At 39.8% G+C, this 125,856-nt stretch overlaps 11 protein-coding genes, 1 long non-coding RNA gene and 4 pseudogenes across 25 annotated transcripts; 9 read left to right on the forward strand and 7 right to left on the reverse strand.

The window, feature by feature from the left end:
• Positions 1-2,299: 2,299 nt before the first annotated feature.
• Positions 2,300-3,820, forward strand: LOC120290337 (annotated as a pseudogene).
• A 7,144-nt stretch (positions 3,821-10,964) lies between these two features.
• Positions 10,965-16,479, forward strand: LOC120290732 (annotated as a pseudogene).
• A 172-nt stretch (positions 16,480-16,651) lies between these two features.
• LOC120290421 lies at positions 16,652-21,369 on the reverse strand (annotated as a pseudogene). The gene is made up of 7 exons (XR_005548413.1): positions 20,824-21,369; positions 20,041-20,181; positions 19,591-19,956; positions 18,845-19,087; positions 18,241-18,349; positions 17,335-17,534; positions 16,652-17,225 (listed from the first exon to the last, which is right to left on the reverse strand). The product of XR_005548413.1 is annotated as an uncharacterized LOC120290421 (transcript).
• A 1,109-nt stretch (positions 21,370-22,478) lies between these two features.
• LOC120290422 (zinc finger MYND domain-containing protein 15-like) lies at positions 22,479-28,159 on the reverse strand. Of its 2 annotated transcripts, none has more exons than XM_039306638.1 (12): positions 27,992-28,159; positions 26,639-26,752; positions 26,440-26,558; positions 25,589-25,635; positions 25,468-25,529; positions 24,730-24,817; positions 24,200-24,308; positions 23,893-24,064; positions 23,724-23,795; positions 23,529-23,642; positions 23,252-23,433; positions 22,479-23,171 (listed from the first exon to the last, which is right to left on the reverse strand). In XM_039306638.1, exons 1-11 carry the CDS (start codon positions 28,091-28,093, stop codon positions 23,341-23,343), a joined length of 1,092 nt encoding a protein of 363 aa, XP_039162572.1. In that variant the 5' UTR covers positions 28,094-28,159; the 3' UTR covers positions 22,479-23,171; positions 23,252-23,340. The 2 variants fall into 2 exon arrangements, with proteins under 2 accessions (XP_039162572.1, XP_039162571.1); XM_039306637.1 differs by having other exon boundaries at positions 25,419-25,519; positions 27,992-28,157.
• Positions 28,160-33,319: 5,160 nt separating this feature from the next.
• On the forward strand, positions 33,320-35,124 carry LOC104432935 (two-component response regulator ARR15). Its single transcript, XM_010045530.3, has 5 exons — positions 33,320-33,766; positions 33,878-33,954; positions 34,140-34,223; positions 34,326-34,396; positions 34,491-35,124. Exons 1-5 carry the CDS (start codon positions 33,598-33,600, stop codon positions 34,861-34,863), a joined length of 774 nt encoding a protein of 257 aa, XP_010043832.2. The 5' UTR covers positions 33,320-33,597; the 3' UTR covers positions 34,864-35,124.
• Positions 35,125-37,705: 2,581 nt separating this feature from the next.
• LOC108959867 lies at positions 37,706-39,074 on the forward strand. The gene is made up of 2 exons (XM_039304079.1): positions 37,706-38,368; positions 38,474-39,074. The coding sequence occupies exons 1-2, from the start codon at positions 37,843-37,845 to the stop codon at positions 38,602-38,604; spliced, it is 657 nt and encodes a 218-aa protein (XP_039160013.1). The 5' UTR covers positions 37,706-37,842; the 3' UTR covers positions 38,605-39,074.
• A 262-nt stretch (positions 39,075-39,336) lies between these two features.
• Positions 39,337-40,023, forward strand: LOC120289338. Its single transcript, XR_005547259.1, has 4 exons — positions 39,337-39,424; positions 39,510-39,599; positions 39,683-39,847; positions 39,970-40,023. It is a non-coding gene; the product is annotated as an uncharacterized LOC120289338 (long non-coding RNA).
• Positions 40,024-40,029: 6 nt separating this feature from the next.
• LOC120289339 (histone-lysine N-methyltransferase SUVR4-like) lies at positions 40,030-44,410 on the forward strand. 11 transcript variants are annotated; one of them, XR_005547269.1, is made up of 10 exons: positions 40,030-40,190; positions 41,342-41,414; positions 41,492-41,595; positions 42,392-42,534; positions 42,624-42,867; positions 42,947-43,080; positions 43,359-43,513; positions 43,590-43,686; positions 43,859-43,936; positions 44,017-44,410. XR_005547269.1 is itself a non-coding variant. In XM_039304087.1 (3 exons), the coding sequence occupies exons 1-3, from the start codon at positions 41,441-41,443 to the stop codon at positions 42,713-42,715; spliced, it is 390 nt and encodes a 129-aa protein (XP_039160021.1). In that variant the 5' UTR covers positions 41,421-41,440; the 3' UTR covers positions 42,716-42,915. The 11 variants fall into 11 exon arrangements, 1 of the variants encoding a protein (XP_039160021.1); XR_005547260.1 differs by lacking the exon at positions 40,030-40,190 and adding an exon at positions 41,037-41,161; XR_005547262.1 differs by lacking the exon at positions 40,030-40,190 and adding an exon at positions 41,037-41,161 and having other exon boundaries at positions 41,531-41,595.
• An 881-nt stretch (positions 44,411-45,291) lies between these two features.
• On the reverse strand, positions 45,292-47,840 carry LOC120290132 (annotated as a pseudogene).
• Positions 47,841-49,413: 1,573 nt separating this feature from the next.
• Positions 49,414-53,279, reverse strand: LOC104457091 (protein DJ-1 homolog D). The gene is given in 5 exon segments (XM_039307111.1): positions 49,414-49,667; positions 50,135-50,497; positions 51,556-51,582; positions 51,584-51,997; positions 53,205-53,279. Coding segments are annotated over 5 exon segments (1,068 nt in total). The 3' UTR covers positions 49,414-49,478.
• Positions 53,280-61,864: 8,585 nt separating this feature from the next.
• LOC120290733 (formin-like protein 8) lies at positions 61,865-64,870 on the forward strand (the record flags this gene model as incomplete). The annotated part of the gene is made up of 2 exons (XM_039307112.1): positions 61,865-61,897; positions 63,809-64,870. Coding segments are annotated over exons 1-2 (1,095 nt in total), but the record flags the coding sequence as incomplete, so codon positions are not given.
• LOC120290268 (formin-like protein 4) lies at positions 64,865-66,717 on the forward strand. Its single transcript, XM_039306131.1, is given in 2 exon segments — positions 64,865-65,033; positions 65,142-66,717. Coding segments are annotated over 2 exon segments (1,473 nt in total). The 5' UTR covers positions 64,865-64,878; the 3' UTR covers positions 66,460-66,717.
• Positions 66,718-68,835: 2,118 nt separating this feature from the next.
• LOC120290966 lies at positions 68,836-69,897 on the reverse strand. Its single transcript, XM_039307879.1, has 4 exons — positions 69,486-69,897; positions 69,286-69,350; positions 68,994-69,098; positions 68,836-68,908 (listed from the first exon to the last, which is right to left on the reverse strand). Exons 1-4 carry the CDS (start codon positions 69,819-69,821, stop codon positions 68,905-68,907), a joined length of 510 nt encoding a protein of 169 aa, XP_039163813.1. The 5' UTR covers positions 69,822-69,897; the 3' UTR covers positions 68,836-68,904.
• Positions 69,898-69,986: 89 nt separating this feature from the next.
• LOC120290965 (protein WVD2-like 7) lies at positions 69,987-71,723 on the reverse strand. Of its 2 annotated transcripts, none has more exons than XM_039307878.1 (2): positions 70,919-71,723; positions 69,987-70,705 (listed from the first exon to the last, which is right to left on the reverse strand). In XM_039307878.1, exon 2 carries the CDS (start codon positions 70,703-70,705, stop codon positions 70,187-70,189), a length of 519 nt encoding a protein of 172 aa, XP_039163812.1. In that variant the 5' UTR covers positions 70,919-71,723; the 3' UTR covers positions 69,987-70,186. The 2 variants fall into 2 exon arrangements, with proteins under 2 accessions (XP_039163812.1, XP_039163811.1); XM_039307877.1 differs by having other exon boundaries at positions 69,987-70,763.
• A 4,843-nt stretch (positions 71,724-76,566) lies between these two features.
• Positions 76,567-81,948, reverse strand: LOC120289937 (external alternative NAD(P)H-ubiquinone oxidoreductase B2, mitochondrial-like). The gene is given in 11 exon segments (XM_039305341.1): positions 76,567-77,026; positions 77,137-77,256; positions 77,561-77,682; positions 77,769-77,869; positions 77,872-78,040; positions 78,753-78,857; positions 78,964-79,180; positions 79,709-79,959; positions 80,217-80,423; positions 80,778-81,048; positions 81,702-81,948. Coding segments are annotated over 11 exon segments (1,740 nt in total). The 5' UTR covers positions 81,791-81,948; the 3' UTR covers positions 76,567-76,938.
• A 19,098-nt stretch (positions 81,949-101,046) lies between these two features.
• On the forward strand, positions 101,047-105,122 carry LOC104447503 (putative disease resistance protein RGA4). The gene is made up of 2 exons (XM_039307113.1): positions 101,047-102,904; positions 105,109-105,122. The coding sequence occupies exons 1-2, from the start codon at positions 101,047-101,049 to the stop codon at positions 105,120-105,122; spliced, it is 1,872 nt and encodes a 623-aa protein (XP_039163047.1).
• The last annotated feature ends 20,734 nt before the right edge of the window (positions 105,123-125,856 follow it).

Below are 125,856 nucleotides of genomic sequence, written 5' to 3' on the forward strand. Positions count from 1 at the left end.
TAAAGACAATGAAATAGGTTTTTTTTATACTTTTCCCAGAAATGAATCTAACCCATTTCAATAGGCCTAGTTACAACCAACGTATCGATGGTAACGAAAGCCGCGTGTAGAGAAATTTTCTTTCCTTGGCGGTGTTTCTGAGAACAACCCGTATTATATAATTGCAATACTATTTCGTAAACGAGTTGGAATCGATGCGAGTACTTTCTCGGACATTTCAAAGGAGTGGAACAAAAGATTCAATGGGAAGACTATTCCAATTAACAAAGCCTGAGCGTATTGTACCAATTAACTAGGCTAACCATAAATCCGTTGATCTGGTCACGATGTGGACGCTAAAGCGTAGAAAACGGTTCGACTCTGTGCATGGACTTTGACATACATCGAATCTGATCGTGAACGCGGGTTGTTCTGGTCAGTGCTTACGCTTTGAAGCCTTCGTGACGTTATACGGCGACATATCATCTGCTCATCGCCATCTTTGATCCGTGTGGCTATATGAGTCCAAGGAATAACCAGACATACAGATAAATTTTTTTCCATCGCATTGCGAAAAGGCAGGAATCGTTCCAGTGCAAATGGATCCGACGAGCGAGAGCGAGACTCCAAGTCGCGATGCGAAATGGACCACAGGAGGTACATTCTTTTCTAATTCTGAGCCTGATAGTGTCCCCAAAAGCCGGAGGGCTCAGATCAAGGAGAAGCTCAAAGAAGGCGCCAGGAAGGCCAAAGCGATGGCTGAGGAAACTGGGAAAGGCTCAGGGTACGTCTCCAGCGGGTCAAGAACAAGCTCCCGTTCCACAACCCCCGACAGATTCGTTGACCCCGTTTTTGCTTTCTTCTTCTTCTTCATAATAATTGTATGTAATCCTTTTAGCTTCGGAGAAAGACGAGGATCTTAACGGATTCTGTCGATCCTTTGTTGTTCTCTTCCTAACTCCCTTGAATCTGTACTTAGATATTAGAGATGGGGACTCAATGCTGTGTAAACTCGATGTCATTTTGGGTTGACTTAGAACGACTTTCGAAGTTATTGGTTATCTTGCGCTTTAAGTTGGTGATTACTCGTTCATCTTCTTGATGAGTTTTTGCATGCATGAATCCAATGCTTTTCCTATGCTAAGAGAACATCATGTTGCCGGCATAGCCGACCCAGTTAGCTTTAAAGGAACTAGGTCAATTTCGGATCCGGGTACCGACGATTGTTGCGGACAAAGTGGGGCTTAGAGAAGTTTCACGGCTTGGCGCCGTGAATCGAACGTAATCTCAAGAAGAGGATAAAAATCATCAAGGTTGAGACTGGGATGGATCAAGAACCCGATTACATGTGGCTTGATCCTGTTCCTATCTAGGAGATGCTGTTGTTAAAGAATTCTTTTACGACATGCAAACTCCCTCATGTTACTCTTAGCAAATACCCTCTGAGACTGTCGGTAGCAAAATTCGTTGTAGCGTAGTGGGTACAAACTGATAATTTATTTTTTCTTTGGATGCTCTGCGCTAAGTGCATGGCATTTCTCTTTTTCAATTTGGGTAGTGCGAGTGTGAAAACCAAAGTAGGTGTGATCATAAACCAAAGTACATCTTCTTTCTTGAGCGTGAGCTTCCCGAACCTAACAAAAAAAAGTGTACCATTTTCAAAATACGATTAAATCCGAGTAAGAATTCTCAGACCTAATATACATCGGCCCACCCCGCTAATTTTACTGGATAAGTGCATTGAAAATTTTAAATCTTGTCACGAAAGTACAATTAAACTTTAAAACTTATAAAAAGTACAATCAAGCTATACAATTTGTTAAATTTATTCAATCGAATCTTTTCGTTTATCCAACGAAAAATTTTGATATGACTTTTCTTTTAATATTTTCTCTTTCCTACGTGATTAAAACAACATGTAAAAGAGAGAAAAAGCTCACTAGCATTTTCAACCTACCAAATTTGACATGTACCATGATCTAATTGTTTGATTAGATTCAATCATATTTTCATCACAAATTTTAGTACTTTCCAGTGAACTTTTTTTTTTTTTTTAACCTTGGAAATCTAAAATCCACTAGGAATCTTGAACTTTGAGCTTGACCAAATCAATCAAAATTACCGATACCCTCTCCAATTCCCTTATCGTCGCGACGCGCCTAACCATCCAACGAAACGAGCCGTATATTCTCCCTGTCATTATCATCGTCTTGTAAACAGAGTCTACATTCAAGCTGCACTCTGATCTTCAATGGACGCCCGCTGCGGCCGCGCCCGTCCAAGATCCCCGAAGCGGCGTTGAGCTCCCGGCGGCCGGAAGATGCCGCTCCTCGGCCTGGGCACCGCCTGCGTCCCCGCCGGTGCCGCCGGCGGCGACGAAGCTGGCCGTCCTGGAGGCCATCGAGCTGGGCTACAGGAATTTCGACACCGCGGCGCTGTACGGCACGGAGGAGCCGCTCGGCGACGCCGTGAGGGAAGCCCTCTCGAGGGGCTGATCAGATCTAGAGGAGCTCTTCGTCACCTCCAAGCTCTGGTGCAGCGATGCTCACCCGGGGCTCGTCCTCCCTGCTCTCCAGAAGAGCCTCAAGTAATCACTCAACAGAAGTCTCCACACTGTCCCGTATTAGTTTTCCATTCGATTCAAGGCCTACAACGTTTTGTATGTAAAGATCCTGTGCATTATAAGCATGTAAACATGGGTTAGTTTAGATATGCCTAAAGATCTCCTATTTAACTTGTTACCCTTTTGGGAAGCATCCTCTGAGATTTGAACTTTACAGAGAATAGTTGGTGTCTAAAACTGGAGGCACTGATTGTCTCGCAGCGTTGACCAGTAAATGCATTGTAGATTATAGCATGAGGTCTGTACAATGACGTAAAGCTAAGACTACGGAAGTCACTTGCTTTGCACATTTCCTGATGATCTCTGCTTGTGCACATTCTGCTCCAGAAATCTCAAGTTGGACTACATAGATCTTTACCTCTCATTCACTGGCCCGTTAGCTCGAAACCCGGAATTTATGAGTTCCCGATCAAGAAGGAAGAATTTCTACCCATGGACTTCAAGGCCGTTTGGGCTGAAATGGAGGAGTGCCAAAAGAAAGGGCTAACTAAAAGCATCAGGTCAGCAATTTCTCTTGTAAAAGATCTCTGAAATTCTGGCGACTGCGAAAGTGCCTCCAGCTGTTAATCAGGTGAGCTTCTTTGATTCTTCTAATGTACGTCCTAGCTGTTGCTATGACGTCGTTTTGATGGCGATGCATTGTCTCTGGCAAGGTGGAATTCAATCCGCTGTGGCAGCAAAAGAGAACTAAAAGAGTTCTGCGGAGACCACAAGATCCTATTGACTGCTTATGCCACATTAGGCGCTAAAGGGACCATCTGGGAAGCAATAGGGTCTTAGAATGTGAGCAGCTCAAGGAGATCGCTGAGGCCAAGGGAAAAACTGTTGCGCAGGTGAGGCGCTTCTGTTCTCGAGCCTTAACCCTTGTTTAGTGATTTAATTTCCAATTTTAGATGGATGAAGATGTTGAGTGATGCTGATATTTTGGGCGGTGGTAAACAGATTTGCCTGAGATGGGCATTTGAGCAAGGAGTGTCTGTACTGGCCAAAAGCTTCAACAAGGAGAGAATGAAGGAGAACCTGGAGATTTTCGAGTGGGAGTTGACAGAGGAAGAGAACAAGAAGATAGCGAGATCCCCCAAAGCAGAGGATGTCTTGGAGAAGATTACATCTCGGTGCACGGGCCTTTCAAGACGATTGAGGAGCTTTGGGATGGTGAGATGTGAGCAATAGAGGCTGCTCAGAACACTTTGTGACAGGTTCTGAGTTTTGTGGATGTATTTTCTTCATGTGGAAGAGGAGCTAAACATCACCTGAATTCTCAGGATAGAACCTCACTGTTCGTGAATGGATCTGATCAGATTTTTGCAGCTTATTTCCTAGCTGAAGAAGCGTGCTTGTATTGAACTTCCAACTAATTTGAATCACACATTGGAAATCTATGAATAGTTGGCATCATCAAACGGCGTTTCAACAGATACCGGAATCTCTGAGAACAATGTTACAGATTGCATTCAAACAGGTTTCCACTTGCACTTTACCCTTTGGGTTTTTCAGCAATATCTGGTCTACAGCCTCATGGAAAGGCTTTCAATTGTCCAGACGACTGAATGAAACAAACAAAAGATTTTGCATTCAGGGGGCACAGAATGCAATGTAGAAGATGAACTCGAACAAACAAAATATGGTGCTCTTTTTTAGCCTCTATTGTAACCTGAAGTAAACATGACATCGGGTCACGATTTCATTGTAAAACTTATAGAAGGTCAATCGCAGAAGCTAATAACAGTTCAGATGACCAATGGACCCTAGGGTAACTGTACTCCATAAGTAAATACATTTGACAAGTACATGCATTCCAATTTCAGCAGTAGTCCATGGCTCACTTACAGAAGCTGCAAATCCAAGATACAGAGTTACTGGATGAATCGAGCCTTTGGAAAAACTAGGAAGGAACTCGCCCAGTAAAAGCTCGGTCCAAGTAATTGCAGGTCAACCAGACCTTACGTCCGAAAATCTTACAGATAATATAGAGAAACCAATCGTACGAATTGGAAACCAATTTATTTACTAATTAAACCAGTGCAACTCGAAAATGGAAGTTTAACCTATGCCTGAAAATACTCACCCTGAAACTGACCAAGGCATTCTAAAATGTCAGCTCTAGGCACACGGATATCTCACTTAACAAATCCGGGGCTTCACACCTTATGCACTCTCACCTTAGGATAGAACTGCCGACATTTGTCTCGTCGGTCGCAGTGCCCGTCACAAAAAATCCTTAGACGGACTTTATGCAGTTCTTGGTGAAGAACCAGGTTGAACCAGGTTGTCTGCTTATGACCCAAAAAAAAAAGGTTGTCTGCAGGATTTTTCAGTGTTTTTATTGTCAATTATGCATAGTCTGTGGATTAATATAGGTCAACAAAGTAAATGCACGTCTATAGTTGGCTTCAAGATCTAGCAGGTACTTACGTTATTAAGAGTCAAACCTTTCACAAAGCCTTGGTGCATTTACAACCATTCTAATTCCATCCGAAACCGAATAACAAAAAAATTAACTTTGTTTTCTATCGAAAAAAAAAAAAGTTCCACATAAATATGAAGTATAAGTTGAATAACCCTATAGTATAAATGGTTAATACCCCCCGAAACCCCAAAAATGGTACACCTCTAACAAATTTATCCCAAACTATTTTTTAATCATGAAAAACTCCAAACTTAGTACACCCGTGACAAATTTACCCTAAATACGACCATAAAAAACCATAAAATTGCATATTTATAACAAATTTACTCCAAACTAATTTATTCAACCAAAAAACCCCAACCGACTAAATTTGTGACAAATATACCATCCGCTAAATTGGATTAATACTACATAAAAATCACAAAAATTGTAACCTGTGACAAACGAAGCGTAAAATCCAAATTGATATATCGATCCAACCTGTCACGTGATAGTAAAATTTAACGAAAATTAACATGGGGTAAATTTATTACAAGTATACCAGTTTTGGGTAAAATTTTCGAAGGTATACCAGTTTAGGGTTTTTTGGTGTCAAAAAATATTTTGTGATAAATTTGCCAGGTGTGCCGGTTTAGGAATTTTGAAAGATTAACCTAGTATAAATGCTATAAAGCACGGATATAAATAATTATTTGTGGCAACTGTATATATATTCATTCGTGACTCAATCTCACCGAGGTAGCAAAATAAACAATTGATTAATGAAACGTAACTAAAACTTAAATTACTTCAAATTACTTAACGCTAACTAGTTAAGTATTCAAGTCAATACTTTAGTGAACCCATTAACAGCTCTCGCCTTCATTGGAAGGCCGTATAACCTAGGTATTAAAAACATTCGAGCCTAGAGATCTGTCAAATCTCTAGCAGAGTGATCAACTCTAAGTATTATAAAAACAGCAATTGCAATAGGGTAAATCACCCGATATATTCCCACAAAAATCTCCCATTTTGGGCTTTCTTATTATCTCTTTTTGCAAACCGTTGGATTGACAAAATGAGAAAATACATTAAGCCAAAACTAGAAATATACATCATTCAGTGGCATTGTTACTTTCCAAATTGTATAAAAATGCAGAAGAACCATTACATAATTTAATTGACTGAGAAAAAAAACCTTAAATCTAATTAAATATTGAAAAGTTTTGTTTTGAATTTTTCCAAGTGAGGGATATGGTGGAAGAAAAATCGGCGAATATGTTAATAGTTAATTTTTTCCCATAAATCACAAAGAATTTTAGTTATTTATTCTCGATGAAGCCTAAAAAAAAAAAAAACTACACGTGAATGATTTAATTAATCGAGAAAAAAACCTTAACTCAAATTAAATATTGCAAAGTTTCGTTTTGAAGTTTTTCAAGTGAGGGATATGGTGAAACAAAAATTGAGCGAATATGTCAATAGTTAATTTTTCCCATAAATCACCAAAAAAAAAAAAATTAGCTATTTATTCTCGAGGAAGCCTAAAAAATCAAAAAGCTACGGATTTAATTGACCGAGAAAAAAACCTTAAATCTAATAAAATATTGAAAAGTTTCATTTAAATTTTTTCAAGTGAGGATCTGATGGAAGAAAATCGAACGAATATGTCAATAGTTAATTTTCTCATAAATCACAAAGAAATTTAGTTATTCATTCTCGAGGAAGCCTCAATTAAAAAAAATCGTAATCTCAGTTGCAGAATGTAAATACAAATTCACATTGCATTTTACATCCACTAAATACATACTCACATTCATTCACAAAAACGATATACATAGCAAATAGAAACTACACTCCAATGTATTAAACTACATTGATCAATCTGATCATGAATCATCTAAGTATTGCTAACTAGAGGTTGAAACTATTAGGCTTGTTATTTATCCTACCAAGAGTGGCTTGTTATTTATCTTACCAAGAGCTGAAAACCCAATTGATGACACCACTTTTATACTCGACCACAGCCTTTAGGTGCTGATATATGAAGTAAAAGAAATTATCAAGGGAAACATAATGATGTAAATTTATTATAGAATTAAGAGTCAAACCTTTCACAAAACGTTGAAGACCGGTACAATCATTCCAACTCCATCCTAAGCAAACTCGAGTAACAAAAAAATTAACTTTGTTTCCTATCGAAAAAGAAAAAATTTCACACAACTATGAAATATAAGTTGAATAACCCTACTCATTTTGTCAAATTAAGATCGAAATGTATAAATGCTGTAAAATTTGGATAGAAATAATTCTTTTTGTGATAACTATATATATCCTTATTCATGACTCAACCTTTACCGAGGTAACAAAATAAACAATTAATTAATGAAACATAACTAAAACTCAAATTACTTCAAATTACTTAATGCTAACTAGTCAAGTATTCAAGTCAACACTTTAGTGAACTCATCAACAGCTCTCACCTTCATTGGAAAGCCATATAACCTAGGCATTAAAAACATCTAGAGTCTCGAGGTGAATTAAGAATCTCTCCTTTTGCGAATGATAGCGAGGTTTTCTTATTATCTCTTTAAATGAACTATTAGACTGAAAAAAATGAGAAAAATACGTTAAGGAAGTTAAGCCAAAAACCAAAAATATCTATCCTTTCATGCATTGCTACTTCCCAAATTGGATAAAAATGCAGAAGAGTTATTACATAATTTAATTGACCGAGAAAAAAAACCTTAAATCTAATTAAATATAGAAAAGTTTCGTTTTGAATTTTTCCAAGTGAGGATATGGTTGAAGAAAAATTGAGCAAATATGTCAATAGTTAATTTTCTCATAAATCACAAAAATTTAGTTATTTATTCTCGAGAAAGCCTCAATTAAAAAAAAAAAAATCTCGATTGCATAACGTAAACACAAATTCACATTGCATTTTACATCCACTAAATATATATTCACATTCATTCATAGAAATGATATACATAGCAAATAGGAACCGCACCCCCAATGTATTAGACTACATTGATCAGTACGCATTATGAATCATTTGAGTATCGCTAACTAGAGGCTGAAAATGTTAGACTTATTATTTATCCTGCCAAGAGCTAAAAAACCCAATTGATTACACCATGCTATACTCAGCCTAGACCTTCAAAAGCTGACACATGAAGTAAAAGAAATTATAAGGATGAACATAATGATGCAAATTTATTGCAGAATTAAGAGTTAAACCTTTCACAAAACGTTGAGCACCGGTACAACCATTCTAACTCTATCCAGCAAACCTGAGTAACAAAAAAATTAGCTTTGTTTCCTATGGAAAAAGAAAAAAAAAAAAGATTCCACACAAATATAACCTCATTCGTGACTCAACCTCAGTAACAAAATAAACAATTGATTAATGGAACGTAACTAAAACTCAAATTACTTCAAATTACTTAATACTAACCAATCAAGTATTTGAGTCAACACTTTAGTGAACCCATCAATAGCTCTCGCCTTCATTGGAAGATCGTATAACCTAGGCATTAAAAAAATCTCAAGAGGGATGCACATCGAATCTGGGTAGAGTGATCAACTCCTGGCTATTATATAGACATCGATTGTAATAGTGGGAATCACCCGATATATTTCTGTAAAAAATCTCTCATTTTGCGGATAATAGCAAGGGCTTTCTCATTAATTCTTTCTACAAGCTGAATGAGAAAAACATTTAAGAAGTTAAGCCAAAAACCAGAAATATTCATCATTCATGGACTTGCTACTTCCCAAATTTGATAAAAATGCAGAAGAGCCATTATATAATTTAATTGACTGAGAAAAAAACCTTAAATCTAATTAAATATTGAAAAGTTTAGTTTTGAATTTTTCCAAGTGAGGGATATAGTGGAAGAAAAAAAATCGAGCAAATATGTCAATAGTTAATTTTTCCCATAAATCACAAATAAATTTTGTTATTTATTCTCGAGGAAGCCTAAAAAATCAAAAAACTACACGTGAAGAATTTAATTAACTAGACAAAAACTTAACTCTAATTATATTGAAAAGTTTCGTTTTGAATTTTCCAAGTGAGGATATAGTGAAAGAAAATCGAATAAATATGTCAGTAGTTAATTTTCTCATGAATTACAAAGAAATTTAGTTATTTATTATCGAGGAAGCCTAAAAAATGAAAAAGCTACACGTAAAGGATTTAATTAACGAGAAGAAAACCTTAAATCTAATTAAATATTAAAAAGTTTCATTTGAAATTTTTCAAGTAAGGGAAATTGTGGAAAAAAAAAAATCGAGCAAATATGTCAATAGTTCATTTTCTTATAAATCACAAAAAATTAGTTATTTATTCTCAAGAAAGCCTCGATTAAAAAAAAAATCGTAATCTCGGTTGCGGAATGTAAACACAAATTCACATTACATTTTTACATCCATTAAACACATATTCACATTCATTCACAAAAAACGATATGCATAGGCAAATAGAGGGCACTCCAATGTATTAGACTACGGTTACATCATGAATCATCGAGTATTGTTGACTAGTGACTGAAACTTTTAGGCTTGTTATTTATCCTGCCAAGAGCTGAAAACCTGATTGATGGCACTATGCTATACTCGGCCCCAGCCTTTCAGTCCGATATATTGAGTAAAATAAATTATCATGAGAAACATAATGATGCAAGTTTATTACAGAATTAAGAGTCAAACTTTCACAAAGCGTTGAGCACCGGTACAACCATTCTAACTCCATTTGGTAAACTTGAGTAACAAAAAATTAGTTTTGTTTCCTATAAAAAAAAAAAAAAAGGTTCAACACAAATATGAAGCATAAGTTGAATAACCCTACTCATCTTTGTCAAATTAAGATCGCAAAGGTATAAATGCTATAAGGTTTAGATATAAACAATTCTTCATGGCAACTGTATATATCCTCATTCGTGACTCAACCTCAGTGAGGTAGCAAAATAAACAATTGATTAATGGAACGTAACTAAAACTCAAATTACTTCAAATTACTTAATGCTAATCAATCAAGTATTCGAGTCAACACTTTAGTGATTCCATCAACAAATTACTTAATACTAACTAGTTAAGTATTCGAGTCAACACCTTAGTGAACCCATCAACAAATTACTTAATGATAATCGAGTCAAGTATTCGAGTTAACACAACAGCTCTTGCCTTCATTGGAAAGCCGTATAACCTAGGCATTAAAATTGTCCAGAGCCTAGAGGTCTGTTAAATCTCTAGCGAGTAATCAACTCCTAAGTATTATACGGACAAGGATTGCAATAGGGCGAATCACCCAATATATCCCCGCAAAAAAATCTCCCCTTTTGTGGATAATAACAAAAGCTTTCTCATTATCTCTTTCGAGCTGTTGGATTGACAAAATGAAAAAAAAAGGCGTTTATGAAGTCAAGCTAAAAACCAGAAATATCAATTCATTCATGACATTACTACTTCCCAAATTGGATAAAAATGCGAAGAGCCATTACATAATTTAATTGATCGAGAAAAAGAACCTTAAATCTAATTAAATATTGAAAAGTTTCATTTTGAATTTTTCCAATTGAGAATATGGTGGAAGAAAATTGGCGAATATGTCCATAGTTAATTTTTCATATAAATCACAAAGAAATTTAGTTATTTATTCTCTAGGAAGCCTAAAAATAAAAAAGCTACACGTGAAGGATTTAATTAACTGAGAAAAAAAACCTTAACTCTAATTAAATATTGAAAAGTTTCGTTTTGAATTTTTCCAAGTGAGGGATATGGTGAAAGAAAATTGAGCGAATATGTCAATAATTAATTTTTCTCATAAATCACAAAGAAATTTAGTTATTTATACTCGAGGAAGCCTAAAAATGATAATGATACACATGAAGGATTTAATTGACCGAAAAAAACCTTAAATCTAATTAAATATTAAAAATTCATTTTAAAATTTTTCAAGTGAGAGATATGGTGGAAGAAAAATCCGGCGGAGTTGTTGGCCATAACCGAGGTCAGTGACTAGTTAAAGGGAAGAAGAAGAAAGGGAAGAGAAGAAGAGAAAAAATGAACTAATTCTAGGAATTATTTTCGGGAAAGAAGCTACTTTTTCTACTTCTTGATTCGTTCCAAATCTATTCTCAAAAATAAAAATTTTATCAAACGGGTCTCTTTTTTTTTTTTTTTTATTCCGAGGAATAAAAGAACAGAATGAGACACTATTTGGAGTAAAAACAAACAGGCCCTAAGTGAACAAGTGTCTCTGAATTCTTTCTCCCGAGCGAGTCTTTTGAGTTTTTATACGGGAAATCTCACCAAACTTAACTTTTAAGTTCCTTTCTAATCCACTCACCATAGAACCTTAGTTTTTTAATACAAATTTCTTATTATATGTCTAGCATTATGTCACGTCCCAAAACTACAAAGAATGGAGATGACACGGCCGTCCTTTCACACGAAGGACGCAACCTCAAACACAATCAACAACCTGATATCAACTTATATATATCCCACATCAAATATATACATATCGGATAAACTAATAGATTGATTGCAACATCGTAGTTTTTATAATCCACCAAAAAAATATACATTTAGAACTTCGGCCAATTCAACCACAACCAATGATTATGTGTACCACCTCCTTAAATCATACCAAAAATAGAACTCCTAAAGTTTCCCACTAACGGAGCTCTAGCTCTATTTCTTTCTTGACCAAGGAACACAACGATTAAAGGACGAGTGGAATGAGCAACAACAACTCGTGAATAGTACAATCTTCTAAGCGGTCGAACAACCATTATGCATGTATACAAAGCAATACCAATCTTCATAACTCAAACTCAATATATAAAATACATATTGAATCATATAAAAATTATTTCTTATCATAAAAAATTTATACTAATATGAAAAACTCAACAATTCAAGTATTAATGATCAAGTCCATTAAATAATCTCCATCAAATATCACACATCAATGGTCCATCCATTGGTGATCTATTGCTCAATACTCTACCGTGGTCATGATCGACCCCACTGTGACAAGGAGACCAAGATTCCTCTTTTACAGGTCTCCACCTAGAGAGCTTGTGGCTCGGTCCAGATGATATCTTAAACTTGGTATGCATACCCTCAAAACCCCCCTCATTGGGTTCACAATCATATTGAGTATAAATAACCATCATCCACTACCGAAACCCAATTCATAAATTTATATCGTAAACCAAGCAAATGACATTTTGCAGCATAAACTATCATCAATTTCTTATCCGTTTCTCAAATCATCATAAACATTTTCATAAATCAGTCACAAAGCAATTTCATATGTATTACTCCTTGAACTTTGTATAATACATTTTTCAAACATTCATAATCAACCAAAAAGTAGTAAATGCTTAATCTAGCTTTAATGTAATATATATATTCATATATACTTCAAGACATGGTTTTATAAAATCAAAGAAGATATAGTACCACACATCTCGTTGTCTACGACCAAACAACAAACGATAGAACCCATAGTCCTATCAAATAACCGAAGAATAGTGTTAAAATTAAATAAAACTTTATCTCAACTACGAAACAACTAAATTACATATTAACTCTAACAAATGACTCATACATGCTAATGAATCGCATAACCAAAGCGATTGTTCAAAGCCTCTCACGATGCAAAGTTTAAGTGCACAACTTGGTTACCCTATAACTTCCTCCTTCGAATCCTTGACCATCCCAAAAATCAAGCCGAAAAATGACAAAATACGAGCCCAAAGCTGCTAAACGCGTATTGTTCATTGTGCACGGAAACTTCAAAATTTTCGGACAAACCATAAGCTTAAATCACGATCCGTAAAATCCTATGGCTCAACAGCACCTTAAATTATTATTTCTATAAAAATATGCTGCTCAATGACTCTAAAATTGGACTTCGCCACTCGATTTTCTAAAATTCTGAATTTGAGCCCTAAAACCGTAAATTACTTTAATTGGATGAACGAGGGGTCTAATCTCTTACCAAATGCTGTGTTATGGAGTCAAATCGGCTTAACGAGACATCCGTGACGTGTACGTGCTAAGATCCTTTTGCTTTCTTCTCATTTCTTTTCTTCTTCTTCTTCTCTCTTCTTTTCTTTCTTTTTGGTCGAGGAGCTCTTGCTTCTATTTAGCCGAAGCCCCTCCCCTCTCCTTTTTTTTACTGACTTTTCAAATTCTTTTTATTTTTCCTCTTTTGGGGCCCACTAGCCTAATATTACACATTATATGATATAAGCTTTGACACACGGACCAAGACATTTTCTATCATGTGAGTGGTTGCTCCATCACTCTAAGGGTCTCGAAAAGATTACCGGGACAACAAATCCGCATCCTCTGCTATCTTCTGCATAATCCAAGATGAAAAACCAATCGATCTTACTCCGGCTAGCGTTCGGTAGCAAGTATTGAAGAATCCGGTGGCCGGAAAATCCCACTCTTAGGATTCGGCACCGTAGCGTTTTCAAACGTGGATCATGAAGTTGTGAAAGCGGTTCTTGAAGCAATTAAGCTGGGTTACGAGACATTTTGACACCGCAACTCTTACTACTCGAGGAGCCAATTGGAGAAGCCATCGGCGAAACGGTTTCGCGAGGGCCCGATCAAATCAAGAGAGATCTCTTCATCACCACCAAGCTCGGTGCGAAGTGATGCTCATCCGGGCTTGTCCTCCCAGCCCTCAAGAATAGCCTCAAGTAAAAAAATTTGTCTTCGAGATAATCTTGTAAGGGCGTGTTTGATAATGATTCTTTTAGGAGAACAATTTTTGATGAAAAATAGTTTTCTTATAAGAACGCGTTTGATAAGCGCAAAAAATTTATATTTTAGGAATAGAAATGCTATAATTTTGTTGTTTCTTTTAATTTTTTCAATATTTATATTATGTTTTTCCTTTTTTTTTTTCTTTTTCTTTTTTTCCTTCTTCCTCCTTTGTGGCGATCGCCGCCATAGTGGCGGCCAATGATCAATCGGGCGAGATCCGGCAAGTTCACCGAGCCTCACCAGGCCACCACGAGGCTCGACCTCACCCGGTGGCCTCGATGGCGGAGCGAGCCCCGACCTCGCCTAGGCAACGCGAGTCGGCCTCACCAAGCCACCACCGGGTAATGGCGACCCGGGCGATGACCGGGCAAGGCCGAGCCTCACCCAACCATGGTGAGTTTCAATGTCACCGGCCAAAAGGAAGAAGAAGGAAAGAAAAGAGAAGAAAAAATAAAAGAGAAAAATTGATTCTTGGAATTGTTCCTAAACAAGAAGTCAATTTTTCTACTTTTTATTTTTTGTTTAAATCTATTCTCGAAAACAAAAATTTTACCAAACATGTTTCTATTCTTTTTTCGTCCGAACAAAGAACATAAATTTTGTTACGGAGAACGAAACAATTTTTAACAAATAGACCCGTTTGTATAAATTTTACCAAACATGTTTGTACGCATGACAACGTTTACGTTTCTCCCAATTTCTGTTCTTTGTTCCCGAACAAAAAAACAAACCCGTTTGGTAAAACATTTGTTCCGGGAACAATTTCTCAATTTTTTGTTCCCGTTTTGTTCCTGGAACAGTTTTGAGAAGCAAAAAGTTGCTTCTCGTTCCTGAACAATTTCTAAAGTAAGCTGATTTTCTTTTTTAATTTTATTTTCTTGCCGTGACCACCGCTAACCGCCGGAGCCACCGTCGCCGCCGCCGCCGCCGCCGTGTCGCGGCCGCCACCTCCGCCGGTCTCCGTCGCCACCGCCGCCGCCGTCGCCGCCCGCCGCCCGCCGCCGCCGGCTCGCCGGCCGCCGGGTCGCCGCCGGTCGCCGTCGGCCGCCGGTCACCGACGGCAAAAAAAAAATGAATAAATACAAAAAAGAAATTGTTGCGTTACCAAACGTTTCTATTCTTTTCTATTCCGGGAGTAGAAATTTTTGTATCGTTATCAAACGGATTCTTTTACTCGAAATTGTTCCGGAGCGAAATAGAAAAGAACCATTTCTGAAAAAAAAAAACTCTTCCCGGGAAAGCGTTGTCATGCGCAGCCTAAATATGGTCATTTCATTGTCATACGAACACTTGTTGAAACTTTTAACTGTAATATCCCAGGTAATGTTATAACAAATCTGTTCTTACCTTTTGAAATGTTTTCTGATAGCCTCTAGTTTGCGAATATTCTCATCAGAAAAATCAAGTTGGATTACATAGATCTCTATCTTATCCACTGGCCTGTGAGTACAAAACCCGGAACCTACGAGTTCCCGATGAAGAAAAGAAGATTTTATGCCCATGGACTTCAAAGCTGTTTGGGCAGATATGGAGGAGTGTCAGAGAAAAGGACTCGCACGAAGCATCGGCGTCAGCAATTTCTCCTGTAAAAAGCTCTCTTTCATCCTGGCCAATGCACAGATACCCCTGATGTCAACCAGGTGAGCTTCTTCACAAGTTGAAGAGAAGTCCTTAAATAGGAATGACCCTGTTAATTTGATGCCAGCCGCATCTCAATTCTGATGACAATGAAGTGAAGATGCTAAGCTTTCAGAGTGCAAGTCTCGAATATTAGTATACAACATAGATAGATCAGTTCCATGTCTAGACAGTTGAGTACAACCATGAATTCACAGTATCGTGCTTCCTCTAACAGAGTTCTGAAATGGGATTTTTCCAAGTTTATCAGATTAATTTTAACCAAACAATTTGAAATCTTGAAGGTAGAGTTCAATCCACTGTGGCAACAAAAGAAGCTTCAGGGAGTTCTGCGAGGCCAATGGGGTTCTGCTCACTGCTTACTCTGTTTTAGGAGCTTTAGTAAGCAATGGAGGAAGCAATAAGGTGATGGAGTGTGAGCAGCTGAAGGAAATCGCCAGGGCCAAAGGGAAAACTGTTGCCCAGGTGAGATGCTTCTTGTTCTTCGAGTCTTTTAGCAGTTAGCGCCAAACTAAACAAGAATATCTCAAACCTAGGCTCGTGGTGGAGCAAGAAGAGTGTTGGGAGATAACTGATGCATGTTTGGTGGTGACAACAGATTTGCCTCAGATGGGCATGTGAACAAGGAGTTTGTGTACTCGCCAAGAGCTTCAACAAGGAGAGGATGAAAGAGAATCTTGAGATTTTCGACTGGGAATTGACGGAGGAAGAATCAAAGAAGATCGATGAGATCCCACAGAGCAGAGGATATCTTGGAGAAGATTACATCTCTGAGCACGGGCCATACGAGACATTTGAGGAGCTCTGGGATGGTGAAACGTAAGCTGCAGCAGAGGGAAACGACGGACACTACTTACAACTAGGTCTCGTGCGTGCCAAACTCTTTTGTTAAGCAAGTAGGGAGGAACTAATGAAGCTGAATCTAAAGAGCAGGAGTCTTTTTAGTAGAAGAGTCGTAATAATGTTTTAATTGGTGCTCGCATGAAGAGGCACCGAATTGCCAGTATATTTTGAATTCAAATAGACAAAGTACCTTGAAAGTTCTACCAAACAGGTCTTCCACCTGCAAGGCTTTTCCAAGTCCCTTGTACATTTGACAGGAACCTGGAGGATGCACTGTGCTGTTCAATGCTCCAAGGAGAATTTTACTAGAGCTACCCAGTTTACTCGCTAAAATAGATTGCAAAAGGCTTGCACGATTACAGGAACTTGAGGGCAATATATCTCCTGCAACTTCTGAAACTCTCTTCTATGAAATTATACAATAGTTTCTGACAATAGGAGGGATTTCATACAAGCATAACGTCCGACAATTTCGCAGACGATAAAACATAGGTGGTCATCAAGCCAGTCCTGCAAGTTGTCTATTTAAGCAAGATACTTCATAGACTGTCCCTTCCTTCAATTTCACGACTAGATATGTACAAAACGCAGATGTCACAGAAGTCATCATATACACACTTATCACTGCTTCTAAACAGATCTCGTATGACCAGACAGAATGTGGAGCTCAAAGAGCTCCCTACGATAAGGAAACAAGTATTTGAGAATGGATTACTCATGCAGTAATGGATCAGCATGACTTTAGCATCTTTTGGGCCTTTCATAACTTGGAGGCAGTGAAGGGCAGTTCTCGTTCATGTTGGCATATGGTTCTATGGTGTTATACTCCGGCAATTCCATCCAATATTCCCCAAGAATCTGACAATATGGAAGTTGACCTCCCTTGTTACTGCACCAACTCGGCAGACGAGTTTGGTTATTCTCAAAAATCTTCAGCATGTAAGCATCACGAATCTGAGAGCAAAGAGAAGTCAGTTCATATACAGTAACGAATTTTCCACGATGAAATTCAGGATACAAATCTATAAAGAGTAGATGATGAAATAGGGTATCGATGACTTACCGTGAACTCAGTTACTTGAATAGAACTCGAAATGGGACCAAATACTCCAGCTTCCTTGTACATTGCGAGTATAAAGGCAACACATGTGGTCGATTTCCCATCACTATACATCCAATCATCTTGTTCAGGAGTAGTAAGTAGTTCATCAAATGACATCCCTCGTTGTTCAGTCTCTTGAATTATTCCATGTAAGTCAATTCCTGCAAAAAGCGAGAAATGCATAATCTTTGCGAATTGCTAGTAATACCTTGTTGGAGAATAGAACCAGTAAATGGCGAAAATTATGTCCTTAAAGAATTAGGAATCGCAAAATAATCATTTCAACCTCAATATGACAAACTCCCCCCAAAAAAAAAAAAAAAAAACTCCTCTGTTCTTTTTCTTTGTTCGTTTTTCCTCTTTTCTCCTTCCCATCCTCATTTCCCATGCCAAATAACAGCCAAACAGCAATAATGAGCCACTTTGTCCCCATGAGTACACAATGCCATTTATGAGGTTCATCTTCTCGACCTCTCCAGCTCACAAGAATGAGATGCCACAAAGACAGCAGCCACTTGGACTCGATGACTACAAGTTCCATCCATATCAGAATGACTAGCTAAATGCCTGAGACACAAGCTCCATGTATGCACATTATGTAGCTAAGAAAAGCACCTGATACCAGGACACCAGTCACACCACCACTCTTTTGCTTCCTCTCTAATTCCTGATTTGAAAATCTATGATCTCTCATAATATATTGACCAGACCAGAATATCCACGCATTTAGTTACACAATTACCATTTTAGCTCCTCATTTAGGGAATATTTGTCATTAAATCCACAAAATCGTTTCTAAAGCCAGGACAAAGGATAAACTAAGCAAATAATAAATTGACAAAAGAAAATCAGAACTGGAAGTATGACCAGACAGCAGCTATACCTCAGTCCCAAGGCGCTTATTCAAAGCTTCATTCCACATATTTGCAGCATATGCTGGTTGCAATCTCGTCCACATTGACATGACAGAAACGACCTATCAAAAAGCACCAAAGTATCAGGAAACATAATGATAATTCCTAAAATCATCCTGAACCAAAAAATGCCATCCTGCAAAGAATATGGCTTCTTCATTCATGAGGAAAAAAAAGAAACAAAACAAGAAAGTCGAATTGTTACAAAGGTTGGAAAATTCAAAGCAACTCCAGAAAATAAACTATCTTTATCATATTTCAAAAGAAAAGAAACATGTAGAAATCACTTTAAGAATACTACACGAAGCACATGCTATTATTTCCTGTTACAACAATTGCATTGAGCAGGTTGAGAAGATTTGCTAATCTCGAACTTCCCATTTTCAATCCCAAAGAAATAGCACCAAAAATTGCCAGGTACTATCAGATTCACGGCAGAATAATTATTTCTGGATAACAAGGTTGTAATGGATGCATAAGATAAGTCAATTAATAAAATCACTTCCCACCACTTCACATTATTAACACCGTTCAGAATTAATAAGGAAAATGCATACCAAGTGAGCATCGAGAGGAGGAGGATAGTTGTCTCCTACAGTATCGATCCAACTGAATATCATGTTGTGATAACCATAAGGCTTCCCTAACATGCTTCGAGCATATTCCCATGCAGCCGTGGAGTTGAACTTTGCACGCACATCTGGATGTAAAGGAAGCAACGCTATCTGGGGATTGGAATTGTCTTTTAGCGCCAATTCCCACCACTCTTGCCACGGAATAACCACAATAATTTCTTCCCCCTGCAAATAAATGAGCAATATGCTATCAAAATGGTGGAAGAATATATCAAAAAGTAATCACACCAGTCATACCCGTGTTCATTATTAACAATGCCATTCTTCTAAGCCCAAGAAAAATTCGCAAGAAAAACAATTTTTTTCTAATAGACAATCAAACTTAAAATAGACATCAAAAAGATTCTTGGCAAAATTCTAGGATGTGAGAAGGGGAAAACACAAGTCTCTCTTTAACTGAGGCAATAAGGGGAATACATTCCCCAGCAGGAGCAAGAGGCAAGACAAAAACTGGCTTAGAAATTCGTATTGGCGAAATCATTCGCGGAAGACCACACAACATGTTATAGTCAGTTTCCAAGTATCTGCTCTTTGTTATCAAGTTCAAGTGTGTACAATTCATTTTCCATACTCTCAATCCCTCTGTTATATTCATCGAACTTTGTTTACCGATTTGTGAATGTCAGAAACTGATATAGAGAACCGATTAAATAAAGACAAAAACACACCTTCTCATTCTCATGTCCTGATTCACCGACCCACAGATTACCATGTTCATCCTTCAAGCAAACCGCTGTGTGACCCGCAAAAGCGCCAGTTACCCATTTCTCCAATGTTTCAAAACCACCCCACCTACCACGGATCTTGGACAGAGCTAAAAAATCGCCAGTATGAACATCGTCTGGATTAATAGTTGTGTACCAGGGCTCAGGACGTTTTTCAAATGTAGCACCCATACGGTTCTTCAGGAAAGCTAAATTAGCATTCTGACCCCAAACGGTGTTAGAGAACAGGGGCAATACGTCAAATAGAGAACGCAATGTTCCAAGCATTCCTGATGGCATAAGAAATACAGAAATTCCATGCTGCTTTACCTGCTCAACATCCAACTCAGACGTTATTTTGATGCAACGATGAGATTTACTAATTCACAAATAAATCAAACACACGAGGCATACATATTCCAACTCTGCTTGTTCTTCCCATGAGTCAAACTTCAACGTGTGCTCTCTCGCAGAAAAGTAATAGTCCCACGTGATCCTGTATGGTGTTGCAAAAACATACAAATCCATGCATGTCCAGCTATGTGGTTCAGATGTCTGTAAGGAGAAAGCAAGAAAAAACAAAATTATTCATTTCTCCAGTGAAGGAAGCAACTAGCAAGTGAAGAAATCTCAAAATTCGAGCAATAATCTTATTGTCTTAAAAGAGTCATGGTAGGCGATTTAGCTAGAACCATTTTAAACCATTTGAGACTGGAATATAAGCTCCTGCCATTCAAGCAATTAAATTAAACTTTCTCCAGCACAAGTGAGGGCACTAATTTTGCAAACTTTGTATGTAAAACCTAAGCAACTGTGTAATGCCAGTAGCGTTATACAACCCAAATACCGACTCCATATAAGTGCAGAGAAGAGAAAATGACACTTTTTTCATGTTTCCACAATCGTCTCTACCTTGACTAATAACAAGTCAGATTTGATACCACAAGATACTTGAATATTAAACCCATTCATATGCATCGTCGTAACCGACAAAGGATGATGAAAAATGTAATTTTAACTCCCTCTCCTACAACCCAGACTCTACTCACCAGCCCCTATAACCCTCCATTTGCACTAAGAAAACCTACAGAGCACCACCTCGACCGTGCTAAGTTCAACACAGACTAACGGATAATTCACGACACGCACCGCCGTCACGGCACACGACCGGGACCAACAGAGGAACGAAAGACGAACCTTCAAGTACAGAACGCCGCCGCCCAAGCCGGTCTCCTCGTCCCCGCCGCGATCGCCCTCGGTGAACTCGAGGTGGGCGTCGTTGCCGTCGAAGCAGGTCCCGTTCCACCGGAGGGGCTCGTTGCCAGGGGCGACGGTCCCGACGAAGGAGGGCAGCAGGTCCACGGCGCCGTTGAAGCTGTTGAGCACCGGCCACGAGATCTGGCGGGGGAGCACGGGGAGGACGTCATTGACCTTGAACGGGACCTTGAATCCGAGGGCCCGGTCGCCGAGGAACCCTAGGATCAGGAGGAGCCACGGGAGGAGGGGCCGCCATGGGGGTCGAGCGGCGACGGCGACGGCGACGCGCGGCATGGATCGCGAATCGGGGAGCGGCGAGGATCGCGAGGAAGGACGCGGATTTTGCCCCTTTCTCGTCAGGGACGGAGGGGAAATGGGAAGTCCGCCATGGGAGGGTTTGCTCGAGCGATGATCTTGACGTCTGCAACGGAGTTTCACGGACAGCTAACTTGGTAGTTATCGTAGAATATCCGCTCCCCTCCCTTGGCCTCGTGGACTTGGACTTGGACTGGCACTGGGAGAGAGGAGAGGGAGACGGGGGGGTGATGATGACGTGGCGCTTTGTGGGGTCCGCCTTGCCTTCTCTTGGAAATTTCGCCTTGAACTTGAGATAAACAGGTGGCGAATGGAAAGCGGAAACCGAGCGAGAAAAGGGAGACAGATTGGAATGACGTGAAACTGACCGTTTTTCGTGGAGTTAACGGGTCTTCAGGGTCGAATATTCCATCGACACTCATCAGATATACCGAAGAGGAAACTTCACTGATCATTGATTGAACATGGTAAAAGTGAAGCAGTACAGGAAAGTAGACATTTTGCTGTGGAAAAGGCATCCAAAAATTACTTAATTTATTCTGTTAATATTGATACTAATTTAATTTTAAGCATTTTCATATTAATATAATTTTTGTCCATCCAATCAATTTATACTAAAAATTACTGATGTAGATGTTAGCAATTTTACATAACACAGCCAATTTCTCATACGTCTTATATGCCGGAAATCCTCCATAATTTTTCATACGTCATTATCGCATGGACTTGAAGCTGTCTCATATATTAAGCTATTGAATCAAACTAAATTATTCATATTTCCCCTAGCTAAATGCCGGCAATGATTTTACTGATTTGTCTTAGTTAGAGGCTGCAACAAGACGGAGTTACGAGGCTTGATCCTATTGTAAACTCGAAACCGGTTAATCCTATATAAAGATCGAGTCCATCCCAAATCGAAGTTGTGTTTCCAAATAGAAATCTCGAAAACACCCGAGTATACAAGAGCCTAAAAGTAATTAATTTACATTTTTTGTATATTTTGAATAAACAGATTTATCAACTAAAAAATGAATTATCTTTATTGCCCTAACAATTTGGCGCCCAGCAACACGATACCCGAAAATCAAATTATGCCCTTTCAGGGTTTTGGGCAAGTTATAAACTCAATAAAACCAAGTTCACCGGCATCCGCAATGTTAGGACAAAGCACAAAACCTATCATGAACGTGAAAGGCAGGACTCCACGTTCCGCTTCTTTACCCCAGGTTTTAATACCGTACTAAACTGTAAGTTTTAAGGTCACATTGCACTTCAATGCATAAGGGTTTAAGTTCGATCTTGCAAATTGTTTATGCCGGTTGCCAAAATCCCCCAGTGTGGAATGTGCGTTCAGAAAAGTATCCGTCGCCATTGGGAGTACAATTTTGAAGTCCACAAGCAAGTTGCAACCCTAAAAGGTAGTTTGGTAAGCACCACCATGCAATCATGGTGCACGTCCCGATAGGGTTAACGTTACTTCACTCTTAAGCAAGCCCCTGGCACCATACAAGGCGAGTCTGCCACTAGCATGACCGATCTTCACAAGAGCTTTTACCAGTCAACATGTCCTCAGTTTACAATCTCCGAGTTGCCATTCTACAGCCAATTCACATCCAGCAATGAATAGGTCGATAACATTATTCAAATGCACCGAGGGTGACTGCCATGGCAGAGTTGTATCTTCCACTCGATGGAGTGCTGTATTCTCACAGCAGCAATGTTTTGGGCGAGTCCCTCGATTACTGAATGCCAATCAGGTGTGTGATACGGAAATGGATGGCCAAAGGCCGGTCCTAGAGCAAGATGAAAGTCACCATTGCGCAAGATGAACTCCGCTGTTGCTACTTAAACTAAGCCTCGTTATGCAGAAGTCCTGCCTCTTGAAGTGAATTGTCTTGAAGTATCCATTCTCCCCATCCAATTCAGGTTGGATAGGTGCAGCTACACATCAAGCAGTGGATCATCTCAAGTACCTGGAGAGTGGGTAAACACAAGATGCACAATCAGTTTAACATTTCAAATTAGCCTAAACAACTTGCTTTACTAAACTTACCAAAGCCTCATTCTCCATCATTCGATAGAACCATCTCCAAAAGACTAAATGTGATCTTCGACACATGCATTACTTCTCAATTCAGTGGTTCATATTCCAAAGAGAAAGCAATTTGAATAGCAAGGAAGAAGAAGTGCATTGTCTTCCACCGCCATCGGCTGCCTGAATGGATTCAATTGGATCTACAAGTAGCAGAAGCATCAATCGCAACTTGGTTAAGTTTGAGCTGTTCGAAATAAGCTTTTCAAAAAGAGAAAAGAGGAGAAATGGGACACACTGGAAGAGAAAAAGATATGCCAGCAACAGTGTTAATGCAACGAGTTGCAAGATGACAAGCCTCTTCACAGTAATCAGAAAAAACTGCAGGGACATTCATCTCGTGTATCAGCTCCTGCAAATATGAAAAGAATAATTTAAAAAAAGATTATGAGAGGAAGGAGACAAATGAATCATGGAGCTAAAGAAGACTCACAATTGTAGGTAACCAGGATGAATAAGCAGCAATGCCAGCATTAGGAGCAACAATCAAATGAGGAAAAGACTCCTGTCAACATAACAGAACTTCTCAAAAGTTAACACTGTAGGAATTCCAAACACAGAAAGAAATTTTACGTGTGAGAGAAAGAGAGAGAGAGAGAGACTTCTGATATATTTCTGTAGATGTCATGATAACAGCCTCTCCGAAGCTGCAAGATAACTGCGGAGTCATAGGCGGTGTCTAAACTCTTGCTCCCTTGAGAACTTGTGGATTTGCAGTCACAGTCAGTGTCACTACACTGAGCATAACCACCGACTTTAATTGTCTCACCATCCCTATTCATTGCGCAGAACACAAGAGAAAAAAGAAGACATGGAAGAGGGTTACAATTTCTCCAATTATATATTAGATCGTGCAAAAGTCCACCAGAGTGAATACATATCAAACCCAAAAAAAAATGAATGAGTCACCTATGCTCTGGAACTGCTGGTCCAACAAGCTCAATATGCATCCGCATGCCAGGAAAAAGCGCCTGCAACTCACCAAAGGCTGGAAGTTGTAGAAGCTCCTTCTCAGGCCCTACAGGACAGTGGTAGTTAAGTGTAAGCTTTACAAGGCTTGACTTGGTCTCCATGATTAGAAGCATCAAGGACAATTGATGCATCTGCTGTTTATTGTGATTTTTTTATCTTATTCAAAAGATTGTTGAAAGCTAGTGATTCATGTTCGACAAGTGCCTAAAAAGTAGAGACGAAGTTATCAGACGTCCCTGACAGGATTACACAATCCAAGGTTCATAATAAGAACATTTTATATTGACAAACTGGTATTGATTTTGCGATGGTGACCAGAGTAGCAATAAGGCAAGAGGAGAAATCTTCTCTACATTTATGTAAGCCTGAGTCAACAGGAGAACAATATGAATAAGCAGTGGCAAAGAAGAGAAGTTCTCCAAAAGAAAGCATCCTTGAAAAGGAGAATGTTCAGGGCCAGAAATTACCAACATAGTGGACACGCAGTTCCTTGCTAGTGCCAATAGTTGAAATCCTTGCACTAGTAATCTGAATGGCATGGTATATCAACATTGGCTGATAGAAAGAGAGAGAGAGGAGTAAGTTACTTTAAACACGTATGGCATGCATAAATAAGCATGCATCAACTTTAGTAGGTAACAAGGTATCAGGTGGAACAAAAAATAGTTGCATTTTGGCAGGCAATAAAAGATCTTGAGTGGAAGAGAACATAGTCGCATTTTTGCATGCAATAAAAGATCTTGACATTTGGACCAATCCGATATTCACGTAAAACCCCAGTGCAGCGATTCTCCATTATTAAGAAGGGCACCAAACTGCCCCTTGTTTTCACACAGAAGTCTACCTTTAATGGCATTGATTAAAACTGTCCACTGTACTGGAGGTGTTAAATCATTTTCAAAATGTAGAATACTAATTTGAAACTTTCAAAGCTCAAGCGTCCGCAACCCCAACTCCTATACTTTTTGCTCTATACAATAAATTTTCCATGAACTCTCTGTTGAGAAGACAAAAATCGGATGTCTGTTCATCAAAATGCCCAACTTCTTGAAAAAAGACCATCCAAATGGCCAACTTTGCTTGATGTAAAAGATGTAACAAGGGGTATACGATAACATAATAATTCACAACGGAGGATGAGAATTAACATAAATACCCATTGAAGGAGTAAAGCAACAGGTGAGTGAAACGGGATATGCCTCCACCTGTAATAGTCCTCCCAACCACTTAGATGGTCTGATATTGGAGACACTGGGCCTGCACAATTCTTTAGTCAAGTATTTTCTAAGGCTCGACTCTGTAAAAGCTGGGAGCCATTGGTTGTACCTCTACATGGGCATAACATTCTCAGAAGATCCCAACTATTGTGAAAGCTGCCACCAAAAAAAGTTTGTAAGCAGATATTAAAGACAGTATCATTCACCTGAACGGTCCGGTAAAAATTAGGCCATGTAAATGAAACACTGTGCCAAGTCTTTGATTTACATAACTGTCCTGGCAAATACTCCAAAAGCGCAAAGAATAAGAGATATTTCTTATGCTAATTTATTAACAAAGAGAAAATTCACAAGTGAAATGTCATGTAGCTCAGTCGGCTAAAGCTTAGTGCTAATAAGGTGGATCCATGAGGAATCATAAATAGATTCTCCCACAGCAGGCTGACACATCAATAACTGAAGTGTGACCTATATTTTCCTCCTAATAAGGTGGAATCAGGGAAAAAGATTTACTGTTCCTCAACAAAGCCAACATGTATGAAAGTGTTGGTGCTAAAAGACCAAATACCAGCTAAAATACATTAAACACAAAGTAAGGTGTGAAACAATCCCGTAAGAGTTTTCTCACAAAACCATCATATATCTTTCAGCAACAGAAGCATTTTTCTAGTTGTGCTGGTCAAGGTGTGCAAGCACCAGCAAATTGCCTATTTGAGAAGCATTTGGCCCATGTAATATCAATCGGTTGATATCCCAGGCAAACAGAACATACTATAATCTTAAAAATTCAGACCATACGAGAGATACTCTCCATAGCCATACACCAGAACAAGTTTACACTTCATAAACTCATGACCAGAAGCATGAACAGAACACAACAAAGTAAAATCCAAGATTGGAGAGAAAAACTCAAACAGATTGCCAACGATGAATATATCAAATATAGGAGTACCACAGAACCTCAAGTCCTTGAAAGAATTGCTCAATGATTGGCACTTGCATTCGTACATCCACATCCCAACCTGATGAATGCCCCTTTTGCTCAAGAATGAACATCTGCTGACTAGTTTTTCACAAATCTGGAAAGAATATCATCAATTTACTTTCACAGAACAAGCCAGAAAAGGCAAGAAATATTCTGAAGCAAAATGAGAGTCACCTCAATTGTAGCTTCTTGACAGTATGTGAAAGGAAAAGCATTCAATGCATCAGCATGCTTCATTTGTTGCTCTAACCTTGCACATTCTTCCTTATGAGCACTCCTATGAGAAATCTAAGGAGACAACAGGAAAAAAGAAGAAAAACAAAGCTTTCAATCGTGAGAACCCCAACACATTAGCCCTAGTTTGGATAGATGTCAGATCAAGATATTTCAATTGAATAAATTCTGATGTGACATCGGCATGCTTTGTCTCTAGATACTGTTTACATGGAGAGAGCATTTTATGTGGCAGAATGGCAGTAATACCACTTGTCATGCCAAGGCTGTACCACCGAGCCACAGGCAAACACAATAACCACCCAAATTTTCAATTTGTAAAGTTGGAGGACATGATTGGCTCGGTCATACCACGTGAGCATTACATATTACATTACTTTCACGTCATACCACGTGAGCATTACATATTACATTACTTTCACGTGAGATATATTCTCCATTCAAGGGCTCGGCCACCATGCACTTAATCACTGGGTCCAACCACCACCCTACCGATTCTTCATTCTGTCAGCCTTGATTTTTTTTCTAATCGAAAATCATGGCCTATTTTCTAATTTCAGTAGATAAACTTTCAAAAAGAACAATGCAAACTCTCATTACATGACGTCATGAGAGCCAATGATGCAACCTAGGAGCCATGCCTGCCGGTGCAAGGAGAGGCTGTATGAGGTATATGAGCTTTTGGTGCTTGAGAGGATCACAATTTCATATTTTGCATTTTCCGTTAAATCCACCAACTAGGATCCACTCAATACATGCAAGTTACGATCGATCTAGCAAGCAACAATGGACTTGCTGAACAAATGCTCTATCGGAAAAAATCAAACACCGAAACAGGGACGCGATCGCACTCACACTGTCCATCATCTCAAAGCCATACATCTCTAGAATAATCACACATGACCAGACGCAACAGGTTCACCCAGCAAATGCACCATCGCCCGTTGTTCATGATTCAGATCATACGGAATTAAACTACGCCACCACTACAGAACGCAAAAACTCCCTCTCTTTGCCCGCCCGGCGCGAGTCCGCATATCAAACCCCAATCCCCAAACGCGCGCCAGCTGAATCGGCGATGCCAGTGCCGAATATGAAGTCCTGACTGGCTAACCAGCCCTCACGCACACAGCGAGCCGAACAGAGAGAGGTATTCCACGAGGCTAAGGACAATAAACGATGAACCCGCCGGGCGCCTATGCAATTCCGCACGGCGGAGCCAGAATCGACGAGGAGAACAGGTGAAGAATCGAAAAAAAACAAGAAGAAGGAGCGAAGGGAAAGGATCGTCACCTGGTGAGTGACGGAGCAGTAGCCGACGGCTCCGCAGCGAGCGCACCGCCTCTTGGCCGGGCCGACGCACCTCGTCCCTCTCCCCTTCCCCGCGCACTCCATCGCGGTTTCTACTGTTGAGCTTCTGCAATTCTGCCTGGTCTAGGGAGCGGAAAAATGGAAACTTGAGAAGGGCCAGGAATTTGAAGGGGAAAACGTTAGTTTGGACAAAAAGGCTTGGACTTTCTACTTTATTCTCAAAATTATTTTAGAATAAAAGCCCTACAAGTACTGATTATTAAGGTAAAAATGCGATATCATCTTATAATTTTCAAATTCTAAAATTTCATTAGCTCCATCCAAGAATAACGAAAAATATTCGCATAAAATTCTAATTAATTTCCAGAACGCGTTATGCTAACATGAGCTTAAACAGGTAGAGTGAGACAATGCATCGCAAGAAGCCTTGTTGGAACTTGGTTCTCTCTCTCGGTTCTATTCATCTATTTTTTTTTAGTTTTCTGCTTTTCATTCTCTTTAATTTTTGGCCTTTCTTTATGTTTGCACAAACTGATGCTGGATCATTATCACCTGTCGTCAAAATATATTAGGAAAATGATATGTAACTCGAATTAAACAGAACTCACGAAACTTTTAAATTTTCACTAATGTGATTAATTTTAAAATTTATTTGCACTATTTGAAAGTATAAGGATTTAATGACACTTTCGTGATCAATTTTATGCTCTAACACTCTTATCCCTATTTATCCTTGCACTCGTTTATATCATGTTTGATAATGTTTATGTTTCTCAATTTTTCTGTTCTTTTGTTTCTTGGAATGGAAAAAATAGAAATTATTTTAGTGACATCAGCTAATTTTTCTATTTCCTAAAAGAGATCATAATAGGTTTAAAAATATAAATAAGAAATAGAAAAATTTCACTTCTTTATTCGCAGGAAAAATTACAAACAAGTCATTTTCTCTCCATTTTTTTTTTCTTTCTTCTTTCTTCTCTAGTCGGTTGCTTGGGCCTCAACGATGGCCAACAACAAGCCAAAGACAAAGTCAAGCGACCTCACCAACCTCGGGAGAACCTCATCGACCATCGCCAAGGTTGCATGATCGGCTAGAGGAGGAAGAAGGGAGGAAAAAGAAAAGAAAGAGAAAAAAATAGAAAATTATTAAAAAGTTAAAAGAAAAATCTACGTCATAAATAAATTTGAGGGTCGTATCAAATACATTCTGATTCTTTTTTAATTTCGAAAATAGAAATTTTGTTTAGTTACCAAATGTATCCAAATATTTATAAACTTATCTGGAGAATAAAAATGAAAAAATTATTTCTGAACAATTGTTTCTAGGAATAAAAATGTTACCGAGCGCACCGTTCAGCATTCATTCTAAGACCAACTCGCTTGTCCCACGAAATCTCCCGAATCACATCACAGTGGAGCATTTTAGACCGGGCCGGTCGAGAAAATTCAGCAACTTTTCGGAGGAAGAGCAGCACTGCACCCAGATCACACGAAAGAACACAGGGCTAACGAGCCAGCTCCAACTCCCCTTCACATCCAGAAAGATGCTCCCACAAGTGTTCGCTCATCGTCAGAGTCTAGGCGCGCAATCCGGTGCAGCGCCCTAGAACGGAGCTCCTTCCTTTTGATTCTTTACTCAACGATATCATTCGTTCCAAAGCAGCTTTTTGGGAGCTCTAAAGTTCTACCGAAAGTCGCTTCTATCTTAAAAACGGTCCAATGACTGTCTACTCTGCAAATCTTAACCTTCATCCTTACCGCCCAGGTCGAGCAAGGGTCCCTGCCTATATTTTCATTGATTCTCTTTTCCTCATACATGTGTAACGGACTGTGATGTTCCCATTAGAGCGTGGGTTTATTGGATGAAAAGTGAGTAGTGTAAAGGATGATACCACTAATTCGTGTAGATGATGTCAAGACGATTGGTACTAGAAGTTCTAGGATAGAAAACTTATATCTGTAAGGAGTTCTAAAAGAAAGGTTGGTCATCCGTACACAAACTAGTCGGAAGTTGATACCGTTTTTTTTTTAATAAGACATTGGCAAACGGAAATTAGTTAATGTGCCTAATGTGCTTTGTTGTCTTTTTCAATGGACTAAATGCTCGAGTTAAGTTGGGTATCGTATGATTTGATACTTGGATGCCATTTGCCGTACTGTCCTTATAAATAACTATAGAACAAAAGTTGGTCTAATATTCTTGGCTCACTAGGTGCCACAACTATTGGCCCGTGACACATATTTGTCTCTTGTCTTGTGCTGTTAAGAGGAAATTTCTATGAAAAAGGTGAGTATAAATTCTTAAAATTATGTTAAATATAAGTACCGAGCTTTGACATTTCTAAGAAAAAAAGGAGTATAAATTCTTAAATATATGTTCAATGTAAGCACCGAGCTTTTGATTTCAATCGTCAAACGCGTCCCGCTTTTTTTCTTTTTCCGGCAATTGATGCACTTTAAGCAAATCAGGCTTATGTTTCGGTGAAACTCTGACGCGACGAAGACGTGGCAGAATTCGAACGGGACAGAGCGAATATTTGCTTTTGTTGCCTTGCTAGAGATAACATCAATGCCTAAAACAGGGCGAATTTGTACCCCACATTGAAAAAAATTAGGGCCTTTCTTAATCAGGCTAAAGAAATTTCCGGGAAGCCTTCTGATATTCCTGTTGAAATAAAAAAAAAAGAAGTTAAAAATCATCTGAACCAAAGAAAATGTCAACGTTTGTCTGTTTCAAAAATTTAAGATGATTAGTAAAAATAATATGCATTAACAAAAGTAAAGAGGACGGAATGTGGAGCATTAAAACATTTACAGATTTAAGTATAATAATGTAGGAGCATTTAAAACATTATCTCCCGTAGCAGATCATATTGATTATTATTGTCCTTGGCACAATCATTGATCATAACATGTACGCCAATTACGCGAGTAACTAGGAATAACAAATAGTAAATTGAGAATGCTAAATATCAGCTTTTTCATATCACTATCTTGTGAAATAAAAGGAGGCCCTATCCAGGAATTCCTGAATATATAGTCATTGCCCAAAGTATGAACAGAATGCCCACAGAATTCTAATGAGACAAAAAAGTGATAGTTACAACATCACATTGCCATGGTCAAGAGAGTTCGCTATTAATGTTATGAAAATCGTACTAGAACCAATCGATTCAACCGACATAAAACTGTGTATTGGCCTAACTTTAGATATGATTATGTTGACTAGATTTCTTTTCCAATTCAATTTAATTTTGGCCATTTCAACAGTGTACGAATTAGTAGTCCAATTTGATATATCAATACGATGATGGAGTCCTTATTATTCAACTTAGCTTCTTTTTGCCACTTCATTTGTTTGATGATGATTGAGCAATTATGAAAAATCATTCTCATTTTTCCTGTCAAAATCTAAACTATCGTATGAATTTTTAAAAACTATGCAAAAACAGAGGTTGCCTTACAAGTTAATATTGTAAATTGATGATTTTCAAGAGAATCAAGCCAAAAAACCAAAAGAGAGGGTACTTAAGAGCGATAGGAGATCAGCGACGTTTATTATAAACAGGTTAGGTGAAGAAATTTTTAAATTTTGACTAAGTAAAATAGAAGAAAGTTCCAAATATTTTGGACTCTAAAAAATGTGTTTGTCACATAATTCATTAAGAAAAATATAAAAATCAAACCCATCCCGCTGTGAGCGCGTTGGTTCAGGCGTTCCCCCCTCTTCCGGTTGGGGAGAGGTTCGAGTCGTCGCTGCGTGCGCGACTTAAGTGCGGCACCGTGGGAGGTGGGTCATTGCGCTAGCATTGTCTCGGATATACATCGCCGGCTGCGGCTATACGGCAGCTTTCCTGGTCATTAAAAAAAAATAATGGGATAGTTTTTGAAATCTTTTTTTTTTTGGAAAATACAAGAAACGCCTGAACCAAGCTAAAATGGCCTAATTATGCTTTTGCACGCGCTCAAGTCTCAACCGAGTCTACCACCACCACCCCCGGCCGACTTGTACCGCCAGCCGACGCTGCCGACACTGGTCCCCCGCCGTCTCATTTGCCCCCGCTCTCTCTTCTCCAGGACAATTCACTGTTCCTCTCGGCCCGCGTGCTCTGCTCTGTCTCTCTCGGTCCCTCTGTGCTCTGTACTCTGTCTCGCGCTCTTTATCAGCTTCGTTGATTCTTTTAGACGAAAGATTTGCACAAGCTGATCGGGCATGGCTCCGGCAAAAGGCCTTTTCCACTTTGCAATCAGACACTCCTCCAAACATCTACTGGACCCACTCTCTACCACGAGACTGACAGAAGAGAGGCCGAGACATGCTCTTTTTCTTTGTGCTCTATTCTCTGACGCAGTGATCGTTGGGACCTCAGGCTGACGTCGCCAAGGCCACGGGCTACCTCGATCGAAGTCTGTGTGTCGTCCATGGGCGACGTCAACGAAATTACTGGGCGATAGTGGCGAGCCGGTGGAGACAGCAGCGAGACGCATCCAGAGAGGAGGCGGCGGCATAGTACGGCTTGGGGCCGGCCTCCTCTGTGCGGTGGCTGCTGAGAGAGAAGAGGAAGCTGCAGTTTGGAGCGTCGTACGTTGGGGTTGTGTATTGATTTGTGTGGGAGACGTGGGGTGATTGGTTTCTAAGAGGTTCATCGACCGTCCTAAAATTAGGGCGAGCCAGAACTCCTATTTCCCTCTAGAGCTGGTGGTTCTGATCTTAAAATCAGTGATTGAATCAGTCTTCGATCAGTTTTAGGTTCATGGAATTGGGAACAAAATTGGTTATCCTTAGAATCAACCTTACATCAATTTGTCCATGCTGATTCAATCTAATTCCTGAATTGAGCAGAGCCGGTGGTCACCTTCAGAGAGAAAATAAATGGCAAATTTCGCCAAATATACATATCAAATTTAGAATTTGGAAAAGTAGAAATGTATTCTGTCTTGTTGAAAATTTCACGCATATTTTTTGATAGTTTCGCTTTTTCTTCTATAGGCCAAGATTTTGAGAAGCCTAGCGTGGTCGCTTCTCGTTCGATTCCGTTGTCTGATTTGACGGCGTTCGTCTTCACCTCACCCCTCCCACCACCAGTGCCTGCTCCCGCATTTTGACTTCCTGTAAAAGGCTTGACCATTCAACTGACAAGAAATGAGAGAGAGAAGGGCGCTCCACGAACCGAGCATATATCGCGAGATATCGGGTGGGGACTTAGGTGGATGTCACACCCAAAAGTCGATGTCAGAATCTTTCGCCTGCGAAGCTCAAATCCATTAAAATAATCCCAAGATTTGAGATCTCCTCGACACTGCAAGATTTGATCTCATTTTCAATCCGCAAAAGCGAGATAGACAGAGAGAGAGAGCCAATCGATTGAGAGACGACCAGACAACGCATTTCCTCTCCTTTCTGCCACAAAAGCAAGGCAAATTCCACAGTGATTGTGTAGACATACAGAGAGAGAGCAGAGAACAGGATCCATTTCGTTTTTCGCCTCTCTTGGTCAAGGGAAAAAGCAAAAAGCTGGCGACTTGCATCTTTTTATTAGCTCCATAACCATAACCAGCTGAGTTCCGTCCTCCGAAGCGAGCTGGTGATGGACGGACACGACGTCGTCTCGTGGCGGAGGAGGACGCACGGCATCGACGCCTTGGATTCGCTTCAGCCCTCTTCTGATTCCGGAGAGGCTCACGTCCTGGCCGTCGACGACAGCCTCGTCGATCGGAAAGTCATCGAGCGATTGCTCAGAATCTCTTCCTTCAGAGGTAATCTCTCGTCTTGACTCGCTTGAGTGAGCTGAAATGTGTTATCCTCTTCTTACGAAGAAAAAGAGTTTGGGTTTCCGAGAGATGAACGTTTGGTGCCGTAATTCGTAGTGACTACCGTGGAAAGTGGAAGCAGAGCTCTGCAGTTTCTGGGTCTGGACGAGGACAAAAGCTCCGGTCATTTCGATGTGAGTGGCAGTCGGAAAGTTATTTCATCCTCTTTTCCTAGACATTTATTGCTTTTTTTTCTTTGGTTAATTTGGCTGAACTTGAAAGTGAGGCTGTTGCTCTGTTTTTATAAATGAGCCTGAACAAAACTGTAGCTTTTTTATGAATGAACCTGAACAAAACTGTAGCCGCGTCTGCTTATCAGGGGCTGAACTTGAAGGTGGATTTGATCATCACGGACTATTGCATGCCTGGAATGACTGGATACGATTTGCTCAAAAGAGTTAAGGTCATTATTTTACTCATCAAGGTTCTTTTCTTTCACCAAAAAAGGAAAGAAAAGGTTGGATTTTCGGGAAAATATGACTTCCCAATATCTGTCTAATGGCAGGAATCGTCTGCTTTGAGAGAGATACCCGTAGTGATCATGTCATCCGAGAAGGTCTTGGCACGTATTGACAGGTGTTCTTTTTGCATTTTCCCTTAATTTCTTTCGCCTAATTCGGCAGATTTCTTCTTTCCTATTGTGTGATTTGAATTGGAAGCTGATGGATAGGTGTTTGGAGGAAGGAGCGGAGGAGTTTATCATGAAGCCTGTGAAGCTATCGGACGTGAAGCGATTGAAAGTGTACATGAGGAGAGATTCCGGAGAGAGAAACGAAAGCGAAGCCGAGAACAGAGTGAACGTGAATCCGAAGAGAAAGCTGCGAGAGGAGGAGGACGACGACGACGACAATTACGATGATTCAGATCTCTCGGCGTCATCGCCATCGCCGCCAGCTTGCTCTGTCTCATCGTCGCCACCTTCGGCTTCTTCGTCGTGCCTGTCCTCCCCCTCCATGGCTGCTGCTGCCACCGCCACTGCCGCCGCCACCACCTCGGCATCGACCGCGGATAAAAGATGGCTGAGGATGAACAGCGGTGATTAGAGGCCACGGAATGAGCGATGCAATTTTGCTTTTAATTTCCACTGGATTTTAGTCGTTTTTTTTTTTCATCCTTTTTATCTCTTCTTGATTCAGGTTTTTTTCCCTTTTCTTCCCCGTGATTTACAGAACAGAGGAGTGGTGTCCTGTCTCATTTGGGTAAAATGCGAGCGGGGAAGTAAATAGATGGAAAGGAAGAGTGAAAATGGTGTGGAAGGGGGAATTAATTTCGTGAATATAGACTTATTTTTCAGTCTCGTTTTAGGAGAAATGATATATTTGCTCTCCTAGGTTTTAGGATTACCGCAAGTTGTTCCAACGTTTCAATCCCTTGTAAGTTGCCCACTGAAATTCAAAAGAAGTTTTAGTGTGTCCCTTGATATTATTACCTTCGACTAAATATTGTTTGAAGCTTTGACTTCATCACAGTATGGGATTGATTCGTGATGCCCTGACACGTCACAGTTAACTTAGTGTATTTGTCTTGTTTATTTTACTTTTTCTTAAACATGCATAAGCGTAATTGACCAAAATGACCCAAGAGTTCACGTGGATTTTTTACGAACAGGACAACTTCATTTATTATTTATTTATATATGTGTCAAGCGACAAGTTAGGTATACTAGGAAATTCAAAAAGGTTAGTACCACGGATTATACCTAGTGGTAAGTCGGTCACCCCATCCTAATCTAACTGTACATGCGGTCACTAACTCTAGCCCTTAGCTTGTTCCAAAAAAATCTTCTAAGTTCTCAAAAGTCTAGTTGCCCTCCTACCTCCCTTCTAAGCGGCAAGGCTGTCTTCGTCCCCTAGTTCGTTGGCGAATAGTGGGAGTGGACCCATCGTGCGCCCGTTGATATGGGTGTACATTTCAATGAATCCGAGAGTTACAGACCCCGTCGGTGGCCCTATATCCACAACCAAACGAGACATAATATGGATAAACACCGTGTCTAAGAAATCAGGGTTTATGAACTCATTCTCTTGCCAAGTGAAGTCGATCAGTTCTCCATAACGAATCATAGGGGAGGTAGGTGGGGTCAACATCTCTATGATATGAAAAAATATAGTCAACAATCAATGAGCCTAAATCCAGCAAGCAGAAGTTCTACCGGTCTATACTACATAAACCAATCGCCATACTAACAAGAAAAGCCTTGATATAATGTATAGTAAAGCATCTATTTATCGGAGAACCTCTTCCAAGTAACATAACAAATCAATAAAAGCAATAACTCAATGTAAAGGTACCAAGGTTATATTCAATATGAATTCCCGCTACCATAATCATATAAGGAATGGCATCTTGCATACATCCGCATTACGATGACATCTAGGGGAACCGTGTTACACCCCCTAGGAGTTACCCCTCTAGGCATCCTTACTACAAACCGGGGTATCATTGTCCCAAGGACCAATAGTATTCTCAGTCACACATCCACATCACAATGCGGCAATTCCATAATTCAATTTAAAAAACACATTGACATTACCACTATTTAGGAACTCAAGCGTGAATTTACGAATTCTCAATCATTTTTATCTCCCTAGACTAGCCTAAACTCACCCGCATTGTATTAGACGAATTGCAAGAGGGTCTACATCAAGGTCCGTAAACTAGCCTTATAAGAGCATCCTGCACCTCTAGAAACTACATTGATTGTCTAGGGAAACGGATTTTAAAAATTATGAAACTTTAACATAAGATAGACAATATCTAGAGGGATATTTTTCATAAGACTCCGAGATTGATTCAGTCCATACAGTTCTAAATAATTTTTGTAAACCAAGCCCAAAACGCTAAAAACGCTAAGAATTTCCAGAACACGGTGGAGTAAGAAAATAGATGTTCCACAAATCAAATGAAATCAAAAAATGATCGAAATTTTATTTGTACCAGTATAGAATGTACTCTACAACTTTCATGAAGGATGCTTGTTTAGAATTCTTGGCCGAAAAATCTGTGAAAAATGGAAAGTAGGAAGGGTCGAACCTAAAAACAGATTTCTAACTCTCTAGTTTTCTAAGCATATTTTTGACGTACAAAATTCAAAAATTCTGAAATTAAAGTACGTTATAGAAGGGCCAATGAGGGACGACTTTTGTGAGAACGCCCCACAAAATTTGCATCCCATAAGTTGGTACAAAAGTAGAAAAAGTTCAGGGTTGGGCTAACCCAAACCTAACCTAGGTCCGGCACTAGTTTGGTTCAAATTTTCCACAATCCTTACACGGTCCAATCAGAAACTTGACTACTTCAAACTTGACAATTGAGCTAGACCATGCGATTGGAACTTTTGATCAAAGGAGGATCCAAACAATGCCTACAAAATTTATAGGAAACTATCCTCGTCAGACAACAATTGATCAATATAGGACCGAATGGAGGATATCTACTTGCCTTAGGTCCTAGGGAGCTGCGGTCATGGCTCGGTGAGGCAACGGCGTGACGATACCTGCGACGGCTTGGCTGAGGCGTTACACAGAAGAGGAGGAGGAAGGGGAACGTGTAGTGGACTGCAGAGGAATTAACGAAGCAACCTCTGCTTCGAGCGAGAATGGACAGAGTTTTGTTATACTCTGTTTTCACCGTTTGCTGCTGTTTTTAATTGTGCGGCTTGGTTCTTCGAGTTAGTCGCTGTGACTGACTTGAGCGGCACCGTTGATGCTGGCAAACAGAAGGAGAGCCAGTTGGACAGGCGTGTCTTGCAAGGATACGGCCAAGTGGCAGCATGCGAAGGTGATGAGTTGGCGAGCTGGCGTGGCATGGTCGTGACGGTGTGATGATGACATGGCGCTGAGGTGTCGCCGTGCGGGAGGAGTTGAGTGAGAAAATATTGGGTGGGTTTAACCCAACACGTAGGCGGTGGGTTAAACCACTCAGCGGTCGACGCGTGGCGCCACGTTGGCGAGGGCGTCAGGCGTTCAAAATTCGCGCGGGCCGACCACTCTGACGCTCCCTCTGCTCTGTTCTGCTCTGCGATGCCTGCGCCTGTCAAAATCGTCCTCTCTCTCCTCTCTCTCTCCCCCGTTCTCCGTTCCGTTCCGTTGCGGGGGAGAACAAAAGCCTTTACGAAAGCTGCTTCTCTTCCCCTCCTCTGCTCTCTCTCTCCATTCTCGCCGACGATCTCTCTCTGTCCATTCTCGACTCCGACGCCCCGCCGACGACCTCGCCTCCGCCTCCGCCTCCGCCCCCAACGCCCTCTCGCGACTCCGACGCCCCCGACCCAAGCTGGTTGCCTCGACGCCGACGACGCCACCTCCGCCCCCGACACCCTCTCGCGACTTCGACGCGCCCGACTCAAGTCGGTTGCCTCCGACGCCTCCGACGCCCCCGACGCCGCCTCCGCCTCCACCCCGACGCCCTCTCGCCACTCCGTCGCCCCCGACTCCGACGCCGACGCCCACCTCCGCCTCTGCCTCCGCCGACACCCTTTCCACCTCCGCCGAAGCCTCGACCGATCGTTCGGCTGGGGACTCTGCTCATATCTCACAGCGTCATCGTCAAGTACCGCAGTAGCTTCTTGATCTTTGATTATCTCTGCTCGTTGTTATTCGGGCGAATCTGTTCCGGCGACTCGAGCGCGAGCTGACCTTGTGGACTTCTTCGCAGTGTCATCTGCTGCATTGCTGGGGTTCTGGCTCTGCTTTTGCTGCCGATTCTCACCAAGAACACCTACATTCCAGGTGAGCGCCGCTTCCGATTCCTTTCTCCACTCACTCGCTCGTGACCAACCGGCCTGAAAGTGAACGTGCTTTCCCGGGAGATTCGAACTCTCTATCGAGTGAACGTACCTCGAGGTGTCGGCAGAGGTTTGTGCTGCTCAGTGCGCAATATTTGAAAGAGCGGTGGCGGCTTTAGGTTCAGACTATGCCGCCATATGCATTTTATTTTTTGAAAATTTAGTGTGGACTTAGGAATGCTTGTGAAATTTGAATCCGTGATGGAAATCATGATGATCTTGCTGGAGTGGTATGTGATGAGTGGCCAAACAAATTTTGTGGTTCTTATGCTTTTCTTGGCCAAGCAAATTTTGTGGTAATGTGCTATTGCGTAAGCTTGTCTGTTCCTGTAATCTTGTCTCTGCCGTGACAGGTTTGATACAGTAGGTTAGATTCTATAGCCAGAAACGGAGAGGGAAAGCAAATAGGTTCTGTTGTGAAAATCAAAGAAGTGCACGTCGTTTGTCGGCTAAGGAAGTTTTGTGTATTTAGGATCTGTCATTTTCCCGTGTTACGACACTTTGGGCTTTGATTGCCCACTATATCTGCAAATGAAAATTCAGGGGTGAGAGGGGAAGCAACAAAAAGTGTTTTTCCCTCACTAAAAAAGACTTGGTTTTGTAGAACCTGTGCGGTTGATTTCTTATATTGTGAGCCCTTTGGTTTCCTTTCAAGTCACTCACGCCATGCGGTCACTTCGAGTGTCAAGTGCCTTGCTGCTTCCATCAAGTGGTCCTGGCTGAATTATCTTCCGGGAAGACAACTAGGCTTGTGAAATCTCATGCCTGACAGGACAATTTTGCATGACACTTCTGACCTGCATGTCAAGAGAAAACGCAAGGTAATTCTGATGCTTCTGAGAGCAGAGTATTGTCATCACTTTTTGATATAGATTTAGGGTGACCAAAAATGTCATTTTGTTGCAGATTGAAGAAGCCCAGATCGCAAGGGAAGTTGAAGTTAATGAAAACTGAATTCGCAAAGCACTAGAGAAAGAAAATATTTTGAGGAGAAAGGTTTTCATTTATCACTTAAGGATATGTGAACTTTGTGGAGAAAACTTAGGCATGTACTGATATCCTGTATTTTTCTATTGCAGGCTGAGGAACGAATGAGGAAAGAGATGGAAAGATTTGATCGTGAAAGAAGGAAGGAAGAAGAAAGGTTGATGCGTGAACAGCAGAGAGAGGAGGAGAGATTGCTACATGAGCAAAGGCGAGAATCAGAGTGACGGGAGAAGTATTTACAGAAAGAATCTATTAAGGTAAGTACTTGAGCTTGATATTGCATTTTCACTAGTTAGTTTCTTTTGCTTTATTTGATCGGTTAAGCAGCACCTTTTCTTTTCTTTTTCTTTACCAACTTCTCTGGTTTTTTGTTTGGAAGGCGGAGAAAAAGAGACAAAAGAAGAGCTTCGTCGAGAAAAAGAAGCAGAGAGACAAAAGCTGCAGTGGAGAAGGCCACTGCTGGCAGAATTGCCAAGGAATCCACGGAGCATATGGAGGATGAACAGCTGGAGTTGATGGAATTGGCCGCTGCTAGCAAGGGGTTGCCTTCAATCATTAATCTCGATCATGTCACTATGCAGAACCTTGAGTTGTTCAGAGGTAGGTTTTTATAGCGATTACTGTTAAGACCAGTTTCACTCCATTGATTCCTTGATTATGTGATATTGTTGTTTTAACTAGGATTCTATGGCAGCTAAGAGAAGCTTTTAAATTCCTATGCTCTGTCTTTATCGTGTACCTTAAATTCAGTAAAAGGAAATAGGGCCTGATCCTTTCTAGAAAATTTACCGGTGTTCCATTGTTGTCAAGAATAATTCTAGATATACTAAAGTTATACAATTACCATCATACTAAATGATGTTAACATTGGATATATGAATGAGTCACCACGAATTCCAAGATTTCCATGCGGTCTTTAGATGGTAGTAATAAGCACTTGAAAATGAACAAAAACAAGACCACAATTGATTGTGCTGGAAGTGAAAGGAAGCTGTCAAAAGAACATGAAGATGCTGATTCGCGTAGTATGGTGGTTTTCTCGAAGAGTCAGTTAACTCCTACTGATCTGAGGTCCGTCCATGATGTTAATGACATAGCCAAAGGAGAAGAAAGAGTAAAAATACCATTGGTTAACAAGATTGATGAGCAGTGTCCACCATCCTTTCACTACATACCTCATAGCCTCACTTTCTCTAGTGCTTCTATCAATTTCTCCCTTTCTGAGATCGGAAATGAGAATTGCTGTTCAAATTGTTATGGTGACTGCCTGCCTTCTCCAGTACCCTGTGCTTGTGCATGTGCAAATGGGGGTGAGTTTATATACACTGTGAAAGGTCTTGTAAAGGAAGCTTTTTTGTTGAAGTGTATTTCTGTCAATCGCGACCCTAAAAAGAGCCACCACTTATATTGTCCGGAATGCCCTCTAGAAAAGTCAAAAGATAACAACATTTTAGAACCGTATAATGGGCCACCTGAAGAGAAAATTTATCAAACAGTGCTGGAGAAAGTGTGGTTGTGGTAAACATTGTGGCAATCGAGTGGTGCAGCGGGGCATAAGTTATAATATGCAGGTGAAGAATTGTTTTCGTGTTATTTTAAAGCTTTTGCATGTTGTAGCTCTACTGTCATAATTGGACCTTGTGGTGATTATCATTCTTAAAAGTGTTCCAGTTACTACTGCAGTGAGTGACTTTGTTTCGAACCCTTAAGCTTAAGCCTGTACTCTTTTTGTGACTGATTTTGTCCTTTAGGTGTTTATGACGCCTGAAGGAAAAGGGTGGGGTCTGCAAGCACTGGATGAACTGCCTAAAGGTGCATTTGTATGTGAGCACATAGGTGAAATCAAGGAAATGCATGAGCGAAATTTGAAGAAGGGTGACGCTGCGAAACGTACTTATCAGGTGCTCCTTGATTCTGATTGGAGCTCCATGTGTGTGAAGGATGATGAAGCTCTTTGTTTGGATTCAACGACCTTTGGAAACATTGCTAGGTTTATCAACCATAGGTATTTGTTTGTTTTGAGAAGTAGCATTCTTATGTTTATTTGGTTTTTGAGCTCTTAGATTGTTATTGCATCTGCCTTTAAGATGGAAATTCCTCAATATTGGATGGTTTAATTCGTAAACGTAGCTCCTGGCAGAAAGTTCACTTTTTAAGCATAAGTCCTTTGGTCTAAAGCTTTGAGAATCCAACTTTCAGCTGCGCATTGCAAGCTTATCTCCTAAAACAGCATAAAAATTCAAGACACCTGGAAAGGATTTCCCCTATTCATTCATCGCAGAACTCATGTATTAAACCTGGTGAAACTGAGTAACGAGTACTGTCTCGGAAAGACTTGCTGTTGCATCATTGCTTTTAAAGTAACAAGGAACAATCTCGATGCTTTGAATGTTGATTTGCAAGGGTTTTTTGTTCAGCTATACAACCTCATACTTGAATACAGCCCTGGAAGGTTAGCACTTCTATGTTGGGTGCTCAGTACCTTGCTGTCAAGTTTGTTTTTTGAGGTCATGTGCTCATGCACTTTGAGTTACCAGATTTTATTATAAACTATAGCTCTAAATGCAGATGACTTTGTTCGGAGATAAAATAGTGATCTATTTCTCATGACCACAACACTTTTAACTATAATTAATATCTGATGTCTGAAGCAGAGATCATATCCTTGCTGTCAAGCTGGTTTTCTAGACTCATCTGCTCATGCACTTTTTGTTCACATGATTTTCTCTATAACTGCAGTCCTAGATGTTTGTCTTTCTCCCTTTGTATGGTTACTCATTGATATCTGATGGCTCAAGCAGAGATCAGGGTGAGGTGCTAGCTGAAGCTCTAAAGATGATGCTGTGCATCGATAGGCACTCACTTGACATGCAGAAGGCTGCAGCGTTCATAAAGCGTTTAGCCACATTCTTGTTATGCTTTGAGTCTGCAAAGTCCATGGCTGGTACCCTCTTGGTATCCCATGCCAATTATTTATTTCCTTGATACTAAGATTATCATTCTAATTGGTTACTTGTTTGCCCTTACTCGCAGCCTTGGTCACTTTAAAGCATCTCCTATTAAATGCCGGTTTTTGTTGGAAAATGATCCTGGAGGTGGCTCAGTATCAGGTTCTGTTGCAGTAAGCAATTTACTGCTTCCACGCAGAACCCTTAATTGATGCATGATATGTTGGATTTAAAATGGAGATGAAGGAAGTAAGGCTAAAAAGAGAAGTGTCTCCTTTCTCCGTGATGCAATTTTGGGTGCATAAGAGAGATGAACACATGCTGTCAAGGTTCAGGAAATCTCGTCTCTTGATGTACTTTTAAAGGATGTCATTCATCCCAAGGTATAAACTCCTTTCTCTTTTGCAGGTCCAGAAGGTTCTAAAATTCCACCAATGGAAAAGTCTCAAAATGCTTTAACTATTGGTCCATCATTACGACTTCAAGGATCGTTAGTACCGTTCTTCTCTTTCAAACGGCCATCCCTTGGTCAAGAGAATCAAGTTACCTCCATACCTTCACTGAGATATCTCGCACATTTTATGCTTTTTAAATTGATTATCAAAAAGAAAACATTCAGATTTTTGCCCACTGTATGTGTTATTTCGAATTGCATGATCTCTGTGATTTAATTGTATAAAGTACAATTTGAGATGGAAATTGCTATTAAAATTTTTGAAATAGATGAGCGTTGACGTTGCAAAGATGAATTCTAAATGCCCCCAACTGCAATGCATGAGCTTAAAGCTTTGAGTCATAATTATTAAGCATTTTGTTATAGGTCAAAGTTCTCAACAAACTTGCTTCAGCTCGAGCTTCAGGAGCAGGTAGTAGCAGCAGAGTCTTGACAGATTTGGTAGAGGGTCTAGAAGAAGCAGCTGTTGCTGTAGAATTGAGGTTGAAGATCAACCAGAGTCATCCGGACTTAAAGGGAGGGTACGTGGTTTCTTGGTTTCTAGCAATGTCATTTTCTTTTTCCTTCTCTAAGATCCTGATAGTGTAGAGGTTACAGATCTTTCTGAGACTATGGAGAGGCAGTGTTGAAGCACTTGGAGAACTCTATTGATTTGGACCCAAAGCTTCAGAAAGCTCCAGTAAATTATGAAGGAGTAAGTTTTGAATCGATGAAGTTATTCTTAATAGATTGGACCTCATCATTTCAGCAGCTATTTATATTGTGTATTATCGTGTTCATATGCTGAGTAGACAAGTTAATGCTCTAATTCTCAATTAAAGTACATACGTTCTGAATGCTCCTGGGGATGATTGCTGCTTAAACAGGCCCGGGTATCTGGGTTTGGAGGATGGTTCCTTTTGAGGCTCTTGCTTTATGATCCTGTTCTTCCTCTTAACATTGAGGTAGAGGAATCTCTTACACAAGCTACCATAAAAATGATTTTATTGGATTAAGAATTCAAATCAAAATTTACCTGCTGTAGGCACCAACTCACGATGACGCTGTAAAACTTGGACTTGCCGTGCTTGGGGCTATTAAGGAGTTTGCAGCTTTGGATACATCCGCTTTAGACAAGTTTGTTCAAGTATCATGAGCTGATGATGCAGAGCGCTTTGGTACAAGTATCTTTCGGCACATTATACTGGCAGTTAAAGTCGGCTTTTGCGTCTACCTCTGTACAGTACGTATAATCAGTGCGTCAATCTCTGATTCTGAGGAGGTCCATTTTCCATATGGTTTTCGTCACTGGCACTCAAAATACTACTTGATGGCTATGTTTACTTTAGTTTTTACTTATGTTCCATGTATGCAACAGAGATGTTCTGATAAATAAGAAACGTTCTTCGACTACAGAATTTTTCGGAGGGATGTTTGAAGTTGTGATGCAACTAGTTTTTCTCGTTTTTATAATGTTCGATTAATTTTGATTGCGTGTATCTCCTGATCATTGTTCTTTACATGGAATGTGCATTTTCTGTGCTTAAATGTTGTGATGTTTCCCAAAGACATCCCACGCGTCTAATGTTTGTAATGATGAAGACTCATACTGGATGTCTTGATGAACTGACCTAAATCTCTTGTGTCCAACAACTTTGGCTCACGTCCCGTTTCTTTCTGGTTCATGAAACTATTTTCTGAGCGTGAACTTAGTATTTGGGAGGTGGAACAGAGGCTGTCTCTTCCAAGATACTGATTACTTGCCCCGCGGTTGATCTAATATTGAGGTCAAGCGCCATGTACCGCCCCAAATGGGGATCACATCCTCTGAGATTGTAGGCTATGTCATAAAGAGTCGAGAGTTTATCGCGGTTCACAGTGCAAAGGTTTTTTAGTTTCGTCTCTCTTTTACTTTGTAGTGATGGCTGATGATAGCAATGAGGTTCCGCATGATGAAAGCCACCGCATGAACAAGACTATTATTGTACTTCAGCAAAACATACCGAAGCAGAAATTCCAGGAGTTGTCATGTGTGGAATCTCTGCTACTACACATGACAGTCTTCCTACCCATTGTTTACTGTTCTTGACATTAGACAATGCCGTCTTATTGCATACTCCAGGGATTCTTTGGATGTTAATGTTCATTCAATGGATTGGGTCTATAAATGATTACCTTATTGTATTCTGAAAAATCAAAATGAGGAGAAACATGAAAATCATGAGAGCCGCTATAAGGACTTAATGGGAAAAAATAACTATGGGGGAGAGGGAGGAGAAACATGAATCCTGGATCGAGGCAAAGTATTCACCTTCTTAACTTGTATGAATTTATTGGAAAAGAGCATTTGATTCAGGCAAAAAGCAACATAATAAAGTACAGAACCTCCTCTCAGCACCACTTGATTATCGTTCCGCTCTAGCTCAATACTACTACAAAACACGAACGTCACAGCCAAAATCGCAGAGCAAGACTTGCAAATCATGCTCAACGGCTATGAATGATGAAAGACATACATATGTAGTACCATAACTCACACCCACATTACAACTTGAGGAAAACGAACTCCTCAATTGCAGAGATGTCCTCGATCCTCTTCAGAGTCTCCTTGCTGGGCTGGTCATCAACTCCAATTGCCATCACGGCTTTGCTTTCGCGGTACCAACGCTCATGAAATTGACATTGACATTCTCTTCTCCCAAAATGCTTCCTACTGTGCCAATCATACCTGGCTGATCAACTTGCCTGCACAATATGATGCTTCCCTCCAAGCTCACATCCACTTCGAAAGATCCCACCTTTGTGAGATGTGGGATCCCATCCTTCACCCGCCCCTCAACCGTGATCTCCCCAGAATCTGAAATGGCGCTGGCAAATCTTGATTCCACATTTGCAATCTGAACCTGGACATACTCAAGAGGACTCTCTGGTGAACCATCTAAGATGACCCGCTCCTCTGTTATTCTCAGTCCTCTCTGCTTAGCAGTAAAATCTGCATTGACCAAGTTCACAAAGACATCGGATATGGGTTCAATTATACCCTTAGTAATCATAGCACGGAGTAGTCTAGTGTTGAGATCATCAGGTGCTCTTGTAGAAGCATATGTCACTTTTATGGTTTTTACACCACTCCCACCCCCAACTAATTGAACGGCCAGTCTCCCAAGCTTCTCAGCAAGTACAACAAATGGTTTCAGCTCTGTAAGAACCTGCAGCTAAAAAGGAAATGTATAAAGAACTCAAGATTTATGTTACTCAAGCATATCTTGAGCCAAGTTCTGCCTTCTGGATCTTAAACAAAGCACCCTCAGGCATCAAAATCGTCATTACAGTCATTCAGAGTTACTTGTCTATCACACCACATTATTGGCCCACTTCCTAAAGGAATCGACCAAGGGGAAGCATCTCTTACAGTCTTCAAAAAGCTCACTTCCTCTGCTCATCTTGTACCGAGAGGAAGCTGGATTTGGGCCAAAGCCAAACATCAACGAAATTAAACAATTGTATACATATTGGATGATTCCAATCAACCACCTCAGTAAAAAATGTTTGCCAGAAAAGATCAAACTTCTACTGAGCACTGACAATCATTCTCCTCCACGGTACATATCAAACAATTGGACCAGCATATTTTACGGTCCTCAAAATCTCACTTCCTCTATTCATCTCATACAAAGAGGAAGCTGGATTTGGGCCAAAGCCAAACATCAATGAAATTAAACAATTGTACACATATCAGAAATTTGCAATTGATCGCCTCAGAACAAATCTTTGCCAAAAAAAGATCAAACTTCTAGAGAGCACCCATAGTCATTCTCCTCCAAATCACACATCAAGTAAGTTCCATCACAACAATTATGCATCAGAACCCAAGCCATGATAAGATATGTCAAATACTGAGAGCACATATATTGAAGATCGAGAGGAAACAGATTGGAGGATAAAAAGTTAGAAGTAGACCAAGAGATGCCAAACAGCCAAGTTGTAGAAAAGTTCTTGATACCTCAGCAGGAACCATCGGCACATTGACAGCAGTAGCAGCCAACTCTCCTTTTAGAGCTCCAATGACAGCTTCAGCAATTTCAATAGCCACTCCTTCGTGGCATGTCAAGTGACCGTTTTATATGCTTTCTAATAATATAGAGAAAGTTAAAGTTGGGTAAATTGTAACTGTTCACAAACCTGTGCTTCTGTGGTACTGGCTCCAAGGTGTGGGGTCACCGTGACTCTCTCGTGTTGTACCAACTCGCTGTCCTTCGCTGGTGGTTCCTCCGTGAAGACATCAAGCGCCGCCTGCAACAAGGCTACTATGTGCTTCACCTCCCAAGGCAACAAGAAGGAAACTCAACATTTCAGATATCAGATAGCAATACCTGAGCAACAATTCCAGCATCCAATGCCCTCACAAGAGCTTCTTCATCAATCACTCCTCCACGAGCAACATTGACAATTCGAACTCCTTCATCTTTGCAAAAGTCTCATCATTGAGAACCTTTGATGTAGCAGGTGTTAGGGGCATGTGTAATGAAATGAAATCTGCAGTTGCTATGACTTCATCAAAGCCCACAAGTTCCACCCCCACCGCGCGTGCTTGATCTGCGGGGGCATAAGGGTCATGTGCAATCACATGCATACCAAGACCTTTGGCACGACGTGCGACTTCTGATCCAACCTTTCCAAAACCCATAATGGCAAGCGTTTTCCCAACAAGGGACACACCCACATATTTGTTTCTTTGCCACTTTCCTGCATCAAGCAAAACAACCATATGTCAAAGACCAACATTGGTATAGCCTTAAGAAAATGTTGGCAACTCACTTTGTCCCCTATAAAACTTAAGCATTGACATAACTAAGGAGGCAAAATCCAAAAACCCGTGCACCTCCTACCAATAGTAGCATGACAAGCTGCTTTAGCTCTTGTTTACTGATTGCACAACTCAATTATTCTTCTAGTTTTGCTTTATGGTATGATGTTGAGCAAACATGCATAGTCGTTGAAATTGCTATTCATATTGATCGTGCAGTGCCAAAGGTCAATTCCTTATCTCTAAAGACTTGAAGGCAACCCCTTGCTTGCAGCGGCCAATTCCAAATCTCTCCAGCTGTTCGTCCTCCATAAGCTCCATGGATTCCTTGGCAATTCTGCGAGCAGTGGCCTTCTCCACTGCAGCTTTTCGTCTCTCTTCTTCTTTTTCTCGACGAAGCTCTTCTTTTTGTCTCTTTTTCTCCGCCTTCCAAACAAAAAAACCAGAGAAGTTGGTAAAGAAAAGAGAAAAGAAGAGATGCTACTTAACCAATCAAATAAAGCAAAAGAAACTAACTAGTGAAAATGCAATATCAAGCTCAAATACTTACCTTAGATTCTTTCTACAAATACTACTCCCGTCGCTCTGATTCTCGCCTTTGCTCACGTAGCAATCTCTCCTCCTCTCTCTGCTGTTCACGCATCAACCTTTCTTCTTCCTTCCTTCTTTCATGATCAAATCTTTCCATCTCTTTCCTCATTCGTTCCTCAGACTGCAATAGAAAAATACAGGATATCAGTACATGCCAAAGTTTTGTCCACAAAGCTCACATATCCTTAACACTCAGCACAACTCTTCAAAAAGGAAAAGGAGGAAAAGTGAGGGACAGGGAAAGAAAATCAGTCAATGTCCAAAGTTTTCTCTCGATCTTCTTCGCATTAACAAGTTTCAGTATCCTCTGTTTTCCGCATCCACTCTCATTCCATCCACTTTCCTTCATTTCGCAAACAAAGACTAAAGAGAGAATCGAACCAAAAGGAAACTCCTTTTGTCCCTTGTCACACTTTCATTGAGAACTCATGACGATCGGCGACCCAATGTGAAGGAAGATGGAAAGTATGATGACGAAAACAATGCCGAATACCTCCGATAAAACTCCAACATTCATGCAGAGAATATCCACTTAGGTTTAGTGCGATGGTTAATCTTTCTTTGTTTAATATCAGTTCTAAATGTGACCTTGTAAGCAAAGAAGGTTGTTATATTTAAACGAAATCAATGTCATGAGTTCCCACCCATTGTAAAACAAGGAAGTAGGTACATCGACCGAGCTCTAGTCAGTATGACAGTTGTCCTCCACGAATCAATCGAACAAGAATGCACACTAAACCACAGCGCTAATGAATCGCCAAGTCACACGGATTTGATAATTCAGGCTACCTTTCCTAATACATAACATGAGGAGGCAATTATATTGTTGATGCAGGGAATGACCTCTTAGTAAGACCAAGAAAAGGCTGCAGTGAATGAACGATAGAAAATGTTGGATCAGCGGAGATTGACTAATCAATGTGTCATATTCACTAATCGACCATATATAATAGAAAACTTCCCAGGGCAAAACTCTGTCAACATCCACGGCCATGTACCGTTCCAAGTGATTCACAGAACACACACCTCTCTCATTCTTCCTTCTTATAGCCAGCACGGAAGTAGACTCCATGCTATTTATTTGATACATGTACAAGCACGAACGTCGGCTAAAAGGTTACCTTTATACCCAATAGTGCCATTAACTGAAAAATGAACTCTGGGTGACCAGGCCAAGCCGCTCCTGTGACCAAGTTTCCATCGGTGAAGCAGCGATCGATTGGATCAGGTTCTAACCATGTGGCGCCGGCTAGTACCATGTCGAGCTTCACAGCAGGATATGCTGTACATTTCTTCCCCTGCAACAAATCACGATGAATACACCGGTTATACCCTGATGATCTCAAGATACAATAACACAGAATGCCATTCAACTTCAGAAAATTTTCATGTCAAATGCTAAAACTCAACAGGGCCTCATATTCCACTGGCTCTAATTTCATTTCATCACACTTTAATACCACACCAATCTGTTGAAAAGCCTTATACATTTAAACTTAAATAGCAGATAAGGGACATGTGCCTATCTCCGTGACTTTTTCTGATACATTCTACCTTAGTGTTCGATTGAAATGTGGAGAAGTTCACAATCACAGACGCCAAGAGTCGCAGTTAAAGTAGTCGCCACCACAAGAAGTTCCTCAAGATCAGCATGAGCATTCTCAAAAGACCGATGAATTTATACAGAAACTCCTACAACTGCTACCAGATAACATGCTAATCAACAGTTTTGTCCCATTATTAATATCCATTATCCAGAAACAACCTTGAGAACACCAGCAGCAGCCAAAATCTGCTGCCCATGGCAAATGGAGGCAACTGGCTTCTTGGCCTCCATGAAATCCTTAACTAGAGCAATCACTTTCCCATCCAAGGCCAAATATTCTGGGGCACGACCTCCAAGGATGACAAGGGCATCATAACTTGAGGCATCCAAACCCTCAAAGTCAGCTGTAAGAGTAAAATCATGGCCAGGTTTCTCGTTGTAAGTCTGGTCACCTTCAAAATCATGAATTGCAGTTGGGCAAGTGTCACCACTCTTCTTCTTGGGCCAGACTGCATCAACATGGCACCCTAGAGCTTGAAGAGACTGAAAAGGTACGTATACCTCATAATCTTCCATGTAGTCCTATAATAGCAAGCCATGGGCAAAAGGTTTTATCAAACTCCGCTTAAACTGTATGGCCTCGTGACATGTTAAGTAGAAGCGAGCTCGTGACAAACCGCCCAAATTCATGCACAAGCGCAACTACTCATAATGTCTTTTGCTCCCTTTCAGATAAAGTATAAATTCAACAATATGAGCAATGTAACTCGCTTTTCCTATTTAGTCATTCTTTGATTGAAAAGTGAATTTGATTAGTTGAATAGCAGAAAAATAAAATAAGTTAAATGAACCATCCATCAAGGATAAGGATAAGTATTGGGTCCATGACAGTCTTCACCTGGAATTGCTTAAGAGTAACCAGCCACTTGGAAGGACTACTCCTCCTGTGACAACTAACCCTGACAATCATAGACTCACCTAGAACAGAGATCTGTAATGTTGTTTAAAACAGAATGGCAGTAATTGACCCATGAATTAGATGGAACCAAATGCGGATTTAACTGAGTGGCTCAACTGCTATTTTAATATAAAGAGCTAATCCAATGCAAGCTAGCACCAATTCTTTTCAGGAAATATTTCTCTTGAATAATATTTTCACATATCATAATTACCATACTTCACTTCCATAACTCAAATACCGCTGACTCATCTGTACCACCAGTTCAGACAAGGACACAAGTAAATTCAACTAATCATCCCAATTATGTAATTAACCTGTATAAGCTCAATAAAATGTGTTACAATCCAAAATGACATCACTCTGCACTTTTGCCGTCCATAACTCACTCTCTTGAGAAACTAGAAGCTTTAATTGACAGCCAAACAAAATGCACCGGAAAATGAAAAAAAATTGAGTAATTTATTTGAAAACATTTTCAGACAATACTCTTGGAGCACATTCCAATACCGATATAGAGAGGTTCGGAAGTATCCAGTGATCCATAGCAGAGAACCAGCTCCAAAAAGCTCAAGTAAATAGAAAAAGATGGATTACTAGTCAGTTGAAAAGAAATAGAAGCAGGAACACAAGTCATATACGCCATTACTGCCCAAATGTTCAGTAAATTCTCAACACATACCCCACATAAAAATAAGATCCGTTTTTGCCGACCCAGTAATGCTGCTGCCCAAAGCCTTCACAAAAGACTGGATGAACTCAGGATGTCCAGGGTATGCAACCCCAGTCACAAGATTGCCATCAGTAATACAGTGTGACAGGCTCTCAGGTTCAACCCAGTGAGCACCTGCAGCAATCAGTACAGGTCCCACAGTAGGATATGCTGTGCACTTGCAACCTTTAACAATATTTGCAGCAGCCAAAATCAATTGGCTATGACAAATAGTGGTAATCGGCTTTCCAGCATGAGAAAATTTGCTGACGAAGTCTACAACAGATTGATCCATCGCAAGATACTCCGGAGCTCGTCCTCCTGGCATGACTAGGCCATCATAGTCACTGAATTCGATTTCAGCGAATGTGGCATTTAATGTAAAATTGTGCCCCCGAGACTCGGAATAAATCTGCACAGCGTAGAAGGTAAAGCTCAAAAAGGAGTAATTAACGCCTACAGATTGAGAAAAGACAAACCAATGTCCCAGCTCTTTAAGAGCTCAATGGAGATTAAAGATGATATATGTAAGCAATAAAAGAAATCTATGAGGCTGAAAGTCTGATATGTAAATTATCAAATGTTGTAGTATGGTTTCTTCTATATACACATGAGAAAAGAATTACATGAGTATTTTGATATTGTTAGTATAGATAGATGTTGAAATTATTAAAAAGTTCTCAGTAAACTGAGAAGATATTTTAAATACATCATTGATTTTTTCTTGTGTGTAAGAAAAATAAAAATGTCCATAATCTCCTTGCAATCCACATTACTTCCAAAACAAGCGCCGCATCTTTTGTAACAATGATATGTCCCCATACTGAATGCGTTTGTGAAAATAGAAAATCATACAACATCCCTTTGAATTCCTAGGCTACCACACAGAAATAGATACATTACAGGTCCTCACAGCAATTGGATAGTAGATTATTCCACGGATAACAGAAGTCCAAGGACTTGGATTGCTGAAACTAAAATACAGGTAATGACTTAACAAAATGCTTGAAGCAGAACGGGTATCTAGACGATTTTCCTAGTCAATGAGAGTTAGTTATGGACACTGAGATGTATAAGGCCAATGATAAGAAGACAAGTATGACTGTGAGATGTTGACATATGCTGTAAGGGCAAAGAGTGTTCTCTTTTTTCTTTTTAACCCAAAAATATGAAGAGGACACTTTTTGAATGCTTTGAATTTCATGTGAGAACATGAAGAGACTTGTTCTAAATCATGCTATTGACAGGACTGTCTTCTAGTTCAGTTAGGTCTTTCTATTTTCTTTTGTACTTCATCTAATTTTAATATTTAATGTGAACTTAATGGGTAGCTTGAAATATTTTTCTATTTATACCAGTGCTTACTTATCACGTACTCTTTTTGGACATTAGTTTAATGACTATGATACAATGACATACATGCTCTTCAAGTAATAGCCTTTTTCAACTCGATGTAGATCATGCTCAGCATTTCTAATTTAATTCATCCGCCTCTGCAATATTCACATTGATGTAGAACAATCATAAATGCTTTATGAATTTCCTTTCTTTCTCAAGAACTTGAGATGAGATCACATGTAGATGCTCAAACAGCAGATTCTCACTGTCACCTAGTGTACCTGGGACTCATCTAGCACATTCAATATGATGTAGTTGACAATAACTACCAAGGAGAGAGAAGCGAAGTTTGACATGGCACATGAATTCAATCAATCATTCAACAATAACAGGTCTCATTAAAGTCTGCTAATATCAAGCGGAAAATCAACAAAACTAGGAGTAAGGTTTTATTCCCATCGGGGTTGGCAGTCATGTCATGTAACGCAGGCATCGCTAAGAAAGTGAAATTTCAAAACGCCCATTGTACTTTGGACCATTTAGAAAATGATCAGAGTATGTATATTTTTTCAACTCAATCAGAGGCCATGTACTTCTCAAATAGGCGAAATAGCACTTCTGCAGGTCTTCTGCAAAGAGTCAACATCACTCATGATTGTTTCATCCCTTCCAGCACTATCTTCTTCATCATCATAACATATATCCTGGTCCTTTTCTTCTTCGACGAACTATATCAAAGGAATCCAATAAGAGAAGGTTAATATCGCATCATGGACAATGCACACTTACAATACTCAATCAATGACACGCTAGGGATGAACTTTCGATTAATGTGTCAACTAGTTGCACAAAATTCTCCAGGGCAACATGTAATTGGTTCCAGAAAATTTGTATATGCTGTTTTCATTTACATTTCAGAATGCGGCAGCTTCAAAAACATGTTTGGAAAGACACTGGAAATTATTTTACAACTTCGACAATGGAAAGCATGTTATGAATGAAAAAGAGTTCAAAGCTGAAAATGACATTTTGGTGTATCCAGTATTTATTCATTCTAACAAAAGCACAGATCTTTGGAAGGAAAAAGAAAATTCTATTTTACAGCTTTGATGGAATACAAGCATATACTCCCATTTTTCATCCCGTTAGAGAATTTTCATTTTCATTCACACGTTTCCAAGAAAACAGAAAACAAAAATTAAAATACTACCAAAGTACTTCCACTTCCACTTCCAATCAAGGACCAAACATGCAAAGCCAGGATCCACAATGCAGGCAATTGGCCAGATATTATTTTGGCTTTCAGATGCAAGAGAATGAAGATGATCATGAGAAAAGGAGCTGACAGAAGCCAAGAATGACAAAGAGTAAAATCCATGGAAGGAATAAGACTAAATAGGCACACTCCTAAGTGGTCCAAGCATGAACCAGAATAATCAATTATGGTCAGCCACTAGGTCTAACACCAAATTAAGCAGTTGGACAACACAATGTTAACGATTTGCAAATCATCGTGAATCACTATACCTTGTCCATATCATCTTGCTCTTTTCTAGTAAACCCACTAGCAGCAAGTTCTTTGTCCAGAAAACCAACAGATTTGCTTATTGAATAAAAACAAGGTCTACTGCTTCCTTCTGAATCTTCCTCTGAATTCTACTGAGTGGAATCCTAATGCAAATGTGCTCCATCCTTATCCGACTATAAACCTTAACATGAATTCTACTGAGTGGAATCCAAAAGAAAAAGAAAAAACGAACCTCCGGACGTACGGGAGTCGCCAATGGGGTGCCTACGGTGGGGCTTGGGAAGGCGACGGCGGGCGACGGCGTCCGCGTTCAGGAGCAGGGGGCGATTCGTGGAGGAAAGAGAGAGAGAGCGACCTTCGTTCGCGGAGAGGGAGGCCAAAACGCGATCAGGGGTTCGTCGGCGTCGGGGTTAGCCAGCAAGGGCGCTCCGCAGAGGAAAGAGGGAGAGAGAGGAGCAGAGGTCGCGAGAGGGAGGCGAAAGGGCGTCGGCGACGGCGTCGGGGGCGGAGGCGGAGGTGGAGGGGCGGAGCGTCGGCTTCGGCGTCGGCGTCGGCGTCCGCATCGGAGTTGGGGGCGACGGAGGCCACCGACGGAGGGGCATCGGCGTCGTGGGCAACCAGCGGAGGAGAGCAGACGCGTCAGCAGAGGTGGAAAGGGCGTCGGCGTCGGCGTCGGCGTCGCGGGCAACCAGCGGAGGAGAGAGAGCAGAGGCGTCGGCGTCGCGGGCAACCAACAGAGGAGAGAGAGCAGAGGCGTCGGCGGAGGTGGAAACGGCGTCGGCGTCGCAGGCAACCAGCGGAGGAGAGAGAGCAGAGGAGGGGAAGAGCATTCGGAGAGAAGCCCTGCGATTTTGTTCTCTCGCAAAACGGAACGGAGAACGGGGAGAACGGGGAAAGAGAGAGGACGAGTGGACATGTCGCAGAGGAGAGCAGAGGAGAGAGAGCGTCAGAGTGGTGGGCCCACGAGCGGCGCGCGCAAATTTTAAACGCCTGACATCCTCGCCTACGTGGAGCCACGCGTCGATCGCTGAGTGGTTTAACCCACCGCCTACGTGTTGGGTTAAACCCACCCAATATTTTCTCGAGTTGAGTTGGCATTGCGGTTTCGATGGCAGCGAAGGATGGCACGGTTGGTGACTTAGCATGGCTCGAGGTGCCGTGGTGGCATCGATCAAAGAGGTGTTAGGGATATTGATTCGACGTGACTAAGACATCGCATCAATGATGGAGATGAGCTGAGATGACAAGTCCTTGTAGTGATGCAATTGGTGCAGTCCAATGACGAGTTCAGTGATTCATTAGGGACTGTTAAGCGTTTGGGACTCTTGATATCCGGATGTCACATGTTATTGAGTGCAAATTCGTCATAAAAATACACATAACAAGAATAATTTAAAACCATATTATATGGAAAATCGTGTGACTCAAATTATGGGGTGAATTCACTAATTGTACATCAATATATAATTCCAAAATATAGTTTTGAGTAGTCTATACACACACATACATATATATGCCTTATGTAATTAATCACATGCAGTCACGTGATCAGATAGACATTCGACAAATTTGGCCGGAATCAACCCTAAAAGGCACATTGCCACCGATTTTAAAAAAGATAGGGTGAAAATTGCATAAATTAAAATGTCATGGGGCAACTTGCCACAATCGCCAAGAGGCAAAATGTAATTCTCCCTTTAATTCACACTTGAAAAAACTAATGTAAGGGCTTTTGGAAGAAAATGACATCGTTTATATTGCTTTCCATTTTTCTCTACTTTTTGGAATGAAATAAAATGTGGCCCACGGAGAAGTATTTCCCTATATCATTTTGATCCACTTCCTTCCTAACTCAAAACAAACCAAACAAGGGACTATTTCTATCCATTTCCTTTCACTTCTCTCCATCCAAACACATTGTAACGGGGGCATGGTAATAGATTCGATTTTATTTTATTTTTTGAAGGGATAATGACATGAATAGTTAGTGAACTTTTCTTCATATTCATTACCATGTCATGCTTGATTAATGTTAATTGCACATGAAAGGAAAATGTATATGCATGGTAGAATACCGAGAATTACATAGATTCATAAGATTCACTTGCGCGCCGAGAGGGCTTGAGTGATGGTATTTTTTTTTTTTTTTTTTTTTTTGGTTGCCTTTTGAGAGAGATGATGAGAGAAATTGAAACTATGAGGACGACAAGTACATGAGACATTTAACTAAAGTTCCATGACATTTATTCATAGACGAAATTGTTGCAAGATCATACGAATCAATAACGGACACTAAACCTTCAATTATGGGAGAGGATTTGAGCAAGTCTCACCCTCCCCTTCATTTGTTGTTGATTTTATTTGAGTTTTCTTGTTTATTTCTTCTTTTTTCTTCTCTCCCGATTTAGATCCGGGAGTTCTCTACCCTAATCTAGTTTTAGTTATGAGAGTTGAACTCTTAAATCTATTTCTAAACCTACAGGTTATTCTCTCATGATTAAGATATGAGAGTTTAATAATGTTTTTGGGTATTCAATACTCTCAGGCTTTGTTCATATATAGGTCCCCAACTCCAATTTCGTCGACAATTGCAGGAGCTCTGCTGTCTCACTCAACCACAAATTTGATCTTCCAAAAGTAAGATCTATATGTATTTAACTTATTTTGGTTGTCTCCGATGGTATAGAAGAAGTCAAACTTAGGTGCCCATTACAAAATGGCAATGCTGTAATTATTGGAGAAAAAAATTTCAATGTGCGTTTATCATTTACGATAATACCAAATCCAACAATGGGTTGTTAATTATTTTGCTTGATAGGTTCGTTTCATAAAGAAACGAGTATGTTCTTAACCTTGCCGGCATTCTATTGATCTCCTTATTTTTTGTCTTTGGTTTTGTTTTATAGCATTTTGGCCTTTACTTCAATTTGCCTTGCCATTAAATTTAATGTACTCCTCATATATCTTTTTGAGCAATAAATGCAATTTTCTTTCGAAAAACCAGAAACGTAGATATTGAACCAGGGTTGTCTCTCAAGGGCACGTTAAGTGGCATTTCCCTTTGTCTGAATGGGCCGGTACCTGAGCCTCACGGCCCAAGATCACGCCAATGTGGCCTGGACAGTTGTCCCTTTCCTAACCTGCCGGCCTTCCCTTATTCTATCTGACAGTTCATCTCAAAACAAGGATAGCGAATAAAATAATTTCAAATCTTGGTACTGGGAAGTGGAAGCGACTCGTGCGATGATATTTTGTAACCATTTATAAATTCTGATTGACCATCCGAATCAATAATGACGAATCTGACGGATAAATATATTATAGAGGTTTTGTAATCAAAGTTAATGCTTTGTTCGAAATCTAAAAAGTCATTGCAAATTTTAAAGAGATGATATTCGTAAGGCGTCCCCGTTCTTATGTTGGTTTTATGCGTTTAATCTATTCTTTCCATGGTCGGCATCTGGTGCCATCGTCAATATCATATGCCATTATATATTTCATTGAATGTTAAATGAAAGGAGTTAAATAAGGACGGATGATCCCGACGGTGCACAAAATTGTACAAAATGTTCAACCCGACATTACTTTAATTGGATGAGAAGACTTACCATGCAATCTGGTGGAATGGTTGGTACGCGGTAGGACTAAGAGAATGAACACTTCAGTTGCCTGTAAAAGCTCATGAGAGAAGTGGTTAGCAAATGCCTGTACGATGCTTACATTAAGTTGTTTTATGAAAAATGATATATTTTTGAAAACTATTGGAAAAAAAAATAAAAAAGTTTTTTCTATCGTTTGAAAAGAAAATTCTTGTTTGATTTTCCTAAATCCACATAAATTATCCAGGCATTTGTGACTTGCATACAAGCAATTGGGAAATTGGGTATAGGCATTAGGATTCCAAGTTTAGCCTCAATGGACCCCAACATGAACAAAAGCACAGGCACTAGTCCTAGCTCCAAAGAAGTCGAAACTAAGAACCCGATGCCCATGCCTTGATCCCTAATATTTGAGCTTAGGTCCATAAAAGCTTAGTGTAGGACTCTAGTGCTCCAAGCCTATACTCAAGTCCACAAAGCCCGAGCTTGGGACCTCAATGTATGTGGTCGGATCCCCAATGACTAGGTTTAGGTCCTCAATAAACAAGCCTAATTGTCGAGTCTTAGGCCTAGCATCAATGGATATAGGCTCGAGTGTTGGGGACCCTAGCCTTGGACGCAGTAGATTTGAGCATTGGCACTAAGGTCTCAAGCTCGATTTTCGTGCATCCAGACCCAAGCAAGGGCACTAAGGTCCCAGGCTTAGCCACGATGGATCAGGGTATAGCATTAGGGTCTTGGATCTTGGCCTCAATGGACTCAAGCTCAAACATGATAGACCCAAGCACGAGCAGTGGGGTTCAGGGCCTAAGTGTAGGGCTCTCTACTTCAATGGACATGGGTATGGGCACTAAGGACCCGAGCATTAGTCCCAATGCCCTTTGATGGATGGACATGGGCATGGGCATGGGCATTAGGGTCTAAGGCCTCAATCTCAATAGACCCAAGCATTGGGGACCTAAGCTCAAGTGCCAAGAACTCGGCGACCTTTGTGGATTTGACCTAGGTACTAATGATCCGAGCATAGGTATTAAATCCTTGCTCGACCTTTATGGACCTAAGCCCAAGTGTTGGGGACCTAGCTCCAACTTCAATGGACCCAAGTGTGTGTGTCAACGATCAAGGCACAAGCACAAGGGGTCACAAGTTGGCCTTGACCTGAGCCTAGGTGCTGAAGATCCATTCTAGGACATTAGGGTCTCGGAAACTGATATTGCTAGTATGAGTACCTAGAGGGGGTGAATAGGTATATAAAGAATTTTCTCAAGCAATTGCACAATATTAGACAGTTTGGGTAAAACGATAATCAAAGTAAGACTGAGAGAAGAGAAAATTTAACACGCGGTTTATAGTGGTTCGGCTTATATCAAGCCTACGTCCACTCTTCTTCACTAACAGCTTATTGGCCGGATTCCACTATGAACAAGAAAGAGGTTACAAAGACAACTTTGCCTTGATTCCACAAAGTAGATGTTCTACCACACCTCCTCAAGATTTCTCACAAATATAGACTCTCTTTCGTATACAAGTATTCGCTCAAAGGATTTGTCTAAACAAAAAGGAGCTTCGACTTTGGAATTCTTCTATCGCGCACTCCTTGAACAACTAAGACAGTCTTCCTTATATACTCATTTATGCCATCATACCCGTTGGCACTTACCAAAGGAATTCCTCCAATCTACCCGTTGGACGGAATCAATTAGGAAAATTGTCCAAGCTATTAATGGAACGTGTTGATAGCCCATCAATCATGTTCGTCCATACAATCGGGATCTCGGTTTCCATAAGCGAAACCTTCTAATAATATTTAGGCAATCACCGGGATCTTCAATTATCGAATCAATCTTCGATCAATCAAAGGACTCCGTTTATATCTTCTCCAGCCATGAGATCTTCTCCGCTGATAAGGTTAAATCCTCAACGAAACATCCGATTCGGATAACATTTCTTCAACGGATTAGAGACGACAATGAGGATAGACTTTGAGTCTTGAGTCTCGGCTGTCCCAAGGTCTTCGACTTTAAATAGCGTAGTCCGAAGCCTCGGACTAGACTGATAGAAACGATTTGTTAACTTCAAAACACTTCAAGAAGATTTCTCCAACGAAACAAGCATTAAGGTTCCTATGCTCAAGTGTGGAGATTTTAATTCAAGCGTCAATATCTAGTCATAAATTTCTTTTTCTAAAGAGAGAATCATATTCCTAAACTTAAATATAGATTTTCTACGATGCATTTTGCTAAGCAATCCAAATGTCATTAATGAGGAAAAAAATTTCATAGAAAAGGTTTCCACAAAATAAACGGAGTGTTAATTAATAGAATGATTTGCTCTTTAAGACAATGATCAATGATTTCGTAGGAGATAAAACATTCAGCACAATGAAATTCCACCGACGGTGAACTCGAGTCCCTACCGTGGTGTTTTGAAGTCATCAAATCATCAAAACAAAATTTGAAAACTCCTTCATGCTAATCTCCTATTGATAATAGATATACATTTTTGGATTAGTACCACAAGAAACGCCAAATTTGTATACTTGTAACAAATTTATCTCAAACTATTGACCCAAAAAAAAAAAAAAATTTACCTCAAACTAGTTTTTTTACCACCAAAAAATCCCAAACTAGTATATATGTGATAAATTTATCCCAAATGACCACAAAAAAATCCCAAATTAGTGCACTTATGACAAATTTACCATGAACAAATTTTTTGACCCGCAAAAATCCTAAACTTGTATAATTATGATAAATATACTTTTTGTTAAATTGAATTTATACTACAAAAAATTCACAATACACTCGTAACAAATGAAGAGTAAAATCCCAAATTGGTACACTAGGCGGTTATCACGTATCATCCAACTCAACAATTTAACGGTGAAATTTAATGGGAATTAACATATGGTAAATTTGTCACGAGTGTATTAGTTCAAGCGGTAAATTTGTCAAAGATGTACTAATTTTGGATTTTTTGTTGTCGAAAAATTAGCTTTAGATAAATTTATCATAGATGTATTAGTTTAGATTTTGAGATTAATCATGATATTAATCGTAAATTTTTTCATCACGTACGGCTAAAAACTTTAGTTCCTCCCCTATCTTCTCCCTCTAGACCGCCCAATGTCAACAATGGCGGGGTTTAGCAAGGGTTGGAAAACGGGGTAGGTTGATCCGGGTGACAGCATCTTCGTTTGCTGTTGCGTTCTAGATGTGTTTATGGGTCAAAGTCGCTCGTTGCTGGTGATGAAGGAATCCCTGTCAATTAGTAAACAGGTCGGTTCAGGAAACTTTCTTCCGACAAACTAAACGTGATGGATCCTAGTCCTGGTATTTCACCATCTCATGGGACCTGTTCGACATCTTCTAGACTCGTCTCTCTGGATCGAGTACACAATCTGAAAATTTTGGAACGAGATCATCTACCCTTTCGGTGTCTCTATTCGGTATCTCAACCATCCAAATCGTTCATCCATTTGAATAATGATAAGTATGGAATTTGCAACTAGTGAATCGACGATAATAGAGACATTAACAGAGACAGCGAGCAGCATAGAGGACACTTGTCCGGAAAATTTCGTATAATCCAATTTTCGCAGTTCCACTGGTTACTCTTTTGGGGTATCTTATGTTGATCAATTATTCGCATACGACAAACACAAAAACTCCTGAATTATCAATCGTAAGCCACTTGATAGTTGTCGGTTTTATGTTTATCTCTGTCTCACTTCATCTGATATCGAACCGGGAGGTCGGTCCAGATTCTGCAATAGCACAATCCATCTAGTTCTGAAAACATCTTCTCTGACAGGATGGAGGATGAACGACGAAATCTAACAAACCAGGTAACATATGCTCCTACCAATTTGGGCGTTTGGATTTGTTGAAAAAAGTTTGGGAGATCTAATCCAACAACTTTAATTGGATGACAAGACCTGACCCTTTCCTAATCTGTTTCTGGGGAAAAGAATAAAAAAAAGGTATTGGGTTTGAGAACACGTAGTAGGCAATCCTACAGAAGAAAACGTCCCTATTATGCCTTGTGCCTATGACGTAGTTCGCTAATCAAATGGTCACGCTTAACATTTCGTAACAAACCCTACTGGGATTTCCTTAGTGTAGGTCTTGATTTATCTTGGCCAGTTGCTAAATCCGGACAAGATATCCTAAAAACGATAAGGGTGCGCGACAAAATTTCTAACATAAATTGATTTTCCTGTTATTTAAATTGAGAAGTTAAAAATTTCGGTTTAATTTCTTCTTCAAATCTATTTCTTGAAATAAAAATCTGTTCCAGAATTAAAAAAATCAAATTGCATTACTAAACGAATTTTTGTTCCAAACCTATTCCGGGGAACAGAAGAATAGAAAAATAGAGATATATAAATTTTATCATGAGCGCCCTAAGCATACACAATCTCTTAATAGGTTCAAACACAGCAGCAATGAGCATAAAACCACTTTTATTATCCTCTCTCTTCGGTTCCGCTCTCTTTTCCTCTTAGGAACCATTTGGGGAACCAGCGGCATAGGAAATAAAGATGGACTAGGACACTAGTTTCGTTACTTAGATTAAAGTTCCACTTGACGGCCAATCCACCCCTCTCCGAATCGTCATGGCTAATCCACTTCACTGTGTTACTTAAGGCAATTCCCGTTTGCTTACAGCCTTTCTTAGGGTTTTAGGAGTGCAAGCAAAGCGGGATGTAATCGGAATCAAGCTGTCATTTATTGCCTCTTGCGTGACTTTTTGTTCCCACATTTCACCTTACACTTTAGACTTTCAACGTATGAGATCTCAAGGATTTCAACACCTAAGACTTATTCTGCGCCGTTACAACTTACTACATAATCTCCAAGATTTGAAATTATACCTTTCCCCCTTCGCCGATCCGAAAGGATACGACCTTTGCCAAAGTCAAACCATGCAGTTTTTGCTTATTTTTTTCCCTTTCTGGCCAGGCCCCTGCCGTGGTTGCTCGTTCATCTTCACCACCAACTGCAATACCATCCCAGTTTCAAATGCAGAGCCTGGTCAACGAACCACCCAACCCCACCTCCCCCTGTCTCCCCCCTGTCCCTGTCTCTCTTCTCCTGCCGGGACCACGCACCATCCCCATCGCCCAATCTCCTGATCTATGCCGCGTGAAGAAAATGACCGCGGGGTTGGCGGCATCTCCACATTAAACATTCCCGAATTCACTTGATGGATCGGCACGCGACGGAAGCTTCTCCCGCCCCCCGTGAATGCTTAGGTAAATTCCCAACCCGATGAAAGTCTCCTCTTAGGACTTTCTTTTTGTTTTCTCAACTCTGCACTCATTGACAATCCTCCTCCTCGAGACACAACTCGTCCGATTATAATAATTCGCTTGCTTTAATCGGGAAATTGTCGTTGAGCACTCGCCCATCAAGGAACAGATCATATCGCCTTTCTTTAAGATCAGTTTCCGCGGGTACCATTTCAACGCTCTCGCCGACTTGGTCTTGACCAAACGACATAGCCTCCCGTGCTCTTACTGTCCTTTTCGTATTTGTTTGTGAAATGACCAAAGCGCCCCTAGTCGGAAGGCGTTGACTTCTGTGAACGGGGGCCATTCCGGTCATTGCGCGGAGGCAAAACACCCGGGAAAAAAAAAAAAGGACCTGTGCCACCAACCGGAAGCTGCCTCCTTAGAAACTGTCAGCGACGAGAGACCAAAAGCCAAAAGACAGCAGCTGACCTTCTCCTCTTGCTCCGTTTCATCATCTTGCAGAACAGGAGAAAAGCGACAGAAGATTTTGGTCTCTTTCTCTGCGGTTTTGATCCGACAACGCTCTCCCATGGCCTCGTTTCTTCACCGAAGATCCTCCGTTCTCATGTGGGTTCTCTTCCTCGCGTTTGTCTCCTACACCCGCCTCGTCAACGGCGGGCAGAACATCGAGGTTTTCTATCCAGGCTCGGCCCCCGTCCCAGCTCCTACCCTCCAACCATCCCTACGGCCTCCCCGCCGCTTCCGCCACCTCCGCCTCCGCCTCCACCTCCGCCGCCGGTAGGATTGCCGCAGCCCACGCCGGCCCCTTCGTCTTCTGGGTCGGACAAACAGATCATAGCCACGGCGGTCGTCGCCACCGCGGCCAGCACGGTGGTGATTTCGGGGCTCGTCTTCTTTCTGCTCAAGAGGCGAGCGGTCGCGCGGCGGAGGAAGGAGGAGAGCGGCTCCGGTGGCGGCCTCCCGACGATCTCGCGCGACGACTTTACGCGGTTCGATGGTAATATTAAGGGGCTGATAGTGGATGAGAATGGACTGGACGTTCTTTACTGGAGGAAGCTTCAGGGGAGGAGTGGCAAGAACTTCGAGAAGCAGGCTTTGCCAAGCCCGAAAGATGGAGGAGAAGCGGAGGAGGAAGGCACGGCGCCTGGAAGAGGTCGCTGGAGAAACTCCGAGCCCGTCCAGGAATTCCCTTTGCTCCGAGAGAAGTCCACGACTTCCTACGGCCAGTACAAACCAGAAGCAAACGACCCGGTTCAGAACGCCACGCCTGCTTTTCCGACTCCTCCGCCTGCCGGTCACCCACTAGAGGCTGTGGAGAAATCCACCACGTCAACTCGACCGCCAAATGCTATTGCTCCGCCGGTGCCACCAACAGCACCACCTGCTCCACCATTAGCACCACCCAAAAGGTTAATGGAGATACTCACCTCATCAGCAATCGGAGCAGATACAAGGGCCGCATCACCACCTCCTCCACCAATCCCAGCCGCGAGAGTGCCACCACCTCCTCCACCTCCGAAGGCGGGTGGTCCAGCTTCATCACTGAAACCTCCCCGCCACTGCCAAAAGCAATGCCAGGGCCCAATAAACTAGAGGAATCATTATCGGGGAGCGCTCAAACCGGAAAAGATCAGGTGAAGCTGAAGCCACTGCACTGGGATAAGGTCAACATTGCCAACACGGAACATTCGATGGTGTGGAACAAAATCGATGGTGGTTCTTTCAAGTAAGCGCATCCTGATAAACTTGCGGATTCTAGTAGCTTCAGGACATCGAGATTCATCGAAGATTTTTTGTTTCTAACCCCATGCTCATTTGCCATTACTTGCTGTAGGTTTGACGATGATCTGATGACAGCTCTATTCGGATCTGTCGCCACCAACCGCAAATCTCCTCGAGGGAAAACCAGTTCAGCGATTCCTAGTGCTGTCACTCCAGGCCCATCAGGACAGATCTTTATACTCGATCCTCGAAGGTCGCAGAACATTGCGATTGTGCTCAAGTCTCTGGCTGTTTCCCGCAAAGAAATTCTCAGTGTGCTCACCGAAGGCCAAGGCCTAAATGCCGATACTCGAAAAGCTTGACAGGATTACCCCACGAAAGAAGAGGAAGCCCAGATCCTCGGATTCGCTGGCGACCCCACAAGACTTGCCGATGCAGAGTCTTTCCTCTACCACATCCTCAAAGCTGTCCCCTCCGCTTTCACTCGTTTTAGCGCCATGCTGTTTAGGCTGAACTACGAATCAGAGACCCTGCAGCTAAAGGAATCTTTACAAACACTTGAGTCGGGCTGCAAGGAACTTCGATCACGAGGACTCTTCATGAAACTTTTGGAAGCGATTCTTAAGGCTGGCAATCACATGAATGCTGGAACTTCCCGAGGAAATGCGCAAGCCTTCAACCTCACCTCTCTGCGGAAACTCTCCGATGTCAAAAGCACCGATGGAAAGACTACCTTGCTTCACTTTGTCGTGGAAGAGGTGGTCCGAGCAGAAGGGAAACGCTGTGTTGCCAACCGGAACCATAGCTTGAGCCGCACCAGCAGCCAGAGCAGCAGTGCAAGCACACACTCTGAGCATAGGATGTCAGGAGAGGAAAGAGAGAAGGAGTACATGATGTTAGGATTGCCGATCATAGGAGGTCTCAGCGCTGAGTTCTCTAACGTGAAGAAAGCCGCAGCAATTGACTATGAAACCTTCGCTGCCTCATGTGCAGCTCTTACATCCCGTACAGAGGAAATCCGGCAACTCGTGTCTCGAGGTACTAGGGACGGAGGAGGGTTCGTGAGAGTAATGCAAGGATTTCTCAAAGCCGCCAAAGAAGAATTGAGTGCCTTGAGGACAGATCAGGCAGCTGTGATGGAGATGGTAAAGAGGACAACTGAGTACTACCAACCAGGGGCCTCAAAGGACAAAGGAGCAAACCCACTTCAGCTGTTTGTTATTGTTAAGGATTTCCTGAACATGGTTGATCAGGCGTGTGTGGAAATTGCTCGAAACCAGCAGAGGAGGAAAACGGCGACGGCAAGCACAGGGTCATCATCGCCAACATCTCCAGCAACAAGACCCCCTGTAAGGTTTCCAAAGTTGCCACCACATTTCCTGTCGGAGAAGTCCGGGAGCATGTCTAGTGGATCTGATTCAGATTTATGATTCGGCTCGTATTTGAAAGCGAACAGGCTAATGTGTATAGGCATCATAGAAAGTGTACTATACGAGCAAGCATCGAGCATTCTTTCATTTGCATCATATTCTTTCCCAATTATTGGTAAATATGATCGTGTATATCGTTTTTCTTTTTTCCGCACTTGCTGTTGCAATGTTTTCTCTTTTGTAACCTGAGTAATTAGTGCGAGTGTCAGTCGAACTGTTGAGCTTGATCATTATGCTTAGTCCGAGATGATTGAAGGAGAAGAGTGTCTTATGCGCACATTCCGCGAGTGATTTTAACTGTGTTACCGTAGAAGAGAACCTTCAATTCCTGACAACTGTTTAGGCTTCGAGATTCTGAAATGGGACATACCGAGAAACTATTTCAAAAGAGTCATTTATTCTGATCTTTCAGTACTCATAATGTAGGATCTCCATGGAACTATCAAGTTCAAAGAAATATGTTGAATCGGCTGTTTCAGGGTATGAGATGAACAAAAGAAAGAATAATCGCCTCCATCGATACAGTCATGCAAAAGAAGAGCATGCGAAACACCTAAGAACATGCAGTCATTTCCTCTGAGAAATCCACTGGTGAAAACAAAATTGATAGAAACCGAATAGCCCATGAAAAGACCCCACTTTTGCAGAAAACCGAACATGAGTACTGCAACTCGTCTTCCATTTGTTGGATCAAGTGAGATTCGCATGGAAGATGGGATTCAGAACTCACCAATTCAACAGTTACCAGATGTTTCATGTGATAGATTACGAGGATCCTAAACTCCAAACCAAAATGCACTTTCTAGAGAGTAATAACACAATCATGCTCTTGACAGGAACAAGATGGAAGCCGACTATGTATCCCGTTCAGAGCATCATATGTCAAAAAAGTTCCATTTGAAAGAATAAGGAGAGTTGAGGAAGACGGAGAGTTGTTCTTCCAACCATAGATAAACAAATGGAAGTTATCTAAGGCAAAATTTACTCAAAGAAAGATAGAGAGAGAGAGAGAGAGAGAATGTTCAAATCGATGGGATTAAGCATTCACAGTCCACCAATCTGCTATCTCAAACTTATGCTCTACCAATTTCGTGAAGAATACCCACCTTCATTTGTGTAAAGACCTTTCAAGAAGGTATAACTGCGCTCGACATCCTGCCAATACTACGGGTCTCCAGCATAAAGTATAGAAACTGCAAACTAGTCCTATGTAAAAGAAGCCACGGGGCCTACAGAGGACTCTTACACCTTTCACAGATTCTCAGACGAATTCAATATATAAAAGTTTCTGAGACAATCACCCTGTATATGTGTAAAGATAGAGAAAAATGCCTACCTTACCATTAATTCAACACTACTTATATCTTCCCACAACATAACCAAGATATGGGCGTCTCTCTAGTCATTAATTCAAAGCTCCTCCTGTCTCATAAATGACTCGAGGCGATCCGCTAACTTTACACACCATTGGGTATGTGGATAATTCTCTCAGAATGCCTCTGAAGTACTCCAAACCAGACCCATCTCTTCAGCACCCTTCCTCAAGCATCCTTTTTGAATAATCATCGAGCTTCAGCCTTGTTAACCACCTGTAAAATTGATTAAACAATTTTTTAGTGCTATTGCCATAATAAAAATGTCCATGAACGAAGCAAAGGTACACAATCAACAGCGAAAATTAATCTAGGCTATATGAAATTGTCGTGCTTTTGCCTTCTTGTCTCTCATCCAGATATAACACTGCCCAAAGGCTTATGAAGAACTGCAGTAACTAGAGCACTTTGATTCTCGCTTCTGAGTTAGCCGGTTTGCACTGGAAGAGTTGACAGTTGATAGCATCATATCAAACACTCTTAAGCTCATTTGGAAATAAAGATGTACCAAAATTAATGATGAGAAGATGACCTCCTTTTACCCCTCCCCCAGCATTCTCCAGTCAACACTAGACACAGACGTGTCCAATAATGACTTGTGATATAAACATATTATTCTCAGACAGAATAGCTGCTCCATTTAGTCTGGACAATTGAGAAACATTGTTCCTTCGCTAATATATGCTCTCCTCCAAGGCACGCAACCGAACTCTATTTATAATGTAAGCACTTCACGATCGCAAATGGTTTGAATGGATTAATACAAAAGAACTGTACCTTTTTCAGGCCGTTTGTCAATTTACTATGCCCTGGCTGACCTGATGTGGGTGTGCCTCTCTGGGTGAGACTGGGTCTTGAGTTTTTGTGCCCTGCCTTCTTTTCTTCCTGATAAAAACCAATCTTCTTGTACTAATATGATCTTTAAATAGGATCTCATGCCAAAATTTTCACAAATTCCAGGAAGTAAAAAATTGCACAGACCCAAGTAGATATGTTGTTTATACCTTTAATTTTGCTTGAGATTGCAGCTTTCCTTTATCTACAGCCGTGGATCTTTCCTTCAACTTCTTCATTAACTGAAATAAGATGATGAGAAAAATTGAAGCCTGTAAAGGAGACGGAAGAAACATTTTCAGACTAAAAGGATAAAATGATGCACACCAGTGGAACCTCTGCAACCTTCCCGCCCTCTCATCACTTCTGGAGCCATAGGAAGAAGACGCAGGCTGAGAAGCTTTTTGTGCCCCACTCCCTGCTTTAAGTGGCCTGAAGAATGATATATGAGATCGATGTTAATGATGTGCTAGTATAATACTTTTTAAACAGCATTAGAGAGTAATGTTGCAAACTGAAAAGGTTAGCATCAGTCAGAAAACATCATGTGCATTGATTCAGGCAAAAGGTTGGATGCAACTGGGGCAATATGCATGGAGAATGTTATTAAATTCATTACCCCCCATTTTCCTTCTGTCTAATTAGGGGAATGGAAGCCTTTGGTTCTCCCTCCCTGGAAAGCACCTGCCAAGTTAGAACCCACGTGCTTTGAATGTTACAGACAACAGGATTTTGAACAATAATAATCATCAGTTCCAAGTTCCAACGAAGGAGTTGTATGTTTGAGATGAGAGAGGTCAACATCATCACAAAACTTACCTTCTCTGATTCTTCGCCAGACAACTTCTGGCCCGCATTATTGTTCTGGAACATCTTGAATGCTCGCTTGACAATGTCCTTATCCCCCATTCTCTCCATGATGAAAGATTTCCTTGTGGCGGGAGAAGCCGGATGAGAATTTGTGGAACCCAAAGCAATCGACATGTGCAAGGCTTTAGGAACTGCATTTTTCTTCTCTCCTGTTGAAAGGTTCTTGCTCTTGGTTGAAGACGGAGTAATTCCTGGCTTGCCCGAAGATCTCAATGAGGATGCTATTGGGGTAGTGGAAGCCGATCGCCTCAACTGTCGAGGGGTGGTCACTTTTGGCGATTTCATCACTGGTGACTGTGGCCTGCTCTTATGTACCACAGCACTCTGCTCCTTACTTATGCTGCTAATCTGGACCAGACAAAGAAAGGGGACCAGCAGTATGATCAAAGCATGTATAATCAAGATCTTTCAATGATGGTCAAGAAATTTTGTTTATCATATACCTTTGAGGGAGCTTTGGCTTACTCGACTTTGCACTCTTCACTTCATACTTTGGAGTGGCTTTTGTCTCGATTTCACAATGTGGCTGAACTTCCATGACATCATCTTGAGATCCAATAGAAGGAACCACTTCTTGCACATCCTTCACGAAATTGTGCTCTTCTGGTCTCTCCATGTTGTGGAGCACTTCTACCACTTCCTTCACCAAGTTAATTTCCCTCTGGTTCACCCAAGTCGCTGATTTCGAGATTTCTCTCCGGTTCTACTTGCACTCCCACAACCAACAAGCTTTGACATTCAATAGTAATCAAGTCATCCTCGTTCGGGTCTTCACTGTACAAAGCATTTGCCTCAGCTAACAAGCTCATCTCTTGTTTAATTGCTCCGAAGTGACTTTGATCCTCGTGCGTATTGATCTCAAACGTGGCCTCATCGACATCCCTATTCAGATCTCCATTTCTTTCACCCGTTGGCCACGAATCAGCCATCATTTTCTTCTCCTCATCCAGTAACTCGGCCTTTTGAGCAGCGATCTTCTTGTAATGCGCTTCAAAGTAGGCCCTTTTCATGGCCACTGATCCAGGCGCAGCACACTTCTCTACTTCTTCCATATATTTATTAGGCGAAAAGGATGACCATCTCTCCCAAGAGAGCGAATCACCCCCAAACCTACCAAATGAAACAGATGCTTCAAGAGCAGCATTTGAAGCAGCTGTTGTCTCTCCCATCTGCTTTCATGAAGATCAAGAACCACACACTGTCTTCAGACACCTAATCCCAGTATTACTGACAAACCCCGACTCAAGTAACTTTAGAATAAGGCATAAAAACCATGAGCAGTCAACTATGAAGTACCAGTACAGGCATGGAAATGGAATGGATTTCATCAAACAGAGTAAATGGGAGTCATTTCCACAGATCCAAAGAGGAAGAAACCTCACCTTAGCAAAAGATTACTTTACGACGGAGCTATTTCACCAGCCACACAAGCTGTGCAAAACCATTGCCACCTGTTGCCCAGCTGGGAATTTCACCAATCTATCTACTCAGAGACAGTGAGGGTCCATGTAATGTGCCATTCAGGATGAGGACAAAAGGGAAAGGATTGAAAATTGCAACCAATGCAGAAGAGAAAGAGATGAGGATAGCATAAGCATGTGCTCCGTTTCTTTCCCATTGCTTCTTGTCATTTTCACAGTCCTGGGAAGGGGCTGTCTATTTCTGGTTCTTTTGGAAACTCCCATCATCCATCCTCACAAAAAGTAAAACCATGATGAAGGTAAGAGAGACAGGGAAAGGAACCGTCGAAAAGGATAGCAGAAGGCCCCAACTCAACTAGGTTTCAATGGAAAGTTTCCACCTTTTTCACTGTAATCTTGCAGTCACTGCTTTGGGAACTGAGAAAAGTTGGACTGAGAGAGTTCAACCTCGAGTGAAGAGGAGAAAAGTTACGGCAACGGAAAGACCCATCAAATGGGACATAAACAATGGGATTAGTTGGCTCAATGCGGAATCAAAGTGGACTGACTGACTAATAAAAGCAGGATGGAGGCAGCTGTTCTTTAACCATTTTCTGAGGCCCCCCACCTGCAGTCGGATCAAAGAGGCTTGAAGGTGATGAGACCAGCAATCAGAGCATGTTGCAAGGTAAAGGCCCCACCTAGGCAAAGTGTCTCGAGAGGGTGTCTGCGGGACAGAGGAGAAGACAGGGATGGATGGAGGGAGGCATATGTGACAAAAGCCTTCCATTAAATGATCTCCACTTAGTTGAACCAGAACAACATCAATAATTGTCAGAACTGTCCGAAGGCCAAAAAGCGACGTCGCTGGAGGCATCGGAACGTGATTGTGGGAGTAGAGTCGCCATCCGAAGCAGCGTGTTCTCCTTCGGCAAAAAAAAAAAGAAGAAGAAGAAGAAGAAAGAAAAAGAAAAAAGAAAATTTATATTTAAAAAAAAAATAATTAAAATTCGATTTTTAAAATAATTATTTTAAAAATTATAAAATTATCCATTAAATTTTGTTGTATAAAATTATTTTAACAATACCATTTTTTCAAATATATATATATATAATAAATTAAGTTTAATTAAATGGGTCGGGTATGAGTTGGGATGGGCCAAAATTTTCAGATTTAATAAACGGGTCATAAACGGGTTAAATGGATCGATTTTGGGCCTGGGACCACGGCGACCCGACCCAAACCCGACCCGACCCACCCGCTTAACTGTCTACCTATGACATTAATTTTTTTTATCCGACATTGAATGTCGTTTTTTCATTTGATAGTTGACATCTAGTCTTTTTATTCGGCAATTTTCCAGACAACATAGAAAAGGTCGTGAAATTGTGTTCGACATAGACTCTGTATAATCCATAACATCAATGTTAGAAATGAGCTCGGCTTTTAGGGGTGTGGGATCTTGCCATTAGAGACCTAAATTTGATCATCCAAGACCCAGGTCCAACTGTCAAGGTTTGAGTTATCGTCCCAGGGACCTAGGTCTAGTTTAGGAGCTTAAGTTTGGTCGTGAAAGTCTCAACTCCAATAATTGACAAAAGAAGTGACACGAGTTTGGTTACGAAATGGGTTGATCCAGTTTACTCTTCTAGACCCCTTTAGTTTTTTTTCTACCAATATTCAACCGAGCTCATCAATAGCCAACCGTCCATTAACCCATTTTAACCCTATATGCTCTTTTCTCAAAACAATCAATCTATCGAACAGCTTTATCTAAATCCCTAACAAAGCGTCATCTAGATCTACCACTACGGGGGAATTATCTACTCGTTATGCTAGTGAGATCGTCCCCTCATGATAGTGATCGTTCGTCTCAAATTCACTGGAACCCTATTTTCAAGCCCACTTTAGCCTAAGTCCACGGGAGTGCAAACAGACCGCATTCTACATACCTCAGAATGTTTCGAGTTAGCAAAATCAGAAAACGCCCTTCAACTTGCTTGCTTAGATAGTCTACACTTGCCTAGCACACTAGTGGACCTATTTGCCATCTCTCGCGACGAAATGTGAGGTTTGGGCACGAGGGACTGACCACCAAGTAAGTAATTGTCTTGTTATAGATACTGATTGCGTTGATTGCTAAGGTCGCTCCCAAGCGGCCTCCTTTACTAGAGGTGACAACTGGTTGGACCCGGAGCCGGTCCAAGCATTAAAGTCGGGTCTAATCTCTCGACCTAGACCACCCAATGTCCATCACCAATTGTTTGTATTCGAAATTCAGGATGGGCCGGGCTTGACTTGGACCCAACTGGGCTAGGCCAAGCTTTCTCGCTAGCTGGTCTTGTCGAAGCCAGTCGAAAATGTCTTAATCTCTTGTGGCTAAGGCAAGCCTTTGGGCAAGCTTGCAAGTCATCAGATTCATGATCAGATCTATTTTTTAATTATATGATTTGGCGGTCGTAGTGCCCGGTTTCTAACCAATCGTCGCATCAAGGGTGAGAATCGCGGTTGGGGAGTGTCTTTCCTTCCATTGACAAACACATGCAAAACAAATCCGTACTCGCGCTGTTGTCATTCTTTTGGGCCGATAAGGGGTCGACAGGCAACCCGATTACAGGTAAATGGGCTCTATTGGTCTTGACCATGTTTTAGCCCATTTAGTCACTTTATATAGCCAATGTAATCGTAAAATGAGCTAAAAAGATCACCCATGTTGCAAAATCTAATTATATCATTTCATTCATGGTAGGTTTGTTTTTGCAAAAATAAATAATTTGGAAAATAATTTCCTAAAAGTGATCGCTTGTATTGTTTATCAAAATAAACGAATTAAAGATATTCTCATTGTTCATAAAAATATTTAGACATAGATTGTTGTACATAATGAAAATATTTTACATTAACTAGTCATTTAAAATGATAAAAGTGTTCAAACCATTTATTTTCTGTAAAAACAAACAAAGTCTCGCTAAATCAAATTCTTTATGTCATCCCGAATCACACAATATTGGCCACCGTTTTATTAATATCTTCAAAAAAACAAAAAGCGGAATTCAGTTACTCCTCATGGTTTGAGGTCATTCATGTAATTTACGTGTCAGCTAAGGCACAACTTTATTTTGCCTCCTGCTCAAGTTTTCCTAGATCTGACCAAAAAGAAAAGGTTTTCGCTGGGTGGGTGGGCCCATTTAGTGTACAAAGAATAAAAATTCTCCTCTTTTCCGGTTTCTAACATTATCCAAGGTAATGTGTTAAAATCCAACAATCTTGTAATAAAACCACGTATTTTAGACATGACCTAGAGCATGTAGAGTTTATAAAACCATCATCTAGAACATTCATTAGTATAGCTGTTCCGGCATAGAGGGACTTATCGGTTTAATTCATTCAAAATTTATCCCTTTTTTTACTTTTTAATTCAAAATTAGTGTACCCTCAATTAACTTATATGTCGAACTTTTCATTTGGTCCAATGCAGCGTTGTTCGATCTAATCTCCAATGCTTACACAATGTCGATGCTTGTGTTCTTGTTGTTGCTCTAGAAACTAGCCAGAGAGGAACATCATTCATTGACCCGAGCTTCTCTACGAGTTCGTGTGACTTTTCATTGCTAAATGCTACCATCACAAAAATGGCAAAACTAAAAACAAAGATTTCTATTTATGCATTTATTATATTTTCGGGAGAAAAGGGGCATTTTTCAATATGTCCAACGTGCCATTTAAGTTTTCGCTTCGGGTCCGTCGGAGATCCCATCGAAGCTTTTTGCGTGGAGTCAAAATCCAGTTCAGTCGAGAACAAGGCTCCGCCTCTCCCGCTTACTGTTTAACCCCAAAGGCAAATCCGCCATGTTATTTTTATTAGCAAAACAAGATCAACCTAATCGGAAATCTTCATCGCTTTATTTATTTCAAAAAAAATACAAAAATTGCATTTGCATTTCATGTAGATTAGAATTGATTTTCCTAGATAAAATTACATGATAAAATAGATAGCTTTTTTAAAAATGCATGTTTAGATGGCATCTAGGTTAGATAAAATCTTTTGAATTAAATTGCATGATGAGATAATTTTCTAAGTTGAGATAGGAGTTAGATTAGTCTAATCCTAACTTAAAATGGATAATGTCTCGCTTTAGTTAGATTTTTTTTTTATTTTAGCAATTACGAATTTTCATTAAAAATCATGCGCATGTCATGTAGAATTAGGTTCATGAAATGCACGTCATTTAGTAATTATTGCTAGGTTCATTTAATTAAAAATTGCTCGTCATTAAAATTAGGCCATTTGGTTAATTTAGATTGCACCTTTAATTATTGGACAATTTTCATTTCGAATTTCATGAAAATACCAAAAAGAATTGTCTTAGAATTAATTTTATTCTCTAGGATATATTGCATGCTTATTAAGAAAACACAAAAACATCGCATTAGGCCATATTATCATGTCATATTATTCCATGTTAGATTAGTAGCATGTATTGCATATCGCATGATTTTTATTAAATAAGTGAAAACCAAAAAAAGGAAATTGCGTGTTAATTAGAAATCATATCTAGGATTGTTGATGTAAATTCCGATCTAACACCGCAGATGCTTTCGTTGCTATGAGGTAAGTCCCGCAATTTATTCATCGCTTTCTTGGGTGTTAAATTGGTGGTTTGCGCACCCGCATGAACACCTCACATGTTAGGAAGTTAAATTAAAATCAATCCAAAACTGCCCGTAAAAACATTTTTGAAAATAAAAGAATGGTACCGAAAGGGCATTAGAGAAATCTAGTGTAACCAAGTCCCCGAACTCATAATCTCTGTTCGTAGGAGTGAAGTAATTCTCCCATTACTTTACTTGGGTTTCTAATCGACCCACCAAAAATAGATTAGTGGCGACTCCATGATAAACATTATTTGCATATTAAGAACTTGAACCTAAGTCTCGAATTGGTATGGGCTTGGGAGAGCCCGAGTTAAGTCTAGGCTTAACAATCCATTAACCTAAACCGTAGGTGGTGCACCTGAAATTTAGGTCGCGACACATGGTACGTGTTCTATTGTATTGGGTCAACCCCATCTACTATGTAAAATGTGTTAAAAAAAAAAGAAAAGAGAAAGTATGATCGTGCAATATAGTTGCTCTTGATTATTCAAGTATCGTTCTATGCTAATTCTGCTTGAAAAAGTGGGGACTATTCTGCACATGTTGTGATGTTGCCCACACAAAATAAAAGCTGAACTGGTGGGGGCGTCTCTTTTGATGCTTCCAGACTGCAACATGTCGAGTTACAACGAGGCGGATAGACACTGGCCATGAATTGACGATTCGAGTGCAACATATTATCGGGATTACACACTCATTGCGAAAATCGAGTTTCTTTAGATCCAGTCAAAAGAGAGCTTCTCCCCACTTGAATCCTTAGTTGCATTCATGTTGCAGCTTAGATTGTATGAATAAGTTTGTCATGCTGAGTTGCCTGGAAAGAACAAGATGCTTGCTCCCCTATTGGCGGTCTTCAATGGAGGCTATCCCCATTATACGTTCTCCATTGTTTGCTTTTTGAAGGATGGTGAGAACAAAGAAGAAATCACCAAAATGATATGACAAACTTTGATTATTTTCTGATACTTGAGACTGATGCACAAAGTTGTTGAACTATATGAATTTATCAAGAATTGCGTATTATATCATCGATCAGTAGCCGAACTACTTAAAAGTTGATAACATTGGCTGTCATCAAAGTAGGTGGTCCAATCTCAAGCAGAAACTTAAAGTAAAATTTACAATCCAAATGAAAGGATGTCTCTCAAAAGAAATATTTTGCAGCTTCAAGCGGTCAAGTTTATTTTGGTAGCTTTATGCTTAGTTGGCTACCTAGGACGAATAAATCAAATGGGACCGTGAATAGAATTATAACAAGCAAAAACTCTTCAAGGTGGCTCTTAAAACTTTGAAACGCCCGTATGCCGCAGTCGTGAGGAGAAGTCCAGCACAAACTTACATAGCTTCAGATACGGCTCGAATCCCTCCCGAAAACGAAACGCCTCATCCAATCTGATATCACCAGCATCCTTGTGCGCCAGCTAACTTGCTTGCTGAATTTCGCAATTAGCAAGGTTGAAATTAGATCACCATTAAATGAATCGTGCTTGAAGGTAACATTTGAGAGAGAGAGAGAGAGAGAGAGAGAGAGAGAGAGATATACCTTGCATAGACGGAATACCAGAGCCATTGACTGCTGTGGCCAATTGAGACCCAATCACCTGGAAGTTGTGCTGCCGTCTGTTCGCCCCCCAGAGGAGCAAATTGTCCTAAATGCTTGTACCTTCAGGAATCCCAAAACGCAGACAGAGTCAAGCATATGAAGTTGGTCAACATCTTAAAACAATTCTCAAAAGTCAAAACGTAATTAGTTTTAGAGAATAGTCTTGGAGAAAGGTTATAACTTATAACCACACAGGTACGTCCTATTTTTTCTCTGAAAATGTAATCAGAATAAGCTTGATTTCCTACATTTGTATTCCTAGGATTAAAATTTGATATCAATAATTCTTCATGAGATGGACAAACAAGGAGGAGCAATTTTCTTAAAGTTCACAGATGGGATACTTCAGCAAACTTTTGCGTACCTAAAAGGACGGAACCGATGGCGCCCCTCTCCTCTGAACCGGAGAGGACCTTCTGGATATTTCTCACACTGCTCCATCCGGTTAAAACAATCAGCAAGATAGGCACCTTGCTGTGCCGCAACCTGTGTTCATGTGGCAGATTCAAGGAAAACCATAAGTAATCTAAACGCATCATCCAAAAAGTTTTGGATCTTGACTTGAGCTGTACCTGCGCTGTTGCTGGAAGATTTTTCATCTGAGAATCCACCTGGGAAAGAGCCGAGGTAAATTCTGCAATATCTAATTCGATTGATTCCTCCTTGACATCCCCTTTGATTCCTTCAACAGATCCACAACGTCTCCTAATTTCTTGTTCTTCAGGTACAGCTCCACCTGAGGGTATCTTTCACAGATGTCAGCAATGACCTCACGAGCTTCTTTTGCAGTCAGCGTCCCTGAATTGTCCTTATCTGCCTTACTAAATATAGCCGCAATATCTTCCTGAGAACAAAAATCAAACAAATTGTCACGCCCCCCCTAGATGGAGTTGGTTCCATTAAATCTGTCACTACATCTGCATTTCTTAGTGTAAAGAGAAATATGCCATGACTGGTAGTTAGCTCATTAGCATATATAGTGGAGGCCCTATCTTTAAGTGAACGTATTCACATTCTCTAAACTCAAATGAAATCTCCAATTTCTGCCCCTGCACAGTACCAGGACATAACCTTTTCAATAATTTCCTGGAGCAACCTTTTAGCAATTCAACTGAGAAAGCCAAAACAGAAGAGTGCAAGTTATTAAGCACTCAGATTGATCAAATTTTAACGGAGCACACTGAAGCATATGCTGAACAGCAAGTGTTGAAATTTGAAGAACTGACAGAAAATGTGGTGATTATCCTTTCATAATGAAATTTAAGGCACTGCAGACAGGCTTCGGCCATTATGTACTGTGACGAGATGACTTGGACAAACGTCAAAACATTTTTGCATTAGTAAAGTGCCACATGGAAAATGGGTGTTTACACTTTGAAGGAGAGTTAACTCTTATCATTCAGAACAAAGCTTTTTCAATGTAGACAAATGGTGACATGTCAACCTCAGCACCTTAATTTATAAGGTAGATTGACAAGTAAAACTCCTAGAATGAAACGAAAGAAGCCACAAATGACGTGAAAGAAATGTATTAGAGAGCTATATAGGAACTTTACCATGACTTTTCGCTGATTAATTGTGGCACAATCACCAAGTGCATATATGCTATCAGTTTGCTCAACACGAAGCCATTCATCAGTTGCCAGAGCGCGTCTGCTAGCCTGTCTCACCAAAATGTTTGTCCAAAATAAATAATTCACACAATAATATAAGTTTATTGTTAAAGGTAACATAGACTATAAGCAGACAAATAATCATATGAGGTACCTGACCAACTTGCTTCATGAAATCTCTTACTACAGGCCTTTGCCCAATACCGGTTGACCAGACAGCCATACCATAGGGAATAGAAGATGCCTCTCCAGTCTTCTCTTTGGTAGAAATTTCCTTATCAGTTACTTTCACAACCATTGACCCTGTTTTTAGATTGATTCCCTCTCTTCGGAACTTGGTCTCAGCAAATTCTGTGATTCTTTTGTCAAACCTGCCAAAGACAAAATGTCTTTAGAATGCTGAACCTTGGTTGAATTATGAGGCCAATAAAACTTCCAGTATTAGTAGGCATATTACTCTTTCAGCTTCCAGCTAGCCAAGAGAGAGGTCACTCTATCATTATAAGATGTAAATGTTGCAATTTTTTAACTAATGAACAGAAACAATCCCATCGATAAATGACGTATGCCATGCCTAAGGCATAAAAGTTAGCATCCTCAAATTGGCAGATATTCCGTAACGTAATCTTCAACTTAAGAGGCAAGCATGATAGAGACAAAAATAGTTTAGACTAGAACACATATGCACAGTTGATCAAACAACATTTTTACAGTATGCCCTGATTCTGGAGAATATCCATGTAGTGATAGTTGAAAGTGCGGAACCACAACCCCCAAAACAAAAAAAAAAAGATGGATGAAGAAAAATTGTGTAGAGACACTAGATAGCTTGTATGCAATTACACTTAGAAATAATTGCTTCACCAAAGAAACAACATAGAGAAGTATCAAGTAATTACATGTTCAAGATATGATCAGCTGCCTCCAGAAGTGTTATATTCACTAACTCCTTCACCCGTGGATACAATTTCACTAGATCCTCATTCACAAAGTCATAGAGCTCTGCAGCGAACTCCACACCTGTCGGGCCACCACCAACGATAACAAAATGAAGGATTCTTTTTCTCTCTTCATCACTTAAGTTTGGTAAGCTCGCTCTTTCAAAACAGTCGATGACACTTCTTCGAATTTCTTGAGCATCCTCTACTTCCTAAAAGATCAACATGGAAAAAAAAAAAGGACCATAAACTCCATTCCTGGTGCAGTAACTAAAATTCCAATGGCAATTGCTTACAGGCATCAAAACTTTAGTGCCGTTTATTTCACACACCTTACTATTTGAAAACACACAAGAATCTCCAATCTATTAATGCTTATAGTCAGTTGTGCCCGTAGTAAAAAATAACAACATGGTACTGCTTTATCTTTACAAATCTAGGTGTATGTAGACAATTCCAGGAAGCTTACCTTCAAGAACTTGCAGTTCTCCTCTACCCCAGGAATATTAAATGTGTTGGACCGGGCACCAATGGCTATAACAAGATAGTCATAGTCAACAACAAATTCCTCTTTTCCATTCAAATTGGTTCCGTTACTAGTTCGACAGTGGACCTTTTTATTTTCTGCATCAATCTTGACACACTCAGCTTCCAGGAAACGGATGTCCATATTTTTCTGCTTCAAAAAAACAAGACAAACCATATTAAGCTATCGCTACTCATGCAAACTCAACAGTTACTAATAAAAGTCTGCCCATCATTTCAGAAACAGGTGATAAGATGGTTTACAAATGATGTCAAGGTCCATCAAAAACATCAAACCCATAAATGAGGTGCTTGTGATATATCCCCCAGGCTCGTTAAAGATAAAGCAGACAAACATTTCTCCAGTAACTTATCACATAGACCACTCTCATTGAACCTATCTAATCCTCAATAAGCATTCCGAATAAGAAATTCACGTGCAAATAAAACATGATTTAAGGCGATCTTCTGATAGTCTAATCTTATTACATGAGAGTTCTATTACCTTCCGAACAATGTTCCGAATTGGTTCAACGACGCTACGAGCTTCCACCGTGCCACAAGTAACGCTCGGCAACAGAGGGGTAAATGCAAAGTAATTACGAGGCGATATGACCTGGATATCATAGGTGGGATTCTTAATGTTTCTTAAAAAAGATGTCCCAGCCCAGCCAGTTCCAAGTACCACCACCCTCTTCTTTCTGCTCTCTGCTTCTACTGGCACAATTGCTTGTGCACCTGAGTTCGCCTCGGCATACGCCACAAGCCCTCCTCCACTGAACAAATCATAACAGAAGAAACAAGCTAAGAAACTCAGGCATTGAATGATACGCTACGTCGAACCATTGGTAAAAGAAAATATGGCCTCTTCTCCTTTTGCTTTAAAAGAACCCTACCATTTGTAATGAAATCAGCATCCGACGCGGTTTCATGTACAGTGAAATGCAACGTGCTTGTCATTCAAAGTGCTCAACACAAATCAATTTTCTGATTCGGAATAAACTATACTGCTCATAAGTACTTAAACCTCAGATCCGGGGAAGCAAGATAAAAGCATTCGCAATACCCTATACCGGCGCGAGACTTAAGAATTCCATACCAAATGATTGTAAGATGTCTATTTTGCTAAACATTAAGGCGAGCACCACGCTGCGAGGGCGACGGCCAGAGCCCTGCTCGGTCCATCATCGACTCTCCCAACATACCGACGAAATTCATAGATCTCCGCAAAGAATCTAGCATTCCTCAGCCTCACTTTCGACAAATTCAAAGCGACAACACGGCTAGTTACGTTCCACGCCATCCACAGTACACAAGAAGGAAGACGCAAAGAAAACTCCAAAGCCACGTCCAACCGAACATCCCCACGTTTCACGGGAACAAACATGAACCGACACGGCGGGAAAAGCAGGGGAGGAGGGGCGAAAACCTGACGGCGAAGAGCACGACGACCTTGGAGAGGGAAGGGTGGTCGTGGAAGGCGCGCGAGAACCTCTCGAGCAGCGTCGAGCTCCTCATCTTTCCCGGAGCTCCGGCGGATCTGGAGGCGGACTTCCGGCGATCTTGGAGAAACAGAGTCGTTCGAAAAAACAGGGGAGAGAGAGCGTCAAAGTCGTGGCGATCTTTCCAGGCGCCTTTTCTTTTCTGGTTGCGTTGCGCTTGTTCAGACTGGAATTTCCAACCTCTTTCCTTCCTTCTTCGATTAGTTCGCTGTCATTTGACTTGGCGCTCGAGGGCGGGCGCCACGTGTCCCTTCGCTGCCGGAGTCGTGGCTTTCGTGCTCTCTCCCACCTCAGGTTCTTGACGGTGGGGCGCGGGCGTGGGTTGTTGCTTTGATAATCGGACGGTCGCTGACGGCCGGATATCTGGCGGGCGGGCCCCGCCCCCCAGCGGGACGCGCACGCGGGGTTGGTTGGTTCGTTCGTTCGTCGGACGGCGCGGTCTTTCTGGGCCGCCTGATGCGAATCATGCGGTGCACGTGCGCTCGCGATCGGTCTGAATATTATTATATTAAAAATGTGTACTGCACGTTTCGTGTACATCAAGAAAATTACGATGCCCTCGCATTCTGAATTTTTCTTGATGTTTAGTTGACTATGATTTATTAAATTTTGCCGCCCTCGCTTTCTCTCTCTTCATTCACTTGCAAACCCGACATTGCCTATTTCGTTTTTTTTCTTTGACAATTTAGTGATAAAAATGTTAAGATTCGGTCGTCTGAACAGTCATGACATGCCCTTCAAAAGCCCCGCAAACCAATTAAATTAAGGCAATTTACATGTACGAGTAGTTTTAATCTTAAAACATATCACACATTGTGACAAGATTCAAACAAGTGAATTTTCAATTCTCGAATTAAAAATCTCTAAATCACCCAATGAACTAGCATTGACCTTGAAGGCAACTCTTCTCTTTTCTCATGTGAATCTTGATTAAATTATGTGTGAGTTGTATTGACCTCGAATAGTTCACATATTATGATAAGATTCAAACAAGCAAACTTTTATTGTTCCTAAAGTGGAAATCCTAGACAACCCAATGAATTGGCTTTTGTCTTTTTTCATGCACAGGCATACCAAATTAGACACTAGTCAATACAAATAAGATAATTTGACTAATAAACAAGCAACAATTTAATAAAATTATCAGGTTTACTTTTAATTATGGTAGCATCATATTCACGTTGGATGAAATGAAATATTTTGTATATTTGCTGCTCAATATTGGAGCACCGGCGTCCTCGAATCCAAGTTTGAACACCCAAATTGAGATTGGGTTTTGGGTAAAGTTTCTACTAGGCCCGAAATTGAATGTAGGTTAGGAATGTGAGAGCAATTTAATGACAACCTATTGACTTATCGATGGGGACCAAGAAAGAGGGAAAGGGCACCAATGAACGGGCTCCACGTGGCACGTGGTCAGATCTAGGATGCGGCGCTGGGCAATTTGGACACGAAAGGCTGCCCGACGTAGGAGGGTTGGGTGGCGGAGTACGGAAACTCGGACAGCTCCTCGCTTCACGTGCCAATCCCAAAAGAAAAAGGAAAGAAAACAAACGAGAAATTGGAAGGCCCGGGGGTACGTGTTCGAGTCGGACTTTTCCACCTATCTTTCGGGGGAAACAAAGAGACACCGCTCCAAATTCGGGGAAAAAGAAATTCAATTTACAAACATAGAATTATGACCCTTCTGAAGTTCATTTTTGCTGTAATTTTGCATATAATATATTCTTCTTTTCAAAACATGTCGGTATCGCAGTGCAAATTGACTTTAATTTTGCATTTAGTACCTAATTCTTTCTAAATATATAAAAATACAATGTATTTTCGTATAATTTACACAAATTGATAAATGCATTATTATTATTGTTTTAACTTTCCCTATCGCCATAAAGGCCAAGAAGATCAATCTCACCAAGAAATTTCGATTGCCGATCATTTGAAGTTCACACATTGGCAATGAAAAACCCAGACTTGTGCTAATTGCTAGAGAAGTATTTAAGATCTCCATATCCCTTAAGGTTGTACATCTATTTTAAGATATTACACATATCGCATATATCTTTGATTATTTATAATTAATATCGTGATATCTTGTTATTTTAGATAATCATCTTCCCTCATGTACTTTTTAGCATAAAAAACTTATACAATTCTCTCTTCCGCATATTCTTATCTCTAGCAAAGCTAAATTCCAATTGGCCATTTGTTTACACTAGAATAATATGTAAAGGGATTCTTTTTTTTTTATAGTTGAGATTTAAATTATTATTTGAAAATAAGAAATCAAAGAAGAGAGCATAGATGTGGCATTTGGCCAATGATGGGGTTGGAATAATATAAAGGTGGAAGGAACCAAGCTGTTCAGCCAGCGGAGCCCAACAACATGCGTCCTTCTAGAATATCTTGATGCTCTTTCCTTAAAATGGAGAACTGAAAACGTAAAAATATTTTCATTCTTATTTTGGTGCAGCTTGGTTACATTTGTTTTTCTTTTCATTTATAAATAGTGAAATCATTTAAATTTTTTTTTTTAGTCTATTTAAACATTTCTTGATAAAGAACAATGTTTGGTTACTTTAAGTGATAAATGCTTATCTAATATCATTATCAGTAAATCATGTTTGTCGCGTCTAAGTGCTCAATTATACTCCTTGTTTTTTTTTTTTTTTTTATTACTCCATGATCTCTTTCATTCAAAAGCTATATAGTAGAAATAAGTATCAATTATATAGAACTAACAAATGTAGCACGTGTATTTTCTTATAAAAATAAAAGAATTAGGGTCCAATTAGGAATTAAATTAGTCATTATTTATCGGCGTGAGAGAAAATTTAATTATAAAAAGATAGATAAAGAATTTCAAAAGCCTAATTGCTCTCATGACTTGCTATAATATCCTTGTGATTTTAGAGAGAGAAAAAGGAGGCAAGTGAGCGTTGCGACCGCCCCAGGCTTCTTTTTGGTTGCGCCGTTCGATTGAATTTCATTTCCTTTTTCATTTCATTTGACTATTTGTATTTTTAAATTCGCGGCAGTGGACCCCGCGGTCTTTTGGGCCCCCTGATGTGATGCACATGCAGCTCATGATCAGTCTGAATATTTACTTTGTCATTTTGACATTTTCGACATTTCTTTATACTTTGCGATATTCATATTTTTGACTATTATTTTTCACAAACCACTTCAAAATTTATAGATCATACCTAACTTTTAGGTTTAAATGAAATACACCTTCGAATTTCGACATAAATGGTCTAAGTACAAGTTTGAGATGGTGAACGATTCTTGCATGACAAGTCCATAGTCTCAAATCGGGTTTTGAGGATGTGCAAAGAAAAACTTAAGCGATATAGCCACTTTCAATGATTGTTGAATATGATTAATTTACCTTCCCTTTTCTTCTTCGACAATCCAGGGGCATGAAGTTGATTAAAATTCTACAAACTCCACCTAATTGATTAAGTTTAGGTGTTTAGTTATACAGCTAACGAGACTAGAACAAGTGACTTGAAATTCTCGAACTGAAATTCCCTCAACGTTCCAATTGACTACGTCGACCTTAAGGACAACTCTTCTCCTTTTTTGTGCACGGGAAACCAAATCCAACACTAGTCGACGCCAATGATAGAAATTCACAAACAAGTGGGCAGCAATTTGATAAGATTTCCCCGGTTTACCTGTGAATGGAGGTTTAGTAATTTGAGTAGTTAAACAATGTAAGGCACAAACTACAACTTATTGGTAGAGAACCGGCCAGAGAAAACGACACATAAAATACGCTGAGTCCTCATGGCACGTGGTCAGAACCAGGATGCGGCATTGGACAATTTGGCATGAAACGTTGCCATCATGAAGTTGGCTATCTTCTTATGACGCAAAAAAAAAAAAAGGTTGGCTATCTATTTCTCTTGCCAAAACCCAATAATAGAAAAAAGAAAATTGAGAAATTGGAGGAATACATGTTTTTTTTTTTTTCCGGTCGGAAGAGGAATACAAGTTCAATTGGGAATTTTCTACCATCTCTCCAAAAGAACAAAAAGGGCCCGTCAAAAATTCGAGGAAAAAAATTTACGTACAAAGGATCATGTCCAATAATATTTCTTTATTTTTTGGTGTTTTAAATGAAAAACAATTTTAGAGCTATGCTTAAAAATTCAAGGTAGAATTATATAACCTTGTTATATTAGTTTTATATATTTTTGAATGTCACGATGAAATTTAATCTTTATTTTACTCGGCATATCTAAAAATGTTTCGAAGTTGTGTAAATATTCATAGTGCACGCGTGTATGGAAATTAGTAACATAGGATTCTATAGGAACAATACGTGTCATGAAAACATGGACAAGAACACTTGCTAAAATGTAAATAAGATAAAAATAAAGGAGGAAAATAAAAGACTGAAAACTTTTGGACATATTCGGGTCGGATCCTGCGGGGAATTACGGAAAGACCGACCCGATTCTCTAGAAGGATGCTGGGTGTTGGGCCCCATGTTTTGAAACAACCAACGTTGGCCGAACAGCACAATTAAGGCCTGTTTGTTTATGTTCCCGGAACACAAATTTTTATCTTTTTGTTCTAGGAAACAAAAAAAAAAGAAGCAAAAAGCGTTTGTTTATACTTTTGTTAGGAACAAAAATTTATTTTTTTGTTCCTGCATCAGATTTGAAATGCAAATAAGAAGTAAAAAAATTACTTCTTATTCCCGGAACACTTCCGAAAAACACTTTTTTTTTTCTTCTTTATTCCTTTTGGCCGGTCGTCGGCCTCGGCTATGGCCGGCGACCAGCCATCAAGGGCCGGCGACTTGGTTGGAGCTAGGGGTGTGCATGGTCCGGGCGGGCGATTCCCGACCTAGAACCGGGAACCGCCCGCTAAGGACCGTTTCCAAAAAATTAGAATCGGGATCCACCTGTTTGTTGCATGAATCCACTTGGGAACCGGACCGCCGATGCGGTCCGGTTCCCGGGTGGATCCATGAAACCGGTTAGCTCGGTTGGTCACGGCAAGGCCGTCAATAGTAGCAGCGTCCCTAAAGCAGGGAGTTATTGCAGCATGAAGGAAAAATAGAACAAGCTCGGCGTCGCTACTATTGGGCTTCCCGAATCAGGGCGGCAGCGAAATCGACGTCATCGTCAGAGGCACCCACGCGGTGAAGGAGAGTAGAGGCTCGTCGAGGCAAAGACTTTCGCCGTGGCGGGCGAAAGAATTCGTTGGTCGGTGTCGCAATTTGGTGAGGTGGAAAACGGCGGTGAGGTGTCTTGGATGGACACCGGTGTGGAGCTCCGGCGAGGAGACCGGCGGAGGTGTGGCGTCAGCAACAAGGCGAACCAGCAATGGACAAGGGAAACCGGAGTCGCAGGGGCTACAGGGATCACGCGGAGGGGCGGCAGAGCAGCGATGGAGGCGCAACGACCAGTTCGGGATCTGCTGGCGTCGATCGTCACGACTGTAGGGGCTGCAACGGCGTCGGATTGCTGGTGGAGGGGGCCTAGAGCAGAAGCAACAGCGGTGGTGCTCGGACGGAAAGCAGCAAAAGTGAAGGTGATTGCGGTGACGAGCGAGCGGGCGAAGGGCGCTCACGGCTGCTAGTGCGGTGGTTGGCGCGGAGGTGAGCTATGGCGTCACGGGTCACTGTTGGGTGGAGCAAAGGCTGTGGCGGTCGGCACGAGGGGGCGGACAGCGGTGGCGGCGGCGTCGACGCTCGGGGAGGAATCGAAATGGCGATAGGAGGAACCGAGGAAGAGACAGAGATAGAGAGAGAGACAAAACCGAAGACGAAGAGACAAAGTGAGATAAGATCTAGGGTTTGTTTTAGTAATTTTTTTTTAATATTAAAAATTAATCATTCCGGTCCGTGTGGGCGGATCCGCCCATAGAACCGGGAACCGGACCGGTACCCACCGGTTCCCTCAAGAACCGCCGGTTCCAAGCAAATCCGGTCCGGTTTCGAGCGGATCCCGATTCTTTTGCACACCTCTAGTTGAAGCGTCGCCGGCCCCCGGCGAGGCTCGACTCGCCTTGGCTGGTGAGCTTGAGCTCTCCCGGATCGGCAAGGCCAAGCTCGCCTAGCCACTAGTGAGGTCGAGCCTCGCCGAGCCATCGCTAGGTCGGCCTCGCCCAACGGTGGTCCAATGAGGCCGAGCTCGCCCAGACAAGGCGAGGTTGCCCTCACGCCGCCTGGGTGAGGCCGAGCCTCGCCAATGGCCTCAGTGGCTAAGCGAGGTCATCGGCGAGGCTCGACCTCACCCAGGCAGTGCAAGGTCAGCCGCCCTAGCCCGGCGAGGCTAAGCCTCACGTCGGCCGACGAGGGTTGGCCTCGCCTTGGCTGGGCGAACTCGAGCTCGCATAGATCCGGCGAGGCCTAGCTCGCCCGACCATCGGCGAGGCTCGGTCTTGCCAAGCCACCGCCGGGCAACGCCGACCTGGGGGTGGCTTGGCGAGCTCGGCCTCGCCGGATCCGAGGGGTGAGCTCGAGCTTGCTCGATCAAGGAGAGGCCGAGAGATCGAGCCTCACCCGGCCACGACGAGGTCACCGGCCCTTGTCGGTCGATTGTCGGCCATGGCCGAGGCCAGCAACCAGCCAAAAGGAAGAATGAAGAAAAAAAAAGAAAAAAGGAAAAATATAATAAAAATATTAAAAAATTAAAAGAAACAAAAAAATTATACAAATTTATTAAACATGTTTCTATTCCCGGAGTAGATTTTTTTGCGCTTATCAAACGCGTTCTTTATATTCAAAATTGTTCCTTGGAAATGCAATTAAAACAAACTATTTCTATTAAAAAATTGTTCCTTGGAAAAAATGTTACCAAATGCGCTCTTATATTCTCTCTCTTTTTCTTTTCATTTTCTTTTTTTTTCATCTATGAATTCTGCAACATAAAATTTAAATTTAAATTTGGTGTCCTCCATTAAAAAAATATTTATATATGTCATATTGACCCCTTACAAAAGTCAAATTTACTTTTGTGCTATTGTAGAGAAGGTGAAACAAACGAGTGCTTCTTTGTCGAATTATCTACTTTAGACACGGCTGCAATTTGAGGTCAAACACGAATTAATCCTAAAATTGCTGTCTCACTCTAAAATTTTTAGGAATTATGAAAGCTCGGAGTGGCCTGAAGTGGTCTGGATCAACTTTTAACTTTTACTTCTTCTTTTTTTTTTTTTTTTTTTTTTTTTTTTTGCGTAATTCAAATCATACAGTTCAAGAGTTTTGAATTTTTTAAACTCGAAACTCTTGAAACATTCGCCAGAATGCGTGTGGGCTTCTAGATGAGAGTAATTTATTGGGCTTTCTCAGTGAAAAATGGTAATTTAACAGGCAAATGGGCGATTAAAATGGATTGATGGATTCTCTTTCCGAAAACATTACAACCAGTCATAATCCCATAATTTCATTTCTATCGAAAGTTTTCTTCTCCATGAACCAAACACATTTTCAGAAAGCAGAAATTAAGAATATAAAACTGTTATGATCCTCAATGAAAATGAAAACATTTTCACGAGCTGGATGGGTTCTTAAAGGAAAACAGGGGATTTTTGTAAAATCCTTAAGAAACAAGTGCTCATCACTAATTAATAATTTTAAAAGTGATGAACTAACACATCACAAAAGAGTTCAATTGATGGTCCGTACAAGGTCTTGACCATATCTCACTTTGTTCCACTTTGCTTTAAACATAACACCATCAATATATGCTTATCTTTTGATTCTTTGCTTAGTTTGATTGGCATGGAACAAAAGAGATGAGTCTTGGAGTTCCCAATGCCTCGTTCTAAATTAATCCATAGAAACTGAGATAGCCTTTTGGCTCAAATGGTTAAGGCAGAATTTGTTTTCCATTCTTCTCTATTGTTCCATCTTTTCTTTTTATTTGATTTCTTCAGATGCCAACTTAATTTTTTTCTTTTGCTTTGATCAATAATTCTTTCCATAACCTCGTTAGTATTCTAGATCATCTCTGAAAAGGCAATGTCGAGAGAATTGTTTACACTATGTAGGAAATATTTTCCTAACTAACAATGATTGCCTATATTGCTCACAAAATTGAATTAACGACAAAGTATTTTCATCGTCAAACTATTCTAAGTTATACGGACAATCATTTTCAGGTGAATTACATAGACAAGTAAAGAATAGATACTTGGACGAGATTGGATCTTTGAAGTAATCTCGATTTTCTATTGTTCCCGGGAAAGCAAGACAAACAAAAAGGTAGAAAGCATGTTTTCCATTAACATGCAGGCCATTCGCAAGGAAAGAACCTCCCTTCATCCAATTTTAAGCAAGCCATCATCATTTTTATCAATTGACTCACGACAGGAAGACATTGCGTGTTCTTATTCTTCTCAAAACAAATAGCCTGAATCAAATTTCCCCATCACTTCGCATGGTTGAATCACTCCTTCTCAGCATTGCACGACCCAGCGTTCCAAAAAAGCCATCGAAATTTACAGCATTGAAGATCAGAGCCACGACCTTAAAAATACGTTGGCTGCCATTACCGCCGTGTTGTTAGATGTTGAGGAGCAGCAGGCGAAGAGCCACCGCCTCCAACTGTGGCTACATTGGCTTCGAGACATGTTGTACGATGCGGAGGATGTGCTCGATGAACTCGAATGTGAAGCCTTACGGAAGCGGGCAATCAGTCAGTATGGGGGCGTCATGAAGAAGGTACACCGCTTCTTTTCCCTCTCTAATCCACTGATACTCAGTGCAAAAATCAGTCATAAAATCAAGGAGATTAGGGAGACATTATCTAAAATTTCCGTCGAGAAGAATCAATTTGATATTAATGAGCGGGGAGTGTTGGCAATGGTGTGGTGCATTTGCAATCATGATAGATGACTTACTCGTTCACAAACAAGTTGGATGTCGTCGGAAGAGAAAGTGATAAACAAAAGATTATTGAGATATTGATGCAACTAGATGGTAAAATCCTCGCGATGATTCCCATTGTTGAAATAGGAGGTATAGGCAAGATGGCCCTAGCTATATTAGTTTGAAAGATTATATGGCAAGGGAAGTGCGAGTTTCGATTATCAACAAAACTGGCAAATATCTTGGTATTCCTTCAGATTGGGGAGTGTCGAAAAAACAAATGTTTGCCTGGATTCTTCGGAGAGTTAGCTCAAAATTGGAAGGTTCGAAGGAAAAGCTAGTCTCTAAAGCTAGAAAAGAAAACTGCTGAAAACGGTGGTTCAAGCATTACCACAATACGCAATGTCAGTATTTAAACTCCCGGTTTCTATCTGCAAGGCTATTGAACACAAAATTGCTTCATTACGGTGGAAGACTACTGCGAGTCAGCTTACGATCCTTCCAGGCTTCTTTTTGGTTCCGTTGTTCGACTGACTTGGCGCTCCAGGCAAGGATGCCACGTGTAGCTTTCTTGCTTTCTCAAGTTTTGATTGAGAAGAACGTGGCTGCTGACGGTGGACCCCATGGTCTTTTGGGCCACCTGAAGTGATGCACATGCACTCCTGATCGGTCTGAATAGTTACATTATTATTTTTGACTTTTTTCTATATTTTGCGATATTACGGACTTTTACTCGTGACGAAACACTTCGGACTTTTTAAATCATACCTATATTTTTTATTCAAATGAAGTATATTTTCGAATTTTGAAAGGAATGGCATAAGTGAAAGTTTGGAATCAACTTATTGCTGGTCGGTAAATTTTATCTCTCGTGAAGTAAAACTTAAACGATGTAGACACTCACGATGTTTGTTTAATACGATCTAATTCATTTCCCTTTTGTTCTTCGATGATCCAAGGGCATGAGCACAGTTTATAGGATTAGAATGAGTGACCTCAAGTTCCCGAACTGGAAATCCTCCGACGCCCCAATCAACTACGTTGACCTTGAGGGCATCTGTTCTCTTTTTTCATGCACGGGCGAATCAAATCCAACACTACTCGATATAGATGATAAAAATTCACAAAAGAATGGGCAACAATTTGATAAGATTTTGCAGGTTCACATTTGAATGGAGGTTGGGAATTTGGGTGGTTAAATACAAACTGTAACTCATTAATAGAGGGAAACGACACAAAAAAAATTCAAAAGTCATGAACCAAACACCTCATAAAAGAGTTCATCCATGGTCCTTACAAGGTGTTGTCCATATCTCACTTTGTTCCATTTTGCTTTACCTATACACCATCAATATATGCTGTCTTTTGATTCTTTGTTTGGTTTGATTGGCACGGAAGAAAAGAGATGTATCTTGGAGTTCCCAATGCCTTTGCTTTAAATTAATCCATAGAAACTGAGATAGCCTTAGCTCAAATGGTTGGGGCAATTCGCCTTTGATTCTTCTCTGTTGTTCCATCTTACTTATCGATTTCTTCATATGCCAACTTGACTTTTTCTCTTGGTTTAATTAGTAATTATTTTCGTATCCCCTTTATTATTTTTTTATCATCTTTAAAGACGAAACGACGAGAGAACCGTATAAAACGGGTAGAAAGTATGCCTATATTGAAGATGGCGTTTGTTTCCCAGATATTTAATGATTCAGAAAATATTTTCCTAATTAAAAATAATCATTTATATCACTTAGAAAACTGAATTGACGAAAAAGGATTTTTATCATTTATAAAAATGCTCAGAATAGTTCTTTGTTGGTTATGAAAGTATTTTTGGTTGATTAATTATTCTAAGGGACATGGACAATCATTCTTTAGGGAATTACATACACAACAAAAGAATAGATACTTGGATGAGATTGGATCTTTGAAGTAATCTCGATTCTTTATTGTTCCCAAGAAAGCAAGATAAAGAAACGGTAGAAAACATGTTTCCCGTTCACTTGCAAGCCACACGTAAGGAAAGAACCTCCATTTCATCCAATTGTAAGCAAGTCGTCATCATATATATCAACAACTGACTCACGAGAGGAAGACATTGCGTGTTCTTATTCGTCTCAAACCAAATAGCCTGAATCAATTTCCCCCGTCACTTAGCATGGCTGAATCACTCCTTTCCAGCATTGCACAAGGTGTGCTTGGGAAGATAGCATCACCAGCATTCCGAAAAGCCGTAGAAATTTACAGCATTGAAGATCATATCCACGAGCTTAAAAATACGTTGACAAAATAGGAAATTTAAGTGGCCAAGAATTTTTCTACAAAATAGGATGTCCTTACTCACTAGATTGAATTTTCGTAAATTGATTTAGCTTGAAAAATGGCCCTAGCGGAGCTCGGATTTGCCCGCTAGTAACTTAGGATGGTAATGTCTAGGTGGTCAACTTAAAAGTTTTAGGGTCTGTTTGTTTTCGATTAAGATGTGCCAATACTTATTTTGCTTTGAGAAAGCCAAGCTAGGAAACAAAAGGCAATAGCTTTACAAGGAGTCTTGTTCTATAAAACAAAAGGAAAAAAAAAATAGAAAAAGAAAAGGTGGTGATGATCGTAGTATATGACCGCACTACAGTTTTTGAAAGATGTATATCAAAACAGTGCTATCCTATTCGGAGAAGTATGTCCTTTATATCCGAGAATAGGAACTTCACACGAAATCGCCTGTGCAATATTTTTCTTTCACACGAAATCGCCTGTGCAATATTTTTCTTTCTTGCTAAATTTAAAATGGTATTTCAATACAAAAAAATTACGAAGAAAAAATATGCGACTATGTGCCGGTATTTACATGTGAAAGTTTCAGATGTTTTGAATTTGAAAGAAGAAGAAGAAGAAGAAGTTAGAATGTATACATTGCCATAAGATTTAGATTAGAGGTTATATATGAACTTTCCATTTTTGAAGTAGCCTATCAATAGTAAATCAAGATTCATTGCTCGAGTATCATTACCACACTGTTCAAAAGTGAGCCATCAAACCTCTAAGTGCTTACCCACAACGTGTGCACAACACATAAAAAGTACTCCTGTTATTTTGGATACATGTCCCGTCGGAGTCATGATATCATTATTTGAACAAAAATTTTAAGAAACAGTGCTTTTTTTTTTTTGCCCGGTTAAGAAACACTTATAAGGACCAAAATTTCCACACGTATTTATATAAAACAACTTCTACTTCAGTTTTTATTGAAAGAAATATTACATCCATGTAAAGATTCATTTTGCAAACGAACAAAAAAATTCTTGGCAAAAAGAATATATAAGAACGACACATTCGCATGACACCACAATAAATAACGTACTGCTATGTTATAGTAGTCTGCGCTCATTTCCTTTTTGGTTTTACTTTTGACAGTCAATGAACTCCCATGATCTATTTGCCACGCTATATGGATAACTACAAAAATTGGATGTGCCCTTTTTTAATCCTTCGTCAATCTCTTTCATTTCAAGAATGAAAATAGTGGCCATTTATATATGTACCTTTTTCATTCTTTCCTTGAATGAGTGCAGTTCTTTATTAATGGTTTGTGTTTGTATTGCAAGTTTTTCTATGGAGAAAATGCCTTACCTGCATTGTATGAGACCAACAGTAGCACTATCTCCGTTTGAATTTTCTTAGTACAATGTTTTTCTTTCATTGACGGATAGTGAATAAAATCATAGTTGCACCATCGAATTTTATTTTTAGTAAATTGTTGCCAGTTACTCAAACTTTTTATAATTTTTCCACTAGATATTTAAAGAGTTCCCTATAAATAATACATTTAAAAAAACTGTTTTTAATTTGTTTCACTTCACTCTTCATTGGAAGATTAGGTTTTTCTTTTGCTTTAAAAGTCAAAGAGCGCATGTCACGAGATTTAGATTAGAGTTTGTATAGGAACCCTTTAATATTTATATAACCTATCAATGCTAAATCTTTCCGATATCTTGAATATTGAGAAACTGCAGACTCATTTGCCATAGTAAATGACTAGAAATTTTTCCTCATGCTAGACAACGTACCGGACAAAGGTTATAAAAGAAAGTGTTCTCTTCAATGGCGGCCGTGTCACGTAGAATAGTTGGCGTCTACGTCAGCAAATTCTGGCCAAAATTAGCCGAAAGTACTCAATTGGCAAAATGTGTAAAGGTTCATGACTCAATTGAAATTTTTTTGTTTGAATTGACAAAAGTGCAATAAGATTATAACTTTTTGGACAGTTTTCCCAAGTAATTATGTCACAGCTCGAATTCTACTAGAAAAGGGGATGATACAGCCGTCCTACCACTTGAAGGATGTAGCCTCTATCTATTAACACATAATTTTTAGCCGGCGTGTCATTATAGGTAAAAACTTGATATTAGGGTTTCTAATCATGACAGGACCCATTTCCTAAACAAAAAGATTTAGTTAACTCATTTTCTTGCATTGGCACTTCATTTCCATCTCAATCACAAAAAGTGAAAGTGTTGACTTTTGAGTTAACTTAATAAATATTATATCCGAAAACATTACAGCCAACACACATTTTCATAGTTTTCATACCCATGGAAAGTTTTCAACCCAACAAATTTTTAGGAAAATAGAAAATTGAGAACATTAAAAGTATTTTCATTCTCATTTTCCTGAAAAATGAAATTTGAAAGCATTTTTGCGAACCAAACGGTCCTAAAAGAGAAAAAAAGAGATCTCTTAACTTCACCAAAAAAAAAAAAAAAGAGAAAAAAGAGTTTTATTAAATCTTTAGGAAAGGAGTGCTCCTGAGAAATAAGTTTCTAAGTAATGTGTGGTTTTGTAGACTTACACTAGTCAACTACTATCTGTAATTATGTACCTGAAAAATGAGTTTTGTGCATCAACCATTACAGTCAATAATAACAAAATCAGGTGCCGCTTGGTTACATTTATTTTTGTTTTCATCTATGATTAGTAAAATCATTCAATTTGTTTCAAGTTTTTATAAACGTTTCTTGATTAAAAAATAATGTTTGGTTACTCTAAATAATAAATACTTATGTAATATCATTATCAGCGAACAATGTTTGTCATGTCTAAGTGCTCAATTATACTCCTTATTTTTTTAATTACTCCATGATATCTTTTATTCAAAAGCTATATAGTATAAATAAATATTAATTGGATAAAATCAACAAAAGAAAAAAATAATTTCTTATAACATTAGAAGAACTAGGTTAAATTAAGAATAAAATCATCGTTGATTACTAGCTTGAGAAAATTTTAATTATTAAGCCTTCATTTGTTTCACGAAAAATAAATTATTTGAAAAATATTTTCTAGATCGTCGCTTGAATCACCAACAAAAATTAATGAACTTAAAATATTTTCATCATCCTCGAAAATATTTAAATCTAAATTGTTATCGATAATGAAAATAATTTTCATTAACTAATTATTTTAAGCAATATAAGTATTGCGGAATATGAATTATTTTGAAAACATTTTCCTAAACATAAACATTTGTATCTCTTATAAAAATAAATGAATGAAAAATATTTTTATCGTCCTCAAAAGTGTTTGGATATAAATCATAGTCGTTTGTGAAATCACTTTTTATTGACTAATTACTTCAAGCAAGACAAGCGATCATTTTTTCAATTTTTTAATTATTAATTTTCATGAAACAAATGCGTCACATAAAAAAATTCAAAAACCTAGTTGCTCTTATTACATGATATAAGGCCACGTTTGGTTATTCGGATTTCCAAGTAGGATAGTATTGGATATGATAGGATATGAAATCCAATGATTTTATTATATTCTATCCACTATTTGATGATTGTATTAATAAAATCGGATATATTAATATTATATCATTTACATTATTTGATTTAAACAACATATTAGTATAAATGAACCAAAATCTTTATACACGGAGATTTCAAAAATCTCTTGCGACACTATTGCATACTTTATTTTTATTTATTTTTCCTCTTTTTTAATTAATTTCTTTTTTTTTATTTCTTTCTTCCCCTTCCATCATTCCTAATAAAATTTTATTAAATAGTAACAATATTGATATACCTAAAATACTAAAATAACTAAAATATGTAATAAATATAAATATATATTTATATTTATATATTGAGATTATATTTTAAAATAGAATTAAAATTGAGTATATAAATATAAATGAGATTAAATTAAAATAACTAAATTGTTATTTTGAGTTTCTTATATTACAATTCAAATATTATTTATATTAAAATATATTTTTGATTTTTTTTAATTTAAGAAGTTTGTTATTTAAGAACAATAATGTTTCTAATATGAATGTTAGAAATTATATCCACATTTATCTTACCTCTCTCATGGAATAATTTAACCTAGTCTATATCTCCTTTATATCTGACTTAATCATGTTTTGAGTAAGTATTAAACTCGGAATAGGATAAATTTTATTATATCATGAATTTTATCTTGATTGTCAAACATAGCCTAAGATCCTTGTGATTTTAGAGAGAGAAAGGAGGACTTTCAATCGTTCCCGGCTTCCTTTTGGTTGCGTTGTCTGATTGAATTTCATTTCTTTCTCTTTCTCTTTTGACTGTATTTATTTTTAAGTTCGCCGTCGTTGACTTGGTGCTCCAGGAATGGATGTCACCTGTCCTTTGCCCGGTGGGCACGTGGCTTTGGTGCTTTCTCAGGATCCAGTCGAGAAGAACATGGGTCCTGACGAGAGACCCCATGGTCTTTCAGGCCACCTAATGTGATGCTCATGCGCTCTTGATCAGTTAGAATATTAACTTTATTATTTTCGTCATTTTTCTAAATTTTGCGATCTCCATATTTTGACTTGAATTTGTCACGAAACACTTCAGATGGGAAAAAAAGGGAGGGAAACGACACCCAAAAATAAGCAGAGTCCACGTGGCACGTGGTCAAATGTAAGGAAAATGATTTAAAATAGTCCTAAACTCATTGCACTTTTGTCAATTGAGTCATAAACTTTTCAATTATGCCGAGTGAGATCTAGCAAAGGCGATGCTAGGCGAGGCCGCCTTGCTCAATCTAGCCTGGGCGAGGCCGACCCTCACTAGGCTTCGACTAGGTGGGCGAGTCCCGACGAGAGCTCCTTCGCCAAATCTAGTGAGGGAGCCTTGGCTTGGGTGAGGTTGAGCCTTGTTGAGCCTCGCTTGGGCAAGGGCTCCCTTAGCCGAGGCTCGCTCGGCCATGCCTTGCTTGTGGCAGGCGAGGCTAGTTGGCACGGCATGGCCATTTGCTGGCGACCGGCAAAAGAAAGAAGAAGAAGAAGAAGAAGAAGAAGAAGAAGCAAAAAGAAAAGAAAGAGAAAAAGAAAAAAAAATCAGAAAAAATAATAATAAAATTCAAAAACATTAAAATATTATTGAAATTTGCCAACATTAGTGCTGATAGTCCTACGTTGCATTGTTGACTTTCACATCATCAATTTTCAGTTAAAAGTATAATAGGTTTAGAACTTTTTAGATAATTTTCCCTCAAATGTAGGATGCAAAAGGCAGTCCATCATAAGGTCAGCTAGGAGAGTACAAGAAACTTGGACGACTCTCTCTCTCTTCTCCTCTTGTGCCAAACCCCAAGAATAGAAAAAAGAAAATTGAAAAATTGGAGGGATGCATGTTCCATTGGAAATTTTCTACTACATCTTCAGAAAAAAAAAAAAAAAAAAAAAAAAAAAAAAAAAAAAAAACCGACAAAATTTGAGGAAAAAATTACGCAGAAAATATCGTATCGAAAAATGATTTACTTTTCAGCATTTGAAATGGAAAATAGCTGCTGCAGAGGAACTTGAAAGAGTTGCTGATCTGATTGATACAGAAACTAACCTATGGAATATGACTTTACTAGAACATCTCTTTGATGTTGAGACTATAGCAAAAATCCTTAAGATCCCTATCAGACCTCATTATACGGCAGATCAGATCAAAAGTACTTTGATTGAAGGATTCACAAAAACAATACCTGCTTCTTCGGCATTGCAAGTGGAGGTCCAGGCACTGAGTATCGCTCTACATCACTTGATGAACGCCAACAAGACTACGGATCCTCTTATAATGGAGTCTGACTGCCTTGTGATGGTTGAAGCAGCGCGAGATCTTCAAGCGTCGCCATGGGAGGTTAGACCCCTGATCGCCGAAGCTGCTGCTATGCTCCCCTGTTTTACCTGTTCGTGTGTTAGGTTTTGCATAAGAGAAGCAGACTCTGCTACGGATTGGGCTGCTAAGGCCCACAACAATGGCTCCTTGCCTTCTAATTGGGCTGTTTTACCCCCTTCTCCCTTGTTAGACCTTCTTGCTCTCGACGCCTTTGACGCGGGATGTAATTTTCGTTTCAACTAATGCAACGTTTCTTTTCGACAAAAAAAAAAATGGAAAATAGCTTTAAAACCATGCTTAAAAATCCAAGGTAGAAATATATGACCTTTTAATATTAACTCTGTACATTTTTTGGATGTCACGATGAAATTTGACCTTTAGTCAAAAAATGTTTCGAAATTGTGTAAAGATTCATATATTTGAAGTGCATGCGTGTATGGAAATTAGTAATATAGGATTCTATAGGAACAATACATGTCATGAAAACATTGACAAGAATACTTGCTAAATTGTTCAATATAAATAAAATGAAAGAGGAAAATAGAAACACGGAAAATTTTTCTGACATATTCGAGTCGGTTCGAGAGGGGAATTGCGGAAAGATCGACCTGACTTTCTAGAAGCATGCTGGTTGTGGTGCTCCACATTCTCTGCTTCTTCTTTTTTCCTTTTCATTTTTTTTCATCTATGAATGCTGCGATATAAAATTATAATATATATTTGGTGTCCCCCATATAAAAAAATGCATGTATATGTCATATTTACCCCTAACAAAATGCAAATTTACTTTTGTGCTTTTATATAGAAGTTGAAACAAGCAAGCCCTCCTTTGTCGAATTGACTAGCTTCCGCACGGTTGCAATTTGGGGTCAAATACAAATTAATCTTAAAATTGCTCTCCCACTCTAAATTTTTTTGGAATTATGAAAGCTTTGAGTGGTCTGAAGTGGTCTGGATCAACTTTCTATTATTAATTATTTTTTTCTTTAATCTAAATCTTACGGTAAAAAATGTACAATTTTTAAAAATCAAAACTCCTGAAACTTTTACCAAATGCGTGTGGGTTTCATATGACTAGGTTCTAGAATTTCTAGGTGAGATTAATCTATTGGGCTTTCCTGGCGACAAATTGTAATCTTATGGGCAACCGGGCAATTGAAACGGATTGATGGGGTTCTCTTTTTGAAAACATTACAACCAGCCATAATCTCATAGTTTTATTTCTATCGAAAGTTTTCTTCTCCACGAACCAAACACATTTTCAAGAAAATAGAAATTGAGAATATAAAACTATCTTCATTCTCAATTTCATTGAAATGGAAAATGAAAACATTTTTGCGAACCAAACGGGTCCTCAAAGAAAAAAACTTCTTTTAAAAATCTTTAGGAAACGAGTGTTCATCATTAATTAATAATTTTAAAATCTTTAGGGAACAATTGTTCATCATTAATTAATAATTTAAAAATCTTTAGGGAACAATTGTTCATCATTAATTAATAATTTAAAAGCGATGAGCCAACACATCACAAAAGAGTTCAATTAGTGGTCCCTACAAGGTCTTGTCCATATCTCACCTTGTTCCACGTTGCTTTATACACACTCCATCAACGTATGCTTTCTTTTGATTCTTAGCTTGGTTCGATTGGCAAGGAAGAAAAGAGATGAATCTTGGAGTTCCCAATGCCCTTGCTCTAAATTAACCGATGAAAATTGAGATAGCCTTTTGGTTCAAATGGTTGAAGCAGAATTAGTTTTTGATTCTTCTCGATTGTTCCATCTTGGTTTCTTCAGATGCCACCTTAACATTTTCTTTCAGTTTAATCAATATTTTTTTTTAAAATGAAATGCCGAGAGAACAGTTAAAATGGGTGGCAAAAAAATATTAACTAAAAATTCTCCTCTATATCACTCGTAAAACCGAATAGAAAAAAATATTTTCGCCGCCAACTAAAATGCTTAAACATAAATTATTATTGATTATGAAAGAATTTCTCGTCGTCTAATTATGCTAAGTTATACAGACAATTATTTTCAAGTAAATTACATAGACAAGTAAAGAATAGATACTTGGACGAGATTGGATCCTTGAAGTAATCTCGATTCTCTATTGTTCTTTGGAAAGCAAGATAAAAGAAAAGGTAGAAAGCATGTTACCTGTTAACTTGCAGGCCACTCGTAAGAAAGAACCTCCCTTTCATCCAATTGTAAGCAAGCCATCACTATATTAACTGACTCACGAGATGAAGACATTGCGTGTTTTTATCCATCTCAAACCAAATAGCGTGAATCAATTTCCCCCATCACTCAGCATGGCTGAATCACTCGTTTTCAGCATTGCACAGGGTGTGCTGGGGAAGATAGCATCGCCAGCGATCAAAAAAGCCGTCAGAATTTGCAACTTTGAAAATCAGATCCACGAACTTGAAAATACGTTGACTGCCATTTCCACCGTGTTGTTAGATGCTGAGGAGAAACAGGCAAAGAACCAACGCCTGCAACACTGGCTACATCGGCTTCGAGATGTGTTGTACGATGCGGAGGATGTGCTCGATGAAGTCGATTGTGAAGCCTTACGAAATGGGGTAATCAGTCAGTATGGGGGCGTCAAAGAGAAGGTACATTGCTTCTTTTCTCTCTCTAATCCGGTCATATTCCGTGCAAAAATTAGTCATAAGATCAAGGAGATCAAGGAGGCATTATCCAAAATTTTCATCGAGAAGAGTCAATTTGATCTTAATATGCGGAGTGTTGAGAATGTGGTGGCGCAAATGCCATCACGAGAGATGACTTACTCGTTTATAAACAAGCTGGATATCGTTGGAAGAGATATCGATAAACAAAAGATAATTGAGATATTGATGCAGCTAGATGACAAAAACCTCTCAGTGATTCCTATTGTTGGAATAGGAGGTATGGGTAAGACGGCCCTAGCTAAATCAATTTACAATGATGACAATGTGGAAGCGCATTTTCAGTTGCGACTATGGGTGTGTGTACCTGAGGATTTTGATTTAAAAAAAACTATTGATGAAATAATCAAAGCAACTGGTCAAAGCTTGAGTAACCCCAACATTCAGCAATCACAAACCTTTCTGCAAAAATCCATCAAAGACAAGAAATTTCTTCTAGTGTTGGATGACGTATGGAACAATGATCTCACTAGATGGGACCGATTGAAGGCTTTGCTAACCGAAGGAGCTAGTGGAAGCAAGATAATTGTGACAACACGCTCTTCAGAAGTCGCGTCTATAATGGGAACTCATCCAGCACATAATCTTGAAGGTCTTTCTCATGAAGACTCTGTGGCGTTGTTCAAAAAATGGGCGTTCAACGAAAATGAAAAGCATCCATGTGATGATCTCCTTGAGATGGTAGATGACATTGTCAATAAATGTCAAGGAGTTCCTCTCCTTGTAAAAACTTTGGGGAGTCTACTTTATACAAATCACGAAATATGGTATTGGGCACATATAAGAGAGAGCGAAACATGGAAGTTAGTGGAAGAAAGTAAGGACATTCTACTGGTTATTAAGCTTAGTTATGATCATTTACCAGTCCACTTAAAACGTTGTTTTGCCACACTTTCTCTTTTTCCCAAAGGATATGAAATTGGGGCCTTAAGTTTAGCTAGGTTTTGGATGGCTTTAGGATTCATTAGTTCGGGAAGGGAAAAATTGGCCTTAGAAGACGTTGGTGTTGAGTATGTCAAAGAGTTGTGGAAGAGATCTTTGATCCAAGAAGTTGAGATGGACTTAAATTTTACTTTTAAAGTGCACGATCTAGTCCATTCTCTTGCAATGATTGTGGCAAAAAATGATTGCGCTATCGTTGGCTTGGCTACTACAGAGATTTCAGAAGGAGTTCGGTATGTTTCATTCTCTAGCATTTCATTAGAGGGAATCTCAGATTTCGATGGAGTCCCGCCTTTTCTGAGAAAGCCAACTTCAAAGAGGCTGCGTGCGATTAGATTTCCCTTCAGAGTTGATGATGGAGTTATTACTAGAGAGTTTGCTAGAATGTGCATCTCCAAGTGTAATCACATACGGTATTTGGGTTTGGCATATGGTAGTTTTGAGGAGCTGCCGAGTTCCATATGCAACTTGAAGCACTTGAGATCGTTATATCTCGATGAGAACAAGCGATTGAAGAAGCTTCCAAACACCATTTGTGAGTTGCAGAGTTTGCTACACTTATCATTCACTGGTTGCTCAAAGCTAGGCGATTTACCCAAAAATATGAATTGGTTCATCAGCCTTATATATCTAAACATAACAACAAAGCAAGAGAGTCTACAACAATGTGGAATACAAGACATGAAAAATCTGCAATATTTGAGACTCGTTGGATGCCAAAATCTCCGAGTTTTGTTTGAAGGTACTTGCCTATTGACTTCCCTTCGGCGGCTGCAAATTAAAAATTGTGGGGGACCTTTATCTCTGCCTTTCGTGGAATTAAGCGCCCTAAAGTCCTTGATGATTCACGATTGCAAGCTCATGTTGACCGAGGAGAACAAGTCCAACTTTCCTTCAAATCTTCGTGAGGTGGCAATATCAAATTTCGAACAAGTGATGGAGTTGCTCCAATATTTTGATGAATCCACCTGCAATTTGGAGTCCTTTTCTATCTATGACTGCCTGAACTTCACAACAATTCCCGAATGGCTAGCCAATCATACACATCTTAGATTCATTCGATTGATCCGATGTCTCAACTTATCGTATATGCCACAAGGAATCCGATCCCTCAGTGCCCTCAAAGAATTAACGATCGAACGTTGTGGGGAACTGAGCAAGAGGTGTAGACCAATAACTGGCGAGGATTGGCCCAAAATCGCTCACGTTCCCCGAATCGAACTTGATTGCATACATGTACAATGGACATAGGATTGGGTACGCATCTATCTATTTCTTCTTTGTTCCTAGACGTTATATAGCCATATATTGGATTGTCTTAATTCTTCAATTGAATTGAAGTTTAGTTAAAGCATTGCCATAAAAATTCTTTCCAAACTGCAAATCACAATGCACTTTCGTTAATAGTATTTCCCTATGAAAAAACAAAAGGATTTTAAAAGTCGATACGTCATATGTAGAGGAGAGATGTCTAAGGTCAAGGGTCATTGAGAGCAGTTGGAGTCGCTTTCATTATTTCATAAACTATTTAAATAACAAAAAGCGTAAAGTTAAACTCCCTATAATGCAGGGCCACTTTTGGAACTTTCTTTTGTTTCAATTTACCCTCGCATGTTATTTTTTTTCAGATATGACATAACATGGCAAAATAGGAAATTTAAGTGTGGCTAAGAATCTACAAAATAGGATGTCCTTTTCTCACTAGATTGAATTTTAAATTGATTTATCATGAAAAATGGCCCAAGTGGAGCTCGGATTTACCAGCTAGTGACTAAGGATGGCAATGTCTAGGTCGTCAACTTAAAAGTTTTAGGGTCTGTTTGTTTTCGATTAAGATGTGCCAATACTTATTCTGCCTTGAGAAAGCAAGCTAGGAGAAGCCGGAAGGCAATAGTTTTTTACGAGGAATCTTGTTCTATAAAGCAAAAGGAAAAAAGGAAAAAAAAGAAAAGAAAAGAAAAGAAAAGAAAAGGTGGTGATGATCGTAGTATATGACCACACTACAGTTTTGAAAGATATACATCAAAACATTGCTATCCTAATCGGAGAAGTATGTCCTTTATATCTGAGAATAGGAATTTCACACGAAATCGCCTGTGCAATATTTTGCTTTCTTACTAAATTTAAAATGGTATTCCAATTTAAAAAAAAAAAAATTATGAAGAATATATGTGAATATGTGCCAGTATTTACATATTGTGAAAGTTTCAAATGTTTTGAATTAAAAAAAAAAGTCAAAGTGTATACGTAGTCATAAGATTTAGATTAGAGATTATATATGAACTTTCCATTTTTGAAGTGACCTATCAACAGCAAATCAAGATTTATTGCTTGAGTATCATTACCGCACTGTTCGAAAATAATGTGAGCCATCAAACATCTAAGAGCTTACCCACAGCGTGTACACAACACATAAAAAGTACTCCTGTTATTTTGCATATTATTATTTTGACAAATTTTTTTAAGAAACACTTCTTCTCTTTTTGGTCTGGTTAAGAAACACTTATAAGGACCATAATTTCCACACTTAATTATATAAAGCAACTACTTCTACTTCAGTTTTTATTGGAATAAATCTTACATCCATGTAAAGATTAATTTTGCAAACGAAAGAAAAAAAATCTTGGCAAAAAGAATATATAAGAAGGACACATTCGCATGACACCACAATAAATACCATATTACTATGTTATAGATACTCTACGCTCATTTCCTTTTTGGTTTTTCTTTTGACCGCAGATGAACTCCCATGATTTATTTGCCGCACCATGTGGATCGCTACAAAGATTTGGACGAACCCTCTTCTAATCCTTCGTCGATCTCTTACATTTTCAGGGATGAAAATAGTGGCCATTGATATATGTACCTGAGTGCGGGACCTGAGCGCCAGGTAACTGGTAGCTTGCGACACTTAAGTGCCATAACTTTTTAAAATGGTACACTTAAGTGCCATCATCGGAGTAAAATGGGACACTTAAGTGCCACTCCGTGAAAATCCGGCCAAATGGCTGACGTGGCGACTTTCCGGCGAGCTCGGTCCAAAACGGCGTCGTTTGCACGGCGATGTGGCGGAGAAAATGCAAAACGACGCCGTTTCGCGTCTACGTGTAAATAATAGTATATAAATTAATTAAATTAGATTTAAAATATTCAAAAATTTTAAAAAAATTAAGAAAATTTTAAAAATTTTAAAAATTAAGAAAAAATTTAAAAATTTTAAAAATTTTAAAAAATTTTAAAAATAAGAAAATTTAAAAAAATTTTAAAAATTAAGAAAATTTTAAAAATTTTAAAAATTTTAAAAATTAAGAAAATTTTAAAATTTAGGAAAATTTTAAAAAATTTTAAAAATTAAGAAAATTTTAAAAATTTTAAAAATTTTAAAAATTAAGAAAATTTAAAAAAATTTAAAAAATTAAGAAAATTTTAAAAGTTAAGAAAATTTTAAAAAATTTTAAAAATTAAGAAAATTTTAAAAATTTTAAAAAAATTTAAAAATTAAGAAAATTTTAAAAAATTTTAAAAAAATTAAGAAAATTTTAAATTTTTTTAAATTAAGAAAATTTTAAAATTTTTTAAAAATTTTAAAAATTTTAAATTTTTTTAAATTAAGAAAATTTTAAAATTTTTAAAAATTTTAAAAATTTTAAAAAAATTAAGAAAATTTTAATTTTTTTAAATTAAGAAAATTTAAAATTTTTTAAAAATTAAGAAAAATTAAAAAAAAAAATTAAAATTAGAAAAAATATAAAAAAAGGGGGTGGGAGGCCGAACGGGGCGGCTCCCTTGCCGCCGCCGGCTCCCTCACCGCCACCACCTCCGCCGCCGCCTCCCCCACCCCCTTTTTTTAAATTTTTAAATTTTTTTAAATTTTCTTATTTTTTAAATTTTTAAAATTTGTTAAAATTAAAATTTTAAATTTTCTTATTTTGTATATATTTTTTAAATTTTTTAAAATTAAAATATTTAAAATTTTCTTATTTTTTAAAATTTTTAAAATTTTTTAAAATTTTTGAAAATTTTTATATTTTTTTTAAATTTTTTAAATTTTTTAAAATTTTTAAATTTTTAAATTTTTAAATTTTTAAATTTTCTAATTTTTTAATTTTTTTTAATTTTTTGTAATTTTTTTAAATTTTCTAATTTTTTTAATTTTTTAAAATTTTCTTTTTATAAAAAAATTTTTAAAATTTTTAAAATTAAAATTTTTAATATTTTCTTATTTTTTTTAATTTTTAAAATTAAAATTTTTAAATTTTACTTTTTTTAAAATTTTTTAATTTTTTTTTAATTTTTATGCTTGATTTGGAGTCTCCGTGAGCCACGTAGGCAAAAAATAATAATAAAATATTGCCACGTAGGATTTCCGGCAAGGGTCGCCGGAGGTGGCACTTAAGTGTCCCACTCGAAAAAAAGTGGCACTTAAGTGTGCTGGTTTTTGAAGTTATGGCTACCTAAATGTCCACTGTTGAATTATGACTTTTTAATGGTGTTCTTCTACCTATGTACCTTTTTCTTTCTTTCCTTGAATGAGTGCAGTTCTTTATCATTGGTTTGTGTTTGTATTGCAAGTTTCTGTGGAGTAGATGCTTTTTCTGTATTGTATGAGACCAACGGTGGCACCATCTCTGTTTGAATTTTCTTAGAATGATGTTTTTCTTTCAATCATAGACAATGAATGAAATCATAGGTGCACCATCGAATCTTATTTTTCGTAAATTAGCGTAAGTTACTCGATCTTTTTATAATTTTTTCACTAGACTATCTGAAGAGTTTCCTATAAATAATACATTTAAATTAAAAGAAAAAACTGTTTTTAATTTGTTTCACTTCATTTCTTCATTGGAAGATTGGGTTTTTCTTTTCCTTTTGCTCCTTAGACTAACTCTAATGAATGTGAGTGCACAAAGGCTAATTGCATCATCGATGAAGTTTTTGTTATCTGGTCAAAGCCTTGATCAGTTTTAGTCTCCCAAGTACTTCTGTTTTGAATTCGTGATCGTGTATGCTGTGGTTCCTCGTAAGTTTAGCGCCTCCTCTGTCGATTTCATGACCATGTTAGAATGCGCATAACTGCACAAATTGGACATCCCGAAGATGAGAATGAGGTCGAGGGGGATCACTCCGTGGATTTAGACAACTTGGTGTCATTCGATGCTGAGACGGGTTTTCACCCTAAAAGTGAGAAAACAAGAACATAACCACAAACCGACATGTGCCAAAAGAATCCCTGTACATTTTTTTTTTTTTTTTTGGGTAATATTTTCAAATGTTTTGGATCAGCAAAAGGTCATTGAGCGCATGTCATGAGATTTAAATTAGAGTTTATACAGGGACTCTTTATTTTTTTATGTAACCTGTCAATGCTAAATCTTTCTGATATCTTGAATATCGAGCAATTGCAAATAGTAAATGGCAAGAAATTTTCCTCATGCTAGACAACGTACCAGACAATGGTTATAAAAAAAAAAATGTCTATGTCGGTATCGGTCATGTCATGTAAAATGGCTGGCGTTTAAAATTGGCCTGAAGTACTCAATTAGCAAAATGTAAAATTGTTTATGACTCAATTAGTAAAATTAAAAAGTTTTGGTTTTAAATTGGCAAAAATGTAATAAATTTAGAATTTTTTAGACAATTTTTCCAAATAATTATGTCACACCTTGAATCCTAATAGAAAAGGGGAATGACACAACCATTCTTTCACCTGAAAGACGTAACCTCTATCTGTTAACACTTGATTCTTAATTGACGCACCGTTAGAGGTAAAAACTTGGGATTAAGGTTCTAATGGCAACAAAACTCCTTTCTCAAACAGAAAAGGTCATTTAACTCATTTTCTTGCATTGGCGCTTCATTTCCATTTCATTTCCTTCTTAATCACAAAAGTTATAGAGTTGACTTTTAAGTCAAATTTTTTTTTTTTTGGTAAAATGTAATAAATATATTGAGGAAATACCAAATGTACAAAAGATCTCCTCACCAGAAACTTACACTCCAAATGCAGGAACAAAAGGAGTGGAAGGGTGATGATATGTAAAAGCCGCAAAGCGTGGCACACACACTATAACACCAAAACCAAAAAGAAGCACGGCATGGACAACCGGCTACCAAACACGCCACAGGCGAGGAAGAGGTCACCATCGGATCGAACTACCTATGGGTCCCTAGTGAAAATAATCGGGTCTAGGCCCCAACTTCTCTACAACCTTTTGTTTCTGAAATTATCTTCGACATTCCTGAATGTGATAGCCTTGTCTCGGATCACTTTAAAGTTGTGGTTCTTCATGGCCGGGATCGTCAGGGGTTGGTCTCTAAAGATGATGTTATTCTTGTTTTTCCAAATGATATGACAAAGCGCGCCAAAGGAATAACAGGCAATGCACTTGTAGAAATCTTTACCCATCAAATAGGTAGCGGCCCAGCGAAGGTTCTCCCTGCAAGTTCTATTGCGCTAAGGCAAATTGCTTCTAGAAGCCCAAAAGAAAGCAACTCCAGCCGTGACACGGCAATAAAAAAAAATGTGATCAACAGAGTCGAGCATACTCTTACAAAACGCACAGGCAGCATTTCCAATTCTACCATAAAGACAGAAGGAGAGCCTGGGTTGGAAGTCTACGCTTGGCAATGAGCCAAAGATTAAGCTAATAGCGAGGCACTATGGGGCTATCCCACACGAAGGAGTGCCAATGGACCCATGTTCTCTTCTTCTTGATGGAGTTCCACGCCATTGCCATCGTGAATCGGCCTGAAGAGCTTTCTTGCCAACAACAACGATCCGGGGCACCCGACAGGACCGGGAGAGGATGACCCCATGATTCAAGCACCGTCCTAAGAGCTTGGCCAGCATCTGAGAAGAGGTCAGCAACATAAGTCTGCCTAGAGAGCCTTGAGCTGTAGATAAGTGAATATGAGAATAGCAGGTTCATGGGCCCCCTAGAGTGCCAATTATCAAACCAAAGAGAGATTGTTTGGCCATCGCCAATTTTCCAGTAGAAGGCCATCCGAAAATCACTCCTTGTGTTCAACAAGCTCTTCCAGGCCCATGAGCCAAAGGTTAGCTTCCTAACAACCCAAAAGTTATTGTTCTTTAAGAAAGTGGAATGGACCCACCTACACTACAACGTTTCCTTGTTAGAGAACAAGAGCCAGATATGCTTCAGCATGGCGAATTTATTGCAATCTCGGAGCCTCCTGATACCTAGCCCTCCTTCATCCTTTGGAAGACAAACTTCATCCTAAGCTACCTTAGCACCACCCATGCCCAAATCCGAACCTTTCCACGGGAATTATCTAAGGATTTTCTCTATCTAGTCCACCACAGCTATTGGTAAAACAAATACACCAACCGAGTAGGCTTGTATAGCGTGCAAAACTGACCTGATGAGTTGAAGCTATCCAACAAGAGAGAGGAATCGGTGAGTCCAAGACTGAACCCTTGCAGTGATACGGTTGACAAGGGCACAACAATTTGCTTTGCTGATCCTCGAAGTGATTATGGGAACCTCTAGGTATCGAACCGGCAAGTTCCCTTCTCTAAAGCCCAACTCCAAGAGAATACCATTCCTTAAGGAGGGTGCACCACCCGCCAAAAAAAATTTCACTCTTGCACGGGTTAGGACAAAGGCCACTCCAAGAGGAAAAGATATGAAGACCTTCCTTGAGGAGAGCCACTATAGAAAGGTCAACCTCACAAAAAAGGAAGACATCATCCGCAAAAAAGAGATGTGAAAGACCCGTTGCCTTACACCTCTAGAAGAATTTGAAATCATGCCTCAAAGAGTACCTAAGAATGATCCCTGAAAGCATCTCCATAACCATAGTGAAAAGGTAAGGAGAGATGGGATCACCTTGGCGAAGACCTTGGCCACTCGCAAAGAACCCGCGGAGCTCTCCATTCAAAGCAATTGAAAATTTGGGCGTGCGCACACAAGTTATAATAAGTCGCGTTACAAACTGAGGGAAGCCAAAGGCCAGCAACACACCTTTGAGAAAGTCCCAATCCACAGTATCATAGGCTTTCCTGAAGTCCACCTTTATCGCACATTTAGGGAGATAAGGTTCAAGGTGGAAGCTAGAAAACAGCTCCTGGACCAGCAAGATGTTATCCCTAATCTGCCTGCCTTTTACAAAAGTAGTTTGAAAAAGGGTCCATCGTGCTATTCAAAGCTAGGGCCACCCAATTAGCTAGCACCTTTGTAACACACAATTAAATAGTGTTGCAGCAGGCGAGGGCCTATAATCCTCCATGAAAGTGGCGTTGAGCACTTTAGGAACCATCACCAAGATGGTATTGTTAATCTCCTTAAGAGTTTTCCAGAGGTGAAGAAATCCATCATTGCAGCCGTGACTAAGAGACCAACCATCTCCCAACTTTCTTTAAAGAACTCCGCTGTGAAACCATCCGATCCATGTGCCTTTCCCCTAGGCAAGGAGAAGATAATGTCCCGGATCTCCAACTCTATAACCGGCCGAGCAAGGAGCGCAGCCTGATCATCCGAGAGTCAATTCTGGATAACCTCCCTTAGGTCCTCCAACGAAGGTGTAACCAACTCCCTTTATGGTGCCAAGAGGTCTTCAAATAACTCTATAAAGCAACACTGCACCAGCCATGGCTCAGTCACCTAGTTCCCCGAAGAGTCGAGGATGGAAAGGACTCTGTTTCTTAAATGTCTTTTGTCGACATACTAGTAGAAGAACTTGGTATTTGCAGTCTCTCTCCCCGAGCCATCTGACCTTGGACATTTTCCTGAAGAAGGACTCCTCCAAGGCACGCAACTCTGCAAAGATATGCCTTTGGTTCTTTTCCACCTCAGCAAGGTCAATAGAAAAGGGATTTTGCTGCAAGCCTGCTTAAGTGGTCTCCAACGTCTTCCTCGCATCAAGAGTTTTAGCGGATATATTAGAGAAAAAATCTCTATTGAGCTGCTTGAGCTGACATTTAAGAGCCTTGAGCTTACAAACAAGCCTATACATAGGGACTCCAACCCTTGGGGCATCCCAAACTTGCGAGACAATCTCGTTGAACTCCGGGTGCTTCATCTAGAAGTCGAAAAACTTGAATGGCTTTCTCCGAGGAGTCGGACTAAGCACCTTCACCACCATAAGCGAGTGATCCGAGATTCCCGACACCAGGAATGAGGCTTCCGAGTAAGAGAGATCCAAACTCCACTTGACATTCACCAGAACCTTGTTGATCTTTCTTGCCTTCCTAGAAGGCCCCAATGGCGTCGTCCAAGTGTATCTAAAACCAACAAACCTCAGGTCTTCTAGCTTAGTTTGCTCCAAGCACTGTCCAAACTCATCAAAACAAGGGATCCAATCTTCAGAGCCACCGACACGGTCCGATGGATTCTTAATAGCATTGAAATCCCCTAAGACAAGCCAGGGAGTGTCTTGGAGATGGATGCTTCTAAAGATGATATCCTCCCAAAGAGGTATCCATAGCGAAAAGGAGTGATCCCCATAAACAAAAGAGATACAACAAGCCACCCTAGAATCCAGGCTCTCAAAGTTCCCATGAACCACCTACTTGGTAATTGAGAAGGCTTCAAACTTAACCCTTAAAGGGTCCCAACCAACCCAAATTCTACCCCTAGGGAGAAGTCGTAGTTTGCAATCCAACATAATCCCTCAACAAACCTTTGGAAATGGAGTTGAAGCAATTCTATGGCACCTTAGTTTCCAACAAACCAATACATAACAAGTGGTTCAATAAAACCAGGTTACAAACCTCCGCTTGCCTAGTCGGGTTGACAAGACCTCTAATATTCCAGCAACTTATATACATATGTACAAAAGAGGAAGAGAGTAAGGGTCACCTACTTTTCGGAGGCTTGCGGCGGCTTGGAGGGGGAGCCGCACGGGCTAATAATGGAGGAGGGGCTAAGGAGAGCGCCAAGAGCTTGTCCTAGATAGTCTCGTCTCTCCTCCTAGTCGAAGGAGCCTTCGACAACGGACAAGGCGAGAGAAGATCATCATTTGAGCTACCAAGGTGGTTGGCCGACCCGTCTGACTCCGCTCCACTACCCGAGTTTGCTACCGAAACATCAAGAGGGCTAATGGGATCTTCCTCCACGGTAGAGCTAGGAGCATCCACCTTGGTGAGGATCCGAAGCCCACTTTGAGCCCTACGGGTAGAGGTTGAGGGCAAGCTCTTGACAGTTGCCGCTTTCTGCTTCAAGGATTACCCCTCATCTCCAGAGCTGACCGAATGGGCCAAGCTCTTCTCCTTAGGACGGAGTGATTTCTTCTTCTTTCCCCTAACTTGTTTCCAATCCAATTCAGCCTCGCTAGTATCTTCCACCAACATCAGAGCAGTCTTGAGGGATTGAGCCTCCTGGGTGGGGAGGGAATGGCCTGAGCCTACTGTTGGCCCTGCATCACCTTCGACCAGCTAAAGAGGCCGCACAAGTGTGTCCAAAGGAGCCACACTTCAAGCACTCCGCTGGGTTCCACTCATACTCGATGGCAATAGACCGAGCCACTCCATTAAGTCTTACCTTGACCAAAGAGACCCTCGGCTGATTAAATTGAAGCTCAACGCAAACTCTTGCGAAGGAGATCATTCGAGTTTGTTCCGTATGTTGATCAACATACAGAGGCTTACCAACGGTACTCGTGATGGTGCTAATTGACGGGGCTGTCCAAAGGTCAAGAGGTAGGTTCTTCAAGCGAATCCACATCGGCAACGTGGTTTGTTTTTCCCTCTTTAACTCTAGAAGAGGCTTCCATTGTTGCAATACAAGTAGAACCCTTGCAACCGTTATACTTCCATCTTCCAAAATCTTCCTTCTGAACAAGGGGTCAGGGATGCAAAAGAAAAAGAACCCCTGGTCATTGGCGAAGACCTCTACAAGCTTTGGTCCCCAACTATGCTTGAGCAAGAGCTCCGTGAGCTGGAAAAGCAGCCTCCTTCCTACATAATACCCAACAAGGCACTCATGCCATTTGGGATCAACCGCATCAAGCACCTCTTTAGGGAGATTCACCACAGGGACATCATCCTCAAATGAATGAGGAACAAAAGTAAGGTCATACCCTTTCGCTACAAACTTCGCGACATTCGCCCACATCCGGGCAGTTGGAGCCTTTGAGTCCCTCACTTGCTTTTGCAAGGCCTAGGGCTGTTTAGAAACTAACATTGCTCTGCTTCATCCTCTCAAACGTCTAGCACGGGCTATCCTTGGGAATGACCACGGTTTGAAATCTTCGCTACCGCAGGAGCCTTGCCCGTGAGCAAGGAGGGTGGGCCTTTTGTTTCGAGTGAGAGGGCTAGAAGCCTTCTCAGTTCCAACACTCAACTAGGCCGCATTACTCGGCTCACCAACCATAAAAATGGAGCAACCATAACTACAGCAAAACCAAGCCAACTATCACCCGAACCCTCTACAGTACAACAAGTAAGAGGGTAACCGGGCTAAAGGCAAGTGTTGATGAGTCCAAATAACCCCTATTAGACCCCCGGAGTAGCAGCAGTCAAACTCTCCAGGGAGCCCAAGAAGACTGACCCAACCGCGGCCTCTACTCGAGAGGAAGAAGGGTAGCTCGACAAGGGCTGTAGCACGACGGGGCTTGACCGAGATGAGGGAGGGTGCTAAGTCACCTAAATACCCCTTCGAGGAAGGTCAAAGTCACACCAGCAGCCGCACCACCCGGAATCGAGCAACGCAGCAGCAGGGTGATTCATGGAAAAATATAGGGCAGCTCGGATCTCACAAAAGAGAGGGAGAAGGCCGAAACCGTTTGGTGCGAATTGAGGGGCTTACTAGAGGAGGAAAACCCCCAAATTTCACGCCTAACGGAGGGCTGGAGTAGTCAAACGAGCAAAAGACTCGGCCAGCGTGAACAGGGTAAAATCACAGCAAAGGAGAGGGTGAGTGAACAATACACCAAGGAAAACCAAATGGCCCCCTCTTTACCAGCCTCTTAAGTCAACTTTTTATTAACCCTTTGATCAAAAAATCAACCCCGAGTTAAAATTCGATTTATTGCTCAAAAAGTCCCAAAATAGTCTTTGTTATAAAATAACATGCGAAAGAGAGAATACTAAAAAGTACATGATGTTTTAATAACCTTTATAGGATGATTAATTAAATTAAAAGGATATTACAATATCAATTATAATCAATCAAAGCTATGCACAATATATGCGCAATCTTAGAACGCATGTACAATCTTAAGATGGTGAGATTGATACTTTAGGCTTTTACGGGTAAAAAATGGAATCCAAGGGTCAACTCAGCAAATGAAAAGGATTGGTAGGTACTACTTACGAAAACGTTACAGCCAAACGTATTTTCGTACCTATTACAACATTTCAACCCAACCCATCATCAGGATGAATAGGAAATTGAGAACATAAAACTATCTTCATTCTCATTTTCACAACAAATGAAAACCAAAAATATTTTTGCAAACCAAACGGATAGTAAAATTTATATTAAAAAAAGATTTCTAAACGTTTAGAAAAGGAGTGATCATGAGAAAACAGTTTATAAGTGGTGTGTGGTTCTGTATATTTACACAAGTCTTCTACTATCTAAGATTATATACCTAAAAACGAGGTCCGTGCATCAACCATTATGCCAGTTGCTTATAGGCTAGGTAGCACCGACACGTGACACGACACGACACGTCGACACGTCATTTCCAAAAATAGAGAATTCCGACACGTTGCGACACGTTGTATATTAAATAAATATTTTTATTTTTAATTAATTTGATTCAAATTCATAAATAAATAATTAATTAAAAAAGAGCCTATAATAAATTTACACTAATAATATTAACAAATCAATTCATTTGAAATTCGAAAGATATATTTATAGTTAATGCGAAATATTTTTAATTTTAACAAAAGTTATCGATGAAACTAATAATTAATAAAAATTAGAATCAATTTATTTAAATAAATTCATGATTTTCTACGGTGATCAAAATTTATCATTATTCAAAATTCAATACTTTTATTTTTCAAAATTATTTTTTAATTTCATTTATTTAATTTTCCAGTTCAAAAAACAATCCCCAAATCCATCCCTCCTTCCGTTCGTCCTTTTCCCTCCACCGCAAGTTTATTTTACTTTTTTCCCTCCCCCACCACTTGACAGTGACAGGTAAGCTGTCACTTCCCCTCCCCCTCACGCCTTTCTTATATTTTTTTGGGTTTCTTTATGAAAAACCCTAGCGAGCCGCGAGCCCTCCTTTTCCTATTCCTCCTTGCCGCTCGCCGCACGACCCCTTCCCTCCTCTCCTCTTCCTCTCATCACCGATCCATCGCAACAGTGGCGGCCCTCGCCGCTCTCTCTGGCCGTCTCTCGCCGTCGCGGTGGTCCTGGTCTGTTCGTGGCTTCGTCTCGCCGGCGGGAGTTTGCCTTCTCTCTTCTTTCTCTCTGTTCGGCTCTTTCTCTAGCCGTCTCTCGCCGTCGTGGCTTCGTCTCGCCGTCGCGGCTTCGTCTCGCCGGCGCTCGCGGCCTCTGCTCCCTCGCCCTCCCTCGCCTCCACCCTCCATCAGTCTTCCGGACACACGTCGACACGCGTGTCGAGAAAAGTTGACCGCGTGTCGGAAAATCCGACACGCGTTGACCGCGTGTCCGACACGCTCCGACACGTGTCGGACACAACACGGAAGCACGGACAGCGTGTCCGTGCTTCCTAGCTTATAGGTCGATAACAACAAAATTAGGTGCCGCTTGGTCATATTTATTTTTGTTTTCATCTATAACAAGTAAAATCATTTGATGTGTTTTTAGTTTGTTTAAACGTTTCTTGATAATAAAAAAATATAATGTTTGTCATGTCTTAGTGCTCATTTATACTTTTTTTTTTTTTCTTGCTCCATGATATCTTTCATTCAAAAGCTATTAGTATACGTATCCACTTGATAGAACTAACAAAAGCAGCGTACTTATTTCCTTGTAACATTAAAAGAACCAGGTTCAATTAAGAATAAAATCATCATTATTTATCATCTTAATAAAAGTTTTAATTATTAAGACTCAATTTATTTCGTTGAAAAATGAATTATTTGGAAAGTGTTTTATTGAAAATGACTGCCTATATCACTTTCAAAAATAAACAAACAAAAAATATTTTCTTCGTCTATGAAATCGTCTAGACATAAATTATTATCGATAATGAAAATATTTTCAATTGATTAATCATTTGAAGCGATACAAATGATTATTTTTGAAAGAAAATATTTTTAAATTATTTATTTTTTGTGAAACAAATTGAGTCTAAAGACTATTAGAAATTTCAAAAACCTAATGCTTGTGATTTTAGAGAGAGAAAGGAGGCAAGTCAGCTTACGATCGTTCCAGGCTTCTTTTTGGTTCCGTTGTTCGAGTGACTTGGCGCTCCTAGAACGGATGCCACGTGTCCTCACTGGCGGGCTCGTGGCTTTCATGCTTTCTCAAGTTCCAATCGAGAAGAACGTGGATGCTCATGGTGGGCCCCACGGTCTTTCGGGCCACCTGATGTAATGCACATGCGCTCCTGTTCAGTCTGAATATTTACATTATTATTTTTGTCTTTTTTCTATATTTTGTGATATCTATAATATGAACTTTTATTTATTTTTTTGGTAAGGTATATTATGAACTTTTGTTTGTCGCGAAACACTTTGAACTTTTTAAATTATACCTAAATTTTAGGTTCAAATGAAGTATATCTTCGAATTTTGATAGGAATGGTATAAGTAAAAGTCCGGAATCAATTTGTTGCTGGTCAATAAATTTTATCGCTCTTGTGAGGTAAAGCATAAGCAATGTAAACACACTCTATATTTGTTGAATATGATCTAATCTATTTTCCATTTTCTTCTTCGACAATCCAAGGGCACGAGCATAGCTGATACGATTAGAACGAGCGACCTCAAGTTCCCGAGCTAGAAATCCCCCGATGTCCCAATCAACCGTCGACCTTGAGGGCACCTGTTCTCCTTTTTCGCCCACGGGCGAACCAAATCCAACACTAGTGGATACATATGATACAAGTTCACAAATAAGTGGGCAACAATCTGATAAGACTTTGCAGGTTCCCATTTGAATGGAGGTTGGGAATTTTGGTAGTTTAAGTGCAAACTATATCTCATTAACAGAGACGAAAAATTATGAACAAAAAAGAAAAAGATAGAAAAATAGGGAGGAACGACACACACAGACACAAAAAAAAAAAAAAAAGGTCCACGTGGCACGTGGTCAGGACTGGGATGCAGGCGCTGGACAATTTGGCATTAAACGCTGCCATCGGGGGATTGGGTGGGAGAGTACGTGAAATTCGGACGGCTCTCTACCCTTCTCTTCCTTTGCCAAACCCCAAAACGAAGGAAAAAAAAAAAAAAAAAAAGAGGAGAAATTGGATTGACACGTGTCCGATTGGGAATTTTCTGCCATCTCTCCGGATAAAAAGACCCGGAAAATATTCCGTGGGAAAATATTCCGTCCTAAAACATATCCCTATCTTCCGATGTTTGAAATGTAAAATACTACCTTGAAATCATGGAATCAGATTCTTCGAACTTTCCTTCATATCAGGAAAAAAGAATCTTTATTAGGCAAAGAAATGTGGGTCGGGTATATTAGCATCACTAAATCCAAGTGGATGCTTAAGCAAATCTTATTCTGGCATATTTTTTTCTCAGTCATTCAACTTCGTGCTACTTTTTACACTGTTTAACTCAGTTTGAAAATTCTTAATTAAGTTTTCTGCATTGTCGTAGTTAAGATCAATCCGCTACTCCTCCATGGGCAACAAATCAACAATCGGCCGAAGCAGCAAGTCTCGTGATAAATAGGCAGAGTTTTACATTAGCTTTTCCTATACAAAGTTTCATGGATGGATAACTAAGACAATTTTTGAAAGTCGGATTTTTTTAAGAGAAATTCCTAAGCTGACTTGTTGATTATAATCTTCTCATCTTTATATATTCCACCAAAGAAACCTCAGCTTATTTGGCAGAAAGTAGTTGTCCTAATTTAGGAATGCAATTCTTAGCTTGAGCGTTACCATATGCTTTCATGATAGATTCAGTGTCATCCACTCTCAAGGGCACCAGCATTAAAGCTTAGGTTTCTCATTGCTTTAGCGCCATTCTTTCCTTCTCTCAAGTTGGATAACTGTTAAAAATATGTCTTGAATTTGAGTACGAAAATGAAACTTCCTTTTATTTGAGTTGTTTCTAATTTAAAAGTTTTGTAATTGAATAGACTTCCCAATTTCGGATTGCCTATTTTGAATCTATTTCTATTTCGTTTCCATATAAGAAGTGGATCTATGTCGTGAGGAGCATCCAAAAGGCAATTTCTTCGTGAATTACATGTTAAAGCAATTTGAGAAGCAATTTGAGAGTGTTGAAATAACATTTGTTAATTCTTCTTTTTCATTAGACTTCGTTAATTCCTTTGCATGAAATAATTTCATGATTACTATAACTAAATAGTGTATAAGTTATTAAGTATAATTGAGACGTGAGAAACATGAGAAATTGCTATAGCTAAATACCGTATAAGTTATTGAGTATAATTGAGACTGAGAAATATCCTGCTACTCAAAGTAATTGTAATCTTCACTACATGACTTGATCTATAGTAAATTCCTACTACTCACCCTAGGTATGAGCAAAGAAACCACTTAAATCGAGATCTGGCTAGTAAATTCCTACTAAATTCCTACTACTCACCCTAGGGATGAGCAAAGAAACCACTCAAATCGAGAACCGGCCAGATCGGACCGTCCGATTTGATCTGCTTCCTCAAAATATGGGCCGATTCCCGGTTCCCCCGTGGAAGCGACAATTTTTAATACTTGGAACAGCATAAGAACTAATTCGAGGCCGCTTTTCTCGATGCTGTCACCAGCTTATAGAAGAACCATCAACAGTTCGTCTCTACTTATAGAGACCAATAGCTTGTTGTCTCTGCTTGTACTCGATGTGGGACAGCCGCTCACTCCCTCTCTCTCTCCCTTTCCCTTCCCCCCTCACGCAAGTGCCCACTTCAAACCTCTAAGAGTTCCACATTGGACAACTACTCGAAGAGCATTTGAGAGTTTGCCTATAAAAACTCAAGCTCATGGACTGTGCCATTTAGGCCTTTCGGGAAAAACAGAGTGGAAAGTGCGGATCTTGTGGAAATGATGTTTGTTTAGAGTGCTAATTATCATTGCTGTTTAGTCGCATGAGCAGCGGTCAGTTCTTGTGGATCGCTCGGGAGCCGACCGAACGGGACCGAGGGTCAGTCCTCGGTAACACCCTTCATCAGTTGGGTCCTCGTTTCCAGAAATGAGGGACCGACACCATTGGTCAGGCTCTCAGTCCCCGTGGTTCTGGGGTGGGAACAGGACCGATCGGGAACAGATTTCCCTAACTCACCCCGTGGATGTAGTCACTTCAAATTTAGTGCCTGCTTCATTTCCTCATTTGGTTTTATTTATTTATAATTTGATCGTTTATTTCTACAACAATAATATCAGTATTCACAGTTGAGGATAGCGTTAGGATTAATAAAAAGTCGGTCCCAACTTGTCAAAAGTGCGGACTGCTGAATCGTTCACAGGTGAGTTGTCTATTTACATGCTCTCATCCGGTAGATTGGCAAGACCATCCGGTCAAGGACGCCACAGAAAGTGTTTGATGACCGTTAAAAGCTCATGGACTTCACCCTTTATGGAGTGCTCGAACATGATTCCCAATCATTTCATCTTTCGATGAAATGAATTCCAAGAATAGATGAGACAGAAGATTCAAGAAAAAGTAGGATATGATACGATACTTTTTCAATCCACATACTAGAATCTTATGCTTCTGCTGAATGCTAGATCAACAGTAAAATGAGAGGATAACATCCCTTATAAGTGAGAGAGCTTTAGTAGTTTCATCCCAAGTAGGAAGTCTTCTAGGACTCTAGTCTTACCTATGGCGGGTTATGATCACCCTTACAGAAGCCACAACCCGTGTTGGATTCGATCCATGGAAAACTGAAAGGACCCACAACTCCGAGCAGCTGTGCTGTCCAGCCCTTGATGAATCCGAGGGAAGAAGACTGAATGCTGTTGACCCTCGTCAAAACCAGGTACCTTCACGATCAACATCGAATCAAACCGTACATGTTCCTCCATCCATGTTCCCTAAATTCAACAGACAATGCGCTTTCCGGGAGGGCAGGCAACACCCGCCTTTTGGAGTAGTCAATTACAAGCTGCACGGGCCTTCGATCACGAGTAATGACCAGCCGTCTGCAGTCGAGCAAACCTTCAACAAGATCCAAAATGAAGCGAGGCAACCATTTCGGATCAGTGCTCCACGGCCCCGTACCAGACCCGGATCCCTCTCTCCGCAGGTTATCATGGCATTGCCGGCAACGCTGGGGATAGTGTCGATGAGGAGGAATGGCACAAGTCTATAACCAATGCCATTAAGGACCAACATCTTAAAGCTGATAAAATTCCGAAACCACCGGTGAGAACAGAAGGTGGTAATGGGCCTAGGCTAGATCATCCAGCTGGGTCTGTGCTACCAAATAACCGTACGAGATGTGGAACCATTGAACTGCCAATTATGACCATGACCGGAGGTTGGGAGGAGTGTGGTCAACGTGAGGAGATCAACCCAACGGATGAAAGAGGCAAGCATTTGGAGACCTCGAAGGAAGATGTGCAGCCTCCGTCAGTCAGAAAGTACAAGCAATACTTCAACGGGATCCAAAATGAAGGGAACCAACCATCTTCGATCAGTGCTCCACGGCACCCCTACCAGCTCTGGCTCTCCGACTCGGCAGGTTATTATGGCATTACGGGCAACGCTGGGGATGGCGACCATGGGAAGGAAAGGCAGAAGCCTAAAACCTATCCTGAGCACTTACGCCTTCCGAAACCACCGGTGACAACAGAAGGTGGTAATGGGCCTAGGCCTGATCATCCAAGAGGGTCCGTCCTACAAAGTCACCATATCTCGCCTAAGAGAGATCGAACCAATGAACTGCCAATTAAGGAAGGCAAGCATTTTTATTTTTCAATGGAAAACGCAAAACCACCACCGTCACCACTGCGGCCACCACCACCGTGGAAGTGGGGAGACTGTGAGGAGGCAAAAGGAAAATTTGTGTGAAAGCAAGATCTGGATTGATCAGCTATCGCCTTTAGCAAGTAACTAGCAAATGCGTGCACTTGATAATGTGCTTACTCTATATGAACTCTGTTGCAATAAGCATTGTCGGAAGCAAAGCTGTGACAAGTAGTTTGAATAACTCTAGTTTGTAAGCAGAATATGTCAAACCGTGAGAGCCGAGGCTGCTTTAGTGTCTTCGTTGAGTATAAGGAATCCCTAGTTTACTTGGGCATTCGAGTTTTAGCAGAAAGTAATCAAATTAGAACAATTAACTAATGACTAATAATACAACTGACCGGATGGAATTTGAAACTATTTAGCATTCTTCAAGGAAGTATGCAATGGCATTCTTAATATTGTGAAAGAAATGATCGAAATTGTGATAGATTGGTTTCATTTGGGAACAAAGACATTAAAACTCGAGTCTTATCTTTGAATTCTTGCAACTATAGAAGAAAAGGAGAACGAATCTGAGCACTATCGAAACCGAACCCAGGAAAATATAAAATCACCGAGATATTTTTGGCTTGTGTCTGAATTTTATCTCTTCATATTAGGAATGACTCTGTACAAACAAGTCCAAGATCCGTAGCTCATCTTAAATGCCTTCCATTTTCACCAGCAAGTGATAAACTTACAGCAACAATTGACCACCAATGTGATAGAAGAAATTCCAATTCAATGCCAATATCCCTACTTCACAAAATACTTCAGAATTTTGCATTTGTAATAACTGCATAGCATCATGAAAAATGGAGATGCAAAATTTTAACGGAGCACACCGAAGCAGATGCCAAATGGGAAGTGCTGAAATGAGAAGAGAAAACTGACGGAAATTGTAGTTTTTATCTTTTCGTAATGAAATTTAAGGCACTGCAGACTCGCTTTAGCCATTATGTACTGTGACAAGACAACTTGGACGCACGTCAAAACATTTTTGCATTAGTCAAGGATCACATGGAAAATGGGTGTTCACACTCAGGAGAAACGTTAACTCTATCATTCAGAACAGCACTTTTTCAATGAAGACAAAATGTGACATGTCAACCTTAGTATTGAAGTTCCAACGTAGATTGACGTGTAAAACACTAAGAATGAAATGAAAGAAGCCACAAGGGACATGAGAGAAATGCATTAGAGCGCCATATAGGAACTTAACCATGACTTTTCGCTGATTAATTGTGGCACAATCACCGAGTGCATATATACTATCACATCACTCGACACAAAGCCATTCATTAGTTGCTAGAGCGCGTCTGTTAGCCTGTCTCACCAAAATGTTCATCCAACATAATTCATTCACACATGAATACAAATTTATGGTTAACTTAAATGCAATATAGACTAGAAGCGGACAAATAATCAGATGACGTACCTGACCAACTTGCTTCATGAAATCTCTTACTCAGGCTGCTGCCCAATACCAGTTGACCAGACATAGGGAATGGAAGATGTTTCTCCAGTCTTCTTTGGTAGAAATTTCCTTATGAGTTACTTTCACAACCATTGACCCTGTTTTTAGATCAGTTCCATCTCTTCAGAACTTGGTCTCGGCAAATTCTGTGATTCTTTTGTCAAACCTGCCAAAGACTAAATGTGTTTAGTATGCTGAACCTTGTCTAAACTATGAGGCTGATAAAACTTCCAGTATTAGTAGGCATATTACTCTTTCAGCTTCTAGATAGAGGATTCGCTCTATCATTAGAAGATGTAAATGTTACAATTCTTTTAACTAATGCACAGAACCAATCCTGTCGATAACATGACACATGCCATGCCTAAGGCATAAAAGTTTGTATCCTCAAATTAGCAGACATTCCGTAACACAGTCTTCTACTTAAGAGGCAAGCGTATTAAAACTAGAACAAATATGCTTGGTTCATCAAACAACATTTTATACAGTATGCCCTGATTCTGGAGAATATCCATATAGTGATATTTGAGAGTGCAGAAACTTCCTCAAGATGGAAGAAGAAAAATTCAGATAGACACTAGATAGCTTGTATGCAATTACACCAAGAAATAATGGGTTCACCAAAGAAACAACATAGAGAAGTATCGAGTAATTACATGTTCAAGATATGATCAGCCGCCTCCAGAAGTGTCATAGCCACTAACTCCTTCACCCGTGGATACAATTTCCCTAAATCCTCATCCACAAAGTCATAAAGCTCTGCAGCAAACTCCACACCCGTCAGGCCACCGCCAACAATAACAAAATGAAGAATTCGTTTTCTCTCTTCATCGCTTAAGTTTGGTAGGCTCGCTCTTTCTAAACAGTCGATGATACTTCTTCGAATTTCTTGAGCATCCTCTACTTCCTAAAAGATCGACATGCAAAAAAAAAAAAAAAAAGGGTTATAAACTCCATTCCTAGTGCGGTAACTAAGGGTGTGTTTGGCAAAATGTGTATTTATTCCCCAGAACACAAATTTTTGTTCTTTTTTTTTGTTAAGAACAGAAACACATTTGTTTATATTTTTGTTCGGGAACAAAAATCTATTTTTTTTGTTCCCAACGAACAGAAACAAGAAGAAAAAACTTGTTTCTTATTCGAGAACACTTCTAAGAAACACTTTTTTCTTCTCATTTTTCTTCTTTTTTTTTTTCTTTTTTCTTCCTTTTGGCCGGTCACCTGCCTCGGCCATGGTTGGCGACCGACCATTGAGGGCCAGCAACCTTGTCGGAGCGTCGCTGGCCCCCAACGAGGCTCGGCCTTGCCTTGGCTGGGTGAGGCTCGGCCTCCCTGGATCTGGGTGAGGCTCACACCGCTAGGATCGGTCTCGCTAGGGCCACCGGGCAACGCCAACTTGGCGGTGGCCGGCGAGCGTGAGCCTCGGCGGTGGCTAGGCGAGCTCGAGCTGGCCCGGTAGCGAGGCCGAGCCTTGCCCAGGGCGGCGACCAACCAAAAAAAGAAAGAAAGAAAAAAAAAAAAAGAAAAAATGTAATAAAAATATTGAAAAATTAAAAGAAACAAAAAAATTATACAAGTTTTTTTTTTTGTTAGTGCAATTATACAAGTTTACCAAACACATTTTTGTTCCTAGAGTAGAAATTTTTGCAATTACCAAGCGCGCTCTTATACTAAGAAATTGTTCCCTATAAATGAAAAAAAAAACTATTTCTGTTCAAAACGGTTTACAAACGCGCCCTAAGGGCGTGCTTGTTCTGTTCTTTTATTCTCATGAATAGATTTGGAATAGAAATGCGTTTTGTAAAATCTTTGTTCCTAGGAACAAATTTCTATATTTTTGTTCCGGAAGAAAATTTTGAACATAATTGAGAATAAAAAAAAATTAATTCTTCGTTCCTAGAAACAATTATAGAATCAAGTCAACCTATTTTTTCTTTTCCTCTTCTTTCTTGTTGCTCTTCTTCCCTCTCCTTTGTTCTTCAAGTGTTGCATAACTTGCCATTGTCGTCTGCTACCGCCCCTTGCCATCCGCTATCCGTCACCACCGATGCCGGCGAGCTCGTCGGAGGCTTGCCAAACCGGGCGAGTGCAGCGAGCTCGCGGAGGCTCGCCTCGCCACCTGCCGGTGAGGCTTGGCCCGGCTGTCGGTAGGGCTTGACCTTGCTTGGGGCACCGTGAGGTCGAGCCTCGTTAGTGGGCGAGCTTGGCCTTGCCAAATCTCGTTAGCCCTCGTCGGCCAATTGCTGGTCGGCGACTAGCCACCTTGAAGAAGAAGAAGAATGGGATAAAGAAAGGAAAAAAAAAAAAAAAAATAAAAAATGATTTGAAGTAGGAATTTAAATTTTGCTATATATAGAATACATATTTAATTTTGTATTTTCATTTATTATTTAGTATTTATATGTATAGTTTATTATTTACTATTTACTATTTAATAAAAATTTAATTAGTTAATATTTTTATTACTTAGTATAAATATAATTAATCAATAGAATTTCAATGATTTGATAGAATTTTAGAATGGAATAGAATTATAAATTCGAATTCTTTTGAAATTGAAAATATAATAAAATATAATATGTTTTCTTCACTCATAAGAAGATAATTATATTGGTGAGTGGTTCATGAGAATTCAATATCAATTTTACACTCATCTAAAAAGGTAATTTAAAAAGAATCGGAATATAAATTCTATGCAGTTATCAAATGCATTTATGTTATTTTTCTATTTCAGAATCATAAATTTTGTGCGGTTACTAAACGAGTTCTTTTGCTCATAAATTGTTTCGAGGAACAAAATAAAAAAAAAATATTTCTAATAAATTGTTCTTGGGAACAAATGGTTACCAAACGCGTTCTAAAATTCCAATGACAATTGCTTAGAGGCATCAAAACTTTAGTGCCGTTTATTTCACACACCATACTGTTTTATCTTTACAGGGCTACGTGTATGTAGACAATTACA

Source organism: Eucalyptus grandis, chromosome 2 (genome assembly GCF_016545825.1).
Source record: "Eucalyptus grandis isolate ANBG69807.140 chromosome 2, ASM1654582v1, whole genome shotgun sequence".
In the NCBI taxonomy this organism is placed as follows: Eukaryota; Viridiplantae; Streptophyta; class Magnoliopsida; order Myrtales; family Myrtaceae; genus Eucalyptus; species Eucalyptus grandis.

Coding starts and splice junctions, on each gene's coding strand:
- LOC120290422 (XM_039306637.1), bottom strand. CDS start 28,093: ATGGAGTGCGCGGGGAAGGGGAGAGGGACGAGGTGCGTCGGCCCGGCC. Junction 25,636..26,439: donor AATTCTTTCAAGGACTTGAG/GTTCTGTGGTAC, acceptor TTTTGGTGGCAG/CTTTCACAATAGTTGGGATC. Junction 24,818..25,418: donor TTGCTTTACTCCTTCAATGG/GTATTTATGTTA, acceptor TCTTTCTATCAG/CCAATGTTGATATACCATGC.
- LOC104432935 (XM_010045530.3), top strand. CDS start 33,598: ATGGACGGACACGACGTCGTCTCGTGGCGGAGGAGGACGCACGGCATC. Junction 33,955..34,139: donor AAAGCTCCGGTCATTTCGAT/GTGAGTGGCAGT, acceptor TCTGCTTATCAG/GGGCTGAACTTGAAGGTGGA. Junction 34,224..34,325: donor ATTTGCTCAAAAGAGTTAAG/GTCATTATTTTA, acceptor GTCTAATGGCAG/GAATCGTCTGCTTTGAGAGA.
- LOC108959867 (XM_039304079.1), top strand. CDS start 37,843: ATGCCTGCGCCTGTCAAAATCGTCCTCTCTCTCCTCTCTCTCTCCCCC. Junction 38,369..38,473: donor TCTCACAGCGTCATCGTCAA/GTACCGCAGTAG, acceptor ACTTCTTCGCAG/TGTCATCTGCTGCATTGCTG.
- LOC120289339 (XM_039304087.1), top strand. CDS start 41,441: ATGCATGAGCGAAATTTGAAGAAGGGTGACGCTGCGAAACGTACTTAT. Junction 41,596..42,391: donor GCTAGGTTTATCAACCATAG/GTATTTGTTTGT, acceptor TGGCTCAAGCAG/AGATCAGGGTGAGGTGCTAG. Junction 42,535..42,623: donor GTCTGCAAAGTCCATGGCTG/GTACCCTCTTGG, acceptor CCTTACTCGCAG/CCTTGGTCACTTTAAAGCAT.
- LOC120290966 (XM_039307879.1), bottom strand. CDS start 69,821: ATGAAATCGCCAAAAGTGACCACCCCTCGACAGTTGAGGCGATCGGCT. Junction 69,351..69,485: donor CTGGCGAAGAATCAGAGAAG/GTAAGTTTTGTG, acceptor CTAACTTGGCAG/GTGCTTTCCAGGGAGGGAGA. Junction 69,099..69,285: donor AGACAGAAGGAAAATGGGGG/GTAATGAATTTA, acceptor ATCATTCTTCAG/GCCACTTAAAGCAGGGAGTG.
- LOC120290965 (XM_039307878.1), bottom strand. CDS start 70,705: ATGGGAGAGACAACAGCTGCTTCAAATGCTGCTCTTGAAGCATCTGTT.
- LOC104447503 (XM_039307113.1), top strand. CDS start 101,047: ATGGCTGAATCACTCGTTTTCAGCATTGCACAGGGTGTGCTGGGGAAG.